Source organism: Cupressus sempervirens, chromosome 4 (assembly GCF_028749045.1).
Source record: "Cupressus sempervirens isolate cs-2001-9-10 chromosome 4, ASM2874904v1, whole genome shotgun sequence".
Lineage (NCBI taxonomy): Eukaryota > Viridiplantae > Streptophyta > Pinopsida > Cupressales > Cupressaceae > Cupressus > Cupressus sempervirens.
Genome location: NC_143121.1, coordinates 180,114,810 through 180,258,988, shown reverse-complemented (window position 1 = coordinate 180,258,988; position 144,179 = coordinate 180,114,810). Strand labels below are relative to the sequence as shown.

General features: G+C 33.6%; 1 protein-coding gene across 1 annotated transcript; it reads left to right on the top strand.

The window, feature by feature from the left end:
• Positions 1-133,155: 133,155 nt before the first annotated feature.
• Positions 133,156-134,470, top strand: LOC149560560 (peroxidase 5-like). Its single transcript, XM_089823623.1, has 4 exons — positions 133,156-133,409; positions 133,513-133,704; positions 133,803-133,968; positions 134,061-134,470. The coding sequence occupies exons 1-4, from the start codon at positions 133,203-133,205 to the stop codon at positions 134,468-134,470; spliced, it is 975 nt and encodes a 324-aa protein (XP_089679749.1). The 5' UTR covers positions 133,156-133,202.
• The last annotated feature ends 9,709 nt before the right edge of the window (positions 134,471-144,179 follow it).

The following is a 144,179-nucleotide window of genomic DNA, read 5'->3' as shown; positions in this document are numbered from 1 at the left end:
CATGAATTGCCCTATTCTAGAGATGGATGAAAATGACATAGTAAATGAGCCTGTCACTTCCATAGTAGAGATCCCTGATTTCTTCTTGGATGAGTGGGCACATGCATATTAGTTTGAGCCTATGTCAAAAACTCTTAAGATAGGCCTTAGTACATATTGCATAATAGAGAAAGAGGCTCAAGTTCCTGATCTTGTTGGGACTAATGATGATATAAATGGAATATGGAGTATGTACTTTGATGGCTCAAGGAATAGAAATGGATTAGGGGCCAGTGTTATGTTGGTCTCTCCTACACAAATAAGATACTACTTCTCCTTTAGGCTCCAATTCAGTTGCACCAATAATGTGGCCGAGTATGAATCTTTGATTCAAGGTCTCTTACTTTCCCAAAAGAGAATAATTCAAGCCTTGAAGGTATATGGAGATAGTGAGTTGGTATTCAATCAGGTGAGAGGCTAGAATATCACCAAAAATGGCCTGCTCAAGTCTTGCAAACATAGAGTCTGGGATTTTCTTGAGGGTTTCAATGCATTTAATATTTAGAGCATTCCTAGGAAAGAAAATAAACATGCTGATAGACTTGTAGTGGTGGGTGCAGCTTATGATGTATCAGGGAATCTTGAGGAGGAAAAGAAGCAACAAATTAAGGTGGTAGTGAGGCCTGCCATCCCTGAAAGAAACACTCATTGGTAGGTGTTTGATTCTGATGAACAAATTGTGAGTTTCTTATAGAATGAGGTAGAATTCTCAGATAGAAACCAGTCAAGGCTGCAAGATTAGTATGGTGATCAGATCATTCACCTTAGTTCTAACAAGTTTCCCAAGGGTCTCATTACTTTGGAGAGTGTTTTTAATCTTGATGATCAAACAAGAGGCAAAGGAATGAATCTAGCTGCAGAAAAGGATGATTATGCCCCAGTTACAATTGCTGATGGAAAATATCTGAATATGGGGAAGGTATGTTCTGAAACTAAGCAAGAAAACTTCATTCATTTATGTCAAAAAATTAATGATGTATTTTCTTGGACATATGATGACTTAAAAGGGTTTGACCCTAGTTTGTTTCAGCAAACCATAGATTTAGTTGATAAGGCCAAACCAGTAAGGAAAAAATAGAGACCAGTGAATCCTAAGATTGAGCCCCTAATGAGAAAAGAACTATCCAAGTTGATACAGGCTAATATAATATTTCTTATCAAACACTCATCATGGGTAGCTAAGCTTGTCCCTGTAAGGAAGAAGGGTGGAGAAATCAGATTGTGTGTGGACTTTAGGGATCTTAATCAGACTTCTCTTAAATATCACCATCCTCTCCCTTCTATGGAGCAAATTCTATCTAAGGTCAGTGGGTCAAGGAGATTCTCTTTTCTTGATGGATTCTCTGGTTATAATCAAGTGCTGGTTAAAGAATCTGATAGATACAAGACAACATTTACTACTAAATGGGGCACCTATGCTTATTGCAAGATGCCATTTGGACTAACAAATGTAGGTGCCACATTTTAGAAGGCAATGGAGATGGCCTTTAAAAAATTAATTGATAAGTTTGTCTTAGTATACCTTGATGATATAACTGTGTATTCAAAAGATGTAGAAAATCATTTTGATCATCTAAGGTAGGTATTTCTAAGATGTAGAGAGTTTGGGGTTTCCCTCAACCCAGCCAAGTGCGTCTTTGCTACAAACCAAGGAAAATTATTGGGACACATTGTTTCTGAGGATGGTCTAACCATTGATCCAGAAAGAAAAAAGGCAATACTTGCCCTTCCTCTTCCTAAACACAAGAAGGGGCTGCAAAGTTTCCTTGGTAGATTAAACTTTGTGAGAAGGTTTATCCCTAATCTTGCTACCATGGTGAAACCTCTTATAGCCATGCTTAAGAAAGACATGGTCTTCTCATGGACCAAGGAGGGGAAGGAGAGTTTTGAAGAGATCAAGACAGCCATAGCCTCAGCCCCTACTCTCATGAACCCAAATTTTGAGAAAGATTTCTTCCTCTACACTTTAGGTGGTGAGTCAAGTATCTTTGTTGTCTTGAATCAAACAAATGGCAAGGATGAGGAGCAGCCCATAGCTTTCTTTAGTGAAGGGCTCAAAGAATATGAAGATAAGTATAGCTTTGTTGAGAAGCAAGCCCTTGTCGTCATCAGAGCCTTGAAGAAATTCAAGCACCTCTTATCCCATAATAGGATCCATTTTTTGGTGCCCCATGCTAGTGTAAAAGATTTTCTGTTAAGCAAGGATATCAGTGAAAAGAGAGCTAGATGGATCACTAGGGTAATGGAATATGATGTTGATATTCAGATTACCAAGCTAGTAAGAGGGAGAGGATTGTGCAAAGAAATGTTATCAGGTCAGGATTCTGATGAAGAGGCTGCTATGGTATTAACAGAGAAGCAGGAGGAAGGAAATGTTAATGGCCCAAAGAGCTAGATAAATAATATGAAGAGCTTCTTATCAGGGGATGGATACCCTCAGGGATTAGACAGAGCTAAAAGAAGATAATATAGACTATAGTCCATTCCCTATGTTGTAATTGATGGTATCCTATTCAGGAGGGATTTTAATGGGACCCTGTTGAGATGCATTGAAGAGGATCAGGCTGAAAGGATGATTAAAGAACTTCATGATGGCCCTGATGGTAGCCATTTATCTGCAAGAACAACTGCCATGAAGATCATGAGGGCTGGTTATTATTGGCCATCTCTATTCCATGATTGTTATAGGTATGTGAGAAAATGTGAGAAATGTGCTTTCTTTTCAGGCAAACAAAGGCTTGCAGCTCTCCCCCTTCATCCTATTTAGGTGGATCAGCCCTTTACCCAGTGGGGGTTGGATTTTATAGGCCCCATTAATCCTCCATCTAGTGCAGGTCATAAATGGATTTTGGTTGCTACTGATTATTTCACTAGGTGGACAGAAGCAGTTGCCTTGAAGGATGCTATACAACTATTAGTTGTTGAATTCCTTGATGGGATTGTGTCTACGTTTGGTGCTCCTTCTACTATCATCTCAGATAATGCTAAATCTTTTGTTGGAACACAGATTTGTGCACGGGCAATGAATCACAATATCTACCTAAGCACATCATCAAATTATTATCCCTAGGGCAACGGTTTGGCTGAGTCTTCCAACAAGAATCTGATCAAAATCATGAAGAGGACAATAGAAGACAATTAGAGGGTCTGGCATAAGAAATTAAGAATTGCTCTGTGGGCTAATAGGATAACACCCAAGAGATCTATTGGGAATTCACCTTTTGTGTTGGTATATGGTAGGGAGGACAGACTCCTAATTTCATTGGAATTGCCTTCCTTGGAGTTGGCTCATCAGCTGGAATTGATTGAAGATAATGCCATGTTAGTAAGAATGGCAGAGCTGATTGAACTAGAAGAAAAGAGAAACAAGGCCATGCAAGCCCTAGAGATGCATCAATAATAGATGAAAAGGAGTTTTGATAAGAAGGCAAGGGCTAGAACCTTCAGAGAAGGAGATTTAGTCCTCAAGTGGGACTCAGATAGAGCAAAACTAGGAAGACATTCTAAGTTTGACCCACTATGGAGTGGCCCCTATCTGATTGCCAGTTGCAAACATGCTAATGCATTCCAACTGAGTAGACCCAACGATGAAGTTCTGCCCATCCCAGTCAATGGGATTTATCTTAAAACTTGCTTCTGATGAAGATTGTGAATCCATGTACATAGTTAGTCTAGTTTGTTTTCTGTTATTTCCTACTTTTCAAGAAGTGCACATGCACAAGGTTCTTTTTTTTGAGTTTCCAGCTTCTGAAGTTTTGATAGTCTTAGGTTGCAGAGGAAGTTCTATTTTTGTTTCTAGTTATAGAAACAGAGCTAGGGTTTTCAAGGTTTTCAATGTCCCAACAGGTGGGTTAGGGTTTTGTAGTTCTCAGATTCACACTTTTTGACCCTGTAGCCCAATGAAGTTTTTTGCAGGCACTGGTCTTATGCATCGAGCAGGCTCATGCCCCCTGTGAGTTGCCAGAAATGTTATCTTTTGTCACCCGCCAAAAAATTCAAAATTCAATCATTCGGCTCATCCAACGGCTAGTCCTAGAAGTAATATTATTTTAATGCCTAAGAGACATAAAAAATTCTAAATGATCAAACCTTATAAAAGTTTCCATGGCCCACAAGTTTTCTGGTCATCAGATCTAAGGAAGATCAACGGCAGGCGCCATCACGCTATAGAAGAGCTACACGAGAATTATGATGGTGACATAGTGCCTAGAGGACATGTATCCTCGTGAGTCTAGGTATGTTAGCGAGGAACTATCAGACCATTGGTACGTGGCCAGTTCTTATTCATTGATGTGCTAAGGAGAATGATCTACTTTGCTCACTGTCAGATCAATTAGGATCAACGGATGGCGCCATCTCGCTATGGTGAAGATGTGCGAATTTTACCATGGCAACATAACACCCATCCGCCATGTGGCTCAGTAGGGCCAGGTCTCACTAGATATTGCCAAGTGTTGTTTGGGGTGGCACAGTCGCTGAGGAAGTGCCAGATAGGATGGGCTTGGGGTAAGGAAAGCACAGAGTACAATGAGTCTTCATGATCATCAGATCGAGATAGATCCATGGCAGGCACCATCGTGCTATGGAGAAGCTGCACAATGTATATGTTGGTGACATATTGATTTGTCGACACGTGGCTCACTGGCAGACCAGGGTTGGCTGTTGATGATTGACGGTTAGCAGTTGGCAGTTACGGTGAATAATAACAGTCTGAAAGGTGGCACGGTTAGTCCAATAAAGGTGGTCAACCGTAGAAGGACTCCCCAGGTGGTAGAATAAAGAGAGATGACTGGCCCAGCTGGTTTATATAGCCTGGTTGACTTTTTGACTTTGATGGATTCATGAACTAGGAAGCAAAGATGATTGATGTTATCTTGCGATCTGATCTTCGCGATCAATTTTGACCTACCAGAAATGAATGTAAGGCATAGGGAAACACTCTACTGTCTCAATCAATCCATCTACTATGTTAGGATCATTCATTGGTGCCGCTTCTATCTACTCAAGGTGTTCCTTCAGTCGAATATCTAATTTTGTACTTCAGAACCATGCTCGAGTGTGATCTTTGATCAAATATTTTTGGGGTTCGATGGCAGTAGTTGAGCAGTTAATGCAGAGCCAGTTTCTTCAGTTATGCCTGAACTATAAAGGCAATTTTGTGATCTTTTCTTAAGGGGGACCCTTCTCTGTTATTCTCTGCTACTTCTCATAGGTTTGTAGTGTAAAATTCCTTGTGTCTCTGAACTATATAACATTATGTATCATCTCCTTCAGCCATCAATGTGCATGTGCATTCATCTTGCCTCTCATTGTTGTATTGTTGAGATCTGTGACTGGCATATTCTATCTATTCTTGGCCTACTGGATAATGTATTAGTGAAACCCTTTTCCTTGTCTTATTCAGTTGGCTCTCTAATCTGTATGCAGTTACTAATTGACATAAGTCTGAGTGTGTATGTCTTTGAATGTTATCTTGGTTTTGTTGTGCATATATGGGCAGAAATGGGTCTGAACACTCTATTTTGGTGCATCACCTCCTTAGAATATACTAGGTAGATTTTCTTTCATGCTCCTTTTTCTCACTTTTCCTCTCCAAGAGTAGATAGGTGTGCCCTGATAGTAAGAGGAAGCCAGCCTTCTCTGGAGACTCAAACTCACAGTTCAAGTCCCACATCTTGGAGGTTGTTTCCATGTTTCACTAGGTTCTCCTTGCGCATAGGCCTCGGACAAGGGTGCAAACCTTAGTGACAACATATACCTTAGTGTTTTATGGTTTAGAATGTTAGCATTGGGTAGGCTTTGGTGTTTAAGAGATATATAGAGAGATGGGGAGAGGTAGGAAAGACAAAGGACAAAAAAGAGGTGGAGATTGTAAGACGAGGAAAGAGAGAGTTTGAAATGTAGACAAAAAAGAAGGGAAAATAGGAGAGACAAAATAAGTGAGAGGGGGAAGGGTATGTACAATATCATGGTATCCAAAAAAGTGGTGATCCGAAAAATATGTAGTTCTAAAATGACTTAAAGCATTTCAAAATCTATTCCAACTTTTTCCCTCCTATCCTGATACCAAACTAAATAATTAATACCTATATAAGGCGTAATGTATCTCAAGATACCAACCTAACATGGTTAACTTAAAAAATGTCCCAAAAACATGTTTTTGGCCTATTCTTATGTGTTATTTTACTTCAAACATGTACCTGATGACTTTTTTCACCCAAATTTGATGAAATGAAAAGGGCTTTTTAAGAATGTTCTTATCTTTCAATAAATGTAACATCTATCAAATTATGAGTTTAGTAAGTAATTTTATTACTTATTTTCTAATGGAGTTACATATAAAGTGTTGAATAACACACTAATTGAAAAACAACTATAACTTTCAAATGGTACAATAGTTTTGAAATAAAAAAGGTTCATCACATTCTGTGCTTCTTTTACTATAAGGAAAAAAAAATGTTGCAGAGTTTTGAATTAGTTAAGGTAGTTAGATGTGAGAGTTTTTTATTCCAAAAATACTATAGTAAAAAATTCATAATTAATTATTTATTTAGAATAAAAATACCCTAAAATATGCAGCACATCTAGGCATGAGTCTACCTCTTATAACTAGAATCTTATTAAAAAATGTTATCATTTGATTTTTATTAAGGTGGTTAACCATACATCTACTTATTTTTGTCATAAAGTATCTATAATATTACATTAAAATTCAAAATTTTGACCAATCAATTTTAATTTTAATTTTTTTTTCAAATAAGACCTAGTAGTTTATAAACTAAATTCAATTTCCTAGAGATTGTTTTCTCTCAACTTTTTGATAGAACCTTCATAACAAGTTGAAAATTACACATCAAGTTGACATAACTCTGATTTACTAATTTTTCATTGCCACTTAAGGGTATTGTTTTGTTGACCATGATCCTACACATAACCAAAAAGAGATATGTAGATCACAAAAATGGAGAAAGGATTTAGGTTTTAGGACTCATGGTTTTGGGATTTAATATTTATGGAATATGCTTTAAGATTTAGGGTTTCAGAGAGAGCTCTACCACTATCACTCTCTTCCCCCTCACCCTTTCATTGATCTTCCTACCACTTTGTTTTCTCTCTCAACCAATTGCACCCTATTTATTGGAATAAATGATGGATAGATAGAAAGAGGTGTGTGTATATGTTTGTGTGACAATATCAAGCTAAAATTGATGGAGAAAGAAAGAAAGTAGGAGAGAGGTGGGGAAAAGGAAGAAAAGGGAGATAGGGATAAAGTGAGAGGGGTAAAGTGGAAGGGTAAGTGGATGTTATGAATTGTTATATTTTTAATTGGCATTTGTTCTAATAAGTTTGAAGTTTATAATTATTGCACACAATAAATTCTATACGTGCACTACATTTTCTATAGTGTATAAATATCTTTCTTTACCCCTCTCTCTCTTTTATCTATCACATAACTCTACCATGCATAGTATCTCTCTCTCTCTCTCTCTCTCTCTCTCATTATGTTTAGTGAACATAGGGAGATAGAAGAGCAAGAAGAAAAGTTGAAGAGGTAAAACTAGATAGAGTAAGAAACCTAGTAAAATAAATATCTAGAGTAGGAGATATGACATGTACCTAGAGGGGGTGAGATAGGGGAGATGGGTTAAGTATTATAGTTATGGTTAGTATTTTTCTTAAGGTTAGGATTTCTAGTTTACAATTAGGATATGGATTTATAATAAGGATAAGAGTATAAGGTTTATGAATAGTTCAAGATAGTTTATAAATAATTCACTAATTCAAGATAGCATGTGAATAATTCTCAATGGTATCACAAAGCCATCATGTTGTTGTATTTGAAAGTCATTGGATGGTCATAGCATTTTTTATGAAAATGATCTCCAAATTTTATTGCTAGCCATTTTTTTTGCCCATTCAGCCCAACACTGATAACTTATTTGAGAAATCTTCAATGGGATGGTTTTTTTGTTGTGGGTTAACATGAGTTTTGTCATGGGTTAACATTTCGTGTTAACCATTTTTTCTATTTTAGAAAGTGATTGTCACACCCTTTTCAAAATAGTGAAATTCACTATTTTGGAAGGATTCCTTTCTTAAATAGAGAATTTCTCTATTTTGGAGAGCTTCTTTTCTTTCCTTTGTGAAATATAACTTTGGGTTATTACAAATGAGCTTGTGTCACATGGTAGTGGGAAAAATTGTGTCTTATCCCCTTTTTGCCATTTCACAAGGGTCAAAATTGTGAAATTGAGGCCACCTCTTCCACCTTTCATTTGGAAATGTACAAACCAATAGTTTTATGCCATATGGTGTTGGGAAAACATTTCATGTTATCCCATTTTTCTCCTAGCAAAATGGTGAAACTAATTAGGCTCTTCCATGTGGTAAGGTTAACATTGCATGTTATCCCATCTCACAATTTCTTTTGTTGATTGTGTAACTACCTCTAATAAATAGAGTCTTGGTAGATCATCATGTGGTGGTAAACAAGAAGATTGATGTGAGATGGAATTATTGCGTTAGATGCATAACGATTATTCTCTAATTTTTTTGTCATTCTACCATAATTAAAGCTTCCTTCCTTGTATGTCATAGGTGGCTTAATATGCATAATTTTTGGTCAACATGTCATCTTATCCATTTTTTCTATTTCACAATGCCTCTTTCATGGCCTTTGTAAATAGGAAATTTTTTCTATTTCGCGAAGCTTTCTTCCTTTCCTTTGTGAACTAGGGAAGTTTTTATATTTCCCAAAGCATTTTTCCTCATATGTCATTGGTTGGTTAACACACACAATTGGAAGTTAAGATGTTAGGTTGTCCATTTTTGCTATTTCATAAAGCTTCCTTCCTTTCTTTTGCAAAATAGAGACATCGGTTCATTTGGAATTTTTGACATGTTCCCTTTCTGTTGGACTAACAAATTTGTGCCACGTGGCAAAAGGTTAACCTTTGTGTTGACCCATTTGGCTATTTCACTATATCTCATCTTGCTCCTTTGTGGAGGGTCAAATACAATTGTATATCATATTTTTAATTATCTTTATCTCCTATTCACAAATGTCTTAAGATTTTTTTGGCTAGTTTTCCCTGTATTCAGCTAATCATAGAAAACCAATTTGAAAAACTTTCTATGGGTTGAATGAAATATGTTACCGTGGACTAACACATTAGGATAAAATGGAAAAACCTATCACTATTTTGTTGAGTTCACTTTTAAATTTCTCTTTTAAAGTTATAATTTTTAATGGGTTGTTATATTTCATACGTGGGTTAACATGCATGTAATTTAACACATTAGGTTACCTTCATTAGCCTTTGAGTTATCCCATTTCTCTATTTCGTAGAGCACCAAAATAGTAGCCTACAAAATGGAGAAACCTTTCTCTATTTTGGTAGGTTTCCCTCTTCCTCCTAGCGAAATGGAAAAACCACTTAGTCTCTTTCATGTGATAGGGTTAAGATTGTATGTTATCACATCTCACTATTTCTATTATTGATTGTGTAACAATGATCATTCAACTATGTAGGTGCATTGCATTGAAAAGCTATATACATATAGAAGCATTATATTATTGTAATTTTTTATTATCTACACACACACACACACACACACACACACACACACACACACACACACACAAAGTTTGAAACATTAATAATATTAAACAAACTATTGAAAACATGTACCTACTTTATGTGATTATCTTGCAATTGAAGCAAATGACGATCTAAACTAGTTATAGCATAATTCATTATGTTTCTCATTTAGTTTTTATAAGATCTTTACATCAAAGAATCCATTAGTTTTTTTGTACCTTGAATGCATGTATCATAGTTTTGTTTCACCATTTTGAAGGCTCCCATTTTTACCCTATATGAAATAGAAAAATGGAATAACATAGATGTTACCAAAGCTAACATGACACATTAACCCCCTATGAGATATTTTAGCCCATTGGAAATTTATTAGATTTTTTATCTGTGATGGGATTATTTGGGGCAATAGACAATAAAAACTTATGACATTTGTGAATAGGAAAATCTATGCCTTAAATGGAAGAGAGCCAAAGAAAATTTAAAAAGAACTTGAAATTGATTAGAAGTTGGAATGATAATGAATGTAGTACCACAATGTAGTACCTTCTTTATTATTTGATATAGCCTTCAATTAGTAGAAGAAATTAAGGGATGTGATAAATCACAATGTTAAGCCTACCACATGGAGGAGCCTAACTAGTTTTCCCATTTTCCTAGGGATAAATAAGGAAGCCAATAAAATATGTATTTTATTTTATATAATTAATAAACTGAATTTTATATTAATAATTTTAATTTATTCTAATCATAAAATTGGGATAAGGGTTTAGGACTATCAATAAGATTAGGGTTTATATCATGGTTATTATTGTGGATAGAGCTATGGTTTTAATTAGGTCTAAATTGAAGGTTTAGATAAGAGTTTGGGTTTATACTTCGCTTAGGGTTTGGGTTATGAACTTTCTTAGGATTAAGTTAAATGGTTAGTGTTGGATTTTAGAATTTGGATCAACTATTATGATTGGGATAATAATTGGGAGTATGGTTAGGATTAGACATCACATCAGATCATTAATAATATGGCTAGGGTGATGATAGAGGGTTAGAGTAATGACTATTAGGAAAATAATTTATACCACTATTGATATTTTGGTTAGAGTTAGTGAATTTTTTAATATCTTTTCTACAAGGTTATGATAAGATATTATTGTAAATAATACACTACTAGGAGACTTACACATTGTATTTTAAAACTTGTACAAGGTTAGCTCAAAGTTAGAAATATGTATGTTTATGCTTATTTTATGTTATCATAAATGTATGGTTGAATATCAAAAGATTCCTCTCTAGTTTAAAGAGGTATGTGCACCCCTAAAGATTATCTTACTCATCTTATGACGTAAGATTGCTAAACATATGTTGTTGTTGGAAGAATGCCCATAATTGTTTTTCATTTAAATTTGATCCATATTTCATCTATGTATCCATATTTTTCTATACAATGATTCACTCTTAGATTAGTGGATTAGTGAGAATGTACTTTCATATAATCTCTTATATCATAACATGATAGCTTCTTTCAGTGAGAGCAAAGATGCTATTGCTAATTCTTCTAAGGATATTTTGTTTACATTTTCTATTGATGCAGTGTAAATAATAGTAAAGATCTCATTAGTTTAGAAAAGCTCAAACATTATTTAAAATTTTGATTAGGGTAAAAAATGAAAATAAATTTAAGCATATATAATTTCTATTAACTATGACAAATGTAAAAAATATGCTTTTGTTTACATTTATGATGAACTATTTTAGCGTGATGCAAAACTAGAATTTGACAATTACCAATACATATTATATGGATCTTTATGAGAATTTGGTCATTTTAATGCCTTACATTTTACTTTGAAAAAAGAAATGATTGTCACATATTTTTGGTTTAAAAATAATTGAATAAGGTATTCTAGATTTAAATATTGTATTAATAATATATGCAAAAAAATCTATTTATTAATAAGTTTCTAAATTTATATTTTTTGTTTAAAAATAATTTGGTTTAAAAATGATTGTCATACATTTTTATTTAAAAATAACTTAATAAGTTATTCTAAATTTAAATATTTGTTTAATAATATATGTAAAAAAATCCTTATTAATAAGTTTCTATAAATATATTTTTGGTTTAAAAATAATTTAATAAGTTATTCTAACTTTAAATATTTTATTAATAATATATGAAAAAGATTTATTTATGGATAAGTTTTTACATTTTTTTTCTTTCAAGAAAATATTTTAAATTCTAAAAATTCTCAAATAAAATAAGCAAGTTCTAAGTTTTAGAACTTTGTTTTACTTCAAAAGATTTTAAATTCATACTATAAAATTTAGAAATAAAAATACAATAATATACATATAAATAACTGTGTAGTCTTAACAATTTATCTTAAACTTTATCAAGTTCTAATCAACAATGTAAACATTTTTCATTGTAATTATTGAGTAGATCAATATAAACTAGATTTAAATTTCTTAAGACAATCTCACAATATACTATACTCTAGAAAGAAATCACCAAATATAATATATTTCAATCATGAAATCCATGTTAGATTCCCAGAAATGCTATTACATTAAACTTAGCACTCAAACACATATGAAAACTATACACATAAGTGGTATACATTAAAACCCAAATATTATTTCTTATTGTGATCATCATCGACATCCTCATTTTGTTGCTACCTATTATAAACTCTCCATCTTGAATAACCATCCACAACAACATCATAAAAACATCCCACAAACCCCAACAAAGAAGTCCATTCTTGCATCTGATCGACAGTCATCACAGAATCAGACAACAATAGGATTTGAATCCCTAACATCCATTTTTTTTGTTGTTCAAAGTTTGCCTCCTATTTTTTACCTCTTATTCTAGACATAAGGATGGATCATTCAACTTTTTCTTATTGTCTCCTTTGATTCATCAAGATATGAAGTCATTGCTGATAAATTTGACACTACAATTTTGAGAACTTTGAGACTGTTGGTGTTTTGAAACATCACAGTTTCAAATTAACCAATGAGAATAATATACATCTAGGGGAAAATACTTCCCATATACAATATATCCTTTTATACACAAGATGAACTATAAGGCTAGACCCTTCTTCTACTTCAGGCTCTACAAAACCTAGGTGCGTGGACCTCAAATTCACTTATATGGTGTCAGTGCTAAAACATACACTTGAATCTAACAAAGTAGATAAAACCCTTAATCTACTAATAATTATTATAATATATTAGACATAAAATAACTAATAACATGACCTAAGAAATTGATAATCCAAGTGAGGGCATCCTTTTAGCTCTTAAATGGAAAGGGAAATGGATGATTATAATTTTGATTTCAGCAAATCCCCAAATATGCAATAGTAAGAACAAATTGATCCTATAGCTAATCAATGTCTTATCTATTTTGAAATTTGAAAAATTACATATATGCATCTATGATACCAATGACATATTCAAATCACTTTGTGAATTAGACATGAGTGTTCATAATGACCTCATTCTCATGAAATATCATTCTCAAATAACCACCAACTCTATCAAATACATCAAGCACTTATTTGGCCCTTTGTTCCAATAGCAAAACATATCGGGCATACAAACCTAATGGGATGAGAATCGATCTAAGTTATTTTCCCCTAAACTGCAAAATATTATAGATTACAAAGATAAGAGATGAGGATCAGAATGAAACTAAGAGATTCCTACTCATTTGTATTCATTTCTTTGAAAGTGTACATTTAGATGCATGCAATCAACTCATAAAACCACTAAATAGATCAAAACTAAATATATTATTTTAACTACTATTGTTCATATAAGAGAAAAATATACTGAAGAATATGGTATCACAGTTCTAGATCCAATGATGTGGTCTCATAGACAAACTAGAACTCTTGGTCTCACAAATCTAAGAAAACTCAAGATTGAAACCACTAAAATGAATTAGAAAGAGAGAAATATAGGAGATGAATGAAGTTCCAGATCTGATTTGGAAGTGACATGTGTCCATTTGAATCTTCATTCCTTCTTGTTGTAAAGCATCTCTCATCTTTCTACCCATGAAATAAAATATGATTTTCATCATTATTCTATAACAAATTTGAAATACCTCTTCCTTAATGATGAAAACCCTTGTGTTACTAAAATATCTAAAATGCATCTGAAATTTTGATAATACCTCCATTTAACTAACTTGCATGTGACAAATTTTGCCCCTAATTGTATTTTTACTATCTTTTACATTCATTCAGTTCACCATTTCATTGGAAATCAAATATGAACTGCCCCAATTGAATGAAATTAAAAAATGGACACCTATGAAAAATCCTCACATAATTTGAACTATTGGCTTCCTATGTTAAGGAAAACTCCAAAAATGGAAAGTTCATTCTCTCCCAATTCTAGCAATATATAATAGTGCTATACATTCTTACCAAAAAAACCTAGGGGATCAAAGTGAAACTAGGTTCTAGTCAAGGCTCTCTAGTTTGCACTTGCCTTTCAAAATTTATGCAAAAAATTAATATTTCAATTTAGGATACATCCCCTTCTAATTCAATAACATCTTGCATGTAGTTTTTTGGAAAAAATAATAAAATAGGTTCTACAATTCTAGATTTTCCTCATTTTTTCCATCTAGTTCAAACCTATTTGACTTTTTATGACATGTGTCACATTTTGATTAGCCTATCTTTTGCATAGTCATTTGACATCTACCACTTGGGTGCCAAGTGTCACTATCTCATTGGTCCTCCATTCTACCATGTGGTTGCACATCATCAGTCATTATGTCAATATCCTAGTTAGCATGTTGCCATGTCATCATGAAATAGTGACATCACAACACGTGTCACTTTTTTCCATGTCAAGACCTCATTTTTTGTGCCATGTGTGGGTTGGCCTTCTACATGTCAATTTCTAATTGATCCATTTGGTACCATTTTTTGCATCTTGGTTGGTCCAATGTATCCACATCATCATCAAGTTTTTTCAAAATTTCTCCAAGATCACCAAGGTGGGCCCTCCACAAGCATCCTTTGGTTTCACAAAAGCAAATTTTTTTAAAAGAAAAAATATAAAGTGAGCATTGTTATATTTAAACAATTGAAAATACTATCAATTACCCAATGTGGGATTAAACATTAAATATTTCTCTATTTCCCCATTGTCTTCCTATACACTTTCACTCTCCAAATGTCCTCCTTGTTGATGGTTTTCATCACTCCCCATTGTACATACAATTAGCCAAGATGAATAACCAAGAAAGGCATCTCCTTGTGTTTAACTATGCAAGTGTTCATATGGGGCAGAAAGCCATTGTGGAAAAGCTTTGAACAAACTTGCTCAGTTTGTCTACAACTTCCACCTCCATCAACTATTCAAAACTTTGCATATACTATTCAATTTTTAAAAATTGCATCACTTATCCTCCTAGTAGGCACTTCTCCAATGCACCCCTTGTAGTAAAAGCACTGTTTAAAATTCAATTGAAGAAAAATGAAAACATGTTGTTGCTAAAACCCAACAACAGTGGGAAAGTCACTAATATCTATTTCCACCATTCTCCAATGCATGTGAACTATTACCTTTTGCATGAGGCTACTCCTAGTATTTCCTTACAAATTTCAAGCCTTTACACATCCATCACTATGACCTCTTCAATGGATTGTCCCTTGCTAAAATGATTAGAAATCTAGAACACTTCTCTCAAAACCTTCATTTTTACTATGAAAATCTATATAGATGCTTTATATAATATGGGGTAGAGACTGTATCATTTTAAGGACAATGTGTATGTATCGGACTCTTCAAGGTATGATAGCCCCTTACAATAGAATTATCATTGCAATTCTTGAATAAGTTTAAATGATATATGCTCTATGATTTGATATTTTATTCAGGCTTAGTATACCAAGATTTCTTTATCAAAGTTGATAAGTTTGAGGTTAAATGAACTTGATACCCAATGGATTCTTTAAGTCCAACTGAAAAGATGAAGTCTGTCACATATGGAAAATATATACATCAAACTAATCTTCACCACTCTCACAAATGCATAATCATTCATGATAGTATATGTGCACTATCTGTATCCTTATTCTGTCCATTGATTTAGTCATTGACTTTGGATGGATATTGACTTATCACTATTTTTCTCTTAATCTTTAGACATCTTCTCCATGTGGCTAATTTTTGTGGATGGATCAGCATTCACTTTCCATGAGGCTTCCAGACATCCACTACCACTATCAATTCGAGCATCATTACATACATGTATGATGCAAAATGTTTTAAAAATGAGCTAAAGCCAGCCATTGTAGACTATTCCCTTCTCTGGCCATGAACTTTGCCTCACTAGTTGTATCCCTTCCAACACTTTTATTTGAACTCAAATGCAAATTTTTTAACCTCCCTTGATGTTTCCCTCTTTGTCCTCAATTGTCTTAACCCAAGGATATCAATCCCACTTCTTCCACATTATAAGATGAGTGAAGAATTTCATGGGAAGGTGTTTCCAATTCTAATCTCCATGGATTGACCATTTACATATACAATATTATATGTCCAGTCTTTACAAGCTTTGCACAAAAATATCCTCACTATTAACTTGACACTGTGAAACAAATGCATCATCTTCAAGACCTCCCTCTGAGCACAAGGAATGGAGTTGGTGGAAAGCTTAAAAAATTTGCAATTTCAACTATTAAATTTTGATGTAGCCTTTTGATCTCTAATGATGAAATGCTCATTTGGAGACATTACAGTTGTTTGAATTCATTACAATCACCTACATTGAGCATCTCAAACTGAACATCTTGTCAGCTTGACAAAATTAGTTAGGCCCCCAAAGTGGGTTTGGCTAAGAAAAATTTTGAACTTAAACACCTGATCCTTCAGATTGGCATGTTGAATCCATCATCTTGATTAAAATCAAATTTGACCACTGAATGATCATTTATAACATATTTTTCCATTTATTTGCTAACTAGAAATTTCATGTCAGGGGTTCCTTTGACTAGCCTTAAAAACTGACCAAAACACCTGACTGAGCTCTTAAATTAGACACACTAATTCTCTGTTCCACATTCTTTCCCCATGTTGAATCTTGTCTCATGAAAAATTCTCAACCCAAAGATATTGACTATCAAAATTTCCTTCTTAGAATTTCTTGCAAGAAAAAAAGGCAAAGAACCATAAATCACATTTAGTTTTGGTTTTGGAAATAGGTCAAACTGACACTTGGGGAAAAAAAACTAGGTCATTAGTTCAATTTCATGAAGGAAATATAAATCTAGGATTCAGACTCATGACAAATAATTGGACAAACTTGGCAAACAATCAAAGTGGGCTACACAAAATTACATAACTTGAGATAGTGACAGAAAAGTGATTTTTGCGAATAGAATGGACTGGGGAAAGTATGCCAACAGATTCATTAAGACTTGAAAACTAACACACTTAAAGTATTTTCAAAGGAAAACATAATGATACAATCCATTTTATCTCATCTTTCATGGGCTCAAAGTTATAACATCCCAAATAGGGGTACCGACCAATCTACACTTTATTACACTAATAAAACTTTACAAATTACAAATCGAATCACATTTGAAAACTGATCAAATGGATTCATCATAAGCTCAAAATTAAAACATAACAATTCTCTAACCTCTAGAATATAATACAAAAGGAATTATCAAATTTTGGTTAACTAGGTCAAAGCCTCGTAGAATTCTGAGAAATTAGCAACAATATGACAACAATAAATGACCAACTTTGAGGGATTCAAAACCTAGTCAAAATATATCAAAATGGCTCAAAATATAAAACATAGGTTATTTGATACAGATATTAAACACTCTCAAAGTGGAAAGTCATGAAACCTAATTGGGTGAAAGATATTCAATTGCAAACAAGGCCTTCTATCGTTGTTTGACACTTAGGTAAAAAATGCAGATTTGGACAATGCTCAAAATAGAACTTCATAGAATGACTCAGAATGAAAATTTATCTTCATTAGAAAAGTGGATATATTGAATGCAACATGTTAGATACAATAAACATCTCTTAGGCCTCAAAAGGAGAGTTGGGTACACATGCATTAAAAAGAACTTATAGGTCTTGAGTTTTAGAATGGTACCCAAAATTAGGGCTTCAATTTTGAGTCCCAAAAGAGACAATGACTATTTTAATACCACACTATGGCTTGTTACAAAAAATTTCAAAATCCTCGTTATAGAAAATGATATCTCATGTCCAATGCATTGTTCTCTGTTTCTTTGCCTCTCCAATTGCCCTTATTAATGCAAACTATGAGCCACCATATATAAAAGATGTAACACCAAAATTATACATCCATTAAGGTTGAAGGAAGATCAATAAGAATGATTAAAAAAACTAGTTTTAAATAGTCATATTTATGGCAGAATTATGTTGGAAGATAAAGGTATTATGCATAGAGAGAATGGTGCCTTCATTCACCCTTCCAATGCACTCTGGTTTTCCCCCATCGATGCTTCATTCCCATCTATGAATCTTAAGCTATTTTCCAACCATATCAAATATCTTATTATATCACTAGTACATTTGGCCCCTATTTTTGATGAGAGGCCAAATTGGCTTGCGAACATTTTTTTGTTTATTCTACCAAAAATGTCAAAATAGCAATGAACATGGGATGTCAAAATAGTGACAAAAGCCAAATTGGCTTGTCAACTTTTTTTTGTTTATGCTCCTAAAAACATTGAAATAGTGATGAACATGGGATTATATTAGAAAAAAATTAAAAATTGAAACACAGTTTTCATTGTTTAGCTGTGCCAAAGCACTTTTGGGTAGGAGGAGGTGGGTTCACATATAGATCTTTTGGCATCAGAAAGGTGGTAAGTTCTTTTTAAGTTAATGTGTTGATTGCAATGCATGAAATATGGGGTGCTCCTTGATGTGCACTAAATTTGAGGAGTGAATTTGGAAAGTGCACTGGAGTAGTGATGCAAGTGTATATGCTACTTTAGTATGTTAGAAACACTAAATTAAAACAATCAAAAAGCATTTGTATACTAATTTAACATAACTGCATGAGAGACAAAGTGAAGTCCTCAAATGAGAATATGAGCCATGGATAGGCTCTCTCAATGAAGATGATCGCTTGATGTAGAGGTGCGTCTAATAGCTAAGATGGTTTGATTATGTGTGTATGCTCAAATGCTCAAATGGGCTTCAATGGAGGATTTTTGATAGATTTTGGTGAATAGATTTGATGTAAAAATGGCTTCTCAAAATGACATTATGGCTTTACTTTCTAGATTGTGTTAAAATGAATTGGGAGAGGATTTCTTAAATAGGCAAAGGGCTTGAGGGATCAAGGGCTAGGATGCAAGGATGGGAAAAAGCTTATGGAAGGCTTAGATTGAATGAGAGGAGAGCACATAGATTATGCTTCTTTATAGCCAATCACGGAGTGACACATGTCATAGGGTCATTGGTTAGAGCAAGAGGGGTTGAGGGGTCAACAAAGGAGGCTGAGAGCTCATAAAGACCCTCATAATGGCTTGTAAGAACAATGAATGGGCTTGTAAGAGTCATTTATGGCTTTGTGGGCTTCATAAAATTTTATGGTTGGGATATTTGTGAGAGAGTTGAGATATTTGACTTGGGTTGGATTAAGAAAGTCTTAAGCTTGACTTAGGAATGTGCAAATGATTAAGGCTTAGAGTAGGCTTGGGTTAATATTAGATTAGGCTTGTTAGAGATGGGCAAGTGGATGGCAATAAATGAGGGTGGGTGAAGGAGGAGATATTTGTTGGCTTTAGCTTGGGTTAGCAAGTCTTAACCCATGTTTAGGGAATGTGACAAGGTTAGGAGGGGATTAGAATTAGGATTAAAGATAAGGATTGACATCTTCTAGAAGAGTCTAGGCTTTGGATGAGGATGAAGACTTTCTAGAAGAGTCTAGAACTTCCTAGGATGAGGATAAATAAGGTTCTTAAGAAATAAATAAAGTTTTATTTATTTCAAGGGTTTGGGTTGAGGAGATATTCATTAAAATATTTTAAATAAACATGAGGATTAATATTTAATCTTAATTAAATATTTTGAGTCGGGATTAGGGCTAGGAAATGATGGGATTAGCCTTTAATCGAAATTAAAGGAGGATTAGAAGATTTTGAAAGAGGTTAGTGGTCTTAAGGAAATTGGCCAAGTTTTGGGTGAAAAATAAATTATTTATTTATTTTGGGATTTTTGGTCAATTTATTAATTAAATAATTAATCAGTAAGGAAATAATGTTTAAATAAGATTTAAACATTTTTGGCAGGGATTCCTTAATTAAATATTTTTAATTAAGATAAAGGGATTTAATTACATACAAATAAATTAATTAATTAAATAAATAAATAATTAATAAATGATGAAGTCATCAGGGACTTTTTTCAGAAAATAAAAATATTTTATTTTCTAAAAGATTTTTAGGTGTCTACAGTAAGAAGAACAAATTAAGCTCCCATTTTCTCTGTTGTTTCAAATTCCCTTCAATACTACCTCCAATGGGCTTACTGAGCTATTACCAAAACCATCAAGGTTTTTAAAATTAGGATAAATAGTATTTATCATGTTCCAAATATCTATAGCCTAATATAATTGAAGGGATCAGACACATTTTTTAAAACTTCAAACATTAGATTTATTCTTAAAAATGAGGTATTTTGGCCCCACAAATTTTATGCACAATTCTGACAGAGTAGATTTTGTGTGTGCATATATGTGTGTGCACATGCACATGTGTGTATGTGTGTGTCTATGCCCATTTTACATCCTTCCCACACTCAACCTATAAGTACACTCCACTATATTGTGAATTTGGCCAATTTTATCTTTACAAGCTATATCTTGAGTTTGAATCTCGACATTATCTATTATCAATTATGGTTAAAAGTAGTACACCCTTGCCAAAGAAGAATCCCCATAGTAACTTATACCAGACTCAAAATTTCAAGGACGTGAGAATGAGAAAATGGGGGAAATGGGTTTCAAAAGTGAGAATTCCCAATTCAAGAGTTATATAAACTAGGAGGAAAAACTGACCACACATCACAATAGTTACATAAACTAGGAGGAAACAACATATTTAATCATTAACCTAGATAATAAACACAAAAATATTAACTTTATTACTGAATCTCATTTAATGATTTTCATATATAGATGCATTCAAACATTTGTACATGCACCTGTTTGGCCAACCCTTTTCTCCTATATTCTTTTGTAACTCTCCATTGTTATTTTACTGTTCTTTTACTTCTCATTGGTCTCAGATTGGTTTTGATAATTGAGTGCCAACACACATAAGAAAATTCTAAGGTTGATGCTGAGTATAATATAGATGCTGAGCTACAGTATGTCCCAAGCCAGAAATTCAATCGGTGCCAAATGAACTTCAAGTGCCAAACAAGTTTCAAGTGTTGAGTGACAAGTGATGCCAAGTCACTATAGGTGCTAAGAAAAGTATAGATACTGAATGAGATAGAGTTACTATAGGATCCAAGAAAGATAGAATTCCTATATGTGCCAAGCATCAACAACCAATAAGTGTTGATTAACACATAATAAACATATGAGTTTGTGCCTTCAAAAACTTAGATGTAAACCATTTTTGAGCCAACTCAAGATGAATCTCAAAGGATCAAAAAGATAATATTGATTCTATTACATTCCTTATGCAATCAACATGCAACCAATTAGAAAAATGGAGAAAGATGCAACCAATAAGAAAAGTGTAGATAACTGACTAGGAAAAGAAGGATGAATGTCGATCATGGATTCATACCTAACCCTAAGTCTTGAAGCCTTTATAAGGAGGTTGATACCCCATAATTTAGTGAGTGTGAGTCAAGAGGAAGAGTAAGATATCACATGGAATTCATAAGAGAATGCTAAAAAAGTTTTGGAAGGGGTGAGAAGACTTAGAGGAAGAGCAACACATTAGAATCAAGTTGATCAGAATTGAGCATCAACACTTTGAACAAAGCTATATAAGATTAGAAAGGATTAGAATAGATTGAGAAGAACAAATATTTGGAATCAACATTTGAAGAGTGTAAGTCATTAGATCAACAAATTATACTATAATTTCTAACCATTATATTAGGAGAATGAAAATCCTATGAAGATAGGTTGGCTTGACAACTATTTTGTAGAACCTTTAACAAGGTGTTAAATCCTTCAATAGGGTGAATTCCAAGTGAATGTTTGTAACTCTTTTAAACAAGTCATTTTTAATAGGGTGTAAAGCCTTTAATAGGGGAAGCCTTTCATAAGGTAGACCATTAATGGTCGTCAAACTTTTTAACCTTCACTAGTTACATATTGCTACAGTGATAAGTTGTGGGTTTCATCCCCACCCCAATTTTACCTTCTCAATTTTGGAGGATTTCTAGGTGACCAAAATCTTGTGTTATCTATTTTCATGATTAATTAGATGTGTTAGATTCATGTGAATAATCTTAGTTAAAAATTTTAGAGGGACAAATGTGTTACTTATGATTCACACACCCCCCCCCCCTATTAGAGCTAAGTTCTTCTAAGGAGAAGCCTTACAGTTTGAAGAAAAGATCTAGAAATGGAATTCTACAAACTTGGGAAGATCATAAAAAACTAGGTGATTGAGATTCATTATACATTCTTTGGAAGAAGCCAAGGATGAATTGAGGAAATCCTTAAAGAGAAGAAGAGAGATTGTCATAGCTGAGAATGATACACATTACAAGGAGATTGACAGCTCAAAAGTATTTGCGAATGGAGATTCTAAGGAGTTTGATGTAGTAATAGTAGACCTGATGGAGAAGAATAGAGCTCAAGTAGAAGAGATCAGAACTCTCAAGATTTAATAAGAATCTCAAGCCATGATGCTTTGTGAAGTAACTGAATAGAAGAAACGAGCCATTGAAGATAAGGCTATGATAGAAGAAGACAAGAGAAACCTTGCCAATAGATTGGAAGAAAAGTCAATTGAACTTGCAAGAATTTCCAACATCTAGCTAGACACCCTAAGCCAAATGATGAATACACATCATGAGTTAAATATCCAGGACATTGAGATCTCCACACTGAAGATGCAAAATGAACAACTGCAAAATGACTTCAAAAGAGAAAAGGAGATTATAGAAAGCTTCAAAAAACCTAATGAAGCTATCAAGTATTTTGAATAGCTATTGAAATCGCTAAGACCTAGCAATGATACTTCAAGACTAGGATACACCAACATTGAAAAAGGAGAGTCATCAAAGACTATAGAAGAAAGAAGTGACAAAGGTAAGAATACTAAACCCACTTGTTATTTTTGTGGTAAAAAAGGACATACCTCTAATGTGTGTAGGAGTAAGAATGCCCATCAACATGACAAACCTAAGAATATGGGTCACTATAATAAGTGCAACAAGCAAGGACATCATGCACATGACTGCGAGACTAGAACTATTAGGACACCAAGATTTAAAGGTCACTGCTAGAATTCCAAGAAGTATGGACATAGAGATTTTGAGTGTAGATCAAAGCCTATGTGGAAACCTAGTCAATCAATACGATCAAATATTCATGTAAATCACTACAATTGGGACTAAAACACTAGGTATGGTTTTCACTAATGTTACGATTATGGACACATTCCTAAAAATTGCATAAGGACACATTTTAGAGGAAACTATAGCAGATGGCTCAGTCAAACTGCATGCTTCAGTTGTTTGAAGACTGGTCATATTAGTAGCAATTGTCCAACAAGGTCAAAGGCACCCAATTCAGAGTTCAACAAAGGAGAAAGAAAAGTTGATGTAGATGTTGAACACATTAGAGGAGAAATGAATAAAAAATGGAAGAAGAAAGATGGAGGCAATACATCCAATGAAGAGATCACTTCACCCAAAAGGTCAAGTGGTCACACTTCATCCAGCTAAGCAAAAGAAGGTGTATGTAACTAATATGTAATGCTTTATCATAAATCAATTCCAAGACAAGAAAGTACTAAAAAGGAAATATTAGCATGAATAAAGATGCAAAGTTAAAATTTCAAGTTTTCACAAGTGTTGTTGAGTTACCTTTAGATCCTAAGTGAAAACATAGTACATGTTGAGTTGTCTGTCAAAGTCAATAGAAGCTGAGTGATTAGTTACAACCAAGTTAGAAGTGGATGTCGAGTGAAGGGAAAATTGTATTGAAGCTAAGTAAGGGAAACTCCAATAAATGTTGAGTGTTTGAAAATCAATAGAAATCGAGTAAACCAGAAATGCTTAAGGAGCCAAGTGGACAGCTGTAAATGTACTAAGCATTAAATGCTATGAAATGAGAGTATATCATCACATTTTGAATCATTTTTCACCATCACGAGAAAAGAGAAAAGATGAAGAAGATTGTAGAACAATTTCTAGGTAGAGTTTGAAGAATTTGAGCAAATTTCTACAAAGATTCGACATAGTTTCATCGATTTCAAGGTATTTGTACTAGTACCAAGCTATGTAGTTTTAGAATTTCTTCATGTTTAAACCCTAGATTCAAAAATTGGCATCTAGCTCTAGGAAACCTCGGGATAAAGAGCTATTTGAAGTTCAATTAGTTCCAAATGAGGTTAAGCAACCCAATTTTTGACTTATCCCTAAAGTTGCATACAAGAATGACCTAGTCAAAGCCCTATCCATAATTCCTCCTAAGGCAGTAATGGTGCAAGATGTTAGGAGATGCTACAACTATCAAATAGGTGTTATAGGAGATATGGAAATTAGTGAAGCATTTGATAGATTGTGTGAAAATGGAGTCTTGAAAGAAGAATACCAAATTGCTGAGAGGAAGGGCTTAACCCATGCCCTCGAGTTCCCTATTATTTTTAAGATTGAGTGGATTAGAATTGTGTTGAGCAGTATACACAATGGAAGCTTGTTGTTACAAGATGGGCTAGTCAAAATATCAAAAAGAATTGTTCATAGGGTAACATGGTATCCAACACTATATCGGCCTAAGACCCTAATGAGTGACTCCAAAGAAGCTATTGCAAACAATGCATGAGCCAAGTGGAACAAGGGAGGCATGACCATAGACACCATTAAGGATCCTCTTATTGATTTTTCTGTCAGACTCAATAGTGTACCATGTATTGTAGTAAATTTTGGTTACAAACTTGTTAAAAATGATCATACTTATGATCTAGCATAACTACAATTACAATAGATAAATGAGAATTTAGGAGCCATAAGGAGAACAAAGGGAGCCCAATGTAAATTTGGTGCAATTTTGATATGTATATTCTTCTATGTATAGAATGAATTCATCTATTTTGGAAAAGTTAGCTGGAAGACAAATAGGTCCATTGTATCTTAGGTGAATGAATAAATTAAGAAAATGGGAGCAAATTTTGAGACACTCATTACCAACTATTTTGAAGATTTTAAGAAATCAATGAAATAGAGAATTAGGATTCTAGTGTCACTTGTGGAGCAGCACACAAATGAAATTTTCTTTCTTGTTGACATTGACTATACTTACATTCAGATAGTCATACCAAGGGTAAGATGGCTTAGACCTCTTGGGTATGAGATAAACACTAATGAGGCATCTATAGCCATAATAGTTCTATAAGTAGAGGAAGTAGATAAAGATGCCAAAATTTTTGGCACATATGATGTAGTGAGATCCAAGGTGGATATGGAGCTAAAGACTACTTCTACATTGAAGAAGAAGGAAAAACTAGTGAAGAAGTTCAAAGCAAAATTTGGAGAAGGCACAACAGAGGAAAAGGGAGAAGAAGATGATGATGATGATGATGAAGAGGAACAAAGGCAAGGGCCACCAATAATAATCCAAGGAATTGATGACAATGTTGAAGAAGAAGAAGGTGCCAAGCAAGAAGAGGAAGCACCTAAAGTAGAGCCCAAGAAGAGAAAAGCACGAAGGCAGCCTACTACATAGCCTAAAGGCAAAAATAAAATAGCTAAGTTAAGCCCAAAAAAACCCACCATAAGGGAGGATACAAGGGCTACAACAAAAGTGGCAAAGGAACGAGAAAAGAAGAAAGCCACATAGTAGGGAGGGCCAGTAGAGAAAAAGAGGAGAAAATATGTGGCACCTCTAGAGTTAGATGAGGAGAGGACAGAGTCTAATGAAAATGAACAATTCAGAGTGGTAAGTCACACCACAAAATTAGACTTAAAAAATAATTGTGACAATATTAGGGATAATGTTGATTTGACTAGATTAAAAAGTATTGATTTCAATAAGTTAAGTAGAGAGGAGCAAAACATAGTGGAAGAGTTAATTTACAATATGATGGCAAAGTTCAAGAATACTCCACTTGAACTAGATAATACTATGCCTAAGGAACTATATACAATTGTAGAAAATAAATGACATTATTGCTTAAAAATGGAGAAGGAAATAAGGGAGTCAAATTTGGCTTGTGTAATGCCTAACCTCACAAATAGCCAAATGAGTAAGGCAAGCAAGAGACATGGGAGCAAATTTGCACCCAAATACAAAGCCTTCAACATTTTTCAAAATAAAATTGAAGATGTTGTAAAGAAGTCCACTCTCATGTGAAAAGTGATTTATTTCCTTCAAATAGTCAAGGAAGGACAAGAAGATCCCTTTGAGGGAAGGAATAATGGTGAGGAAGAGGAGGAAGAAGGAGAGAAACAAAAGGAAGAAGTTGCAGTGGAGAAGGAAACAAAAAAGGGTGATATAGCAATAGCTAAGCAACAACAATAGGAAAAAAGTGTGCAAGAAACACAAATGCCACCACCTAACCCTCCACATGCAACACCTACACCTATAGAGATAGTAATTGTGAAGGATGTTCCTGACACTACTGGTCAAAACATCAACCCATTGACTACAAAGGACCTTAGAAAGATCCTTCACCAAACTACTCTACAATCACAGCTATGTACCAATCCAATTTTGGTGAGTGTAGAGGAACTACATAAGGTAGTATCTAAGATAAAAAAGTAGAAAGTGAATCCACAAGAGCCACCTTCATGAACTCCAATAGCTACTAGGGGATAACCACAAGAGCAACCAACACAAGATACATCTACTAAGGTTGATTCCATAATTATAGTGACTTCAACTATTGAGGAGGAAGCAAAGGAGAAAACAAGATAGAAGAATACTTTTTTTCCTACATCACAAAGTGAAGGTGCACTTCCTCAGATCACTATAATTGATCAAGGCACAACTGAAGAAGACAAGGAGGAGATCCCTAAGTAGAAAGAATAGGAGGCAATACAAACATTGGTCAATTTTCCTTTTATAGGGACTCCTACTAGAAAAACATAGTAGTTGAGAACTGATGCAATACCATTACAAATATCAACACTAGGCTCGAGCTCTATCAAGCTAGGAAGGTTACTTCACTATGGAGACCTTGTACTTGATGAGGAGATACTCATACCAATCTATGAGTATTAAAAAATGAATATAGAATAGATCAATGAAGTGCAAGAGGCATTGGAAAAGAAGAAAAAGAAAGAGATACTTAGGAGTGAGTATAGGGAAAGGCAAGCATTGATAGAAATCAAAGACATCTTTCTAGATACCTTCAACTTGCAAGTACCTAAAGAGACAGAGCCCATCATGGAACAACTATCCAACATAATGGATCAAGTATAGAATGAAGACCTAGACACCAATGTCAAATTATTTGAATGGTCTAAAAAGAAATTCTAGATGAAGGTAAATGAGAAAATATCTGGTGAGATAGCACTGACATAGGTAGAGTTGGCAAAGAAGGTTGAGAAAATCAAAGTAGTACTTGGGAATATATTCTCACTATACTCCAAACTATGTGATTCCTCATACTTCACACAAGAAACCACCCAAAGGATATTGATCTTGGAAAGTGTTAGGAACCTGTGTGTTCCTTCTGTTTATTTTGTTAGAGTAGTGTTGTTGGACGCATATGCTTTGTAAGTCATCCCGTGAGTATATTTTATTATCCCACATGCATAGGTAGTATTACTTTTCTAGATCGTACTCAGTATATAAGAATAGGTTGAGGCCCTTGATGGGCACGGACGAATTTATTGTATTGAGCTTGCTCAAAGGAGGTTACCCCCTCGAAGTGGCCTGCGATCAGTAGATTCATTCTGAGTTCTGCTATCACTTTGTATTCTGTTATTTCGAGCATTCTCACGATATTGCTATAAGGAGGTTCATCTCATCTGGTATCAGAGCACTCTCTTGGGCTCGTTGGGTGGAAATTACATCAAATTTTTTTTCTGTCGTGGCCTTCAGGTTCCTCTCACTTCTAATATCTCTTGTTATTGCAATACCTCTTTTCAGTTGCTCTGTCTGTGAGTGAATTTTTCTAAGTCGACTGTTCAAAATAAAAATTAAAAAAAAAAAAAAGAGTAAAAATTTTTCTGTTTTTTAGTCGTAGCTTCCTTGTTTGCTTTCTGTTTCTGCTCATACTTCCGCAGAACGTCTGCAATATCATTTCGCACACTTCCTTCCTTGGCGACCCAACCCCAAATTTTACATATCAAAGCCCTAAATCCCTCATTTATCTAATTTTAGGGTTTTCCCTATCTTTTTCACCTCTCATCCAATCGCCACCAAACTGAGCCACAAGATTCAATTCCTCATTTTGCTCCCTTATCCCTCTTGGACTGTTCGCCTCATTTCGCCTCCCTACCCTTGAAACCCTCATTTTTCTGTTTCCCTTGTCCCCAGATAGTCTCCCACCACCCGTCGAACACCCCTTTCCTATCTGAGTTTTACCCAAATCCAAGTTTGCCGTAACTAAAAAAGTTTTTGTTTCTCATCTTCTACCCATTCCAAAAAAAAAAAAAAAAAAAAAAAAAAAAAAAAAAAAAAAACCTTGCTTTATGGTTGTTACGCGTACAGGAGCAAAAATCATGGAAGAAGAAATGGCATCCCTCAAAACCAAACTTCAAGATCTGGATGACGAAATTCTGGGTCTTAACTTTCAGCAGTCAGCCATGAGCCGAAACCATTCAGGAGATACTGGGTCCTCTTCTGGCAATTTGCGTGGACCAAAGCTTGATTTTCCACGCTTCGATGGTTCTGATCCGACTGGATGGATCTATAGGGCAGAGCAGTATTTCAGCTTGCATAATACTTTGGATAACCACAAAGTCCCCCTTGCATCTTTTCATTTGGAACATGAAGCTCTTCAATGGTTCCGTTGGTACATCAAGGCTAATGTAGGCCCAACGTGGAGAGAATTGTGCACCCTCATTTTGGAGCGCTTTGGCCCTAGTTCCTTTGATGATTTCACAGGAGCACTCACTAAACTGCGTCAAATAGGCACTGTAAGAGAATACCAGACAGAGTTTGAAAAATTAGCTAATCACACAGAGGGCTTGTCAGATGAATTCTTCCGTAGTTGTTTTGTCAGTGGTCTGAAGGATGCACTTCGCTCAGAAGTCAAAATGTTTCGACCTACTACAATGATGGAAGCCCTTGGGTTGGCTAAGTTAGCGGAAGACAAGATTAGTGCTCTACAACGCTCCAGATCTAATTTTGTTCCATTCCGAAATACAGGTTCTCACAACCCTCCAGTCATACCAGCTCCCAGAACTACTCCGATCAAGCACTTGTCTGAAACAGAGATGCGAGTCAGGCGAGACAAAGGGCTTTGTTATAATTGTGATGAGAAATGGTCTCGGGGCCATAGATGTGTTCAGCAAAAGCTCTATCTCTTGGATGTGGATTCTCCACCGGAACTGGAAGAATATGTAGATGCTCAGGAAACAGTGGATGATGAGGTTGAGCCTCACCAGCCTGAACCTCCTTCACCAGAAGCTCCACCAGAGATATCTGTCCATGCTTTGGCAGGAGTCACTACTCCACAAACCATGCGGGTCCAGGGTTTCTTCAAGAAGATCCCTCTTACTATACTCATTGATTCTGGTAGCACTCATAACTTCATTGATCCACGAATAGCCAAACAGGCTGATTGCTTTATCCATCCCTGCTCTAGCTTTGAAGTCATGATTGCCAATGGGGGCACTTTACCTTGTAAAGGGAAATGTCGCAATGTGCGTCTCTCTATTGGCGATTATAACATGCGCTCTGACATGTTTGCCTTACCCTTAGGTGGCTGTGATGTGGTTTTGGGTGCCCAATGGTTACGCACTCTTGGCCCCATTCTCTGGGATTTTGCTGAACTTTGGATGCAGTTTTCAGCCGAGGGGTACCAACACACTTTGAAAGGCTTACAACCAGGGTCTCTCAGCATCATCAGTTCACACCGTATGGAAAAACTTCTTAAGAAGAATTCACATGGTGTCATCGCTCAGCTCCATTCCATTCAGATGCAGCCATCAGCAGTCTCTAGCACTCCTACCGATCTCCAACACATTTTGGACAAGTATTCTGGTGTATTTGCTGAACCTGTGGGATTACCTCCTTCTCGTCCAGAGGACCACCGTATTCAGCTCCTTCCTGGCAGTGTTCCGCCCAACATCAGGCCCTACCGCTACCCATTTCATCAGAAGACCGAAATCAAGATACTTGTCCGTGACTTACTGAAGCAAGGTATTATTCGCCCTAGTACCAGTTCCTTTTCTTCTCCAGTTCTGCTTGTTCGCAAAAAAGATGGGTCATGGCGACTCTGCATTGATTTTTGAGCACTTAATCATCTCACTATAAAGGACAAGTTTCCCATTCCAGTTGTTGATGAACTTCTTGATGAACTTCATGGGGCTCATTTTTTCTCCAAGTTAGATCTTCGTTCTGGGTATCATCAAATTCGGGTTAATGAGGAGGATATACCTAAAACTGCCTTCCGCACACATGATGGTCACTATGAATTTTTAGTCATGCCCTTTGGCCTCACGAATGCTCCTTCAACATTTCAGGCAGTGATGAATAACATATTTCGACCATACCTCCGAAAATTCATTCTGGTCTTCTTTGATGATATCCTCATATATAGCAAAACTTGGGCTGAGCATCTCCATCATCTGGAGCTTGTCTTGCAACTTCTCTCTGATCATCAACTCTGTGCAAAACTATCTAAATGTGTGTTTGGCCAGGAGGAAGTGGAGTATCTCGGGCATATTGTTGCACACCATGGAGTGCCGGTGGATCCTACAAAAATAGATGCCATGAAAACTTGGCCGCATCCTAAAACTCTCAAGAGCCTTCGGGGTTTTTTGGGGTTGACTGGCTACTACCGCAAGTTTGTCAAAGATTACGGGAAAATTGCAGCACCATTGACAGCTCTGTTAAAAAAGGATGCCTTCTCCTGGACCCCTGTTGCTGAGACTGCATTTGAACAACTGAAACAGGCTATGTGCAGTACACCTGTTCTCGCGATGCCAGATTTTTCCAAACCCTTCACTATTGAGAGTGATGCTTGCAGCAATGGATTGGGTGCTGTTCTCCTGCAAGATGACCATCCTATTGCGTTCACTAGCAAAGCCCTCTCTGGTAAGAATCTAGCCCTCTCTACTTATGAAAAAGAAATGATGGCTATTTTGCATGCTGTACAGAAGTGGCGGCCATACCTCTTAGGGAGTCATTTTTGCATCAGAACCGATCACCAAAGTCTGAAATACTTCCTGGAACAACGGGTATCCTCTCCTACACAACAGAAATGGGTCAGCAAACTCATGGGGTATGATTATGAGATCACCTACAAGAAGGGTAAGGAGAATATTGTGGCAGATGCTCTTTCTCGCACATTTGATAATCAAGCTTCCCTTTCCGCTATTTCTATGCCCATTCCCAATTGGTTAGTGTCTGTTCAGCAGGGCTATGACAGTGACTCTTCTTTATCTCAAATCATTCACCAGCTAGCCAATAATCCTTCTGCTATACCACATTACTCTTGGGATGGTGCTTCTCTTCGATACAAGGGTCGGCTAGTGCTTCCTCAGAACCCAGCTCTACATCAGGCTATTTTTTATGAACTCCATGCTTCTCCTTCAGCAGGGCACTCAGGCTTCCTCAAAACTTATGAGCGAGCAAGGAGAAACTTCTTTTGGAAAGGGATGAAACAGACGATTCAATAGATGGTGGCTGAATGTGATACTTGCCAACGCCACAAGGGTGAAACGACCCTCCTTCCTGGCTTGCTCGAACCATTGCCCATCCCTACACGGATTTGGACTGATATTTCTCTGGATTTCATTGAAGGGCTTCCTAAATCCGGTGGCAAGACAGTGATCTTGGTTGTGGTTGATCGTCTCTCGAACTATAGTCATTTTTGTGCCCTCAGCCACCCCTATACTGCCTCCTCTGTTGCACAAATCTTCATGGACCAGATATTTCGTCTTCATGGACTCCCTTCTTCCATTGTCTCTGATCGTGATGCAACTTTTACTAGTCATTTTTGGACTGAACTGTTTCAGAAAACTGGCACCAAACTGAAGATGAGTTCGGGCTATCACCCACAAACTGATGGTCAAACTGAAATTGTCAATAAATGCTTGGAAACTTATCTTCGTTGCTTCACTTCCGAACAGCAACATCAGTGGGCCAAGTGGCTCCCTTTAGCTGAATGGTGGTACAATACCTCTTACCACACTGCCTCTAAAATGACTCCATATGAAGCAGTCTATGGTCAGGCACCTCCAGTGCTCCTTCCCTACACTCCCAACAGCTCACCAGTTCAGGCAGTTGACATAGTTCTCCACAGCAGGGATCAGATTCTTCGTACCTTACAGGATAATCTTCACATGGCCCGTAATCGGATGAAACAGCAAGCAGATCAACACCGTTCTGAGCGCTCATTTCAAGTTGGGGATATGGTTTTTCTTCGTCTACAGCCATACAAACAATCCTCCCTAAAGCTGAAAGGGCGTCATAAGCTGGCCCCAAAATTTTATGGGCCTTATAAGGTTCTGCAGAAGATTGGTTCAGTTGCTTATAAACTGGAACTTCCTCCTTCTTCCCGCATTCATCCAGTCTTTCATGTTTCTTGTCTAAAGAAAGTTCTGGGTACCACTGTCAGAGCACAAACTACTCTCCTTGAAATGGATACGGAAGGATCCATTATCCTGGAGCCGGTGGCAATCATTGACCAGCACACTCGCCAGCTTCGCTCTCGCTCCATCTCTGAGGTCTTGATTCAGTGGCATGGCATGCAACCAGAGGATGCTACCTGGGAACCCCTTCTTCAGATTCAACAACAATTTCCACACCTTAAGCTTTGAGGACAAAGCTTTTTTCTAAGGGAGAGGGGATGTTAGGAACCTGTGTGTTCCTTCTGTTTATTTTGTTAGAGTAGTGTTGTTGGACGCATATGCTTTGTAAGTCGTCCTGTGAGTATATTTTATTATCCCACATGCATAGGTAGTATTACTTTTCTAGATCGTACTCAGTATATAAGAATAGGTTGAGGCCCTTGATGGGCACGGACGAATTTATTGTATTGAGCTTGCTCAAAGGAGGTTACCCCCTCGAAGTGGCCTGCGATCAGTAGATTCATTCTGAGTTCTGCTATCACTTTGTATTCTGTTATTTCGAGCATTCTCACGATATTGCTATAAGGAGGTTCATCTCAGAAAGGAACCTCAATGTAACTAGCACACAACTACCAAAGGATCCAACTCAAAGTGAGAAGCATTTTCCTACAATGCTTGACACACAAAGGGAATTAGCTATACTCACAACAAATGAGGCTAACACCAAGGCCAAATTAATACAAATTCAATCTGCAAAAACCCCTCACATGGAAGTATTACATAAAGAAATGGCCTATGCAGAAAATGTTTTGAAGAAAGATCCCAATCTTGCTACATTGGAAGGCCTAGTACACCTTGCAGAAAAGATAGTCATCCAACATAAAGCAATGAAAATTGCATTAGACAATTGGAATGTTGCTCTAAAAATCATTATTTAGGTAAATAAATCTAATTTGGCTAAGTATTGAATTCATTCATAGGACCCTTTGACATAAGTGTCAAAAAGGGGGAGATTTAATTGGGGGAGATACCCAAAGGGGAAGATAATAAAATTTTGAGTTTTTGAGTTTTGAGGAGAGATAAGGAGATCAAGCCAAAAGGATACAAAAATGACAAAGGCAGAATGATAAGGCAAAGCATGGAAACAAAATGAGTCAAATCCAGCATAAGCAATTTTGGGTATAGAAATGACACATTAGCTCAGGGGGAGTTACAAGTTTTTGAGGTATATAGCCTTCTACAAAATTTTGAACAAGTTTTTAAAGTTTTGTACATATGCCGAACAAGTTGTATATTATACTCTTAGAGATTAGATTCATGATGCTTAGTTAAGTGTTTTTTTTTTACACTTATGTCATAGGGGGAGATTCTTGGTCTCAAATTGGTTTTGACAATTGAGTGTCAAAACACTTAAGAAAATTCTAAGGTTGATATTGACTATAATATAGATGCTAAGCTATAGTATGTGCAAAGCCAAAAATTCAATAGGTGCCGAGTGAATTTCAGGTGCCAAGCAAATTTCAAGTGCTAAGTGACAAGTGATGCTATGTCACTATAGGTGCCAATCAAAGTATAGATGCTAAGCAATAAAGAGTTACAATAGGAGCCAAGAAAGATAGAATTCCTATATGTGCTGAGCATTAGCAATCAATAAGTGTCAAGTAACATAGAATCAACATATGAGTTTGTGTCTTCACAAACTCATATGTAAACCATTTTTGAGCCAACTCAAGATGAATCTTGAAGGGTCAAAAAGATAAGATCAAATCTATTACATTCCATATGCACTCAACATGCAACCAATCAAAAAAATGGAGAAAGAATGCAACCATTATGAAAAGTGTAGAGAATTGAGTAGGAAAATAACGATGAATCTCGATCATGGATTCATACCTAACCCTAAGTCTTGAAGCCTTTATAAGCAAGTTGATACCCCATAATTAAGTGACTGTGAGTACAAGAGGAATAGCAAGATATCATGTGGAATGCATAAGAGAATGCTAGAAAATTTTTGGAAGGGGTGAGAAGACTTAGAGGAAGAGAAGCACAACATAATCAAGTTGATTAGAATAGAGTATCAACACTTTGAACAAGATATATCAGATCAAGAAGGATTAGAACAAATTGAGCAGAACAAGGATCTGGAATCAACAATTGAAAATTGTAAGTCATCAGATCAATACATTCTACTATACTATCTAACCATTTTATTAGGATAATGAAAATCCTATGAAGATAAGTTGGCTTAACAACTATTTTTAGAACCTTTAACAAGGTGTTAAATCCTTTAACAGGTTGACATTCCAAGTGAATGTTTGTAAATTCTTTAAATAGGTCACTTTTAATAGGGTGTAAAGCCTTTAATAGGGTAGGCCTTTCACAGGGAAAACCATTGATGGTGGTCAAACTTTGTAACATTAGCTAGTTACATATTGTTTCAAGAATAAGTTGTGGGTGTCATCCCCACCCCAGTTTTACATTCTCAATTTTGGAGGATTTCTAGGTGACCAAAATCTTGTGTTATCTATTTTTATGCATGTGTTTATTTTCATGATTAATTAAATGTGTTAGATGCATGTGAATAATCTTAGTTAAAAGTTTTAGAGGTAAAAATGTGTTACTTCTGATTCAGCCCCCCCTCTCGAAGTAAATCTCCCCACTTGTAATTTCCAACACTTCTTTCTTGACTCTACATACTTTCTTCCCCTTCAATTGCAAATAGATTACTCTGTTAGGTTTCTTGGCATTACTCCATGAACTCTTCAATGATCGGGTCTCTGGCTTCCATCTATCTCTGAGACCATTTCCATTCCTTTAGCTGTGTTCATCTTGTTTAACCTCTCTTCTATCATCCTCAAGAAAACCTCATTGTACTTTTGTTTAGCCTCTCTCCTTATTGACCTGCCCTCTTTATTTTATAGATAGCCTTCCTTTCTTCCATCATTCACAACTAGTTCTTTTATCTATCATGTTTCCCTCCAAAATTATCTATCTTCAATTCATCTACCTATTAACCTTCCAAACATCAACCCCTTATGGTCCTCAAATGCTCATTACTCTTTACTCATTCATCTTTTTGTCTGACATTCTATCCATGTGTTGACAGAAACTATTTCTACTCAACATCAATTCTAGATGCAAACAACTAATAATAGAAAGACTTTCTTGTACCTAGACACAACTAAAGAAATAGTACATAAGGCCAATATCTTTCATATCAAATTCAAATGCCAAGTCCTCCTTGTACCATCCTATTAGCTCCTAATCACTAATATGAATAAGGTCATCCACATACATGACTAAAATTAATAGATTAAATCTATTTAACTAAAAATCATGAATACAAGTTGCATGAGTTTTTGTGAATACTAAACAAGTGTTAGTTGCTTTAGCTAGTGTGAGATCTCTAGCTTGCACATGTGAACAAAATTAAAATTACAGATTCCATATTGTTGTTCCAAAGGACCTATACATGTGTTTCACATATCTTATATAGATCCCACTATCAACTATGATAGATAATATTTTTATTGATTTTTTTTGAGAAAGTTTATGAAAAGGTCATAAATTAGGTTTTGTAGGACTACAAGGAGATTCACCCATTTGTGACCATTTTGGTAGTGTTTATTATCTATTAACTTTTGTAAGATTTTGTGAGAATTTTAAACATGTTAGAAAGTGATAATATCAACCTAAGAATATTTGGTGAGAACTTTAGGTTGTGGGATAACCAATCAATTCTATTTCAAAGGAAACCTTTAAGGGAAAGTTGGAAAACCTTGTGGTTTATTATACATTTCGTAGAGTGATTTGGTCAAGTGGTTGGGTTGACCTATCTCTTAATAATATTGGTATCAATGTATGCAAGATGAACCTATGGGGTATGTCTAGGCCTTGTGTGGTAGATATCTCAAAGCTGATATACTTATACCGAAGGCTTAATTGTTTCTATTATGGTTCTATTACACTTATAAATATTGCAGGCTTCTTTAAACTCTCAACTTTTTTTCTAATAGCTTAATCATTTTAACTTGGATTCTATTAATTTCCATAAGTTTATCTTGAAAAAGGTTTTCACTTCTTTTTGTCAAAATTCCCTCCATGATTCATAGACTGGCAGAAATTGAGCTTTAATACCATTTTAATAACATAGTCTGAATGTTGAAATCCAACAACTTATAAATGTTCATGAACACTATATTTTGTATATTATGTATTATTTTCAAACATAACAAAAGAAAATTGAGATTCATTAAATTATTACAACTTATTAAAAAAATTTATTTTAAGGAATGGACATAATTGTTATTCTAGATGTTCATCTAAATGGTGATCTTCTCCTAAGGGTATCCCTTTTCAAAAAGCTTGATCTCTATGTAGAGAGGGATAATGTTTGGCCCATGAAAATAATAATTTTTTCTTGCTAGATTTCACATTAATGCCTTCTCATCCCATCATATTATATAACTCGGGCTCTCCTTTCTTGGAACATCTCAGTCAAGGATGACAACTCTCAAATGTTGACAATAATTGGGCAACTTAGTTGACAAGTACAAGTATAGTTTCTCAAATTGTGCTATGAACTGACAAATTAATACTTTAAAATTTAAGGAAGATCCAAACTTCTTCTTATTCCAATTTAATTAACTATAAGCAACAAAGAAAATATATTTCAAGCTTGATGGCCTCTAGCCATGCTCCTTAAACATGTCAATATCCATGCTCAAACACCATACTTCCAAACATTTTGTATTCATCTGAATTTTAAGGATATTTAAATGAATTTTTTATTATTAAGAAGAAATTTAGAGAACCCTAATTGTTTTTCAATATCTCCATTTTGGCTAAGTTTAATGTCCCCCTATCCAATCTTCTGCATATATAGACTATCATGCTTCCATTGCTACAATAATGAAATTTGAGAATGCTTCTTTAATATTGTCAATACCTTTAACACAATACATATGCTTTCCTTCACCTATTTGTATGTTCTTTGACCTTTTGATATGGTACTAACATATGTTTGATTATGTCTGTTGTAATTTCTTAGATCATGATTTTCAATTTTATTATATAAGAATTTGATATATTGAGAAAATATAAAAGGGGCCTTGCAAAGTGTATTAGTATCCCTTGAGCTCAATCTATAATATAGAGGTTATTACAACTTAACTAACCCTTTGATTAACCTTTATGTCTATTTATGACATCACCAAAAATGATATGTGGCACTTTAGAATATACTGGTTTGAAGTCATCTGTTGTATCTATATATATATGCAATTAAAGAGTGGGCTAACGTCACATCAAAACTATACTAGCTAGTGATGAATTCAATTATATATTCAACATGTATTATTAACAAGAGTATTGGATTACATGTTGACCTAGATTATTCAATGAATATATTAATGGTATTTCTTCTGCAACATAGAAATCTTATCACATATTATGGTAGCCATGTATGATGACTATTCCATTTTATAACCACTCTAAGATTGTACTTGTATATGATAATTATTACTATCAATGTATGTTGAGAGTTATAGGATAACAATGATCTCAGGCATGGATATGCAATCTCTTATATTCTTATGTTATATATATGCAATTGTCTCTCTTATACGAATAATCTTTGATGTGTATCTAATGTTATATGTTCTTTAATGGATGTTTCCTCTAATATACAATTGTATTTTTGGAACCAATAGTTGCTATTTCAACTTTCAATTCTCTATATTTGAGAGATTCCCCAAAGGGAATACATAATTTATAAAATCAATTCTTCTTATCTACATCTAGAGAGTCGATCAACTTGTATAAATATATGCTTTGGGATATGAAGGGACATGGTGAAAAGTCATCATCTTTCATAACTAGATTATTTTTTCTTCATGATTATTATGAAAAAATCATGGATGATTACCCAAATATTATGAGTCATTAAGGACAATTGATAATGTAAACTCCATAATGTTGGCTAGTATAACAACAAAATAACAATGTATAATCTAATACATGAATTAGAGTGAGGCCCTACCATGTTAATGCATAGAAATACTAGTAGTGATAGTATACACATTCATCAACTTAATATTTGATAGAGGTGTTTATGAATGTGATGCTCAATGCAATATGCCATGGGTGCCTCTAGTAAATTTATATACTAATAAAAAATCTTCTTTCTTTATAGATGAGTTGATGTCTTGCTCTTTCAATAGCCTCCATATAATCTTCCATTTTTTTTGATAGAGATGACTTTTATGTGAATTGATATGCCTATACATTGGAGTATTTTCTAATAGAAATGTTGATTTTTATCATCGGTATTGTTATTTATTAATATTTTCCCTATTCTCATTATAGATCTATTTGTTTCATTTATTGTTGATTGATACTACTCCCTACCATAATCAATGATTATATTATTATTCGTAATATTGAGATATTCCTGACAAGTCTTGTAAAATAACTAAGGAGAAATAATGTAAGGTTAGATAATATATGATTTTTTTTATAATGTGAACATTAATGAATATTAAATATTAATAGATTTATATATTGTTTTTAATCCAACTATCACCCTAATGAAAGGCATCTTGATTATTAATTTTTTATGTTCTTTTAATACACTTGATATAGAATTTGCAAGTTGCAAAAAAATCATCCTTGTTCCACCAGTGAGTCATTCCATTCAAGAAAGACCATGTCTGATGATATCAACACACACAAAAATAGGGAGACAATTGATAGACTGTGGTCTAACTTAAAAAGAAAAGGTGATGGAAAATTTGATTTTCCTTGCAACAATTTTAAGGGCTTAAAGACTCAAAGATATCTAATCAAAATAGCTAAGGAACATTGTAGGCAACATGGTCACATTTAAGGTGGGAAACAAATTTCATCCATTGTTATGTATTTTAATAATTTATAAAATACATAAGACATGATTTGATGATGACATCAAGGTCATGGTAATATAAGGTCATCATTTTGATATAGGCCTACCATCCTAGGCTTCATGTTAAGGACCATGAAAATGCATAGAATGTGGATTTTGAAATGAGGAAACATGAAGGTGTCAACATAGAAGTAGAAGGTAATGATCCCATTGAAGAAGATCACAATGATGAAGAAGATCATGATGATCAAGATGATGATGATGATGATATTGATGCAAACCTTGATGTACATATACTTGGGAAGGCATACAAGCCCTTATACAAAGGCTCCCAAACAACTCTTCTTGACTTTGTATTATTTTTGGTGGACTTGAAGGTTATGAATCATTTATCCAATGTAGCAATGACACATATGTTAAGGTATGACATCTTTTTTCATTTTTTCAATCATAATTCCCTTACAATTAGTATTGGGTGAATTATGTGGCAATTAATATTCTTTATATTAACAAATTATAATTTTTTGTCATAGGTTGATAGGTGAGTTTTCGTTACCACCATCAAACATTCTACCTTGCTCATATCGAGAATTAATTGCCATTATGAAAGTTATTCATATGGAGTATCAAACAATAAATACATGTCTGAATGATCATATCATATATCATAAACAACATGAATTTGTTACAAAATTCTTTTTTTTTTCATATTATTAGATATCCATCAAATCAAATAATAAAAAGGGTGCCTTGCAAGGTTCTTTGGGTTATTACCATTATTCCACATCTGCAACAATTATTTAGGTGCAATAGCTTGACACATTTTATGGATTACCTGCATGCATGTAATAGAAGTCAAGATGATATTATGTGAATACCTATAGATGGTTCAACATTTAAGGAAATAGAGAAAAAATGGCCACACTTTAAGGAAGAACCTCGTAATCTCAAGCTTTCATTAGCAACAGACGGTGTCAATCAATTTGGAGAGATAACATCTACTTACTCGGTGTGACCTATTTTTGTTATCAACAATAACATTCCTTTTTGGATGACCATAAAGAGGGAGTACATAATGTCAGCGATGATTATTCTAGGCATTTTTTCATTTAATAGTCATCTAAATTACTTTATTATAAATAATCCATCGAACTGGTCATAATAATTATGTAGTGTTTTTGTTCATTCAACTAGGAAAGTACCAAGTTAAAGATATCAATGTATATATTGAGCCCCTTTTTGATTAGTTGATGATGTTATCAAATGGGATCAATATGTATGACATCTCTAGACCAATAAGAAAGAGACAATTTCAATTCCATGCAATGCTTGTATGGACAATACATGATGCCCCTGGGCTAGCACATTTTTGTGGCATGTTATCTTCTTAACACAACCTCATTGTACTTTTGTTCAACCTATCCCCTTATCAACTTGCTCTCTTTATTCTAGAGATATCCTTCCTTTCTTCCATCATTCACAACCAATTATTTTATCCATCATATTTGCCTCTGAAATTATCTGTCTTCAATTTCTCTACCTACTAACCTTACAAACATCAACCCCTTACTATCCTCAAATGCTTATTACTCTTTACTCATTCATCTTTTCATCTAACTTTCTACCCATTTGTTGACAAAAACTATGTCTACTTAAAGTAAATTCTAAATGAACATAACTAACAATACGAATACTTTCTTGTACCTAGCCACAACTCAAGAAATAGTACATAAGGCCAATATCTTTCATATCAAATTCAAATGCTAACTCCTCCTTGCACCATCCTATTAGCTCCTAATCACTAATAAAAATAAGGTCATGCACACACATGACTAAAATTAATAGATCAAATCTATTTAACTGATAATCATGAATACAAGTTGCATGAGCTTTTGTGAATACTAAACAAGTGTTAGTTGCTTCAACTACTATGAGATCTCTAGCTTGCATGTGTGAACAAAATTAAAATTACACATTCCATATTGTTGGTCCAAAGGACCTATACATGTGTTTCACATATCTTATATAGATCCCACTATAAACTATGATATATAATATGCTTATTGAGTTTTTAAGAGAAAGTTTATGAAAAGGTCATAAATTAGGTTTTGTAGGACTACAAGGAGATTCAACCATTTGTGATCATTTTGGTAGTTTTGAATATCTTATTTTTCATAAGATTTTGTGAGAGCCTTAAGTTGTTAGAAAACCAATTGATTCTATTTCAAAGGAAACCTTTAAGTGAAATTTGGAAAACCTTGTGGTTTATTATACATTTTGCAAAGTGATTTTGTCAAGTGGTTGGATTGACCTATCTCTGCATCATATTGGTATCAAGGTATGAAGGATGAATCTATGGGGTATGTCTAGGCCTTCTATGGGAGATATCTCAAAGCTAACATACTTATACCTAAGGCTCAATTGTTTCTATTATGGTTCTATTATACTTATAAATTTTGCATGCTTCTCTAAACCTATAACTTCTTTTTTTCTAATAGCTTAATAATTTTAACTTGGCTTCTATGAATTTCCATAAGTTTCTCTTCAAAATGGTTTACCCTTTTTTTTAAAATAAAAATCCCTCTATGATTCATAGGTTGGCACGATTTGAGCTTTGATAGCATTTTAATAACATAGTTTAAATGTGGATAGACAATAAATTAAAAATGTTTATGAACACTATACTTTGTATATTATGTATTATTTTGAAAAATAACGCAAGAAAATTGAGATTCATTAAACAATTGCAACTTATTAAACATTTTTACCTTCAAGAATGGACATAATTGTTATTTTGGATGTTAATCTAAATGGTGATCTTCTCTTAAGGGTGTCCCTTTTCAAAAAGCTTGATCTCTATGTAGAGAGGGATAATGTTCATCCCATTAAAAAAATATTTTTTTCTTTTTAGATTTCGAGTAAATGCCTTCTCTTCCCATAACTCAATCTCTCCTTTCTTGGAACATCTCAATCAGGTAAGACAACCCTCAAATGTTGACAATAATTAGGCAACTTAATTGACAAGTACAAGTCTAGCTTCTAAAATTGTGCTATAAACTGACAAATTAACACTTTAAAATTTAAGGAAGATCCAAACTTCTTCTTGTTCCAATTTAATTAACTATAAGCAACAAATAAAATAGACTTAAAGCTTGATGGCCTCTTGCCATTCTCATAAAACATGTCAATATCCAAAATCAAACACCATACATCCAAACATTCTGTATTCATCTGAATTTTAAGGATTTTTAGATGATTTTTTTGTTGTTAAGAAGAAATTTAGGGAACTCAAATTATTTCTTAATTTCTCCATTTTGGCTAAGCATAATGTCCCCCTATCCAATCTTCTACATATATAGACTCCCATGCTTCCATTGCTACAATAATGAATGCGAAACTTCTTCAAGATTTTTAATATCCTTAACACAATACATATGCTTTCCTTCACCTATTTGTATGTTCTCGACCTTTTGATATGGTGCTAGCATATGTCTAATTATGTTTGTTCTAATTTCTTACATTATGATTTTCAATTTTATTATATAAGAATTTGATATATTGAGGAAATATAAAAGGGGCCTTGCAAAGTGTATTAATATCCTTTGAGATCCATATATAATATAGAGGTTGTTATAGCTTAACTACCCCTTTGATTAACCTTTATGTCTATCTATGACATCACCAAAAATGATATGTGGCACTTTAAAATATATTGATTGAAGTTGTTGATTGTATCTATATATATGCAATTAAAGACTAGGCTAACATCACATCAAAATCACACTAGCCAGTGATGAATTCAATTTTATATTCGATATGTATTATTAACAAGAGTATTGGATTATATGTTAACCTGGATTATTCAATGAACATATTAATGGTATTTCATCTACATTGTAGAAATTCTGTCATGTATTATGGTAGCCATGTATGATGACTGCTCCATTATATAACCACTCTGAGATTATACTTATATGTGATAATTATTACTTTCGATGTATGTTGGGAGTTATAGGATAACAATGATCTTAGGCACAGATATCCAATCTCTTATATTTTGATGTTATATATATGCAATTTTCTCTATTATAGGAATTGTCTTTTATGTGTATCTAATGTTATATTCTCTTCAATGGATGTTGTCTTTGATATACAATTGTATTGCTTGCAGCAGTAGTTTCTATTGCAACCTTCAATTCTCTATTGTTGAGAGATTCCACAAAGGGAATATATAATTTATAAAATGAATTCTTCTTATTTGCATTTGAAGAGTTGATCACCTTGCATAAATATGTGCTTTAGAATATGAAAATACAAAATGAAAAGTCATCATCTTTCATAACTAGTTTATTTGTTCTTCATGATTATTATAAAGAAATCATGGATGATTACCCAAACATTATGAGTCATTAAGGACAATCGATAATCTAAGCCCCATAATTTTGGCTAGTATAACAACAGAGTAACAATGTATAATCTAGTACATGAATCAAAAGTGAGGCCCGATCATGTTGATGCATGGAAATACTAGTAGTGACAATATACACACTCATCAACTTAATATTTGATAGAGGTGTTTATGAATGTGGTGCTCAATGGAATATACCATGGGTTCCTTTAGTAATTTTATATACTAATCACCAATCTTCATTCTTTATAGATGTGTGTATATCCTACTCTTTTAGTAGCCTCTATATAATCTTTGACTTGTTTTGGTAGAGATGATTTTTATGTGAATTGAGATGCCTATACATTGGAGTATTTTCTGACAGAGATGTTGATTGTTATCATTGGTATTGCTATTTATTAATATTTTCCCTATTCCCATTATAGATCTATTTGTTTCAATTATTGTTGTTTGATATTGGTCCCTACCACAATCGATGATTATATTATTATTGGTGATGTTAAGATATTCCTAACTGGAATTGTAAAATAACCAAGGAGAAATAATGCAAGGTTAGATAATATATGATTATTTTATAATGTGAATATTAATTAGTATTAAATATTAATAGATTTATATATTGTTTTCAATTCTATCACCCTACCAAAATACTTCTAGATTATTAATGTTGGACATTCTTTTAATACACTTGATATAGAATCTGCAAGTTGCAAACAAATCATCCTTCTTCCACCACTGAGTCATTCCATTCAAGAAAGACCAATTTTGAAAAATCAATACACACAAAAATAGGGAGACAATTGCTAGAATTTGGTCTAACTTAAAAAGAAAAGGTGATGGAAAATGTTATTTTCCTTGCAAAATTTGTAAGGGCTTAATGACTCAAAGATATCTAATCAAAATAACTGAGGAACATTGTAGGCAATATGATCACATTGAATGGGGAAATAAATTTCATACATTGGTATGCATTTATATAATTTATAAAATACATAAGACATGATTTAATGATGACATCATGGTCATGGTAAATATAAGGTCATCATTTTGATATAGGCCAACCACCTTGGGTTTCATGTTATGGACCATAACAATTTAGAGAATGTAGATTTTGAAATGAGGGAACATGGAGGTGTGAATATAGAAGTAGAAGGTAATGATACCATTGAAGAAGATCACAATGATGAAGAAGATCATGATGATCAAGATGATGATGACGATGATATTGACGCAGACCTTGATGTAACTATAATTGAGAAGGCACACAAGCCCTTATGTGTAGGCTCCTAAACAACTCTTCTTGCTGTTGTATTTTTGTTGTGAACTTGAAGGTTATGAATGGTTTAACCAATGTAGCAATGACACATATGTTAAACTATGTCATCTTTTTTCTTCTTTTCAATCATAATTCCCTTATAATTAACATTGGGTGAATTATGTAGCAATTAATATTCTTTATATTAAGAAATTATATATTTTTTGTATAGGTTGATAGGTGAGTGTTTTGTTGGAATGTTCAAATAGGAAGAGTACTTCTAAGAGTGGGGGGTAAAGGGAATCAAAAGTAACTAGTTTTTTAAATCCTTTGAAACCCTAATTAACACATAATTAAAAGTAAAGTACATACATGTAAACATATAAGAAAACATGAAATGAAAGCATGCATCAACACATGACACAAGAGATTTGGTAACCCAGAAACCCTCGAAGAATAAGAAGGTAAAAATGGGGTGGGGATGACACCCACAAAAATTACTGCAATAATATGTTCAACCACTTCTAATGGTCTGCCCTATTAAAACCCTACCCTGTTAAAGGCTTTAAACTATGTTAGTAGTGACTTGGTTAGAGAATTTGCAAACACTTTACAAGAAGTGTCACCTTATTAAAGGATTTACAATAGGTTGTTAAACCCACCTAATACATAGGATTTTCAATCACCTTCTCCAAGGGTTTTCCCACCTAGCTATTAAGCTAACCTATCAACATAGGATTTTCATCATCTAATACAATGATAAGAAAGTATTAGAACATTTGACTTGATAGAGTGCAATATTTGATTTTTGGGTTTAGCGACTAGATCTGCTCATCCTATTCTGATCCTTACTTGATCTGATGTCTATATGTGTCCCCTATTCTATTCTAACCAACTTGATATGAAAATACCGCTCTGTTCTTCTAAGTCTTTTCCTTCTTCGCATTGAAATTTCACTATAATCTCCCCATACACTATTCTCATCCCTATATGCAATGGAGTTTTTACCTCCTTTTAAGGATTGTGAAGACTTAGGTTTAAGTATGGATCTAGGATCCACATTGAATCTCAAATTCCTACTCATTCCTTGCATTTTTCTTATTGGTTGCATGCCTTATCCATTTTTCTAATTGGTTACATGTTGATTGCATAGGGAATGTAAATGATTCATCCTTATCCTTTTTCCTTTTCAAAATCTATCCATGTCAGCTCCAAAAATAGTTTACATCTAAGTTTGTGAGGGCACAAACTCATATGCTGATTTTGTGTAACTTAGCACGTACTAGACTACTAGTGCTTGGCACATGAATGTTCCTATATTGCTTGGTACATGTTACATTTCTAGATTGCTCAGCACCTATTGCACTGTATGTTTCTTAGCACATGAATATTCCTAAATCACTTGGCACATACTACATTATTTTTCTTGGCATGAACTATGACTTGGAACCTATTAAGATTCTAACTCAACAACTTCTATAACTCACTTGGGATAGATAGTGTACTCATAATATATGGCAGAATTTGTTAAGTGTGTTGACACTCAAATGTCAAGACCATTCTAAGACCAACAATCTCCTCCTTTAACATGAGTGTCAAAAACACTTCACTATGCATTAATGAACTGATCTAATCAAGTACATTCTTTATTCTTTCTTGGCATACGTGTAAAATTTCAAAAACTATTCAAGATTTTGTGAGAAATAATATACCTTATGACTCCCCTTGAGTTGATTATGCTTATTCCATTCTTGAAACTAAAATTTTGTGTTGATGTGCCTAATTCTCTCTATCCTTTATCCTCTTCCTATTCCTCGTGCTTGTATACTATATCTGATCTATTTTCCTCATACTTGTCAAAATTTTGCATCTCCCCTCACTTTGTCTTATTTCTTGTCTCCCCCTTTTTGGTTGCCTACAGGCTTTCCACTTTATTCTCAAAATGAATGAATGAATGTAATCAAAATTATCAAAATTTGGTATTCTTCATATGTCTTCATATATCTCCCCATATATACATATCTCCCTCCAATGTATATATCTCCCTCTTTTTGACACTGATGTCAAAGTGTTCTAATGAGTAATACCATACTTAGCCAAAAATGTACTATTTACATCCAGAAGAATCTTTAGAGTTGCATCCCAATTCTCCAATGCAATGTCCAATGACTTGTGCTAGATGGTAGTCTCTGCAGTAAGGTGTACAAGTCCATCTAGGGTAGAAAGATTTGATCTTTCTTTAGGACTATTTCTACACATGCTTGCTCCTTGTGGGGGACCTCTAAGTGTGGGGTTATGGAGGACTAGATTTTCATAAGTTTTGCCTTTATATTTGCCTCCTCTACTATTAACACAACTAATTCCCTTTGTGTGTGAAGCATCTATGAAAAATGCTTCTCACTTTGAGCTAGATTTTTTGGAAGTTGCATGCTAGAAATCTTTAGATTTCTTTCTAAGCTCATTATTCTTTAGCTAGTCTCTTGTGTGAAGTTAGAAAAATCACATAGTTTTTTGAATAATGAGAAAGTGTTCCCAAGTACAATTTTCACTCTTTCTAGTATCTTAGCCAAATAAACTTGTGCTAATGCTATATCATTTGATATTTTCTCATTTACTTTGCCCTAGAATTTTCTTTCTGACCATTCCATTAATTTAACATTGGTGTCCTAGTCTTCATCTATCACTTGGTCAACTATGTTTGATAGTTGCTCAATTATTGGCTTTCCTTCATTTGGTGATTGCAAGCTGAAGGCATCCATGAAGATGTCCTTTATCTCATTCAATGCTTTCCTATACTTGTATTCTCTTCTCAATACTTCTTGTCTCTTTCTCCTATCTAGTGTACCTTGTATTTCATTTATCTTTTCTATGGTGAGGGTGATAGATTCGTAGGAGGGAATGATGATCTCTTCATCAAGTTTAGGATCTCCATAGTGAAGTATCCTAGCTACCTTTCTAGAGCTTGAGCTTGGTGTTTGAACTTGCATTGATATCATATCAATGCTCGACTTCTAAAGAGTCTGAGTGGGAATACCAGTTTTTGGTGATTCAACCAATGTTTGTATTGCAGCTTGCTCCTCATCTCTTGTTTCTTCCTTCTTTTCTTTTGATTTCCCTTTAACATTGACAATTGTTGGGGGTGAACTTGTTGACTATTTTTGTTTTCTTGTATCTTCCCCTATTGTTGCACTCAGCATCTGAAGTGCATTACTTATTGCTTTTGGTGGAGATGGTGGTGGAAGTAGTAGGAGTTTAGTAGCATCAAAGGTTGAAGGTAGTTCTTGTGTTTGCACCTTGACTTCTTTTGGATTTGCTACTTACTTGTTTAACTCATCAAGACTAATCAACATTGGGTTTGTGCATAGGCAAGCTTGTTGTGTAGATCGATCAAGGATCTTTGAGAGATCCTTTGTAGTTAAAGGATTGATGTTTCAACATGAAGTTTCAATAACATCCTTTACTTTTATGATCTCTATAGGTGTGATGGTGGCATGAGTAAGGCTAGGAGGTGGAATTTGTGTGCCTTGCACACTTTTTTTTTCTTATTCATCTAATGTCTTTTCCTCTCCTTTAGTTGTATTATCTTTTTCTTCCTCCTTATTTACTTTCTCTTCTACTCTTCCTTCCTCACCTTTCTTCTCCTCTTCATCTTTCTTCTCCTCTTCATTTTTCTTCTCCTCTTTCTTTCCTATCTCTATTTCTTCTTTTCTCCTAGCACTGCCTTCTACCTTGTATTCTTTGTCAAATACATCATCAATTTTCTTCTATATTGACTTCCACAATTTTTTGGATTTATTTACAACTTCCTCTATCTTATTTTGGAGAATGCAAAATGCTCTATATTTAGTGGAAAATTTTCTATTATGCCTTTTATTTTCCTTAGCTATTTGACCTTTAGTCAAATCTGGCACCACTCTAGCTAGGGTTGATTCTCTTATCTCCTTTTCCATTTGTAAACAAAAATGCCACTTATCTTCAACTATCTTGTATAGCTCCTTGGGAATTGTACTATCTAACTCTAGAGATGTGTGTTTGTATTTGGCCATCATTACATACATTGATTCCTATAATTTATTTTTCTCTTCTTTATTGAGCTTATTAAATTCTATAGTCTTTAAACCATTCAAGTTTCCTTTTCTAATATTTACACATAACTTGTCAATGGTAGACTTGGAGAGATGGCTTACCACTCTAAATTGGTTTTTTTAATCTAACTTTGTTCTTTCTTCATCTGAGTCTGGCTGGGCAAAATATTTCCTTATCTTCCTTGGTTCTTCACCAGTCTACTTTGTAGCTTTCTTCTTCTCTTTGGCTTCATCTTTTTCCTTTTGAGCTACAGCCCTAGCGGTAGCCCTTGTAGTGGGCTTCTTTGTTTTGACTATAGTGGGCTTTTTCCCCTTCTTTGACTTGTGCTAGGATGTAGGCTAAGTTTTGGCTTTCCTTTTGGTGGCTTTGGCTTTAGTGGGTGCTTCCTTGACTTCTTCTTCCTTAGCACCTTCTTCTTTGTCTTCACCTTGGCCTTGTGTCAGCTCTTTTGGCTCTTGCCCTTGCTCACCTTCTTCCTTACTATCTCCTTCAACTTCTTCTACTTCTCCTTTAATATTTTCCCCAAAATTTCTTCTTTATTTTTCTTACCATTTTATCCTTCTTCTTGATGAAAAAAGCATTTTTCAATTTAGTCTCAACTTTGGACTTAACAACATCATAAGTCCCAAAGTGAGGAGCACTCTTGTCTATCCCTTCAGCAAGTAAAGTAGTGATTGCAATTGAAGCTTGGTCTACATCAAGCTCATATCCAAGTGACCTAAGCCATATTACTCTAGGTACCATGGCTTGGATGTAGGTGTTATCTATGTCAACCAAGAAAAAAATGTTGTTTAAATGCTACTCAACTAGTGATACTAGTATCCTCATCCTTTATTTCATGGACATCTTGAAGTCGTCAAAGTAACTTTTCATCTAAGCATCAAAATTGTCTCCCATTTTCTCAATAAGCTCATTGATTTGTGTGACAATTATCTTTTTAGGTTCCCAATTTACCTTTCCAACTAAAGGAAATTCTTTCTTGACATAGAAAAATATGCAAACCAACACTGATCCAAATTTGCACTGAGATCCTTTAGATTTCCTTATGGCTCTCAAATTTTCATTAATTTTTTGTAGCATGAGATTTGATAGATCATAAGTGTGGTCCTTCTTCACAAGTTTGTATGCAACATCTACTGCTATGCATGGCACATTGTTCAATCTACTTGATTGATAGAATTTGTGAGATATAACTCTGATAGTAAGATCGAGTAGGGGTTCAATGATGGTGTTAATGGTCTTTCCCCTATTGTTCCATTTGGCACCAGTGTTTTTCTCTACAACCTCTTTTTTGTCACTTCTTAGGGTCATAGGCCAATCTAGGGTTGGGAATCCAATAACCCTATGAAAAATTTTCTTTTTGATCTTCATTGGCCCTATTCCTAACCAAAACGATCCATCATGAATTTGGCTCAAGACTATATGAATCCATTTAGTCTTAAATACAATGGGGAAAACTAGGGCTTTAGTTAAACCCTTTTTTTCAACAATTTGAAACTCATCCTTCAATATCCCATTGTTACATAGCTTATCGAAGGCATTGAGAATTTATAAATCACCTATGGCTCCAATCTTATAGCATTTCCTGACATCTTGGTCCATTACTACTTTGTCTAGAATGACAGAAAAAGCACCAGTTGTGTCATTTTTATATGCAACCTAGAGAATAGGTTTCAATTTTGGTTGCTTCACCTCATTATTGATAAGTTGGACTTCATGATTATCCTTTCCTTTTGTGGTTTTAGACCTAGATTCCATCTTGATTGAAATAGGGTTTAATATTTAGATAAACTTTCAAATATTGTGTAGCTCAACACTTGATGAAATACCTTTGAATCAAAGAGTTTAGGTTGAATTACTATTGAGATCTATGCAAATCACTGTTAAATCATTGTTTGATCACCTCTTCACTCTTCTCATTTTTTCTTTGTGTTTGAATGGCTTGAAAATGAGTGATTTTCAACTTTATTAGGCTCAAAACCTAGCATTTATTGCATAGTGCTTTCAGCTATACACTCAAAATCCACTATTTTCTATTTACTTGGCAGCCACTAACATATCTCATTTAGCATCAACTAGATTTTTCCAACTTGGAATTTACTAGGGTTTCACTTAGCATCCAAGGGTAGCTTGGCATGTTCTACAAGATTTTTAATTTTTAACTTGACATCTTTTCTCATGCAAATTTCTTCTTGGTAGCACTTCTTTGTTCTTTTTAGTTGATGTATGATACATCTTTATATATATTAGCCCCATGTACCTATCATGTGCTTAATTGGATGGAGTGTGATCACTTGACCTTTTGGGTGAAGTGATATCTCCATTGGATGCACTTGATCCATCTCTTCTTTGCCATGTCTTTTTCATTTCTATCCTGATGTGTTCCACATCAACCTTTTCTTTACCCTTGTTGACTTTTGACTTGGGTTCCTTGGTCTTTGTTGGGCAATACCTACTAACATGTCCTATCTTCAAGCAACTAAAACATGTGGTTTGGTTTAACCATCTTCTGTAATTTCCCTTGAAGTGTGTTTTTTTGCAGTTTGAGGAACATGAGCATATTCTTGACAGTAGTGACAACTTTTCCTACTGTTGTAATCCCAATTATAGTGGTGTGCATAGTTGTTTCTTCTTGTAGGCTAATTAGGTGTCCACATAGGTTTTGATTTTCACTCAAAAGCTCTATGTCCATACTTTTTGTAGTTGTAGTAGTGACCTTCAAATCTTGGTGTCCTCATGGTCTTAGTTTTGTAGTCTTGTGTTGAGTGTCCTTGCATGTTACACTTGTGACAATAACCTTTGTTTTTAGATGTGTCCTACTGAGTGGTCTTTCTACTCCTGTAAACATTACTAGTGAGTCCCTTTTTATTATATAAATGACAAGTGGGTTTGGTTTTCTTACCTTTGTTGATCCTTTTTGTGGTAGTCTTTGATGATTCTCCTTGTTGAGTGCTAGTGTAACCAAGTCTTGAAGTGTCATTGCTTGCGCTTGGTGATTTCAATAATTGTTCAAAGTACTTGATAGCCTCATTGGATTTGTTGTAGCTTTTTGCTATCTCCTTTTCTCTCTTCAATTAATTTTACAATTGTTCATTCTACATCTTTAAGGTGGAGATCTCAATGTCCTTCATGTTTAGCTCATGACGAGCATTCATCATCTGGCTTAAGATGTCTAGCTGCATGTTTGAAATCTTTTCAAACTCAATTTTCTCCTCCTCTAGTCTATTGGTGAAATTTCTCTTTTCATCTTCTATCATGGCCTCATCTTCAATAGCTCTTTTCTTTTTTTTAGTAACTTGACAAAGAATTATGGCTTGTGATTCTTGTTCAAGCTTGAGTAATCTAATTTCTTCAGCTTGTGCTCTATTTTTCTCCATTAGTTCTACTATTACTGCATCAAATTCCTTGGAATCTCCATTGGAAAAAACTTGTGTGGTATCAATCTCCTTGTAGTGTATTTCATTTTCAGCTATCACTATCTCGTTTCTCCTTTTCTAGGATTTTCTCAGGTCCTCTCTAGCTTCTTCCACTTTGTGTAGAGCTAGGTGCACATCAATCACTTGATTGTCAATAATCTTCCCAAGTTTGAAGACTTCTATCTTCTAATATTTTTCTCCAATCTATTAGGCTTCTCCTTGTGAGAACTAGAGCTTTGATACTAATTGTTAGAATGTTCAAATGGGAAGAGTACTTTTGAGAGGGGGGGAGGCAGGGTGAATCAGAAGTAACTAGATTTTTTATCCCTTTAAACCCTCATTAACACATAACTGAAACTAAAGTACATGCATGTAAACATATAAGAAAACATGAAATGAAAGCATGCATCAACACATGACATAAGATATTTGGTAATCTAAAAACCCTCCAAGAATAAGAAGGTAAAACTATGGTGGGGATGACACCTATAAAAATTACTGTAAAAATATGTTCAACCACTTTTGATGGTATGCCCTGTTAAAGGCTTTACACTATGTTAGTAGTGACCTGCTTAGAGGATTTAGAAAAACTTTATAAGAAGTGTCACCTTGTTAAAGGATTTATAATAGGTTGTTAAACCCACCTAATATATAGAATTTTCAATCACCTTCTCCAAACATTTTCCCACCTAGCTATTAAGCTAACCTATCAACATAGGATTTTCATCATCTAATAAAATGATAAGAAAGTATTAGAAAATTTGACCTAATAGAGTGCAATCTTCAATTTTTGGGTTTAGGTACTAGATCTGCTCATCCTAATATGATCCTTTCTTGATCTGATATCTATATGTGTCCCCTATTCTATTTTGATCAACCAAATATGAAAATGTTGTTCTGTTCTTCTAAGTCTTTTCCTTCTTCACACCAAAATTTTACTATAATCTCCCCATACACTATTCTCATCCCTATATTCAATGGAGTTTTAATTTCCTTTTAAATATTGTGAAGACTTAGGGTTAGGTATGAATCTATGATCCATATTGAATTTCAAATTCCTGCTCATTCCTTGCAATTTTCTTATTGGTTGAATGCCTTTTCCATTTTTCTAATAGGTTGCATGTAGATTGCATAGGGAATGTAAATGATTCATCCTTATCCTTTTTCCTTTTCAAAATCTCTCCATGTCAGCTCAAAAAAAGGTTTACATCTAAGCTTGTGAGGGCAAAAACTAATATGTTGATTCTGTGTAACTCAACACATACTAGACTACTGGTGCTCAACACATGAATGTTCTTGTATTTCTTTGCACATGTTACATTTCTTGATTCATCAACACCTATTACACTCTATATTACTCGACACATGAATATTCCTAAATCACTTAGCATATACTATGCTCTATCTTGCTCAACATGAACTCTGACTCAACACCTATTAAGATTCTGACTCGGCAACTTTTATAACTCACTCGACATACATAGTGTACTTGGCATATATGGTGGAATTGCTTAAGTGTGTTGACATTCAAATGTTAAGACCTTTCTAAGACCAACATGTTTGCTACCACCATCAAACATTCTACCTTACTCATACCAAGAATTAACTATCATTATGAAAGACATTGGAATGGAGTATCAAAAAATACATGTATATCCGAATGATCATATTATATATCATAAATAACATGAATTTGTAATACAATGCCTTATTTTTCATATCAGTAGATATTGATTAGATTGAATAATAATAATAAAAGTGTCACACAAGGTTCTTCAGGTTATTCCCATTATTCCACATCTGCAACAATTATTTAGGTGCAATAGCTTGCCACATTTTATGGATTACCTACATGCACACAATAGAAGTTGAAATGGCATTATGTAAATGCCTTTGGATGGTTAAATATTGAAGAAAATAGAGGAAAAATAGGCAAAATTTATGGAAGAACCTTGTAATCTCAAGTTTTTATTGGCAACAAATGGTGTCCATCCATTTGGAGAGATAAGATCTACTTACTTGGTGTGGCCTATTTTTGTTATCAACAATAGCATTCCTCATTGGATGACCATAAAGAGGGAGCACATAATATTGGCACTAATTATTCTAGGTATTTTTTCATTTAATAGTCATCTAAATTACTTTATCATAAATAATCCATCAAAACGGTCATAATAATTATGTAATGTTTTTGTTCATTTAGCTAGGTAAGTACCAAGTTAAAGATATAAATGTATATATTGAGCCCCTTTTCGATGAGCTGATGGTGTTATTGAATGGGATCACTATGTATGACATCTCTAGATCAATAAGAAAGAGACAATTTCAATTCCATGCAATGCTTGTATGGACAATACATGATGCCCCTAAGCTAACACATTTTTCTAGTATGTTCTCTTATTAAAACCTCTTTTTTGGTATGGTATAGTGCTAACACAAAGTTAATGTATTTAATCCAATTATACACAATCTTGTAGGTCTTTAGACAAACAAGAATTTGCTTGTCCAATTTGTGGTCCAAGGATGAAATCTCGTCATTCAAAAAGTTTAGGAAACAAGCTGTTCAATGATAATAGACACTTTCTCCACATAAATCATAAGTACTAAATTACCAAAAAATAACTATTCCATGGGACAGAAGAGACTGCATCAAAGCCACAAAGAATGACACCTTGCCTATGGAAGTTGGAATATAATAAAATAAATCACAGAGGTAATCTCATTCCTTTTGATGGTTTTTTGTTTCAAAATCATATTTTGATTTTTTTTACTAATGGTGTAATTAATTCTCCTAAAGGTCATCAAGGCATTACTGACCAACTTCCAAAAGGAGTAAAAAGTTATCCTACACAATTTAGTAGGTTTTTGTACTATGAGAAACTCTCAATAATGCATTTGTTTGATCCTATACATATTGGAAAGAATGTAACAGAGACATTATGGAAAATCTTGGATGGAAGGCCTGAGAAAGACAAAATTATCAAAATTTGTAGTGGCATTAAAGATTCCAACCATGCAATAAAAAAATTCATTTGATCAAATAATAATCAAGACTAGATTTATACAAGTTCCCTTAGTTCGTTATTGTTAGAGTAGCAGAGAAATTCTATTAAAGAAGTCATAAAAAAAATGATTTCCCATAGGATTTTCTATGAACATAAACAATCTCATTTCAAAGAAAAGTGAATTTGGGTTGAGGATGAAAACACATGATTGGCATACATTTATTAAGGTAATTCATGTTATTTTCTATTCAAATAATATTTGTATATTGAATGTAGTTTTCATTGCATTCTTTTATAAAATATTAAGAATCTCATTTTACAAATATTGCAGTACGTTCTACCTCTATCTCTCCCACACCACTTCGAGAATAGTGTCAAACAAGTTATATATGATTTTGGAAAATACATGAGGTGATTGTCATCAAAAGAAAGAAATAAAGAAGATATAAAATATTGGAAGAGAAAAATTCCTCATTTTATGTGTGAAATTGTCTACCTCTAACTCTTTTTAGTGTAGAAGAACACTACCTCATATATCAAGTTGAGGAGATTGAATTGTGTGGACCTACACCAACTAGGTCAATGTGGAAGGTTGAGAAGCACTTGAAATTTTTGAAAGGCTTGGTTTGATAGAGAGCACATCGTGAGGGTTCTATGGTTGATAGATATATGGTATACCAAACCACAATGTACATTAGTGAATATCTTCCTAAGTTTGTAGCAAAGATCCATTCAAATCATATTTGGGATCTGAACTCCATTAAAAAATTTGAAGGGGTGCACTTGATGGGAAAAGGTAGATTAAGGAAAGTGAAAGGTAAATATAAGATGTTAGTGTGGTTAATTAATTTTTATAAATCTTCAGTATAAGTTATTTATAATTGGTGTACTTTTTCAATACAACTAGTCGAGAGTAGGATGCAATACATTTGTATATTGTGAACAATCTTGATTGGAAGATGGTATGGATTGAACGATGTCAACAAAATGGTTTCTCATTAACATGGGAAAGTGTTGCTTCATTGGTTACAAAATCTCATTCTAATGGAGATTACAATGTTATGTCGATGGTAGTTGATCTAGTAAAGGGTTTAAGAGGTGGATAGGTACATACAAATTTATTAATGATCATCACTCATATGTTTCATATCAACTCTTGATGCAAATAATTGTCACACACTTCAAAAATTTCAAGTCAAGCATCACAAATCTATGCGCTATCATGGCCACAAATTTCACATTAAAAAGCTGGATGACACTAAGAAAACTTGTGATTATGGGATAACTATTGTTTTCAAGGTCACTAATATATCATCTAGAAATGACATAAATCCTCAAAAATCTCAAAATTGATACTAGGGCATCTTGGATCATATAACTGAGGATGACTTTAACTCCATCAAAGTAGTTCTATTCATTGTCAAATGGTATAGGCTATGACTAAATCAAAATGATCTAGATAGAACTATTATTCAACATGATAATGGATTTACAATGATTAATACAAGGTCATTTGAGCTAGTTGGAGATGAGCCCTATGTTCTTGCAAGCCAATTTGAGAAAGTGTTTTACTTAGAAGTTCCACATAAAAAGGGTTGGTCATTTTTTGTTAGACATGAACCAAGAGGAAGGTCAATAAGGTATAATGTTATGGAAGAAGAAGATGTTGAAGATGATAAAGAAGAAGAAGATGATGAAGATCAAGATGATGGTGATGATCATGACAATGCAAGTGATGATGATGATGATGATGATGGTGACGATGATAATGATAATGGTGATGATGATGATGGTGTCGATGATGAAGATGATGATTGTGATGATAATGATGATGATAGTGGTGGTGGTGGTGGTGGTGATGATGATGGTGGTGATGATGATGAGATAGATGAACAAGATGAGCATTGCCATGATTGAAAGGTAAAATGTATGTGATCAATGACCCCTACTAAGCTTGGATCATTAAGTACAACATAGACCAATTTTTTTTCAAAACAATATGTCCAGATATAAACATTAAGTACAACATGCATCGAAATTTTCTTTCAAAACCATATGTGTAGACATAAACATTAAGTATAACATGTCCAAAATTTTAAAGATATACATGACTCCTAGTAAGCTCTGATCATTTTATGTGTAGGTGTCCTGAAATAAATTGAGTGAAATGTTCTTTTTGTCTTCTAAGTTATTTGTAGCTAACATAAGATAAATGATTAACATATGCAGGAAAATTAACACCTTTGGCGAGGATCATGCATAGTGACATCGATCAGTAGGTATAAGTCAACAAATAGACATAATTTTCTTATAGTCTTCTTTATTAAATAGACAAAGAAGAACCATATAGACATGTAGCTATATAATCACTTTCAACTTAGTACATTTTATATCTCTCACATATAGACAAAGGAGAATCATACACATGGGTCACAACTTAATTACTCTATGTATATTATTCAATTATTATCAAAATTCTCTACTAGTTGAAGAAAGGATGTGACAATATCTCATTTTATGGGCTGTAGTGACCACCAAATAGGTACTTTTCAGATCTATCTACATTGAATGAGGTGAATGATGGAATGGTAGATGAAATTTCTACATGTACTATGGCTAAAATGGGAAGATCAACTAGAAGTCAAAAGATTAACAAAAAATTCAATAAATGCATACAATTTTTCACTACTAAAGTGGGGTCATTTTCTTGTGATTATGAGAGAAAAGGTTACATCGAGGTACCCTTTCAGTACACACATATTGAGAAAGAATGGGTACCTAATGACCTACCTCTAATTAATACATTATTTGACTATTAATGAGAGGATATATCACTTGGCTTAGGATATATCACTTAGCCTATTTTACATGGATGGGATAGAGGTATGTTACAACAAAGTTGTTCAATTGATGAGGTATGCTGGTCCTTGTTACAATTACAATGATTGGATGTGGATTGTTCAATATAAAAAAAGTATGCGTAGGTGTATGCTATCAAAAAATTGTAGGGCCCATTTGCCATTGCACCAAAAGCCATGACTATTAGTGAACATGGAACACCACATAATTAACCACCTGTGGGTAGGGGAGCGTGTCACATCACCCAAAAATATCCCCCTCAACATGCATACCAGGTGCTTATGCGAGTCGGGAAGGCACCGGGGAGATTTGAGCCCATGACCAGGCCAAAACTAGGCTCTGATACCACTTGTAGGGCCCATTTTCCATTGCACAAAAAGCCATGACTGTTAGTGAACATGGAACACCACATAATTAACCACCTGTGGGCAGGGGAGAGCGTCGCATCACCCAACACAAATTATATACAATGCAAAGAAAATAATCAAAGTAAAAGATTTTCTATGTACATTGATGGGAGACAAAAAGAAACAAGTAATATTGTGGGTTTTTATAAATAGTACGTGACCTTCTTCAACTAATTAGCAACCAAATTGCATTTTTGAGGTGCATGAGGGGAATGAAGTTTTTGTAGGTCCGATAAAATCAATAAGTGCAAGGGAGGAACTGCTAATAGTTTACCATTTAAATCACATAGATACAAACAAAGTTACTATCATGAGGGTGGTAAGTACTAAATATCATTTTATTAATAATTTTTTTTGCTAAGATCAGTTGGCTAAAGTTTTTATATTTAATCTTTGTCAAAGGATGATATTGATCAACCATGGGATAGAGGCTACGAGGATGATCCTCCCACCCATTCTTCATCCATGGTAAACCTTATTGAAATTGTACAAATTACATAGTTGAAGAATGTTATATTATTATCAAGGTTGCATGGGGATAGGGGTACTTTGGGTATATAGGGTACCAGTACCAGTACTGGTATGACTATTTTTTATAATGTGGCATGGGTAATTGGTTATCAAACTTAATTTTTAATTATACTTTTATATCCATAGAAAATCTGAAATTATGAGTCATGAAAAGTTTTTTTTAAACAAGAATATTGATAAAGTTTGCTAATGTAATGTATTGTTTTCAATTTCAAATCATTGTATGTTTTTAACAATAATATATGATAACTATTTAGATGCATAACAGAGAAGGCAGACTTTAAATATGAACAAGAAGAGCATAAATCATATGACAATGACATATTGCAAATGATAAACTTCTAACTTGAGTAATGATAATGTTTATTGTTAATCAATATTGTATCAAGGTTTCAAACTGATTAGGTATTGAATTAATCTTGATAAACAACAAGCTGATATGAAAACAAAAAATTGAATAAATAATCAAAAATATTAATCAACGTCCTTAACTATGCTCTCCACTGAGTACCCAGTACTTGGGTATGTGGGTACAAGTACCAAGGGTATGTGTATGAGTACCCATGCAACCTTATTTATTATGTTATTTTATTTAGGATTTTGGAATTTTTTATGAAAGTTTTACTAATATTTCTATCACAATTTGATGTTTAGGGTCAAGGAAGAGAACCTACAAGAACAGAGGTAGCTACTACCCCTTTTTGATGAGGATGTTATAGATGTCCCTAATTTAACTTACAAGATGAAAGAAAAAAAGAAAAAAAATATCAATATAGAAATAATGATCATTTTTAATGATCACTAAAGTTTTTATATTTAATCTTTGTCATAGGACAATATGGATCCCCCATAGGATAGAGGCCATGAGGATGCTCCAACTCCAATCCATTCCTCAGTGATGGTAAAGCTTATTGAGATTGTAAAAATTAGATATTCAAAAAATGTTACATTATTATGTTATTTTATTTAGAGTTTTGGAGTTTTTATGAAAGTTTTACTAATATTTCTATCACAATTTGATGTTTAGTATAGGGGGGAAGTGCCTACAACAATGGAGGCACCTAACCCTTTTGATGATGATATTACAGAGGTGCCTAATTTAACATATATGATGCTAAAAAAAAACTAAAAATATCAATTTAGAAATTATGAGCATTTTTGAAGATTGAAATCCAACAGAGGAGGTGTTGAAGAGGCAACAAGAATTGATGGCCATAGTATATTTTTTTGAACTAATTAGTATTGAATATTTAATTATAAGAAAAGTTCAATAAAGATTAATTTTATGTTGTGAACTAAAATAAAAACTCAAGTACCTAGTCTAGGACATCGTGGTGATGTTGGTACTAGTGGAGCTCCAACTACCTCAAGTAAAATAATCCTTAAGTTGACAAGTTACAAGGAATTTTTCTTTTGATTGAATATTCAAAAACTTCTTAAGTTAACTCTTACTTTTATTATATTAAAATGTCTTTGATAACAACATATTGTTTACTAGGTCATCAAGTGTAGGAGACTCCTAGGAGGTTGACAAATGTCCATTAAAGATTGCTGACTACAATGTTGGCAACAAGGGCCAAGCAAACATCAATGCCTTCATAGTATAAGCTTAGTTAATCCTTGCTTTTCTATATTTAGTTTTGTGTTAATTATGATTTGATAATTTATAATTTAATCATGGGTGCATCTAGCAGTAGATTCATTGCCGATGTCTACAACACCAAATACAGATCATAGTACATCTATTGGTGATAATTCACCATCATTTCCTAGAGATAGGAGCTATGTAGACATTGTTGTTGATTGATGACAATAAATTTATGCCTTTGAAATGTCCTAAGCTTCTAGGTACTTTCAAATTATTATTTTTATATTGTAATATGCATTTACCTATTCATAACAAGTTTTGGATTGACGATCCCATGACATTTTTTGTAGGAAATAATTGCTTTCATAAGACACTTTATGACCATGTACTGAAGATATTTAGGCCCACCATATGTATAAGGTACACAACTTAAGTTAGTTTTTCTATCTAAAAATTTAGTTTTTTTTCTTAAAAGGTGGAACATGTAAGAAAAATAATTAAAAGATTAGCTCATTAAAGATTTAGAGCATGAATTTGGTAATATTTTTATTAAGAAGAAAATTTTGGAAAAGGCTACAAAACATCTAAACACTAGGAGGGACTCCTACAGAAGGAGTCTCATCCATAGTCCAAAGTATGAGCATCCTCCCTTTATTTTAGTGAGGGATTGGAATGACTTCATTTTGGATGCAAAGGAGAAACTAGATGTTAAAAGAGGAGTTGCACCTACAAATGAGAGAAGAAGGTATGCAATAGGTTGCAAGATACATCAAAGGCAACAAAGGCTAGGCTACAAAAGATTGGGCAACACAAACTTGGCTCTAGTGGATATTTGAAAGCACAAATTGTAAGTAAGAGTATATAAATTCATGAAAAAAATTATTTATAAAATGGAAATACTTTTGTTAAATAAAAAAATGTAGGGCTTTCAATTAATTTAGAGGCCATGAGAGAACACCAAAATATTGCCTTCAAGGAAGGCTATCAAGCCCTAGTTAAATGCCTACACAAAGCTTCCAATGGCCCAACCCAAGAGCCCCATGCATCATGTGAATAGGTAAATATGAAAAAAGAGAAATTAGAAATTGAATACTTGAGAAATAATCTATTTTATAATAATATGTGCATAACATTGCAATGTAGCCTTCTAATTGTAACTTAGATTCTATGTCTCATGATGAAGCCCCTAATGTGCATCATAGTATCAATGGAGGTGTTCATTTGCTATTAAAATATAATTATGTAATTATTAATATAATTTAACATCTTAAATTGAACTTGGCATAACCTTTTCTACGCATATTTCAGAGGAGACAAAATGTCATGTTGAAGGAGTGCTGGAGGATGTTCAGACTGATCACCATGTAGATCATGTGGCACATTCAAGTAAAGAAAATCTATGTTTTGTTCATTTAAATAAATTTCTTGATTTATAGTTCTTTTACTTGATCAAATACATGTAATTCACTAATATAAATGGTTTGAATTTAACTTATGATGCAGTTGTTCTTGCAGCAGACTTCCCTTGGTGCAGTAGCCACCTATTCTTGAACAGATTTGGAGGAGATATCTATTGGCATTAGAATTAGTAGAGGAGGGAAATGATGAGGGGAATGATAAGGAAATTGATATTCCTATTAAAAGATTCTTAAAAAAAAGAGCATTAAGGATTCGAAAAGGAAATGATGTTAATGAATTTTATGTGTTAATGAATTATATGTGTTAATGAATGTTATCATGTGATTATAATGATTGAATGTTATATTAAAAAAATGGTTGAATGAATGAATGTTATTAGATGTTAATGGGGAATTTAGAGTGATGTTGGAGGGACAAGGGGGGAAGAGGCCAAATGAGCTTCCACCTTCATGTGGTTGGCCATGTTAAGTAGAGAATATTAAACTATTCTTGAAACCAAGTGAAGCTCAAATTAAACTAAATAGAAATCAAATTTATAAGGCTAGCTATCCATGGCAAATATCTAGCACAAAAATTGATAACACACGAGAAATGGCTTACCTGTCCAAAATGGGCTAGGTGATAGTTACTCTAGCAAAAATAATAGTCAGTCACAACATTGTTTGGAATATGGTTGGTGCCTAGTTTATGATATCTCAAGATTTTCTCTATCCTTCCACAAGTGCTGAACATAGTGTTCTAATAATTCAAGGCCATGATTTTGAAGAATATTTCATTGATGACATTGAGGAATCATTTCCATCTACTATCAAATTTGTTGTTGGAGGTCTAGCCATTTCCTTCCATGCCAATTAAAAAGTCATTACATTTTCCAAAGATTAGAATATCTATCTCTCCCCTAGTTTTTAGTAGATTAGGGATTAGGAAGATGTAAAGTGTTGTAGTTAATTTTAGTTTACTATTTTGATTTTGTCAAACATCCTTTATGTTAGGCTATCAGCCATCAGGATTCCACATGGTGATGAGGTTTTGTACTCATTTGCATTCAAATCAATAAAACTTAGTACAAAATTAAAATACTTATGTAATCACTTAAGAAATTTTTGGATACATCTTCTCATCAAATTTTGTAGAGAAAAAAGGGTGTTTGTAAAGACATTCAAGCAATTTTTAAAGTTAACCAATTATTTTCCAAGTCATTTTTTTTATGTTTGTCAAGGTTTTTCCAAGATTGAGTTTCCCAACTATGATTGGAAGATAAGTGTCATACATGAAGACAAAATGGTAAACCATCTAAAACAACCTCCATTGTCATGATCAGGTATACTTTAAATGTACACTTGTAACATAGCAGATATAGAGATTTAGGATGAGAGCATGATAATGAGAGAATTCCTTGTATGAAACATATAGATTATTTAAAATGATTCCTATCCTAGTATTCTTCTTTACCTAACACTTAATATCCATATTATTTTTTGCGTTCTTATACCACATCTTCTATCTAGGCCTTGGTTTCTTGTGTTGTCCATTGGACTACCTAGGATCCATGTCACCTATCATCTAGCCTTATGTCAAAAGAATCCATGACTCTGGTCGTCTACAATTGGGAATTGTCTTCTTTTTAATGTTGCATGGTACTAGTTTCCATACCCCTACAATATGCACTTGGATACTCAATGGATAATCAATGGAGAGCATCATAGTTAAGGACCTTGATTAAGATTTATTATTTTTGTTTGTATATCAGCTTTCTATTTATCAATCTTAATTCAATATATAATAATTTTGAAAATTTGATATAGTAATGATTAACAGTAAACCTTATCATTGTTTGAGTTAAAGGTTTATTAGTTTCAATATGTCATTGTTATATGATTTATGATCTTCCCATTCATGTTTAATTTTTAAAGTTTTCCTTCTTTGTTACACAACTAAACATTTAACATATATTATTAGTACGAACATATTGCAAATATCAAACTAAAAATAGAACATTACATCTGCAAATTTTATCGTTGTTCTTGTTTTGAAAATTCATTGTCACAACACATGTTCTCAAATTTTCTATAAAATATTAAGTTAATAACCCCTATCCCCTATAGTGAACATAACCTTAGGTATACCCGTACTCAAAGTACCCAAGTACTCCTATCACTATGTAACCTTCTTCTTTTACTTCCTTGCCATGTAGTAATGTACTTATATGCTAGAAAAAAGGGTTCATGCACATGATTTGGTTCTCCTTGTTGAATTTAGTTGGATCCATATTTTTTTTTTTCTCTAAATAATTAGATGCAAACTTTCTTTGAGATTGATTATGCTGAAAATGTATGCCAACTCACCCATTATAAGAACAAATCATTCAATAATTGACCAATTACTAAATTAATTTTAAACCTAGATGGCTTTTAAATAGGTTCTAAAGGTCAACCAATCAAGTTGGAGAAAACTTAGATTTCACAAGTGTAATATGTTATAGCGTTGACAAGGCCTACCATAGGAATCAACAAGAGGATGTGGTCATGCCATTTATAATGAAAAGGTTGGGAAGAAAGAGATGCCATATATGCCTTCTCTTTGGACATATTTATTTCAATTTGTACCTTTTAATTCCTTTTTGAAGTTTTCCAATACAATTGGGCACAATACTTCATGGGTAGAACTAGTTTTAGACAATAATTGGTTTTTTTGTTTGTTTTTATTAATTGATGCGAATTAAATACTATATCACATTTTTTTTTTGTCTCAAGTTTTCTCTATGTTAGCTTCTATGAATTTCCTTTAATTTGTGAGAATGCTTCATGCACACATCCCTATCATTTATCATTTTTTTATTGTACCTTATGTGTGCCTTAAGTACTTGACACTAAGAAGCTATCTTGACCTTTTATTGGAAATGAAGAAGTATTTCAATCAGATGCAATCATGTTGTCTTTATATGTAGCATATGGAGATCCTCAATGTGCACCTAAAGATCCTTTTGTCCTATAAATGTCTAAGGGGCACTTGTTTGTAATCCATGGTCAAATTTTGTGGTAGTGAAAGAATTTTTTAGTTCAATATTAACTAGTTTTTTTTTAAACTTCAGAAAGAAAGATTTCTAGTTTGATTATTTGCATTCATGATAGTTTTTATACCTTCAATTTTTGTTCAAGAAGCTTTAAGATCATATGATCTTCTTTTTGCTCCACTTAAATGAGAGGTTTGATTTAGTAGGTTTTCTTTAGAAAGCTTTGAAGTCATATGATCTTTTTTTTGATGTTATTTACACACCAAAAGTTACACTTCTGTGAGAAGCAAAGGAGACAAGGGTCACTATTGTAAGTGGATTGGAAATGTTCATAAGGCAGACCATGGGACAATTTGAACTCTTTATTGGCTGTTTAGATAAGGTTTCTCAATTTCACAACATGAGAAAATGTATGGGGTACATTTGCTACTAAATATGATCCTCGATTGGTTTTAATATAGAGTTTGAATTGACTGCAACACCTAAGAAAGTAATGATGGAAATAGCTATTAGAAATACTTGATCACATAATGGATATTGTGACCTACTATTATATCCAGCTTGTCTGAAATGTTCTGCCATTTGGATAAGTTATATTAGACAATATTTTTGGAGTTTTCCATATTAGTATTAACATATCATATTATAAGAGAATGTTAATATTATCCATTCTTTTATTAAGAATGTTGTGAGTATAAAAGGAGCACTAGATCAAGATTGGATCTTATATGTAACATGTTGAAATGAGGATGATATAACAATAGGCTATTGAAGTGGGAAGTTCTATTTGAAAGTATTCAAGCTCAGAGTGTCTGGTTCTTTATAAAAATGAGCAAATATTTCTAATTGAAAGAAGATTTTTTCAACTAAGTTTATTCTTAGCATATTTGAGTGTTATAACTCATTTGGTTGACTTTGTTATAATGGTTATAATTATATCATGTAGGGAGTTTCTAATATGGAGCTAATATTGAGAATAAAATAGCTAGTGCCTAAGAAAAATATTGTTATCCATGAGGGGAATTAGAAAGCTTCTGCTCATTCTCTTTGATGACGTGGTAGTATGGCATTAACTATTGCACATAAAAGATTAGTAGGAAAATATAAACTATATAAAGAGAAATAATTTACAAATATTTTCTTATATATTATTTTACAACATTGGAAGAGTCATGTAAACAAAAAAGATGGAGATACCTTTATCAATTTCTTGCTCTTATTTGAATGGAAAATAGAACTATCAAACCTTGAATGACACATATCATTCACGCCAAAAAGGAAAGTGTTAAATAAATCTAGTAAATGTTAAGGTAATCATTCCATGAGAACAAACTCAGTGTTCAAATGAAATTGTTTATAATTTGAATCTTATTAATTCTTTTTTGTAACACTAGGCTAAACTTAAATTGGGATTCTGAAAAAAAATATGGCATGCTAGTAGATTTAGAATATTGATATTTTGTTGATATACTTGAATTTGGAATCTCTTCTTTGCATCTCATTATTTTATCACTTCATTTTCACAGACATATGCAATAGTTTCTGGACCACATCGATACTGTGAGAACCAAATTTAGAGTTGACATTACAATTTAATAGTTTCTCTCGCAAGATAATTGTGTATAATGAATGGATACATGATTTGAAGACACTAGAATTGCTTCCATTATCAAAGTGAAAATATGTCTATGTATTTGACATCATTTAGTCATGTAGAGCTGACATTATTGTTCAATGAATTGTATCTCAGAATGAACATGTACATGGTCACAAAGAAAAGTTGAGAAAAACACAAGGGATGGATGAGTTTGATGTTTATAGGATAATATGTGTTAAGATTATTGTCTACATAAGGAAAGCCATGTTATTGTAAGAGTTGTCAATGGACGTTTCTCAAATTTCCAACAATACTATATGTATATTATATGTTTTCTTTATAGATTTTTTATGAATTCATGTTTGGATTTTTTGTTATTGATTATAGAAACATAGAAATTAAGAGGAGAAATAGTTGCTAGATATATTTGAGCATGTAATAGAGATTGTTGTGCTACTTTCATGTTCAACCTAGGTGTCTTGTTGTAGTCAAGGAAGTTCTTTCAAATTTGTCTTTTCCAAATTCCCCAAATCAATAACTTTCTATGCTACAAGGGGGCATACCACTTTGAACTCTCTATCCTTGCCTTGCATCATTCTTGGTATGTCAAAATAGAAGATGTCCCCTTACTAACAAAAATTTGTTAAATACACATGACATACCATTAAAAAAGGGGAAATTCCATTGGGGTAAAGAAGCATCATCAATGAGCTCTGGAGTAGGGCCAATGTTCATCAAGCTTCTTTAGACTCATATAATACCTTGCTTGATAGAATTGTTCAACACAACAATCCATGAATGGAAACACTCAAGAAATATATATGATAGAGAGTTTATGGGTAATATCATTAAGAAATTAACTTTTAATCACACATGCGATTCTAGATTCTAGACTCAATGTATCTAAGGTAAGAACTCACAAGAAGAATTATATATATTTTAATCGATAATATATTATTTTAATAAAAAAATAGAACTAGACATCACAATTTTAACACAAACTAGCATACATTTCAACAAGGATGCTATATGTGCGACGTGAGTTTTGACCAATATTTGTCACAATTTTGATGCATAGATGCATAGCATTTCAATGAGATTTTCATCACAATTTTGATAATCATTGGTTGCATAGGTGGAAAGTGTAGTACACAATGCTTGTGAGTTGAGGCAGATATCTTGACAATAGTGTTAGAATTCTTTAGAATAACTAAGAGGGGGGGGGGGGGGGTTGAATTAGTTATCCAAGGTCCAAATGCCCGATTAATACCTTTTTACTAATTTTAATGAATCCATACACTTTTCATCTATCCAAACTTAAATCAATCATATAAGCAAGTTATAGTAAATCAATATGCAAAGATAAAATATGCAAGATCAACACATGACACAATGATTTATGTGGAAACTCAATTTGGGAAAAACCACCAGTAACATGCTACTCGAGTCTCACTCTTCTAAAGTGATGCCCTATTAAAAGCTTTCCCTATTAAAGGCTTACAACACACTATTAAATGTGACCCTGTTAGAAGATTTTACCAAACTGTTAGGAATGAGCATGGTTAAAGGTTTTCAGAACATTTACTTGGAATGTCACCCTGTTAAAGGATTTATCTTATGGCTATTAAACCAACCTAAGTCCATAGGATTTAAAATTACTATTACAATTGCTAGAAAGTAATGATAATGGTCTTTTGATCTGATATAACTTACAACATACTTTGCAAATTTTAGATCAGACTTTCTGTCCAATCCTTATGCTTGGCTTCAATCACTCCAGCTCTGACTGCTTGTCTTCCTCTCAAGCTTCATCTCCTTGAGTCTTCTTACTCAGTCTACCAATGCAATCATCCTTGTGGTCGTCTATCCAAATAGAGTTCCTGTGCTTTCTTCTCCTTAGCACCTTCTTCAGTACTTCATGTTTTTATGCTTGACCACCTCTCTCTCTTTTTTTTTCATTAACTTATGTCTTCTTAAATAGAAATCTAATTTGCCGTTGCCGCTCAATTCTTCCTCTCCAATTTTAGGGTTTCAAAATAGATTAGGTAGGATACAATGTATCTACCCCATATCTTGTTCTCTTCTAGAAACTTCACCAGTTTTATCCTTAAAAATGTTCTACATGATGTTCTATTCCACCAGCTCATCATTCTTATCTTCCTTTTAATTCACAAATTTCTAGATAACAACCTTGTTGGCTTAGATCTGGTGAATCTTCAATTTCCAAAATAATGTAGCAACTCGGCATTATTGAGTTACTGGTGCTCGGCACCTCTGTGTTACTCGACACCTATACCTGCTTGGCACTTGGTTCTGCTCGACACTTGATAAACTCTATGTCACTCGACATCTGAACTTACTCAGCATCTAAAGTTTACTTGACATCTAAAGTTTACTCGGCATCTGAAGTTTACTCGACATCTGAAGTTTAATCAGCATTAACTAGGAATTTGCTTGGCTCTTACTAGCTTGCTCAACTCCTTCTCTCTAATGAACTTAGTTGAGCTTTACAAAAGACTTAGCTAAAACCTTAAATCTTTGATATGTTTTAGTGTGCCCATTCTTTGTATCTTATAGTATTTCATCAAATACACTTTTTCATCAATGCCTTAGCTGATCCTTGTACTTCATTACAACATCATAACTTCAACCTTTCTCTAGGTGTTCTAGTTACATCTTATTGATTGCCTCCTCCTTGACAATCAACTAATTGATAGTATTTGGATCACTAAAGCAATTATCATTCCTGCAAGTAGCAAGTTTGACATCAATGACAAAACAATGATTGAAGACATTCTTTACCAGTTCGATATATTATTCCAACAACTTTTCTTATGATCATTTCAATCATTTCCAACAATCTCCCTCTTTGGCATTGATGGAAAACCAAAATGATCAATTAATCAACTTAGTTACCACCAAGATTGTATACGTTGTCTTGCTACATTTTTGCTACTGATCTCATATATCTCCCTCTTTCTTTGTATTGATCAGATTTTTGCATATTTCTCCCTCTTTGACATAAATGTCAAAGATGTAGCATCTTTATCATGCAAAATATAAGCTTTGCCTTCTTTTCTATTTTCTCCCTCTGCCACCATGCTTGTGACTAATTTGGAGTTTTCGCTCCTGCTATCATCCTTTGCATCAACTTGTTAATATTTCAATGATTTATTCTTGTTGATGCAAGGAAACTTCCTTGTTGCCTTCAACTACTTGAGTTAGGGGTATTACTCCCAACTTTCCTTTAAGATATTCATTGGCATCTTTGGGCAATGGTTTGGTGAAGATATCTATAGTTTGTTCCTTTGTGTGAATGTATTCCAACTTTACTTGTTTGTCTTCTACCAATTCTCAGACATAATGATACTTGATTGCAATATGCTTGGTTTTTGCATGCATCACTAGATTTTTGGATATGTTTATAGAACTTGTATTATCACAATACAATATCACAGGTTTTGTTACTTCTTCTTTCATTCCATTCAATAGATGTGTGAGCCATACAATGTTTGTGCAATTGATTGCAGCTGCCACATATTCTGACTCTACAATGGACTGGGATGTACATGTTTGTTTCTTGCTAGTCCAGGTGACCAGTCTTTTGCCTAGAAATAATTCACCTCCACTTGTGCTTTTTCTATCATCAATGTTTCCTCCCCAGTCTGTATCTATATATGCATTCAGCTCAAATTTTCCATTCTTTTTGTAGTATAGTACAAAGTTATCAGTTCTTTTAAGATATCTCATTATGCTTTTTACTGCTATGAGATGATTTTCTTTAAGATTAGTAGAGAACCTAGCCACTATTCCAAATGCTAATGCTATGTCTGGTCTACTATGTACAACATATTGTAGTTTTCCAATCATGGATCTGTACATTGTTTGATTGACTTCAACTGACTCATCATTTTTGGATAGCTTATTTCTTGTTGCCATTGGTGTCTTGACTAGTTTAGATTCCTCCAATCCAAATGTTTTAAGAATTTCTTTGATGTATTTTGATTGTGTAACAAATATTCCATGTCTGAGTTGATGTACTTGCAACTCAACAAAAAATTTGATTTCTCCAAACATAGACATCTCAAATTCATGTTTCATTTTGTCAGCAAAGCCTTTACAAAGTACTTCCTTACCACCAAACACAATGTCATCCACAAAGATTTCAGATACAATAATGTCTTTACCTTCTTCTACTTTGATGTACATGTTGTTGTTATCATCAGTTCTTTCAAATCAAATTTGCACTAGATACTTGTGAAGTCTCTCATACCATGCTCTAGGTGCTTGTTTCAAACCATAGAGTGCTTAATGTAGCTTACACACCATATCCCTATTGTTTTCATCAACAAATCCTTCTGGTTGTTCAATGTAGACTTATTCTTCTAGTATACCATTTAAGAAGGTAGATTTTACATCCATCTAATAGACTTTAAAATATTTGTAGACAGCATATGCAAGTAAAGTTCTTACTCCTTCCATTCTAGCAACAGGGGCAAATGTTTCCCCATAGTCTATTCATTCTTGAGAATAACCCTTGCATACTAGTCTAGCTTTGTTTTTGATAATCTCACCATTCTCATCTAGTTTGTTTCTGAATACCCATTTGGTGCCAATCACATTCTTCTCAGTTGGTCTGGGAACCAAACTCCAGGTTTGTTTTTTTCTTATATGATCAATTTTTTCTTCCATAGCTTTATACTAGTCATCATCTTGTACTGTACCATATACTGTCTTGGGTTTAGATTTGTCGATTAGACATGATTCTTGTCTTAGTCTATTCCTTGTCATTGGTCTTGCATCTTTGTCACCCATTATCTATTCAGCAGAGTGATGTCTTTTTACATATTTGGATAACCTTGGCTCTATCCTTGTTTCCATGTTTGATCTTCCAGATTCAGGATCACTATGCACTTCATTGTCAGGTTGTTCTTCATTATGTGTACTGTCTTCAGAATTAGATTGTACATTTTCTTCATTCTGCAACTCGAGTTCTGAATGCAACTCGGCATTCACTGGTTGAGACTCGACTGAGACTAAAGTTCATTGTTGAGTTTCAATTTGATTGACATCATCCTTATCAACAGTCATTCCTTCATAAGAATACACAAAGGTTCTTTACTCTTCCATTTTCTTTGGTAATTCAGCTTGGACTTCTGTGTGCTCATCAAAATTTACATTTGCACTTTCCACAATTTTGTTAGTGTTAATATTCAAAAACTTATATGCCTTACTTCTAGTGGAGTAACCAAGAAATATGCCTTCATCACTTTTTGCATCAAATTTTCCATTTCTAGCATCTTTAAGGATAAAGCATTTACAACCAAACACTTTGAAATGTTTTACATTGGGTGAGTAACCATAACATAATTTAAAAGGTGTTGTATTTGTACCTCTCTTGACTTCTACTCGGTTCAGTGCATGAATAGCTACACTTACCGCTTCTCTCCAGTATTTTCCATCATTAATGTTCTGGCACAGTCAATCGCAGATCTATTTCTTCTCTCAGCAATTCCATTTTGTGAAGGAGTTCTAGGAGCTGACATTTGTCTTTTGATTCCTTTATCATTACAGAATATCTAGAATTCATTTGATGTAAATTCACCACCTCTATCTGATCTTAGGCATTTCAAGCTTTTTTTAGTTTCCTTTTCAACTCTAGCCACATACTAGTTAAACATTTAAAAAGCATCAGATTTTTGTTTTAAGAACATAACAGTCATCATCGTGGAATAGTCATCAAAAAATAGCATTATGGATTTATCTCCTCTATAGCTTTGTATTTCCATTGGACCACATAAGTCAGTGTGAACTAACTCAAGTATCTCTTTAGATGTATAGTTTTTGCTTTTGAAACTTGACTTTGTCATCTTTCCTAGCTGACATTATTTGCACATGATATTATCAGGCTTCTTCAATTTTGGTAAACCTCTGACTTTCTTCATTTTACTGATGTTGACTAAATTGTCAAAGTTGACATGACATAATCTTCTATGCCATAACTATTCATCATCAAATTTTGCAAATAAACAAGAAACATCATCCATATCAAGGTAAAACAAATTACTCTTTGTTTGATCTCCTTTTCCTATTAGTTTACCATCAGTATCATAGATTTTTGCAGTTTTGTTTCCAAATTCCACTTTGCAACCTATATTGCCTAACTATGAGACACTCGGTAAATTTTAGTTTAATCCTTAAACATAGTATGCATTGTCACATGAAATTTGTTCTATGAGCTGAATGGAACCTTTTCCTTTGATTTGAGATGGAGCATCATTACCAAATCTAACACTATTTCCATCATACTGAGTAAAGTTAACAAACTTACTTTTGTTTCCTATCATGTGATGTGAGCATCCACTATCTATAATCCATCTATCATTCTTGTTTATACATGTTACCAGTGTTGTGGGCTCTTCTTCATCAAATTGGTCCTTCATGGCTATATAAACAACTTCATCATCATTGTCATCAAAATTTTCTTCAACAATATAACACTTCTTACCTTTTTCTTTGTAATCTCTCTTGTCATCATCTCTTCTGTACTTGTAATTGTTGCCTTCCTTGGAATCCTTTTTCTATGGACACCTTGCAACAATATGACCTACTTCATTGCAATTGAAAAAAATGATGGGCATCTTACCTTTGAATTTTCATTTTCCCCTGTGAAATCTTCTAGCAAACAATGCTTCCAATTATTCCACATCTTCCTCATCAGTGCTACTATCACTGGATACATACTTTATTTTTCTTCCTTTCTTTGATTTCACCTGTTCAGCATCTTTCGGTGATAACTTGGCCTTAAAAGAAAATTCAACATTTTTAGATCCATAGTTGTCAAAGTTAGATAACTCAAATGCAGTGAGTCTACATATTATACCTTCAAAACTTATATTATTTCTTGGTATACATCTTAGCTCTTGTATTGTTGATACTCTAATAACATAGATAGTGAGCAAGGTTCTTAAGAGCTTACTATTAACAGTATCTTCATCCAGTTGACCACTCAAGCATCTTATTCCACTTACCACTTCCTTTATTCTTGCACCATACTGAGTAGCATTCTCATTTTCTTCCATTTTCATGTCATAAAACTTTCCTCTGAGACTTTCTCTTTTTTCTCTTTGTACATTCTGATCTCCTCCATAGATGTCTAATAGGGATTTCCACATTTTGAATGTAGTGTCACATCCTTTAATATCATCAAATTCAGCATAGCTGAGTCCAGAGGCAATTTCTAGCATTGTCTGATTGTGTTCTTGCTTGTTTTTCATGTCTTCAGCAATAGGAGCACATGTTGGATCTACATGTTCAGTGACAATTGAATTTTGGGCATAATCTCCTATGGATTCAAGATGTAGCTTCATCAAACTTTTCCATGCAACAAAGTTGTCTTTGTTGAGCTTGGGAACTTCTCTCTTTGGCATTTTGATCTTTTCTTCTTGTAGTCCCTTTAAATTGAATCAACATTCAGGATCTGATACCAATTGTTAGAATTTTTTAGAATAAATGAGAGGGGGAGGGGGGGGGGGGGGGTCAATCATGTATCCAAGGTCCAAATGCCCTATTAATACCTTTTTACTACTTTTAATGAATCCATACACTTTTCATCTATCCAAACTTAAATCAATCATATAAGAAAGTTACAGTAAATCAATATGCAAAGATAAAACGTGCAAGATCAACACATGATACAATGATTTACGTCGAAACCCAATTTGGGAAAAACCACCAGTAACATGCTACTTGAGTCTCACTCTTCTGAAGTGATGCCCTATTAAAAGCTTGCCCTATTAAAGGCTTACAACACACTATTAAATGTGACCTTGTTAGAGGATTTTACCAAACTGTTAGGAATGGACCTCGTTAAAGGTCTTTAGAACATTCACTTGGAATGTCACCCTTTTAAAGGATTTATCTTATGGCTATTAAACCAACCTAAGTCCATAGGATTTAATCTTACTATTACAATTGCTAGAAAGTAATGATAATGGTATTTTTCTCTGATATAACTTACAACATACTTTGCAGATTTTAGATCACACTTTCTGTTCAATCCTTATGCTTGGCTTCAATCACTCCTGCTCTTACTGCTTGTCTTCCTCTCAAGCTTTGTTTCCTTGAGTCTTCTTACTCATTCTGCTAATGCAATCATACTTGTGGTTTTCTATCCAAATAGAGTTCCTGTGCTTTCTTCTCCTTAGCACCTTCTTTAGTGCTTCATGCTTTTATGCTTGACCACCTCTCTCTCTCTCTTTTTATTAACTTATGTCTTCTTAAATAAAAATCTTAGTTGCCTTTTCCGATCAATTCTTCCTCTCTAATTTTAGGGTTTCAAAATAGATTAGGTAGGATGCAATGTATCTACCCCATATCTTGTTCTCTTCTAGAAACTTTTCCAGTTGTATCCTTAAAAACATTCTACATGGCGTTCTGTGCCACTAGCTCATCATTCTTATCTTCCTTTTAATTCACAAATTTCTAGATAACAACCTTGTCAGCTTAGATTTGGTGAATCTTTGATTTCCAAAATAATGCAGCAACTCGACATTATTGAGTTACTGGTGCTCGGCACCTCTGTGTTACTCGGCACCTATACCTACTCGGCACTTGGTTCTGCTTGACACTTGATTCTGCTCGACACTTGATAAACTCTATGTCACTTGGCATCTGAACTTGCTCGGTATTTGAAGTTTACTCGACATTTGAAGTTTACTCGGCATCTAAAGTTTACTTGGCATTTGAATTTTACTCGGCATCTGATGTTTACTCGGCATTAACTAGGAATTTGCTCAGCTCTTACTAGCTTGCTCGACTCCTTGTCTCTAATGAACTTAGTTGAGCTTTACAAAAGACTTAGCTAAAACCTTAAATCTTTGATATGTTTCAGTGTGCCCATTCTTTGTATCTTATAGTATGTCATCAAATACACTTTTTCATCAATGATTTAGCTGATCCTTGTACTTCATTACAACATCATAACTTCAACCTTTCTCTAGGTGTTCTAGTTACATCTTATTGATTGCCTCCTCCTTGACAATCAACTAATTGATAGTGTTTGGATCACTAAAGCAATTGTCATTCCTACAAGTAGCAAGTTTGACATCAATGACAAAACAATGATTGAGGACATTCTTTACTAGTTCCATATATTATTCCAACAAATTTTCTTATGATCATTTCAATCACTTCCAAAAAATAGTTTCGTCGATATATCTACCATAGTAACATTGCAATTTGGACAAATGTTTAGAGTGTTGTAAAATCGACAAAAAAGGATTGATGATAGTGTTTTTCATTTTATTGACATAGTGGTGCCAAAATTGTGACAAATTCTCATAAAAAATTAGGTCTAAATTTACTAGTGGATCTACAATTATTCATAATATGTAGCAACAATAGCTTGGAAAATAAAGGTTTATGGTACATACTTATCTGAAACATTTAGGAAATGACAATGGAAGTGCATTTTTGTATTCAACTATTGCATGCCTTCCTAAATTTTTCCTCTCTATTCATCACTGCACCTCCATGACAAATGAAAATACATTCAATTTTTTGACACTTCAAATATGTTTCAATAGTTGAATGGGAAAGATTTTGGTTTAAACTTCACCCATTTTGTAGCGTGTTATCTATACTATTTATGCTATGATGTACTAGGAAGTCCTCTTGAAATATATTTGTGAGAGTCCATTTGACATTCATTTCCATATGCCATGGCATATGATATACTATATGAGTAAAACATGCTTACCATGTCATTTTTTGTGTCAAGATAGGTAGCTTCATCTAATTGTTTCATCCCTATCCTATTTTTCCTCATGTACTTTTACCACCTCTTTTATTATTCCATGTATATTTTTAGGGCTATGTTCATTTAACTTGCCTAATCTCATAAAGCTTTGGCATATAAATTTTCTTCAATGTTTATTTTCCATTCATTTCTTGCTATCTCATCATCTCATTTTTTCCAATAACTACTATTATGTTACTCCTTCCTAAAACCAAAGACTTCCTATTTAAGATAAAAGTTATGTATCATTTTTCCTCTTTCCAAATAAAAACATTTCAATATTCATATGAAATGAGTTCAAATAGTTGATCATTTTTCTTCATAATCTTCATAGTGTAGGTAGGATAATGAAGCATCTAGTTGATAATGAGGTTAAAAGAACAAGATAGACATTTTTGGGAAAATCTTGAAAACCCCCTCAATAATATCATTGAATGAAGAAAAATAAATGTTTCTTAAATTTGGAAAATAATTTTCTTTTAAGATAGTATGAAAAGTTTTGTAATTGTTAGTTTTTCCTTACTAAAGCATTGTGACATTTAATAATAGTGGAAGACACTAATGTGAAGTATAGATGGTTGGAACATTAAGACCGTTATTGAAGAGGGCATTATTCACCATCTCTTATTGTTTGCAGATTGCTCGAGTGTGTTGATCTATTATGAATTTGGATGGAATTAATTTTTTGCAACGAAGCACCTAGATTGCATAATTCAAAGTATCGGCATTGATCACATTGAAGATTTCATATTTCCAAAAAATGTACTTCCATATTTCCAACACATGTACTTTGTTATTCTATCTAGTTTGGACTCAATCATGTGTTGTATAATTTAGATCATTGAGCATTAAAAAAATTATTATGCTTATATCTCTTCTTTTTAGCTCATGAAGAATTTAGAAGATTTTTTTTTTATTTCCAACTCTACAACATATAAATGAAAAGTATTTTCTAAATTCTCGATACAATTTAGAAATTCTATTGCTTCTTTATAGCTTCTAGTTTTCAAGATATTGGAACTCAATAATCACATAAAATTATTTTGTATAAAATAATTAAAAAATTAGAGAAAGAAAGAGGAATACTTGAATCATTTTAATTATCAACTCTTTAGAGAATTCATTCAAACCTCTATGTTGAGATTAAGAGTTTGATCTCAAATTTCTAACTTCTATTTGTTAAATCTAAAATCAATGCTCACATGGATTTTGTTTCCAATTTAAATTATTTAAGGTATTAATTATGTTTACAATTTTACTAAATCTTAAAAACATAGATATTCATAGTACAAAAAGATGTAATTATATTGAGGCATGTGTTAGAAACTTACAATTGGAATAATTTTAGTTTTTTTATTGGTGTCAAATCTATGGGTGAGACATATTGCTACCTAATCTAAATGTCATATCTAGTTGATTGATGAAGATGATTTGGGAGTTACTCATAACTATAGCACCTAGAGGAAAGGTTGAAGTTATGAAAATGAAGTTACAATGGATATTTGATTATATAGACTTTGATAAAGAAAGGTGATTGTTTGTGTCAAGGAAGCTAAGCCAAACTGAGCAAAAAAGTAAACTATTAAGGAGTTCCAAGTAATGCTAGTATCGATGAAGCCATAGTTAGTGTCGAGAAAAGTTAGTATTGACCGAGCATTAACATCAACTAATAAATTTAGTTGATGCCAAGCCATAAAGCTTAAATAGTGACCCTGTATTTAGTGTTGACTGAGTATCAAAATTCAATGATTGTTGAGTGACAGTAAAAGATCAAATTCAAAGGAATCGTAAGACCAAGTTGACTCGGTTGATTTCTTAGGAGATATAAAATGTGTTAAAGATTACATTGATGAGTTGGATCATTAAATTCAAGGGATTGATTAGGTAAAGACATAATAGAAGGATTCTAGATAAGTTTCTAGAGAATGATCAAGAAGTTTGGCTGATACATTGAATTGAGTTGAAGCTAGTTGTAAACCCTAATATCTACAATGGATGTAGAAAATGGTAAAGCACAAATTTCTATTTAAAAAAATACTAAAATGAACTTTTAGTGTTGTGTCTAGTCAATCCTAGCTAAGCCTACATAGTGTGTATGAGCAAGTTCATATACAAAGCAAAGTTGATCAGAAGCATATAAGAGTGTGAATGTGAAGCTAAATGAGAAAGCTTTCAAATGTGATGTTTTTATTGATAATTTATTTTGAGAAGAAGGATTAAGTATTGATGAGAAGTGTAGACTACTTTCTTGAAGGGTATCCAAGTAGATAAAGACTGGAGATGACAATGAAACACTTATCAATGATCCAACATAAGAACTAAGCATAGATTTGAACTAGGAAAAGTGACTTGTAATCAAATATACCAAAACCTACTATTTTATTTCTTATCATTGTAAACAATTTGTATTTAAATCCTTTTAAAAGAGGTTGACCTAACAATCATTTGAAGACTTAATAATCTATGTAAATCCTTTAAGTAGGTGACATTCTAAATGGAATAATCAAAGTCCTCTTACAAGGCCACTCCTAATAGGTTGATTAAATCCTCTAACTAGGTCACATTGAACAATGTGTATTGTAAACCTTTAACAGGGTTGGCTCCTAATAGAGCTCACTTCAAAAGAGTGAAAAAGAGTAACATGCTACTAGTGGTTTTTTCCTAAATTGGGTTTCCACATAAAATCCTTGTGCCAAACTATGATGAATGTCTTATGAATGTTTTACATGTGATAATGTTTTTCATTATGTAATACAAGTTAAGTTTATGACAATTTATAGTATAGACTGAGCAACAACAAGTTAAGCAGGATCAACAGAACATTGGTGTGTTTAAATGTTTAATAGTTTGAGTGGTATATGGACCTTGAGTAACTAATTCACCCCCGCTCTTAGTTATTCTAAACATTTCTAACAATTGGTATCAAAGACAATTGCTTACGAAGAGAATTTTAAAGCTACTTAAAGCTTAAGATCATGACAAATAAGAAAGATGTATCCAAGCTGAATAAGGAGAACTTTCCTACCTGGTAGACCTTGATGAAGCTAAACATATCCACTATCAGTAATGTTGCTATTAATTTTTTTGAGAAATGAATATGTAAAGGTAAAAAATACTCTTCTAACTACTAAAGAATTGAAACATAAGTTAGATCACAATCAAGAAATTTTGGAGATTGCCTTAGCCCTAAGCTATCCTGAATTTAACAACCTAAAATATTGTGATACTACAAAGAAGATGTGGGATAGACTGAAGACCATATATGGAGGTGATGACAATGTGCTAAGAGCCAAAGTAGAAAGCTTGAAAGTTGAATTTGATGATATGAGAATGATGGAAGGTGAGAATATAGTGCAATATTGCACAATAATTAAAGATGTTGATATGATATTTGAGGACCAAATGGAATAATTGTAGATGAAATAATGATAAGAAAGGTATTGAGGACTCTACTTCTTGTCTATACCATTAGAGTCTCTAAAATTCAAAAACTCATATGCACACTAGGTAAAAACTTGACCTTAGAAGGTGTAGTTGGTAGACTTACTACTTTTGAGATGTCCAATTTTGATAAGTACACACCTAATAACATTAAATATTCTTTGAAGTCACAACTAATTCTTACTAAGAAGAAAAGAAAACATGTGAAGAGTGAAAGTGATAGTTCTGATGATGAGATTGATGAATTTGAAGCCATCTTTGTATAGTGGTTTGGAAGAGGAAGAGGTAAATACGAAGGTAAACTACCTATCATTTATTTCAAAAAAGTTGGTTATATTGTTGCTAGATGTCTAGATAGCAAAAATAAGGATGAAAAGAAGGAAAACAAGTACAAAGGAAGAAGAGATGACAAAGACTAATAAAGAAGATAGGATGAAAAAGGTAAGAGATCTTGTTGTATTTCTAGAAAAAAGATTGATAATAATTATGAGAGTAATGATTGTTAGAGTAAATTATTAATTATTTATTCTATTATTTAAGCTTACTTAGGTAAATGCATATAGTTAATAGTTGTAGAGATAAGTTGTTGAAAACATGAGAGTTTGTTCCCTTCTAGCATCCTTCTAGCATGTTCCACCTTTTTGTGGAAAGTGCACTTAGTTTTCAACCTTATCTTCTACCACTTTCCAAGCTTGTTCTACAAGCTTCGTTGAGGCCTTTATAAGTGTTCTCTCTCTCTCTCTCTCTCTCTCTCTCTCTCTCTCTCTCTCTCTTATTGTATCATTTCTAGAGTTGTATTCCCAACTCCTACATGGTATCAGAACCTCCTTGCTGCTTCTTAATGGATAAAATTTTGAAGCTGTGAATTGGAGTAACAAACCCTAGTTTGTTTATGCAATTTCTCTTCAATTTAGGGGTAGAGAAAATTTTTAAAGCATCTTGGGGAAAAATGGATGCTGTCATTGGATCTGGAAGGTTGTTTATAGCCAAGATTCATATAAAACTTTTTGTTTTTGGAGACATAGAATTTTGGAAAAAAAAATTATCCTCCCTAGTTGCAGTTGTACAGACTATACGAACGTGGGAGTTTAAATTTTTTTTTAAAAAAGGCACTGCCTTAATAGCACCCAAGCATCACCACATGGCAACCACACAACCACTGGAGGACATTGTAGACCCCCACTCCATTGCAGCTTTGTCTCTACTCCACTAGAGTTAGTGATGCCACCGGGTTTTCCTCCCGGGCACCACCACCACCAACAGATTCCACTGCTCCACCATTATGTGCCCACTCTGACCTGTTGATGCCATATCTTGATAGACTAATGTCATTTCTTGGCAACTATATGACATTAACATCATTTTCTGGCAAATTACATCATCTTTTTGGCAAGTGACATCATCACTATTGGACCCTTTACTGATGTCATATTCCAGTGAGGTGATGTCATCAATTTCGCTACTAACATTGGTAATCTAGCAACTAGATTTTTTTCCTAATAATCACCTAGAGATAGCTATATGAGCATCAAATTTAACATAGTGTCTGTAATTTTCCAGCAAGGAGCATTTTGGAGCTGTAGTCAATTTTTTGCCCATAACTTCAGCATACGAAGGTCTTTTTCTGATCCAAAAGAACCACTAGAAAGCTGACTCAAAGATAGAGATAATGTTGCTAGTTTCATCAAATTCTAATTTTGTTTGAACTGCCAATTTCGGCATCAAAGTAGAGTCTTGTGTTTCCTCCTCCTCTATATCACCAAATCTAGGTTCTTTTCTAGTTTTTTTTCTTTTCGTAGTTTTTTTTTTTGTGGTATTTGAGGGATATATTTGTACATTTGTGGGGTTAGGGGGGTGGTATTTTATTTTCTATAATTTTTTTGAGATAAGACCCTTCTACTTCTATCTTTTTTCTTTCTCTCAATGGTGGATCCATCTATGTCGCCTCTCACACCACACAACTACCACACCTGGAAGGCACAAATGACTAGGCTTCCTATGTCAAGAGGTCTATGTTCTTGTCTACATGAGAATCAGCCTTTTCTTATGTGACTTTTTGAGGTTCTATAGTACAAGAACAAAATGGATGAAGCCATGGGATTGATTGCACTCAACATTTCAAATAGTTTGCTATTTCACTTCGATAGTTTGACTACTCCATGGGCTTATTGGCAAAAATTTCAAACTTTGTTTGGTCAAGTGAATGATTTTTGGGCACTTTAGTTGGATGTAGAGTTGACTTCTTTGTCCCCAAGAAATTTTCCCACCATTGAGGAATCTTTGATGAAGTTCAAATCCTTACGTGCAATTTTATTGATGATGAGTGCATATTCTTGATACTCTCAAAGCTAAAGAGGCAGTATCAAATTTTTTCTTCTACTTTCTACTCCATCATGGATGCCTTTGGAGATAGGTTTAGGATGCCAACATTTGAGATATTTTGTGATAGGTTGACTAGGGAACAGGCAAAGATCCAATAGGTCAATGCCTCTAGCTCTTCCAACCAAGCATTGGTTGCTTAAAATTCTAAGGGGAAATCAAAGAAGAAAGGAAAATCAAAGAAAGGCACATCAAAATCTAATCCTAAGCCTCCAGCTAATCCTCTAGCAAACTCTCCCAAGGGTAAAGATTCTTCAAATTTGGGTGAATCTACCTCTAAGACCAAGAAGAAATATAGTGAGAACTGCAATTTTTGTGGGAAAGATGGACATTTAGTTTCTAGGTGTTGGAAATGATTGGAAGCTTTAGAGGAAGCCATGAAGGAACATCAAATTTCACCTCCTTAGTCTTCATCTCCACCTACAAGAAAAGGTCATGCTCTTTCTGAATGAGCTACAACTTTAGTTCCTACATGGATTCTTGATTCTAAGGCTTCTCACCACATCACAAACACTCCTAAGTTGCTTACTTCACTAGATCCTTATGCCACCACACAGATTATAGTTGGGAACTCTTTAAAACTTTCAATTTTGGGTTTAGATATTGTTGCTTTGGCTGAGGGCTCTCTATAGGATGTACTTTGTGTTCAGGATATTTTGATGAACCTTTTGTCTATCTATTAGAGTTTCCATTCTGGCTTTGGGAAGATACTTGAGTTCTCACCACATGATGTGTTTATTTGGGACTTGCATGATCCTAAGATGATTGTGGCCAATGGGAGTGTTGACTCTACATCTTGCCTCTACAAATTTGATGGATTTGAGTCTTCTAATGACACAAGTTCATGCTTGGTTGCACATGCAAATTCAATAAGTAGACTTTTGCATGAACATTTAGGGCATGTTAATTATAGATATCTTTAGTAGATGAGCACATAGGCACTTGTTCTTAGGCTTCCCCAGATTTCCTATCCAGATGGTGTTTTTCAAGGATGTGTACTTAGCAAGAAACATAAGGATTCTTTTCCGCATGGATGAGCCACTCATGCTTTAGCATCTTTGGATTTGATTCATGGTGACCTCATGTCATTTCTTACTCCTTCCTTTTCAGGTGCCAGATATGTGCTTATATTTATTGATGACTTCTCTAGATTCATGTGGGTGTGTTTTCTTAAGTACAAGTCTGATGTCTTTGACTCATTTTGAGTTTTCAAGGAATTTGTTGAGAGGTAGTCTAGGCTTTCTATTCAATGCATACGTATGGATAATCGGGGGGAGTATGTGAACTAGGCTTTTAGAGATTTCTATTTTGAGCATGGTCTTTAGCATCGACTTTCAGTGCCCTACACTACTTAGCAAAATGGTGTGGTCAAGAGAAAGAACATAACCCTTTAGAAGATGGAAAATTGTATGATTCAATCTAGGTCCATGGACTCATGTTTTTGGGTAGAGGTAGTCAGTTGTGCCAATTACATTCAGAATTAGATGCCTCATAAGGCACTTCGACATATGACTCCTAAGGAGGCTTGGTCCCATGTCAAGCTTGATGTATCATCATTCAAAGTTTTTGGGAGTACAACATATACCTTTGTACCTAATGCTCAGAGGAAAGTAATGGAATAGAAGATTCGACCACTAATTTTTGTTGGCTACTATGGGGATGTAAAGGCTTAAAGGTTATTTGATCATGATTACAAAGAGTTGTTGTTTTGATGGGATGTCTAGTTTGATGAGATCCCTCCTACAGTTCATTCCTTGCCTCCAATGCCTCCTACAGCTCCCACTCCTCCCTCTTCATTTCTAGATTGTTCAACAAATGATGAGGATGATGATCATGGTGATCCCCATTTACCTCTACCACTAGATCCTCCCCAGATGCCTAAATGGGCTTGAGCTACAGTTGAGGCTATAAGATCTCTAGCTAGTGATCCATCCACTTCCCATCACACTTGTTCTTAGACTATGGGTTCTAGTCTTCTCAGTCATGCTATTAGTGCTAATCCTTAGATATTTGTGGAAGCAACAAGAAATTTTGAATGGGATAGTGCAATGGAGGAGGAATATTCTTCTTTGATGAAGAATCACACATGGGATCTTTGTTCTCTTCCCAAGGTGAGAAAGCTAGTGTGATGTAAGTAGATTTATCATACTAAGTATGTTTCTAATGGTTCTATTGATAAGAATAAGGCTTATCTTATTGAGAAGGGTTTTTCACAAGTTGGGGTTGTTGATTACTCCAAGACTTTTTCCCCTGTCACCAAGATGAATTCTATCTACCTTATCTTATCCCTCGTAGCTTCACAGGGATGGCTAGTTTATTAGATGTATGTGAAAAGTGTCTTCCTACACAGTGACATCACTGAGGAGATTTATATGGAGTAGGCTCCAAGTTTTGTGCAAGATCCTACCTTGGTTTGTAGGCTTCGACATTTGTTATGTGGTCTCAAACAAGCCCCTCAGGCTTGGTATGAGAAGATGGACTCCTTTCTACTATCTACAAGCTTCACTCACTACCATTCCAATCCTACAGTGTACATACAATGTCTTGGTGATGAGATTATGATTCTTGTTTTGTATGTTGATGATCTTATCCTTACAAGTAGCTCATCATCCATGCTCTCAGATGTAAAGTGTGCACTGATGGACTAGTTTGAGATGACTGATCTTGGCTTGTTGCACTACTTTCTTGGTCTCTAGATTGATTATTATCCTACTAGGATTTTTATGTATCAGTAGAAGGATGCTCTTGACATGCTTTTTCAATTTCACATGCTTGATTGTAAGCCTAGTCCTACATCATTTCAGTTAGGTGTCACTTTGTCTACATTCTACAATTCACCTTCAATGGATGCTACTTTGTATTAGTAGTTAGTTGGCAACTTGTTGTACCTGATACACACTCACCCTGCTTTTTCCTTTGCATTTGACCTTGTCTCTTGGATTTCTTAGAACCCTCATGAGAGTCATTGGAAAGCTACAAGGTGTATTATAATTACATTCAAGGCACACTCATGTATGGCATTCACTATACTACAGGGACTCCACACATTATTGGCTACACTAACTCAGATTGGGCCAGTGATGTCAATGATCAAAAGTCTACTTTTGGCTTTGTGTTCTATCTTGGCTCTAGTCCTATCACACGGTCATGCAAGAAGTAGCATGCTTGAGCACTTTCATTTATAGAGGCTGAGTCTAGGGCAAAAATTCTTGCTAGTTAGGAGGCTTTATGTCTTCATCAGTTGATGAATGAGTTTGGCTTTCCTCCTGATCGTCCCACTATTTTGTGGTGCGATAATCAGAGTTCCATCCACATTTCTCACAACCTAGTAGAGAATTAGTGTCCCAAGAACATTGAGTTGCATATGCATTTCATCCATCAGTTGATCTAGGATTGTGTTATTGCAATGAAGTACATTCCTACCACCGGTCAAGTTGCAGACATCTTCACTAAACCTTTTGCATTGCCATACTATCTTCAATTGTGGTCTATGCTTGGGGTTATGGAAATTGTCCATGGGGGGACTAGTTGAGGCCTTCCTTCCTTCATTTCATGGTTTTTTAGAATGTTTTCTTTGATCTCTTTTTGGATGATGTTTTTTCCCACGTGGTTTTCCCTCTTTCTCCATTTTCAAAGGTTGCATTTTCTTGCATTGTACATGGGTACCTTACATGGCCTTATTGCCAGGACACATCTTGCATTTTATCTTACTTTTTTGTGAGCTTAAGGCATTCCCCTAAGTTGCACTTAAGTGAGGTGTTAGAGTAAATAATTAATTATTTATTCTATTACTTAAGCTTACTTAGGTAAATGCATAGAGTTAATATTTGTAGAGATAAGTTGTTGACAACACGGGATTTTGTTCCCTTCTAGCATCCTTCTAGCATGTTCCACATTTTTGTGGAAAGTGTGCTTATTTGTCAACCTTATATTCTATCACCTTCCAAGCTTGTTTACAAACTTCCTTAAGAACTTTATAAGCACCCTCTCTCTCATTTTAAATTCATCCATTCACATAGAAATTCTAATTTCCTATTGTGAAATATTTTCATGTGCGATTCTTGCTTCACGCTCTTGCCCCTTAGGTTTCTTTTGGGCAAGCTATTTTCATTGTAGGTGATCTTGGCACATTTTTAGATTTGGATTCTCAACTCCTACAATGATCATGAAGTTTTCCATGTTTCCATGAAAGAAGAGCCTAATGAAGATGATAAAACTACATTAATTTCTTATGTGAAGAAAGTGATAGATGGATAATGGATAGTGGATGTTCCAATCATATGACTAGTGATAAAGACAAATTTGAAGATATTGGTCTATACAATGGAAGATGTGTTAAATTTGGTAATGATATCCCATGTGTTATAGAAGGTAAAGGCACTCTTCAAATGATTAACAAGATAATATGTGAAAATGTTTACTGTGTTGAAGGACTCAACTACAAATTTTTGAGTCTTTCATAGCTCAACAAATCAAGTTAGTACAAAGTTGAATTTCACAATAGGAAGGCCAAGATATGTGATGATGATGGTAAGATAAATGGGACTGGTGAGAAGACAAGAGATAACTTATTTTATCTAGACCTATCATAAGAGACATGTATGTTTGCACAGCAAGAAGATGTTTAGTTATGGAACCAAATATTATGTCTTGTGAATTTTGACAATTTAGTGAACATCAGTAAGATGAAGAAAGTAAGAGAATTTCCTAAACTGGAGAAGCCTAATAATGCTATATGTAAACAATGTTAGTTAGGAAAGATGAAGAAGTCTAGTTTTAAGAGTAAAACATATACTACTAGTGACATTTTGGAATTGGTTCATACTAACTATGTGGACCCACTAGTGTTAAAAGTTGTTGTGGAGATAAATATTTCATTATATTTGTGGATGGCCACTCTAGAATGATGAGTGTAGTGTTTCTTAAAGTTAAATCTAACACCTTTTAGTTATTCAAGTGGTCTTTATCTAGAGTTGATAAGGAAACAAGGAAGAGTATGAAGTGGTTGAGATTTGATAGAGGTGGTGAATTCATCTCACATGAGTTCAACACATTCTACAATTATAGAGGAATCAAACAAAAGATGTTAGAAAAAAGGACCCCTCCTTGGAATGGGATAACTAAAGAACAAACAAATTAATTATGAAATGTGATAGAACACTAATGATGGAGAAAGGCATATCATAGAAATATTGGAGAGAAGCGATTAGCACTTCTATATATACCTAGAATAGAGTTCATGTCAAGAAAGGCACAAATCCAACACCTTATGAACTATGGTATGGTTATGCTCCGAATGTTAAATATTTGAAAATATTTTCAAGTAAATGTTATATATTGAAAGTTAACATAAATGGAAAAATTGATGTAAAAAGTGACAAAGGCATATTCCTAGGTTATTCCACAAAAGGAAAATCTTATGTGTTTAACTTCTAAAACTAACAAAGTTGTGGAAAGTGAAAATGTGAGAATTGATGAGTTTGCTTAAAAAGATGATGCTTCATGTAATGAAGAACTTCAAGACTATTGTGCATTCTTCTATGTGGATGATGCTTCTCCCAACACTCAGAATAAATTGACAAATTAAGCTATAAGATTCCATCAGACAGGAAATGATGGAGTGGAAATATAAATTGTGGAGCAATAGAGAGTGCGTATTGAGCAACAGATTGTAGATGTTGAGTCAAAGGAAAGAAATGTTGACCATCAAATAGTGAATGTTGAGCATTCATAACCTGAAGTAGAATCAAAACAAAGAAGAAGAAATGAACCTAAGATTATTTTTCTAGATGAACCTAAAGAAGAGCCATGAAGAAAGCTAATTATACTATAAAAATATGTGACAAGACATCACAAACCTAATCAAATAATTAGATTTTCTAAATCAAGTGTTATGAGAAGGAGAAAATGAAAAGGTGGCACATCCTTATTATGTGAGTTTGAGCCTAAATTAATAAAAGATGCTATAGATAATGGAGATTGAAAATATGCTATGAATGAAGAAATTGACTAGATTGAGAAGAACAATACTTGGACCTTATTTCCAAGACCTAAAGACAAAAATATCATTGGGACAAAGTGAGTTTTTAGGAATAGGCTAAATGAAAATGGTGAAGTAATATGAAACAAAGCAAGACTGGTATGCAAGTTTTATGCACAAGAAGAATGAGTTGACTATGGAGAAACTTTTGCTCCTGTGGCCAAACTTGAAGGAGTCTAAACTCTACTTGCATACTCATCTTACAAGAACTTCAAGGTATATTAGATAGATATCAAATATGCATTTCTAGATGGTGTACTAGAGGAAGAATTATACATTGAACAGCCTAAAAGATATGTAGATCTAGAGAAGAAGAACATGGTATGTAAACTAAACAAATCTCTTTATGGATTAAAGAAAACACCAAGAGCATGGTATGAAAGGTTACATAACTATTTGGTGTAGATTGGTTTTGAGAGAACAATTATAACAATCTACAGTTAAAGAATGGAAAGAATAATGAAGTAATATTATCTAAGATATTTTTTGATGGTATGACAAAGGAATCTAAAATGTCTATGTTTGGTGAGATCAAATTCTTTGTAGGTTTATAAGTTTACCAAATTAAATTTGGTATTTTCATTTCACAAACCAAATGCATCAAGGAAATATCCAAAAATTCAATACTAGTGAGTACACCTATGTCTACAAGACATAAGCCATCTAAGACTAATGATTATGCTAATGTGAACTATACCCTATATAGATCAATGATAGGAAAATTACAATATCTTGTTCACAGAAGACCAGATATTGCATTAGAAATTGGGATTGGTGCTGATTTTTTCATAAAATCCTAAAGAGAATCACATGATGACTATAAAAGCGATAATGAGATATCTAAAAGGTATAGAAGATTATCAATTATACTAAAAAAAAATTGATAGATTTGAACTAAAGGTTTCCACTAACTAGATTGAGTAGGAAATATTAATGATAGGAAAGGCACTATTGTAGATGCATTATTTCTAAGAAAGAGATTGATGTCATGGACCAGCAATAGAATTACATTCCCCAATCAACAACTGAACTCAAGTATGTGGTAGTTGTAGTGAATTGTTCAAATATAATATGGATTAAACAATTGTTGAAAGGAATGAAAGAAGAGAAGTTATAGATCCAGTATTTATCTATTGTGATAACACAAATCCTATTAACATTTAAAAGAATTTAGTGATGCGCACTAAGAAAAAGCATATTGCTATGAAGTATCACTACTTGAGAGAACTAGTTCAAGACAAAGAAGTGAAGCTAGAATATGTAAATATAAAGGAACAAATTGCAAACATATTCACAAAACCATTACCCAAAGATGCTCATAAATATCTTAGTGGTAAATTAGGGGTCATTCACCTAACTAAGGCCACTTATGAAGCCAAGGTGTATTGCATCACATGTGCTACACAACATATTTTACACAGTGTTGTAATACAGCTCTATTTTGGGACATGCCTAAGGTAGAATACTTTAGTACTATTAATTTAAGATTGGTTTTGACATATGAGTGACAATATACTTAAGTCATTTACAAGATAGAACTTAGTTCATTCGGAACAAGTAATGTACACCAAGCATAAGCTTTTAGATAGTGTATGTGGAGTGAGATATACAATATGTGCCAAGTAACTAGTAAGTGTCAATTCACTCAAGTGTTGAGAAAACAATTGATACTAAGTGATTTAGATGCCAAGTGATCAATCGATGTTGAGTTACAACATAGAAGATATAGTAGATTCCAAGCATCAAATACTTTAAGTTTCAAGTAAAATAGATTTAGACATAGTTGTTTGTAATGGAACAAACTTCCATGAAAATCTTTTTTGAACTGGCTTAACAATTATTTTGTGATTCTAGATGATAAGAATGAATCTATATTGAGGATCCCTATGTAGTACATGCAACCAATTAGGTTAAGGGATGGATTAAGAGGCAAAATATGTGAATTAAAATTATCGAGTCATACCTAACCCTAAGTCGCTTAGGTCTTCTTAAGGAAGTCAAACCCTAAAACATTGTATGAGCAAAGAGAGAAGTTTGCATGTGAAGACAGAGCATTCATGTTGGCTAATGAGTTGTGAATTGAGTTACACATTGCAAAATAAGTTAGATGAGAATAGAGGAAATAAGTTATAGGATAGAAGTGATAAATCTAATTAGAGAAGATTAAAGATACATGAAAAGAGGTGATTTGTTATCTAGTAGAAAAGTGTTAACCATAGGATCATTATTGAGACACTCTAATAGTTGAATCAGTTAAATCTCTTAACAAAGTAGTCCTAACAAGTTGTTATAAATTCTTTAATAGGGTGCCTACTTCATTGTAAGTTTAAGTCATTTAGTCAGGAACACTTCTAATAGGGTGTTGAAATCCTTTAACAAGGTAAGATCTAACAATCTCATAAGCCTTTAATAGGTTAGAACTTTCATGGGTAGATACAACATTGTAACCTTCATTAGATACACTTTACAACTGTAGTAGTGAAGATTTGTGCATTTCATCTACACCCTAGTTTTACCTTCTCATTAGAGGGTTTTTGGGTAACCAAATATCTTGTGTCATATATGTGTTGAACGTTTATTTGACTTCATGGTATGGATGAATATGTTTAGGTAGCTATTTCATTTTACATGCAAATTGTGAGATGGATGTGTGGTAAATAATTTTATGGTTAAAGTTTTGAAGGACTTATTCACTCCCACCACCCTACCCCTAGATTTTAGTTTCCCTATTGTATTTCTAACAATTGGCATTAGACTATTGGTTCTCTAGAAAGAAAAGCTTTGCAGCTTTGAGGAAAGATCTTGAAGATGGAAGTATACAAGTTGGGAAAGACTATTGAGAATCAGAAGATTCAAATCCAACTTTCTCTATATTAGTTGAATAGATAAAAATATGAGTTGAAGTGCTCATTAAAGAGAATGAAAGAGATAACTATTGAAGAGAATGATACACATTATCAAGATGAAGAAACTACTATTTTTTTTGTAGATGGAAACACAAGTTAATTTTATGCAATAGTTATAGATCTGATGGAAAAGAATCATGCCCTAACTAAAGAGGTCAAAAATCTTAAGATAGAATAAGAAGTCCAATCAGTATTTCTATGTCAGGTGACTGAGTTGACAAAGAAAGTTGAGGAAGACAAAGTCAAGATTGAAGATGACAAAATGATACTATCCAATAGACTAGAAGAGAAGACATTAGAGGTAAATAGGAGTTCTCACATGCAACTAGAAAAAATGAATCAAATGATGATTACCAATAATGAATTGAATGGTAAGGATATTGTTATCACAACACTAAAGTTGTAGAATGAACAACTAACAAATGATCTGAAAAGAGAAAAGAATTTGCTACAAGTTTCAATAGACCTAAAGAAGGCATCAAGAACTTTGAGAAATTGATGAGATCTCCTAGATCTCTAATATAATACTACTAGATTGGGTAACACCAGTACTAAAGGAGGAGAATCATCTAAAAGTGGTGATCAAAGAAGCAACAAAGGTAAGAACTACAAACCTACTTGTCCTAATTATGGAAAGATAGATCATATAGTAATGTTTGTAGGAGAAACAATGCAAATTAGAACACTAAGAAGAAATTCACTGGTAAATTTCATAAGTGAAAAGTCAAGGACATCAGGCACATGAATGTAAGAACAAGATAGAAAGTACATAGATATTTCAAGGTTACTTTTACAACTATAAGAAATATGGACATAGAGCATATGAGTGTCGATCCAAGCCTAACTAGTCAACAAGCAAGGAGAAAAAGGTATAGCATAATGGAAAACCCTATAATTGGGATTACAATACAAGGTATAGTTGTCATTATTGTCAAGAGTATGGACATGTTGTTGAGAATTGGATTAGAATACATTTTCAAAATTTAGTGCTATAGTAGATGGTTGAGTCAAACTACATGTTTTAGATGTTTGAAGACTAGTCACATTAGCAAAAATTATCCAACAAGGACAAAAGGACCTAGTAGTAAATTTAGTAAAGGAAAAGGAAACATTGATGCTAAAGAAGTAAAAGTGCATATCAATAAGACATGGAAGAAAAAGGAAGATTAGAGCACATCAAGTTCATATGAGATCACTTCTCCAATGGATCAGGTGATCACACCACCCCCAACTAAGAAATTAAGAGGTATGTGTGGGACTAATATTTAAAAGCTCAATTATACATTAGTTCCAAGGATTTAGTTTTGAAAATATCACATATGCATGAAGTAAGATGCAAAGTATTATTTATAACTTAGAAGAAATCTATAAGTTTTCATGTTTGTCGAGAAACAAAAGTTTCACTGTTGTTGTTGAGTGAAAGTTAGTTGATGTCAAGCTATCAAAGGTGATGTTATTTGTTGAGCTCAATGTGGTTTCCAAGCATGATAGGAATTACATGGAATCTAGGTGATTCAAAATTTCCATTGGAGTAGAGCTTACAATTATGTAAGCATTGAGCATTTATTATGAAGTTTCAAGGGAAATATGGTCTATTTTTGACTCATTTGCAATCATTTCAGATTGAAGAGAGCATGAAGAACATAAGGTGAATTGGATAGATCAACTCAAGCATTTGCATATTAAATTCAACTACTACTTGCCACCAAACATTAGATTTTAAAGGTATTTATCATCTCTCTAGCTATGCTATTTGAATTTACACAAACCCTAGATAGTTGTAATGGGATTTATCTCTTCTACTATTGTGGTTAAGGAAGGAAAAAAATATTTAAATGTATAATGGATTAGTAATGAGATTAAACAATCGCATTTTTGGGAAGTTCCTAATATTGCATACAAAGGAGACCTATCTGATGTGTTATCTATGATATCACCATAAGTTTTAATGATACAAGATATAAGGTGTTTCTACACTTGTAAGGTAGGGAGTATAGGAGACATGGAATTTAGGGTCAAAGGAGCTAAGAAATGAATTCAATAAATGAAAAGGAAAGGTTGATGTTGAAGAAGTCAAAGTACAAATGAACAAGACATAGAAGAAAAAGGAAGACTATAGTACATCAAGTTAAGATGGAATCACTTAATCTAATGGATCAAGTGATCACAACATCCCCAACTAGGAAATCAAGAGGTATGTGTAAGACTAATATTCCAATGATATACTCTACATCACTTCCAAGGATTTAGTTTTTAAAAGATCATATATGCATGAAATAAGAAGAAAAGAATTGGTTAGAGCCTAGAAGGAATCCATAAGTTTTGTTAGTTTTATTATTGCCTTCGAGTGAAAATTTAGTTGATGCCAAACTATCGAAGGTGATAGTGTCGGCCAAGTTCACTATAGTTCCTGAGCATGGTAAAAACTACATGGAAGTCAGGTAATTCAAAATTACTATTGGAGTCAAGCTTATAGTTGTGTAAGCACTAAGCATTAATTGTGAAGTTTCAAGGGCTATATGGTCCATTTTTGACTCATTTGCAATTATTTGAGATTAAAGAGAGCACAAAGAGAATAAGGAAAATTGAATAAATTGATTCAAGAATTTAAAAATTGGATCCAACTACTAATCACCATGAATCATCATATTTATCAATGTATTTATTATGTGTCGAGCTATGCTATTTGAATTTACACAAACCCTAGATAGTTGTATTAGCATCTAGCTCTTTGACTATTATGGTTAAGGAATGAAAATAAATTTTAAATGTATAGTTGATTAGTAATGAGATTAGACAACCACCCTTTCAAGCTATTCCTAGTATTGTATACAAAGGAGACTTATCTAGTGCATTATATATGATACGACCACAAGTTTTAATGATACAAGATGTAATTTGTTGCTACACTTGTAAGGTAGGAAGTATAGGAGAAATGGAAATCATAAACTCGTATGGAAAATTGTGTGAAAATGGATTGCTAAAGGAGGAAAACAAAATCGTAGAGAGAAAACGATTAGCCTATGCCCTAGATTTTCCTAACATAATCTAGATAGAGTGGATTAAGATAGTTCTCAGTAGAATACATGACAACTTTGTATGGTTATAAGCCAACCCTATCAAGGTCACAAAGATGATTATTCAAAGAGTAACAAGGTATCATACCCTAGACAGGACTAGAACTATGAGGAGTGATACAAAAGGGGCAATTGAGAAGAATAAAGGGGTAGCATGGAACTAGAGAGGGATGACCAGTGGCAGAATCATTGATCTCATAATTACATATGTAGTAAGAGTAATTGCACATAAGTTCTTTGAATCTATCAGATTGAATAGTGTACTATGTATAACTATGGATTTAGGCTATAAGATAGTAAAGAAGGGCCATTCTTATGATATTGTTGAGTTACAACTCTAGAAGTTATCAAAAGAGTTGGGAGCCATAAGAAAGACAAAAAGTGCAAACTACAAATTTGGTTCAATACTTGTTGGTATATTTTTCTATGTATAGAACACTTTTCCCTCATTTGGAAATGTTGCTTGGAAGACCAATAGGTCTATTATGGTGTGGATTGTAGAATAACATAGAGAAATTTGGAGATAATTTTGAGACTATAATGACAAGTTATTTTGAAGACTTTAAGAAGTCAATTAAATAAAGACTGAGAATACCAATATCACTAGTAGAGAAACATATCAATGATGTTTTTTTTCTAGTTGATGTAGATTTTACTTATGTTCAAGTTTTTGTTCAAAGGGTTAGATGGATCAAGCCATTTCCTTATGAAATTAACATGGATGTGGCATCTATAGTCATCATTGCTTTACTAGAAAAGGAAATAGATAAGAAGGATACTACATTTGGAAACTATTATGTATCCAAGTCTAAATAATAATGGACTTGAAGACAAATTCTATGATGAGGAATAAGAACAAAATTTTGAAAATTCTTGAGCAAAAATTTGGTGAAGAGGCAGATGGAGATGATGAAGAAGAGGATAATGGAGATGATGAAGAAGATATACCTTCCCAAGCACCCCTTACTCTCACACATGGTCAAGGTGAGGACCAAGGAGAAGAAGAAAAATAATTTGGTGAGGCCAATGAAGTACCTATTCCTATAGAAAAGAAAAGGAGAAAAGTAAAGAAGCAAGCAAACCTAAGAAAGTTTTGAAATGTTTGCAAAAAAAGCCTACAATTTCTATCACCAAGGCTAGCATAAGAGCTACCGCTAAGAAGACTCATGAAGTTAAAAAGCTTGAAGGAGAGAGAACTAAAATAGCTACCAAGGAAGATGAACTTGAGTAGAGGTAAAGGAGGAAAAAGACTAATTCAAAGTGGTAAGTCATAGTCCCTCTTCTAATTTGGACAACTTTTGTGATAATATCAAGAATAATGCTAATTTATTAGGGTTCACAAATGTTGAATTGGATAAACTCAATAAAATAGAAATGAATAAGGTTGAAGAATCTATATATTTCATGATGGAAACTTTTAAGAAAACTCCAATTGAGATTGCCAACTCTTTACCCAAAAGTCTATATTATAGAGTTGAGCAAAGGTGGCAATACAGTCTCTCAACTAAAAGGAATAGCAGAGAGACTACTCTAACAAGAGTGATGCCAGACATAGACAAGTTTTTAGTGAAAAATTCCATTAATAAGTATAAGGGGATATTTTCTCCAAAATATAGGGCCTTTAACATTTTATAGAACAATATTGAAGACGTAGGTGAAGACAAAGTCGAACAAGAGGTAGTTGAGGTAACAAAGGATGAATCTATAAGGGAAAGAAATGAGGAAGGCACTATAAAAGAAGCAAATACAGAGGCTACAATTGAGGAAGAGTAGAAATAAGATCAAAATGTACTAGAGGTACATATGTTGAGTGCCAGTCTACCTCATGTGGACAAAGAAGATCAACAAGTAGAAATAGTAAAGATCAAGGATGTCTCTAACAACACAACTTAGAACATTAATCCCTTAATAGAGAAGGATATGAAGAAGATATTAATTGAATCCACCAACAAGGAAAAACTATGCAACCATCCTATATTGGTGAGTGTGGATGAGATTAAGAAGGCAGAATTGCCATCCTTAGGGGAGAAAACTCAAGAATTATCTATTCTCCCCCCTCAATCTATAGAAGTGAAATATATAATGCCTATTATAGTATATCAAAGGAAGTACACAATGTCATCACATGTCAACACATTGGTGCAAAAGTTCTTAGTACATGGAGTTTCAACAGTTGAGAAAGGTGGGATACTGGTCTAAATAGGTTAGGAAGTTAGTCCTTCACCTCCAACACAAGAACAAGGTGATACAAAGATCACGAAAAAAGAGAAGGATAGGACTAAAGATTCAATCTTTACTATGAAACTAGATGAGGTGATAGAAATTCAAACATTGGTTACTCTGCTAGATACTATTGCTCCTATTCCTAGTCAAGTACTACATAGGGCACGTGTAGAAGCCACACCACTGTAGTCATCAAGGGCTAGTCTTGGTACATCTAAGGTTGATGAGGTTACATCATATGTTGATATCAACTTAGATGAGGTGATTGAACTCCCAAAGTTTGATCTTGAATCAATCACCATAGAGAAAATGGGAATATTTTAGGATGTTCTAGCCAAAAAGAAACACAAAGAATTGGGAGTATAGGCAGAAGCAAGCACTATGTGACATCAAGGACATATTTCTTGATGTAGTCACCTAACTACACCTGATGAAGTGAAGCCAATCATTGAGTAGTTGGAAAACATTGTGGAGAAGATAAATGATGAAGACCTGGACACAAATGTCAAATTATTAGAATGGTCTGAGAATAAATTTCAAGCCAAGGTAACTGAAAAGATATCTAGTACCATTGTACTTAGCCAAGTTGAGTTAGCAACCAAAATTAATGGTGTGAAGAAAGTGTCAGAGAACATTTTCTCTCTTTACACCAAGTTTTGTGATGTAACTTCCTTCACACAAGAAGTTTAGAGACACATTGACCACCTAGAGGAATATTTGAAGTCAACAAGTAAAATCCTACAATAATCCCCTAGTCAAAGTCAATCTCATTTCATAAATTTGTTGTCAACACAAGTTCAGTTAGTAGATTTACAAGATCAAGATTCCAACATTTGGGCTACACTAATCAACATCCAATCCATGTTAACCACTCACATGGAGGTGTTTCACAAGGAACTAGACTTTGCAAAACCATTGATGAAGAAAGCTCCCCATATTTCTACTCATGAAGGCCTAGTTAACATTTCTACAAAGTTAGCTATTCAAATCAAATTTCTAGAGGTAGTGTGTGACAACTAGGATGCAACACTAAAGCTCATAATGGAGGTCCATAAATCATTCTTGGACAAACACAATGTTCATGTACCACCTATGACATAAGCATCGAAAAGGGGGAGAATGAGGTAAAAGGGGGTGAGTATATTTTGACTGATAGAAAAGAGAATGAATGAATAAGTTTTGGGGGAGACCAAACTAAGGGGGAGTCAGTATAGAAATAGAGCTAGCACAAAAGTACAATAAATTTACCCAATAGGAGTACTCATATTCAGAAAAGGACAATCAACTTAGGGGGAGTTACAAAATTTTGAGATATGACTGATAAGTCACAAGTTTTGAAATTTTACATGTATGTCAAGTACTAACTAGAGATTATCTGAGTTATGCTCATAAGTTAAGGTTATTCATACATGACCAAATATTTTTACCACTCATGTCAAAAAGGGAGATTATTAATCTTAGATTGGTTTTGACATATGAGTGACAATAAACTTCAATCATTTACAAGAGACAACTTAGTTCATGTTGAACAAGTAATGTATGTCGAGCATAAGTTGTTAGATAGTGTATACTAATTAAGATATACAAGTTATGTGTTGAGTAGCTAGTCAGTGTTGAGTCACTCAAGTGCCAAGAAGATAGTTGATGCCAAGTTATTCAAATGTTAAGTGATCAATGGATGTTGATTTATTTAGTCGTCAAGTTACAACATTGAAGATACAATGGATTTTGATCATCAAAAGCTTCCAGTGCCAAGTAAAATGGTTTTGGACATAGTTGTTGTAATGGAATTAACTTGTATGTGAACTTCTTTTGAGCTGACATAAGAATGGTTTTTTGATTCTAGATGATAAGAATGAATCTATATCGAGGATCCCTATGTTGTACATGAAACCAATCAATTAAAGGGATGAATTAAGTGAAAAAATGGGTGAATGACAATTATTGATTCATGTCTAACCCTAAGTCACCTAGGTCTTCTTAAGGAAGGAAAACCCTAAAACATTGTATGAGCAAAGAGAGAAGTGTGCATATATAGATAGAGAATTCATGGTGGCCAAGGAGTTGCAAATTGAGTTATGCACTACAAAATTAGTTAGAGGATAGAAGTGATACATCTAATCAAAGAGGATCTAAGATACATGCAAAGAGGTGATATGCTATCTAGTAGTAGAGTGCTAATTGCAACATCATTGCTAAGAAATTATAAGATGTGAATCAATTGAATATGTTAATTGAGTATTCCTAACATGTTATTGTGATTCCTTTAACAAAATGCTTACTTCATTGTATGTTTAATTCCTTTAATCATACACACTTCTAACAAGGTGTTGAAGCCCTACAACAGGGTAAGATTTAACAATCTTGTAAGCCCTTAATAGGGTAGAACTTTCATAGGGAATATCATAGTTTATAATCAAACATTGTAACCTTCATTGGATACACTTTACAACTACAATAGTGAAGATTTATGGGTGTCATCCCCACCCTAGTTTAACCTTTTCATTTGAGGTTTTTTGGCTAACCAAATACCTTGTGTCATATATCTATTGAATGTTTATTTTATTTTGTTCTATGGATGAATATGTTTATCTTTCTATTTTAGTTTACATGCAAATTGTTAGATGGATGTATGGTGAATGATTTTATGGGTAAATTTTTGAAGGACTGATTCACCCCCCCACCTCTTAGAATTTACTTTCCCTATTGTATTTGCAACAAGTACAACATACAAAGATCAATAATACTCAAAAGATAAGTATTAGCCAGACATGCAAAATATGCATAACTCAGATGTATGAAGAATTTCAAGCTAACACAACTACACATCTTTGGAATTGTTGTCAAAGAGGGAGAAATTACTAAGAAACTTGGATGACATAGGGAGAGAAATTACTGAGAATCTAAGATGATAGAGGGAGAGATTGAATAATAAAGGAAAGCAAACTAATAGAGGGAGTCTAACAGTTTGAATGGATGAGAATCAAAATCAAACTAAAGATAGTGGTCACTCATGGAATGAAATCTTTTGGATTGTATGGTAGCTAAGATTATTATTAGTACTTTTGAGATTTGAGATGTTGACATCAATGCCAAAGAGGAAGATAGTTGGAAACTTACAAATGGAACAATTTTTGTTTTTCATTGATGTCAAATCTATAAATGAGATATATTGCTACCTTATCTAAATCTCATATCTATTTGATTGATGAAGATGATTTGAGAGTTACTCATAACTATAGCACCTAGTGGAAATGTTGAAGTTATGAAAAAGAAGTTACAATGGATATTTTATTAGATAGACATTGATAAAGAAAACCAATTATTTATGTCAAGGAAACTAAGTGAAGCTTAGTAAAAGAGTAAATTACTAAGGAGTGATGAGTAATGCTAGTGTCAAACAAGCCACAATTAGTGTCAAGAAAATCTAGTGTTGACTGAGCATTGGCATTGACCCAAAAACTCAATTGATGTCATGCTAGAAAGCATAAACAGTGACTAGATATTTCAATATTGATCGAGTATTAAAGTTTAGTGATTGTTGAGTGATAGTAAAAGATCAAATTCAAAGGAATTGTAAGATCAATATGACTTAGTTGATTTCTTGGGAGATGTAAAATGTGTTGAAGATTAGATTGATGAGTTGGATCATTAAATTCAGGGTGGTGATTAGGTAAAGGCCTGACTTAGGATTATAGAGAAGTTTCTAAAGGATTGTTGGTGTAAATAAGTATCTACTATTTACACTTTACTTAAGTTTACTTAGGTTAATGCATTATTTTATTATTATGCATAATTTTATTGTGTCTTAGGTGAGACACTTAGGAGTTTGCATACTCTTATGAGTTGTCATGTTGACAACACTAGAGTAATAAACTCTAATTTAGCACATGGTGTCTACAACAATAGAGTTTGCATAATTAACTGAGTTGTCATGTAGACAACATAGTTATTCACACTCCTAATTTAGCACATGGTGTGTACAACATAATTTTGTGTGCTACACCTTTGTAGGCTTATCCTCTCATCATTGCACTTACTCCTGTGCTTCATGGAGGATAACCCATATCTAGTGGACATGAGCTTGGTTGTATGACTTATTAGTATGCTGATTTCTAGGCATTCTAGAAGCATTCTAGAGGCCTTTATATACAGGCACTCCTAGTGTACTTACACATCAATTCATATCATTCAATCCACTAAATGAATATCATGTTGTCATTCTAATTATACTCTTTTCTCTATTATTGTTCTTGTTCTTGAGTTCCTTGATCTTGGGTGAATTTTTCCCTATGACAAATTCTTACATGATATCAAACCTCAGGGAGATTCTCTTCACATAGTCATGCGAGACCATTTTTGCTTCAACACCTTGACCCAAATCTAAAGAATCTAAAAATATTAGGTTTGTCTAGAGCCAAAGTGGACCTCACCATTGTGTCCATAATATCAATTCGGTGAATTGACTATAAATTTTCCTATTTTGGGCCATAGTTAAAATTGAGGCAACATTTTTTTTGCAAACCAGCAACCCAAAGGCCCAATTTGCAAAATTGGCATGATCATTTCAGATTTGTACATTTAATTTTTAGATCTGCATCTCTACAAATTTTTCTTGAATTTGCATTATTTTTCAAAAAAAAATTGGCCATTAGGCCAATAGGAGAGATTATTGGAGGCAAAGATTGGAGCTTGCTAGTGCAAATCAGATATTTGCACCACATTCAGAAGGTTCAAAAACCCTTTGATCAGATTTTGTTTCATCCAAATTGGACATCTGAGACAAAATCTAGAGCCATTTGTTTTTTCGAGGTACGACAACAGCGATTCAAGAAAAATAATTATAGCAGCAATTTTCAAATAGCGATATCTCCCTCATGTGGACTCTTTTTTGTGTGTAATTTTTTTTATTTTGGGGTAGAATTTTGTGATCTACACATTGGTGTAGATGGTTTGAGATCTCTATTCTTGAATTTTTCTACAACTTATAAATCCCAATTTTTGCCCCTTCAAATGCTTAGTACAGGCTCATCTAGACACATAATCAAGTTTCAATTTTTTCAAAAGTGCATTTTTCTGTATACTTTCCAGATTTGCAATTAGATTATAGGTTCGATGTACATAGATATTGCTTTAAGAAACAGGCCCTAAATTGGCATGTGGCTATCTCATTAAGTGCCCAAATCATATATGGGGGGGGGGGGTGTTTGATTATTTTTGTATTTTGGGGGGTGCATACATAGATTGATCTCATGGAGTCTTGTCACATATGTTAGTCTGGTATAAGACCAAAGTTGACACTAAGGAACTATAAAAAATGGAGTACCTTAATCATTTCTCATCTAAGAGAATATAAGGAAGTGTTTCCTTCTCTATATTCAATGATACTACCTTCATTCAAATATCTTCATCTTCTTCTTCACTTTATGTATAACAGTATGAGTAAGGAATCTTTTGCTCTTCTTCTTATGGAAAGTTTTCCTCATGATGTTTGGATGGCTCTTTGGGAAGCATATGGAGATCCATGATTCCCTCCTTTTCCTAAGGACATTCTATTTGTAGTCACTCCTATTATGGTACCTCCAACTCTAGATGAGATCACACCTCCTGATAGTCCTATTGCTACTACTGCACCAATTCTCATCATATATGCTTCTGATTTAGTGCAACAAGAAACTTCATGTCTTTCTACTTTAGCTTCATGAGATGAATTCATTCTAGATATTGTAGGTCTATTTTTGGATTCTCACATTGAAGATGTGGGAAACATCATTCATGATATTCATCTTCTCTTTGTTGAGGAGACTACTTCATGCATTGTGGAAACTAATTGTGACACTAGCAATAGTGCTTCAATAGATTTAGATATGTGGGGTCCTATTGACAGATACAAGGAGAGTTTACAGCATTAGAAAATTCTACATGCACATATTGCCATAGTGATAGGTTCAGCATAGTAGGGTACACCTAGTGTTCCAGTTCCAACATCAAGTGATGACTTCTTGAAAAATATTTCAAGTTTGTTTATGGAGTCATACATAACAAATTTGGGAGACTTCATTGATTATATACATCTTCTCTTTGATGAGGAAGATCCTTCTTCAGTTGTTGTGAGGGCTCGCTTTGACCCTCATGTCCATTATCTACATGATCAATCTTCACAGGTTGATATGATTGTGGATCCTTGTGTATAGTAGTTGTAGGAGGTCTCTTTATCAATTGAGGAGATAGTAGATTCTTTGGGATAGGTTCTACATCCATCCTTGCTAGATATGCACTCATTCCTTTCTACAATATTGGAAGGGGCAACCATCAGTATTGACATAGGGACAATTGAGTAGGTTTTAGATGCACCATTCATCATCGAGATTCTTTCTACACATAAGGGTAGCATCTCACTAGTACCTCTACCATTATTCCTTCCAAAGGGGAAGAACATCATTCAACGATCATGGATCAGCTTATACTTTGGAGCAACACTCACTATGCACAACACTACATTTAGAGGGGGGACTACCTTGTCTCCTTTTTTATGGGGGGATTTTTTCCTCGAATGGGGTTTCTTCCTTCTCCCATTTCTCTCTTGTACATATCTCTCTTTTTGGGGGAGGGTTTTTCCCATGTGGTCTTCCCTCTTTCCTCATTTGCAAAGATATTGCATTGCATTGTGTGTTCTACATTGCATTATGTACATCGGTACCTAAAATGGCCTAGTAGTTAGGACCCATCTTGCATTTCATCCTAGCTTTCATAAGCTTAAGTGCATTCCCCTAAGTTACACTTAAGGGGGGGTGTTGGTGTAAATAAGTATTTACTATTTACACTTTCCTTAATTTTACTTAGGTTAATGGATTATTTTATTATTATGCATTATTTTATTATTTCTTAGGTGAGACGCTTAGGATTTTGCATACTCTTATGAGTTGTCATGTTGACAAAACTAGGGTAAGCAACTCTAATAAAGCACATGGTGTCTACAACACTAGATTTTGCATAATTAATGAGTTGTCATCTAGAAAACACAATTATTTGCACTCCTAATTTAGTACATGGTGTCTACAACATAATTTTTCATGCTACACCTTTGTAGGCTTATCCTCTCATCATCGCACTTATTCTTGTGCTAAATGGAGGATAACCCATATCTAGTGGACATGTGCTTGGTTGTATGACTTATCAATATGTTGATTTCTAGGCATTTTAGAGGCCTTTATGTATAGGCACTCCTAGCATACTTACACATTAATTCATGTCAATTGATACATTGAATGCATATCATATTGTCATTTTGATCATACTCTTTTGGTATACTATTGTGCTTGTGCTCGAGTTCCTTCGTCTTGGGTGAATATTTTCCTAACGAAAATTCTTACAAGGATGATTAAGAAGTTGTACAGATACATTGAATCAAGTTGAATTTTATTGTAAACCCTAAGCTCTATTATGAATGTAATAAATGGTAAATAAGAAATTACCTATTTAAAGGGATACAAAATCAAACTTTTAGCATCATGTCAAGTCAAGCTTAGCCAAGCCTAGCTAGTGTGTATAAGTGAGTTGACATTCAAAGCATAGTTGATCAGAAGCACACAAGAGTGTGAATGTGAAGGTAAAGGGGAAAGCATGTAGATGTGATGTTGTTATTGATGAGTCATTTTGAGCAGAAGGCTTACTTATGTTGATGAGAATTATAGATTGATTTCTTGAAGGGTGTCCAATAAGATCAAGATAATATATAATAATGAAAGGCTTATTGATTGAATAGAGATCTAAACAAGAAAAAGTGAGCTTCAATTACATAGCTCAAAACCTATTTTTTTCTTTCTTATCATTGTGAATAGTTTGTATTGAGATCCTTTTGACAGAGGTTGACCTAATAGACATTAGAAGACATAATAGTCTATGTAAATCCTTTAACTAGGTGACATTCTACATTGAATGATCAAAGTCCTCCTACAATACCACTCCTAAAAGGGTGATTAAATCTGCTAACCAAGTCATACTTAATAGTGCATATTTTCAAACTTTAACTGGGTTGACTCCTAATAGATCTTGATTTGAAAGAGTGAAAAAGAATGACATGTTGCTCATGGTTTTTCCCAAATTGGTTTTCCACATTAAAACATTGTTTTAAACTATGATAATCTTCTTATGAATTTTTTACATGTGATATTGTTTTCGATTATGCAATAGAAGTTAAGTTTGTGATAGTTTTGTAGTATCGACCAAGCAACAACAAGTTAAGAAGGATCAAAAAAACATTGATGTGTTTAAATGTTTAATATTTGAAGTGGTACATATGGACCTTGAGTAACTGATTCACCCCACCACCCCACCCCCTCCTCTTAGTTATTCTAAACATTTCTAATAGCATGTGTCTAGAATGGGTAACACATATTTAGAAGTAGTGGTAACTTGTTCTCCAAAGTAAGGGATGATTCTTTCATTCAAACAATTACCTTATAACTTGGATTCCACTACCTATTTTCTTGAATGTTGACTTATATTTAAGGCTATCTTGCATTTGATGTCCTTGGAATTTTGGAGAGTTAAAACCGACATCTCTATAGCCCTATATGAATTTCCATGAAAACATTATGATGTTTTTCATAGTATTTTTCTTTATTCTTTAACTTTCCCCATACTCTATGGTTGACTCTCCTCCACCTTCCTACAAAAATCATTTTGAAATTATATCATAGAATAAAAAAAATGTGTAAAAATGCATAAAAATTAAGTTGTAGTAGTTGACCATGGTGAAATAAATTCAAAGAATAGATAACAATATCTAAAAATTAAGCTATTAACAAGTAACCAATAAACAAAAAACAACATATGTCTGCTACACCAAATCAAAAACCAACACCACCATGAAATGGCACACAATAGGAACCCAATACACACCACTTGAAGGCAATAGAACATGGCCAAGCCAATCACCATTATAGCTCATTTAGTTGATCAACTAAGGTGAACTTGGGAGAATGGAAAGGTCTCATCTCACTTAGCCCCTAGGAGGCCTCAATAATGCCTTTTTTTATTTTATGGAGTGTCCTCCTTGTGCTTCCTCTTTGCATATTTTTCCTCAAGTTGGGTCTTTAGACTCCCAATGTCCTCTAATTTTTCTTAAACCAATTTGTTTTGGGAGACCAAATTGTTAATTTGTTATCCAAGATGATCTTGACCTTTCTTCATGGACACCATATTTGGTACCAAATGTATTAGTGAACATTTCATCTCTATCTTTGTATAATGTTCTTGATGTCCTCCATCAGCTCCTCTAGTTGTTCCCAACTTTGAAGCTTGTCACCCAACTTCCTGCCAACATTCCACTACACTTCATCCCTATAGCCCTCTACCAAATCCACCATTATTTTAACTACCACCATAATTGATTCCATCCTCTTGATCTTTATGCATGTAATATACATCTAGAAAAAGAGTCTTCTAGCCAACACTTTCATGTTGGAAATATTCAATTCTAAGCTAAGTTACTTAGAGGGGAGGGGTAAATTAGTTACTTCTAAAAATTCAACAATTAAAACTCTTAATCCAACAAGTCAATTAGCATATAATCCATCATATATAAACTAATCTAGTAGTGTACATAAGAAACTAAAAATATGAAAGCACTCATAACACTATGACACAAGAATTTGGTGACCCAAAAACCTTCCAAATAGAAAGTAAAACTCGAGTGGGAATGATACCCACAACTTTAGTGCTATAGTATAAGTTCAGCCTGTTAAATCTTACATTGATCACTTCTGATGATCTACCCTATTAGGAGCAATGAGGACTGCTAGGTCTACCTTGTGAAATGATTTAAAAACATACAATTAAGTATGCACTTGGTAAAGATATTTACAAAATACTATTAGTTCTACCTTGTGAATGGATTTGACTAATCCACCTATTAGGATGAAATAGTAGATGATCTCTGATTTCCAACTTGGTTTGCTAAATGAGATTCTTTTAAGTACTAATCACCTTGTTGTGATAGATATGTCTTTGCTACTCCTTATACTGATGTAGCCTTTTCAATTCACTCTTTCTGCTCTTCTCTGATGATTACATTGATTCCTCACTAATATTCCACTTATGCACACTTTGGATGTGATACAATACATTACATATCTATCAATTCAATTATACAAATTACAAAGTTAGCCACAATACAAGTTAACACAAATATTACAAAGTCAGCCCACATGAAGACATTCAAATTTTGAATATTGACTTGATGAGGTTGTGATAATTGGCATCCACTATCAATGCTTAGCATCATCATGCACTTGGTAGATGTAGAAGCTTGGTCCATATTGATCACCTCCAAGTAGTCTTGAACTCGGTCTGCACTGGTGACTTAGTATATACTATGAAACTTGTCATATAAACTAAGTCTCTTGATTTACATTGTAAGACTTAGTAAACACTGTCACTTCAAGCTAAGTATAAATAGAGTCACTTGGTTAACATTGAGTAGCTCAATTAACACTAGACTTGCATTACATAGATTGTGAACTTAGTGAACACTACATAGCTCAACTTGCACTAGTAAACTTGGCATACACTGAGATGCATGGTTTACACTACTAATATTCACTATAACTATAACTGATTGATAACCACTAAGATTTGTCCAAAGGACTCGATAGAAACTATAGAACACAGTGACAACTGAAATACATGCAAACCACTATGAATGGTACAATGAGCTTAGTAGCTATTTACAATCTGAATAAGTGTGTGTCACTAATAAAAAACTTGACTGATGTGTCAACATTTCAACCTATTCTACTAAGAGGTTGTCTATGTTGAATGCAAGCTAAGGCAATCCAAATCAATGGTATTATCCTCTTTTTTTGGGACTAGGCTAGACGAGGGTTCACTAGAAACTTAAGTGTCTCCTAGGTGGATTAAATCCACAATGGCAAAGAGTTGGTACATTATGAATCTTAGGGATAAGAGGTTACACAACTGAGGAGATTTTTTTGACATCCAATCTATCTCCATATCCAAGGAACAACCCTTCTTAGAGTCATCTAAAATACCCACCACTTCATCCTAACCATTAGGGATATTATTGGTTTTTTTGTTGGCTTTGTGGGAGGGGACATAGTCCTAATAGCCAAACCAAAGGAGGTCTTAGTAGTGGTTGGGATGCAATCTTGCATCAAAGAGGGAGAAATGGCTTTAAAAACATACTAATTTAGCTCATGCACAAGGTAAGGGGAGGACTAAAGGGGTAAATTCTAGTGCAATTCATAATGTTTAAATAAAACAACCTAGTATTTAGGCAACAAAACTTTCACTTTATAGTTTTCCATAAATAGTAAAAGAAAAGAGTGAATCCAAAATGATAAAAAAAAGAATAATTCCTTCAAAACTGATTTAACATGGAGAAAATGGGGGAATGGAATATTGCATACCTTCCTTCTTAGCTAATGAATCGAATGAGCATTTCACAAGAACTTGCCATACCCCATTCATTATCTCTCTATTGATACCATGATGAAGCCTAGGAAATTTCTCGCTAGGGTCAGGAAAGTGTTTTAGTACATTTCTGAAGGACATTTCCTTGTATCTCAAAATCTCCACACCTTCCATGCTTACCCTAATAATGGAAAAAATGGGCTCTAGTGCAATCACAAAGGAAATAAAATCTACCATAACTTTGCATTCATCCTAAAACTCTATAATTTTTCTAGAGAGCTTAGGTTCATAGGCCTTCATGCTTGTGCTATACTTCCTAATCACGCCATGCTCATGGTCTCCTAGGTAGCATAATCATTCTAATATTTTCCTCATTCATCATGTTCAATCTAATTGGGATCACCATCCATTCTTCTCCTACTCTAGTGACCACATGAATTTTGAACACAACTTTTAGCAAGAACTTATGCATGAAAATTGAATAACAAATTTTTGGCTTCATAGAAATCATAAATAACTCAAACACCCAAAACGAAAGACAACTCATCAATAGGCCATGGGAACTAGAGCCTAATAAAGGAAATAATGACATCTTCATCAATGTCTAATTCAAGAGAGATCATGGAGGATTGCATCATATGCCTCCACTAGGATATATGAAAGGCATCCCAAATTTTGAACAACTCTATATAATTTCCCATTGTAGCCAACCTATCCATGAATTGATTTCCTTCGTGGTATGTGTAGCAAAAAGATACCTACCCTACATTCATTAAGTTGTAACTAATCATTTATATTGAATATCTACCATTCCATCTAACCTTAGCCATGCCCATTAAAATATTAATTATATTTAAGGCTTCCCCTTCAATAATATATATTTTTAATTCATCTTTGTTCCAACAATAACCTTATGACAAAGAGAAAAAATCCTATGCACGTAAGCTATTTGGACACTTAGATTAATCAAGTAGACTTCCAAAAATTCCCCTTTTGAGCTTCTCAAAAGACTACCCCCATTTTCCCAATCCATGTTAGCCATTGAGGAACTATCAAACTTCAGCTTGACCCAATTTGGGTTATGGAAAGCTTAGTTAATATTCTTGCAAATGAAATTCATAGCATTTTTAAATTTTATTAGACTATTTAATATTCCTCATTACCAACCAAACTCACAATCAAAAGAGCATCATGGTATAGTTGTTAGAGGGATTTAGACTCCTCATATTTTCAATCAAATTATTGACGAGTCCCATAGTAACCACTTTTTCATTTTTTCTTTTATCCTTGAATATCCTATTGTTACATTCCTTCCATGAGATCTAACTACCATACCAAAGGGACTACCACTAGATTTCAAAAATAAAAGGATGAGATAATGGGGACAACCAAGAGTACACAAAACCTTTTGGATAATTAATCCAACACCATTGTAAATTTAATGATGAATTGTAGTGTTGTGATTGATCAATTCTTCTTGAGTCCACACTAGGAAATAGAAAAGAGAAGCATGACCTTGTAAAATCCCAATTTTGAGGGGTTAAAAATTATTTGATGAAGCCAAGGCCAAATTGGAAGCCAAATATTCTAGAGTCATTTCCTATGTCAACATTATTGCATACACTACAATAGACAGTGGTTACTAAGCATGTATTATTTACAATAAAAATAATGATATTAAGATTGTGTATCAAATTAATATTAGAGAAATAGTAGCTTATCATATATCACAATGAGTGTAAATTTAGGTTGCTAGACCTATGCAAGAGGTTGAATCTAGATAAATATCTAGACGGAGATATAATGATTTAGAGGTCCTTGTGAATTTTCTACCTCCTTCATTTTATGTAAACCAATTAGCACAAATTCTTTCTTTAGAAAAAATCATTGGATGAGATGGTTACACTCTCATGTATTCCTATATGTCCCCTAATAATATTTAACAATTTGATCAAATCAGCTATAGACTATATGTTATATAAATAGTCTAATTGCTCTTGCAATATTGAATTTGTATCTCTTACAATGCTCCATTAGATAGAGATTACAACTTCAATGGGAGAGGTGGTTGAGATCCATCAATGGAATCTAACTAACCTCTTCAACTCAAGGAAAATGGTCCTCATTCCAATCCACCTACCATCCTTGTTCAACATAATTCTCTTACACCTAGATTGGTGAGGTTGGAGACTATGAATTAAGAGAGACATATGATCAATTCTATGCGGATGGAAATTTAAAGGAAGAATACAAGAACTTGGAGATGAAAGATATCACATATATTTTACATTTCCCAAAAGTTTTCAAGGTGGATAGTATTTGCATAATGCTAAGAAGAGTTCAGCACATGAAAATATAGCTAGATGAGCCAATGAAAATCACTATAGATGTTTTATGTATACTTACTAGGGACCCTATTACTAAGAAATTGAGAATGATTCAAGCTACCTCAAAGAAAAAAAACTACAATAACTGATTTAGAAATAAGATTTGGAACTTATTTTGTGTATAAGATCTATTGATCTAGTATACATAATAGTGTTTCATGTGAAGATATGGACTTGATTTTAAGAAGGATTTAAAGCCTAACATAGCCAAGCTACAGTTGAAGCAACTAGCCAAGAATAGGAAGACTATTTGACTAGCCAAGACACACACATGTAATATTTTTTCATTATTGGTATGTATATTATTTTATATTTAAAACTATTTCCCTACAATTGGAAATATTAATTGGGATGTAAATAAACATGTTATAGATGAGACTAATGAATATATTGGAAGATTAAGTGATAATTTTGAGAGTGTTATGTTAGCATATTTTAGTGATTTGAAAGAAAGAATGTATCAAACATATAGAATCCAACTTCAGTTGGTTGAAAAATACAATGATGACATATTTTTTCATGTTGACACTGATATGACTTGTGTGCAATTTTTTAATCCAAGGGTTTCTTTGCTTTAACCCATAGAATAAAAAATTAACTATGTTTTCTCTCTTATAATTATAAATAGTTTGTATTGAAATCCTTTTAACAGAGGTTGATCTAACATTCATTGGAAGAAATAACAGTCTGTGAAAATCCTTTAACTAGGTGTCATTCTACATGGAATGATCAAATTCCTCTTACAAGGCCACACCTAATAGGGTGATTAGATCCTCTAACTAGGTCAGATTTAATGGTGTATATATTAAATCTTTAACTGGGTTGGCTCCTAATAGATCTTAGTTTGAAAGAGTGAAAAATAATGACATGTTGCTAGTGGTTTTTCCCAAATTGGGTTTCCACGTTAAAACCTTGTTTCAAACTATGATAAAGTTCTTATGAATTTTTTACATGTGATAATGTTTTTTATTATGCAATATAAGTTAATTTTATGATAGTTTTATACTATAGACCAAGCAACAACAAGTTAAGAAGGATCAAAAAAATGTTGGTGTGTTTAAATGTTTAATAGTTGAAGTAGTACATATGGACCTTGAGTAATTGATTCACACCCCCCCCCAATCTTAGTTATTCAAAATAAAATTAATAGCATGTGTTTGGAATGTGTAACACATATTTAGAAGTAGCAATAACTTCTTCTCCAAAGTAAGGGGTGATTATTTCTTTCAAACAATTACCTTATAACTTGGATTCCATTGTCTGTTTTCTTAAATGTTGACTTATATTTAAGGCTATCTTGCATCTAATGTCCTTGGAATTTTGGAAAGTTAAAATTAACATCTCTACAACCATATACAAATTTCACTAAAAACATTATGATGTTTTTCACTGTATTTTTCTTAGCTCTTTCATTTTTTGCATACTCTATGGTTGACTCTCCTCCACCTTCCCGCAAACATCATTTTGGAATTAGATCATAGAACAAACAAATGTGTACAAATGCATAAAAATTAAGTTGAAGTAGTTGACCATGATGAAATAACTTCAAAGAACAAATAACAATAACTAAAAATTAAGCTATTAACAAACAACCAATTAAGAAAAACAACATATGTCTGTTACACCAAATTAGAAACCAAAACCATCATGAACAAGGACACAGTAGGAACCCAAAACACACCACCTAAAGACAAAAAAACATGGCCTAGATTATCACCTTTGCAACTCCTTTAGTTGATCCACTAAGGTGAACTTGGGATAATGGAAAGATCTCATCTCACTTAGCCCCTAGGAGTCTTCAATAATACCTTTTTTTTTTTTTGGAGTTTCATCCTTGTGCTCTACGTTCACATATTTTTCTTTGAGTTGGATCTTTAGACTCCTAATGTCCTCTAGTTTGGCGTGAACCAAATTGTTTTGGAAGACCAAATTGTTAATTTGTTTCCCAAGATGATCTTGAGTTTTCTTTATGGAAACCATAGCCTTAAAAATTTCATCTCTCTCTTCCTCTAAATGGACTTTTCTCTCAATGTCCTCCATCTACTCCTCTAGTTGTTCCCAACTTTGAAGCTTGTCACCCAGCTTCCTGCCAATATTTCAGTACACTTCATCCCCACAACCCTTTATCTAATCCACCATTATTTTCAACACCACCATAATTGATTCCATCCTCTTAATCTTCATGCATGAAATATACATCTATAAAAGGAGTCTTCTAGCCATCACTTTCAACCTATTCTAGATAATGAGAGGCTATCTATGTTGAAAGAAAGATAAGACAATCCAAATCAATGATACCATCCTCCTTTTTTTGTACTAGGATAGGCGAGATTTCCTTAGAAACTTAAGGGTCTCCTAGGTTGATTAAATCCATAGTGGAAAATAGTTGGTACTTTATGGATCTTTGAGATTGGGGGTTACAAAAATGAGAAGAGTTTTTTGATGTCTAATATATCTCCATATCCAAGGAACAACCCTTCTTAGAGTCATCCAAAATACTCACCCCTTCATCTTAACCATTAGGGAAATCGTCCTTTTCTTTGTTGGCATCGCAGGAGGGGTCATAGTCCTAATAGTCAAACAAAAGGAGGTCTTAGTAGTGGTTGGGTGCAAGCTTACCTCAAAGAGGGAGAAATGGCTTTAAAAGCATACTTATTTAGCATAGGCACAAGGTAAGGGGATGACTGAAGGGTCAAATTCTAGTGAAATTCATAGTGTTTAAATAAAAGATCCTAGTATTTAGGTAGGGAAACTTTCACTTTATAGTTTTCCACAAATAGTGAAAGAGAAGAGTGAATCCAAAATGAGAAACAAAAAGCATCATTCCTTCAAAATTGATTCAACATGGAGAAAATGGGGGAATAGAACATTTTATACTTTCCTTCATAGTTGATAAATTGAATGAGCAATTCAGAAGACCCTTTCATACCCCATTCATTATCTCTCTATTGATACCTTGATGAAGACTAGGAAATTTCTCGCCAGGGTCAATAAAGTGTTTTAGAACTTTTTTGAAGGACAATTCCTTGTACCTAAAAATATCCACACCTTCCATGTATAACCCAATAATGGAAGAAATGGGCTCTAATCTAACAACAAAGGAAGTAAAATCCACCATAACCTTGCATTCATCCTAAAACTCCATAATTTTCCTAGAGAGATCAGGTTCATAGTCCTTCATGCCTACAATATACTTCCCAATTGCACCATGCTCATAATCTCCTAGGTAGCATAATCATTTTGATATTTCCCTCATTCATCATGTTCAATCTAATTGGGATCACCATCCATTTTTCTCCTACTCTAGTGACCACATGAATTTTGCACACAAGTTTTAAATACCAAATTTTTAGCTTTGTAGAAAAAATAATTAACTCAAACACCCAAAAGGAAAGCCAACTCATCAATAGGCCATAGGAACCAAAACCCAATAAAGGAAATAACAATATCTTAATAAATGTCTAATTTTAGAGAGATCATAGAAGATCACACCATATGCGTCCACTAGGATATATGAAGGGCATCCCAAATTTTGAAACCTCTCTATATTTTCCCATGGTAGCCTACCTATCCATGAAATGATTTCCTTCTTAGTACATGTAGCAAAAATACACCTCCCCTACATTCATTATTCCATCTGACCTTAGCCATGTCCATTAAAATATTAATTATATATAAGGCTTCCTCTTCAATAATATATATTTTTAATTCATCTTTGCTATCACAATAACCTCATCAAAAAGAGAAAGAATGTCATGCATGTAAGCTATTTGGACACCCAAGTTAATTGAAAAGGCTTCCAACAATTCCCCTTTCATGCTTCTCAAAAGACTATCCGCATTTTCCCAATTCACGTTAGCCATTGAGGAACTATCAAACTTCAGCTTGACCCAATCTAGGTAATGAGAAGCTCAATTAATATTCTTACAAATTACATTCATAGATTTTTTGAATTTTTTAGATTATCTAACATTTCCCATTACCAACCAAACTCACAATCAAAAGACCATTGTGGCATAGTGGTTAGAGTGATTTAGAGCCCTCATGTTTTCAATCATGTTTCATTTTGTCAGCAAAGCCTTTGCAAAGCACTTCCTTTCCTCCAAAAACTATTTCATCCATAAAGATTTCAGATACAATAATATCCTTACCTACTTCGGATTTGATGTACATGTTGCTATTATTATCAATTCTTTCAAATCCTATTTGCACTAGATATTTGTGAAGTCTCTCATACCATGCTATGAGTGCTTGTTTCAGACCATAGAGTGCTTTATGTAATTTACAAACCATATCTCTATTGTTCTCATCAAAAAATCCCTCTAGTTGTTCAATATAGACTTCCTCTTCCAATATACCATTTAAAAAAGCAAACTTTACATCCATTTGATAGACTTCAAAACATTTATATTCAGCATATGCAAGTAAAGTTCTTACTATTTCCATTCTAGCAATAGGGGCAAATGTTTCCCCATAGTCTAATCCTTCTTCTTGAGCATAACCCTTGCATACTAGTCTAGCTTTTTTTCTAGTAATCTTGCCATTCTCACCTAGCTTTTTTCTAAATACCCACTTGGTGCAATCACATTCTTGTCAACTAGTCTAGGAACTAAACTCTAGGTTTTGTTCTTCTTTATTTGATCAATTTCTTCTTCCATGGCTTTATACCAGTCATCATCTTGTAATGCACCATATACTATCTTAGGTTCAAGTTTACTAATTATACATGATTCATGTCTTAGTCTGTTCGTTGTCATTGGTCTTGCATCTTTGTCATAAATTATCTATTTAGCAGGGTGATGTCTTTTTACATATTTGAATAATCTTGGTTCTGTCCTTGTTTCCATGTTTGATCTTTCAGATTCAGGGTCACTATGCACTGAGTTGTTAGGTTGTTCTTCATCTCTTTCATGTGTACTAACTTCAGGATCAGATTGTGCATTTCCTTCATTCTATAACTCAGCTTCTAAATGTAACTCAACATTCACAAGTTGTGACTCAGCTGAAACCAAAATTTGTTGTTGAATCCCAATTTGATTGATATCATCCTCTTCAATAGGCATTCCTTCATAAGAATATAGAAAGGTTTTGTATTCGTCCATTCTCTTTGGTTCTTCAGCTTGGACTTCTATATGTTCATCAAAGTTTACATTTGCACTTTCTACAATTTTGTTAATGTTAGTATTCAAACACTTATATGCTTTACTTCTAGTGGAGTAACCAAGGAATATGCCTTCATCACTTGTTGCATCAAATTTTCTATTTCTAGCATCTTTAAGGATAAAGCATTTGCAACCAAATAATTTGAAATGTTTTACATTGGGTGAGTGACCATACCATAATTCAAAAGGTGTTGCACTAGTACCTTTCTTGACTTGTACTCGGTTTAGTGTATGAATAGCTACACTTACAGCTTCTCTCTAGTATTTTAGAGTAATAGTCTTTTCCATCATTAATGTTCTAGCACAGTCAATCACAGATCTATTTCTTCTCTCAGTAATTCCATTCTGTGGGGGAGTTCTAGGAGCTGACATTTGTCTTTTGATTCCTTTGTCATTACAAAATATCTCAAATTCATTTTATGTGAATTCACCACCTTTGTCTGATCTTAGGCATTTCAAACTATTTCCTGTTTCCTTTTCAACACTAGCCACATACCACTTAAACATTTGAAAAGCATCAAATTTTTGCTTTAAGAACATAATAGTCATCATTCTGGAATAGTCATCAACGAACAACATTATATATTTATCTCCTTTGTAGCTTTATACTTCCATTGGACCACATAAGTCAGTATGAACTAACTTAAGTATTTCTTTAGATGTATTGTTTTTGCTTTTGAAACTTGACTTTGTCATCTTTCCTAGCTGACATTGTTTGCATATGATATTATCAAGTTTCTTCAATTTTGGTAAACATCTGACTTTCGTCATTTTACTGATATTGACCAGATTGTCAAAGTTGACATGGCATAGCCTTTTATGCCATAACCATTCATCATCAAATTTTGCAACAAAACAAGAAACATCATCCATATCAAGATAAAATAGATTACTTCTTGTTTGATCTCCTTTTCTGATCAATTTACCATTAGTACCATAGATTTTTGCAGTTTTGTTTCCAAATTCTACTTTGCATTCTACATTGCCTAACTGTGAGACACTTAGCAAATTGTAGTTTAATCCTTCAACATAGTATGCATTATCACATGAAATTTGTTTTGTGAGTTTAATGGAGCCTTTTCCTTTTATTTTGCATGGAGCATCATTACCAAATCTAACACTATTTCCATCATACTGAGTAAAGTTAACAAACTTACTTTTGTCTCCTGTCATGTGATGTGAGCATCCACTATCTATGATCCATCTATCATTTTTGTTCATACATGTTACCAGTACTGTAGGCTCTCCTTCATCAGATTGGTCCTTCATGGCTACATAAACAACTTCATCATCATTATCATCAGAATTCTCTTCAGCAATATAACACTTCTTGCCTTTGTCTTTGTAATATCTCTTATCATCTTCTCTTCTATATTTTTATCTGTCGCCTTCCTTGTAATCATTTTTCTATTTAAACCTTGCAGAAATGTGTCCTACTTCATTGAAATGAAAACAAATGATAGGCATCTTAACTTTGAATTTTCCTTTACCTTTGTGAAATCTTCTAGCTAGCAATGCTTCGAATTGTTCCACATCTTCCTCGTCGGTGCTACTGTCGCTGGATACATATTTCATTTTTCTTCCTCTCTTTGATTTCACCTGTTCAGCATCTTTTAGTAATAGCTTGGCTTTGAAGGTAGATTCAACATTCTCTGGTCTGTAGTTATCAAAGTCGAATAACTCAAATGCAGTTAGTATACCCACTATACCTTCAAAACTTAGATTGTTTCTTGGTACACATCTTAGTTCTTGTATTGTTGATACTCTAATAGCATAGATAGGGAGCAAGGTTCTTAAGAACTTACTATTAACAATATCTTCATCCAATTGACCACTCAAACATCTTATTGCACATACCACTTCCTTTATTCTGGCACCATACTGAGCAGCATTCTTGCTTTCCTCCATTTTTATATCATCAAACATTCCTCTGAGGCTTTCTCTTTTTTCTCTTTGGACATTATGATCTCCTCCATAGATGTCTGATAGGGCTTTCCACATTTTAAATGCAGTGTCACAACCTTTGATATCATCAAATTCAGCATAGTTGAGTGTAGAAGCAATCTCCAACATTGTCTAATTGTGTTCCTATTTGTTTTTCAAATCTTCTACAGTAAGAGTACTAGTTGGATCAACATGTTCAGTAAAAATTGAATTTTGGGCATGATCTCCTATGGATCCAAGATGTAGCTTAATCAAACTTTGCCATGCAACAAAGTTGTCTTTGTTGAGCTTGGGGACTTCTCTCTTAGGCATTCTAATCTTTTCTGTTTCTAGTCCCTTTAAACTGAATCAACAGTTTGGCTCTGATACCAATTGTTAGAATTATTTAGAATAACTAGGAAGGGGGGTGAATTAGTTATCCAAGGTCCAAATGCTCTAATAATACTATTTCACAAATTATAGTGAGCCCATAAACTTTTCATCCATCCAAACTTAAATCAATCATCTTAACAAATCACAGTAAATCAATATGCAGAGATAAAACATGCAAGATCAACACATGACACTATGATTTACGTGGAAACTCAATTTGGGAAAAACCACCATTAACATGCTACTTGATTCTCACTCTTCTAAAGTGATGCCCTTGTAAAGGCTTACAACACACTGTTAAATGTGACCTTGTTAGAGAATTTTACCATACTATTAGGAATGGGCTTGATCAAAGGACTTTTGAACATTCACTTGGGATGTCACCCTATTATAGGATTTACAACATGGCTATTAAACCAACCGAAGTCCATATGATTTAAACTATCTATTACAATTGGTAGAGAGTAACAATAATGACTTTTTGATCTGATACAACTTACAACATACTTTGCAAATTTCAGATCACTCTTTAGTTAAGTCCTTTTGCTTGGCTTTGATCACTTCAGCTCTGATAGCTTGTCATCTCAAGCATCATCTCCTTGAGTCTTCTTACTCATCATACCAATGCAATCATATATGTGGTCATCTGTTGAAGTAGAGTAACTGTGCTTTCTTACTCCTTAGCACTTTATGCTTTCATGCTTGACCTCCTCTCACTTTTGCTTCATGACTCCTTAAATAGAAATCTGGTTTGCCTTTGCTGCTCGATTCTCCCTCTCCAACAATAGGGTTTCACATGGATTAGGTAGGATACAATGTATCTACCCCATATCTTGCTCTTATCTAAAAAATTCATCTAGAGTCCAGTTGTATTCTCCAAAAATGTTCTACATGGTGTTCTGTGCCACTAGCTCATCATTCTTATCTTCTATTAATTCACAAAATTCTAGATAACAACCTTGTAGGCTTAGATCTAATGAATCTTCGATCTTAGAAATAATGCAGCAACTTGGCACTATTAGTTTACTGATGCTCAGCATCTCTGTGTTACTCAGCACTATATCCTTCTCAAGACTTGTTTCTTGCTCAGCACTTGTATCTTGACTCGACACTTGTATCTTGACTCAGCACTTGAAGATCACTCGGCATCTAAAGTTGAACTTGCTCGGCTTCAACTAGAAATATGTTTGGCACTTGCTAGCTTGCTTGGCTCTTTCTCTCTAATGAACTTACTTAGGCTTTACAAATGACTTAGCTAAAACTTTGCATCTTTGATATGTTTCAGTGTGCCCATTTTTTGTGTCTTAGAGTATGTGATCAATACACTTTTTCATCAATGGCTTGATCCTTGTACTTCATTAAAACATCATAACTTCAACCTTTCTCTAGGTGTTCTAGTTACATCTTACTGATTGCCTCCTCCTTGTCAATCAACCAATTGATAGTATTTGGATTACTAAAGCAATCATCATTCCTACAAGTAGAAAGTTTGACATCAATGACAAAACAATGATTGAGAAAATTCTTTACCAGTTCCATTACTTTTTATATATGATCTCTTCAGTCATTTCCAACAATCTCCCTCATGATCTTTTCAATCATTTCCAACATAAAAATTATTTTATGAAGCCAAGGCTGAATTGGAAGCCAAATACTCTAGAGTCATTTCCAATGTCGACATTATTGTATACACTACAATAGATAGTCATTTCCAAGTATGTATTATTTACAATAAAAATAATAATATTAAGATTGTGTATCAAATTAATAGTAGAGAAGTAGTAGCTTATCATATATCACAATGAGTGTAAATTTAGGTTGGTAGACCTATGTAAGTGGTTAAATGTAGATAAAGATCTAGAAGGAGATATATTCATTTAGAGGTCCTTTTGAATTTTCTACCTCCTTTATTTTATGTAAACTAGCTAAAACAAATTCTTTCTTCAGAAAAAAGCATTGGATGAGATGGTTACACTCTCATGTATTAATATATATCCCCTAATAGTAGTTAACAATTTGATCAAATCAACTATAGACTATATGTTATATAAATAATCTAAGTGCTCTTGTAATGACACATCGAATTTGGGTTTCTTACTATGCTCCATTCACTAGAGATTATTATTTTAATGGGACATGTGGTTAAGATCCATCAGTGAAATCCAACTAAGCTCATCAACTAAAGGAAAAAGGCCCTCATTCCAATCCACCTAGCATCCTTGTTTAGCATTATACTCTTACACCTAGATTGGTGAGGTTGTAGACTATGAATTAGGAGAGACATATGATCAATAGTGTGTGGATGAAAATTTAAAGGATGAGGACAAGAACTTGGAGATGTAAGGTCTTACATATATTTTACATTTCCCTAAAGTTTTCAAGGTCAGTTGTATATGCATAATTCTAAGAAGAGTTCATCACATGAGAATATAGCTAGATGAGCTAATGAAAATCACTAGAGATGTTAGACATATACTTACTAGGGACTCTATTACTGAGAAATTGAGAATGATTCAAGCTACTTCAAATAAATAAATTAAAGAAAACACAAAAGTTGAGAAGGATGGAAGGGTTTTGAAAGCATCTAAAATAATTGATTTAGAAATAATATTTGGCACTTATGCTATTGTGTATAAGATCTATCGATCCAATATACATAATAGTGTTTCATGTGATATGGACTTGGCATATTTTAGATTGTTAAGAAGGATTTGAAACTTGACATAGCTGAGCTATAGTTGGCGCAACTAACCAAGAACTTGAAGACTATTTGAGTAGCCAAGAAACACACATGTAAATATTTTTCATTATTGGTATGTATATTATTTTATATTTAAAACTATTTCCCTGCAATTGGAAATATTAGTTGGGATACAAATAAACAAGTTATAGATGAGATCCATAAATATATTGGAAGATTAAGTGATAATTTTTAGAGTATTATGTCAGCATATTTTAATGATTTGAAAGAAAGAATGCATCAAACATAAAGAATCCCACTTTAGTTGGTTGAAAAATACCATGATGACATATGTTTTCATGTTGACACTAATATGACTTGTGTGTAATTTTTTAATTCAAGGGTTTCTTGGCTTCAACCCATAGAATATGAAATTAATATTGATCATGCTACCAAAAAAAAAATGAAACATTGACAAATGAACATGTGAATAGGTACAAGGCCAAACCTTTTTCCACATATGAGGTTGCACAAGAAAGAATAAAAATGGATATTATTTCACCCAAATTTGAAAGAAAGACTAGGAAGATGGTAGATATGTTGAGAAGATGCATTTAGTCAAATTGAATAAAGTCAATAGTTAATGATTATAGAGGGTAAATGAGACATAGTTATTGAGGAAGAAGATGATAAAGGTAAGGAAATTATTATTTTTGACCTTGAACTAATGAAAGGGAAGAGAAAAGCACATGTTACACCAAAAATATTCAATCCTACAAGATTAAGGATATGAGTTGCATTACAAGTTAGCCCACCATAGAAGAGAGAAATTATAATAGTGATTAAGCCAACACAATAATATGTGAAAAATATATCAAAAAAGAAAGGGAGTATCTATTGGAAATATAGGAGTGACTAAGGGGGTGAATCAATTACCACTAAAATAAATCCCAGATACCTTAGATGTCAAAAATAAAATTTAGACCAAGAAAACTAATTGTTGTTGTTACTCAGTAACACACAAAAAATGTTGTAAGTCAATAAATGTAGAGAGTGAATTACATTTACTAGATCTTAAAACATTAACAATAATTAATCTTGCAAGAATAAGAGAAATAACATGAACATATTAGACACTAGGATTTAATGAGGAAACCCAATTTGAGAAAAACCACCAATGTAACTAGTTACTATTTTTCTCTCTTCTGAAGTGAGCCCTATTAGGAGCCAACCCTATTAAAGGTTAAAAAACACACCGTTAGGTATGACCTTGATAGAGGATTTAATCACCTTGCTAGGAGTGGCCTTGCAAGAGGTCTAAAAACAATTCAATGGAATTTCCACCTTCTTAAAGGATTTACAACTGGCTATTAAGCCAACTCTATTAAGAGATTTTAGATCACTGCTAAAATGGTTAGAGAGTAACAATGAAATGACCTAATTGTGATGCAAATAAATTGCTTAATCTAGATCTCTTTTCTACTTAAACTTGATCTTTCTTGTTCAAATATTACTTTTCTGCTCCACAAGGATACCTTCTTATCCTTCAAGTTCATTCCCTTTCTTTTCTTCTCAATTTAATCAACACACTTGCACACACTAAAAATCTCAACTTGATCTTTTATTTATAACTTCTAGATTGTCAAGTTGGCCCATATTTAAATTATAATAACTAATATTCATCATCATTGTCAGCTAGAATCAATACATAAAGTAATTAAGCTTCATATGCTAAAATAAGAAAAATCCTTTGAAAACCAACCCTACTTGGTAGAAACTAACTTTGGAATGATTCTCTATGTCAACCAATAGAGGCTCGGTTAACACTACAAACTTGCAAAAATCCTTTGGCAATTGAGTGAACTCAATGAATACTAACTATATCCAACTTTCCCTTCGTCAACTAAATGAGTTTGGTTAACACTCTTTTCTTCCTAAATTCTTTTGATGCCCAAGTGATCTTAGTAGATACTATCATCTATTTAGATTAAACTTGTGAACACTCGGTAGATAAAGAAAATTATCTTCATTGACCAAGTGAGCTCGGTAAGCATTGTCTATCAATTTATATGAAATTTGTGTAACAACAAAGACAACACATAATTAATTAATTGTATCCAACAATCTCCCTTGTTGGCATTGATGGCAACACAACATGTCATAGCACAATGAAAATTTGAGAACAAGATTCCTTTTGAAAAAAAATTTCTCCCTCTTTTATTGTACACAAGAACTTCTTCTTGATGTTGAATTCTTCCTTTGCATAACTTCTTTTCAAACTTCTCCCTCTAAAAAATTTTAGAAAGCCAAAGATATGACAATAAACTTCTTCCTCTTTCACAACACATGCCAAAGACAACAAATGCCAAATTTTTATCAATGTACCTTGAGTACTGATTCATATGCAATATTCTCTTAATTATATTGCATCAATTGATTGATCTTTAGTTAGGTTTTTATTCATGCATCACTAAATTTTATTTAGTGAACTTCAGATAGGGGAATGACCCCTAGCTTACCTCTTAGATACAAGAATGCATCCTTAGGTAATAGCTTGGTGAATATGTCTACAATTTGTTCTTTTGTATGGACATATTACAATCTAATTTCTTTGTCCTACACTAGTTCTCTGACAAAGTGATGGTTTATAGCAATGTTCCTTGTTTTGGAATGTATCATTGAGTTCTTTGATATCTTAATTGTGCTAGTGTTATCACAATACATGACTACCGGCTCTTTGATTTCAACCTTCATTCCTTCCAGCAATTGTTTGAACCAAACAATGTTAGAACAATTCACTATTGTTGCTACATACTTCACTTCTACTATAGATTGGGATGTGTAGTTTTGCTTCTTGCTTGTTCAAGATACCAACCTTTTACCAACAAAGAAAGCTCCACCACTTGGTCTTTTTCTGTCTTCAAGATTTCTTGCCCAATCAGCATTGGTGAATACCTTTAGGTCTAGGTTTCCTTTAGGTTTGTACCATAAGCCATAATCCTTAGTGCCTTTCAAATATCTCAAGATTCTTTTGATTACCATCATATGATATTCTCTAGGTTTAGTGGAGAATCTTACCACTATCCCAACTACTAAGGCAATATCAGGCCTTATGTGAACTACATACTATAATTTTCCAATCATTGATCTATATAAGGTTTGATCTACTTCTTTGGATTAATCATCTTTGGTAAAATTGAATCTATTACACATGGTAGTACGACCTAGTTTAGAATCATCCATACCAAACTTCTTAAGTATCTTGTTTACATACTTGGATTGGGTGATATAGATACCATTCTTGTTTTGATGTATCTACAATCTAACAAAGAATTTTATTTCACCAAACATGGACATCTTAAAATCTTTGTTCATTTGTTTTAAAAATTCTTTGCACAAGTCATCATTTCCTATAAATAGAGTATCATCCACAAATATCTCTACCAACACAATTTTGTTGTCTAGTCCTTCCTTGATGTACAGACTACTATTATCATTTTTTCTCTAAAAACCAATATATATAAAGTAGTTATGTAGTCTTTCATACTAGGCTCTAGGAGGTTGTTTGAGACCATACAGAGCTTTGTGTAATTTATAGACCATATCCCTTTTGTCAAGATCAACAAAACCTTTTGGCTATTCAATGTAGACTTCTTCATCAAGAATTCCATTCAGGAATGCAAATTTAACATCCATTTGATATACTTTGAATCCTTTGTGAGGAACATATGCAAGTAGGGTCTTAACACCTTCTAATCTTGCAATAGGAACAAAAGTCTCACCATAATCAATTCCCTCTTCTTGAGAATACCTTTTACACACTAATCTAGCTTTGTTAGTTGATACTTGTCCATCTTCATTAAGTTTATTTCTAAATACCCATTTTGTTCCAATCACAATTTTATCTTTAGGCCTAGGAACAATAGTCCAAGTTTTGTTCTTTTCTATCTATTCTATTTCTTTGTTCATTTCCTCAATTCAACTTTCATTTTCTATGGCATCCTTAACACTTCTAGGTTTAAAATCAGCAAGTAAACATGTACCTTTCAATTTGTTTCTTGTCATAGTACCTTCTGATTTATCTCCAATAATCTGATGATGTGCATGATGCCTTTTGAAATACTCAGCCAATACAAGTTCTTTTTTCTTTTGAATGAATTGCACTGTCTTCATTTTGAATTTTGACTTCAAGCTTGGGTCATTTAGACTCAGTAGATATTGACTCAGTGGCTTTAGAATGTGACTTAGTTTGTACTTCTTGCAACTTGGTAGCTAAGGAAAACTCGAGAGGTGAAGTCTCCCTATTTTTGGATATGTCAAGTAATGTATCAAGTTTGAAGTAAACAAATCTTTTGTAATCTTTTGGTTCCCTTTTGCTTTCTTCTTCAGTCTTTTCTACAAACTCTTCAATTCTCACATGTGGACTTTCTATGATTTTATGAGTAGACAAGTTTAGACATTTATATGCCTTAATTCTACAAGAATATCCTAAGAATATACCTTCATCACCTTTCACATCAAACTTGCCTTTTCTAGACTCTTTTAAGCTATAACATTTACTGGAAAATACTTTTAAGTAACTTACATTGGGTTTGTAGCCATACCATAATTCATAGGGAGTTTTATGTGAGTCCTTCTTCAACTAAACTTGGTTCAAAGTATGAAATGTAGTGTTGATAGCTTCCTTCTAGTATTTGAGAGCAGCATTATTTTCAATCACTAGAGTCCTTGCACAATCCATAATGGATCTATTTCTTCTTTCAGCTATTCCATTGTGCTCAGGAGTGCTAGGGGTTGATACTTTCCTTTTGATTCCTTTTTCAATGAAAAAGTTATTAAATTCATTGGAGATGAATTCACCACCTTTGTATGATCTTAAGAATTTCAATCTTTTTCTTATTTTTTTTTCTACTCTAGCTAGATACCATTTGAATTTCTCAAATGCTTCTGACTTTTCCCTAAGATACATAATAGTCATAATTCTAGAATAGTCATCAACAAAAAGAATAAATAATTGTTCTCTACTATAACTTTCTATTCCAATAGGTCCACATAAGTTAGTATGCATAATTTCCAAGACATCTTCAGATTGATAGTTTTTTCTTTTAAAACTAGTCTTTCCCATTTTGCCAATCTAACAATTTTTGCATAAACCAACATGTAGTTTCTTCAAACTAGGGATACCTCTTACTTTTTTGAATTTTGTTTTCTTGACCATATTATCAAAGTTTACATGACAAAGTATTCTATGCCATAACCAACTTTCTTCCATTTGAGCAATAAAACATGAGCAATTACCAAGATCAAGATAAAGTAGGTTACCACTTTTTGTTTGCCTGATCCAATCAGATTCCATTTATCATCTAGCAATCTTGCCTTGTCATACATGAATTCTACCTTGAATCCAATATTGATTAGTTGTGCTACACTTAGTAGGTTATGTTTCAATCCTTCAACCAAGTAGGCATTATCACATACAAGTTCATTGGTTAATGATATGTGACCTTTCCCTTTTATGAAGGTTCATTGTTTCCAAACCTTACACTACCTCCATCACAGTGTTCAAATTTTATTTTATTTCTAGTCATATAATGTGAACATCCACTATCTATGATCCATGTATCAGTTTTACTAACATGAGAGATAAGTGTCATCTTATCTTCTTCTGCATCAAATTCATCTTTTACAACAATGTACACTATTTCATCTTCACTATTATCAGAATCTTTAGCCATAAAACAAGTGTTCTTACCTTTTTCTTTAAAGGATTTGTGACTTTTGGATTCCTTCTTGCCTTTGTACTTGTGGCTCTTCTTCTCATCCTTTCTTTCTCTGTTTAGACACATAGCAGCAATATGAGAAATCTCTTCACATGAAAAACATATTAAAGGAACTTTACCTTTGTATTTTCCTCTACTTCTAGAATATTTCTTTGCAACTAAAGCTACAACAACTTCAGGATCACTGTCAAAAATTTTATCTATTTCCTCTTCACTTTTTGACTAAATGTCCTTTATTTTCTTGCCTTTCTCCTTGAGTGAAAGTTTAGATTCAAATGCAAACTCAATATTTCTAGAAGTTGGAACATAATTGTCAAAGTTTTCTAGCCCAAAATTTGTCAATATTCCTACTAAGGCATCCAAAATTAACTTGTGATTATGTCACATCTATTGTCTTGAACACTAGATAGTCTAATTACATAGATAGGAAGCAATGCTCTAAGAAATTTTCTTTCAATAGTTTCTTCTTTGATTACTCCTCTAGAAGCTTTGATTGCATTGATACTAGCTTTAATTCTTTCCACATATTTGGCAATATTTTCATCTTCTCTCATTCTCATTTGATCAAATTGTCCTCTAAGACTTTCTACTTTGGCTCTCCTTACATTGTCATCACCACCATAGATGTCCTTTAGCTTGTTCTACATGTCAAAAGTAGTTTTATAGTCTTTGATCTCATCAAATTCATCATAGCTGACAACAAATGCAATATCAATCATCATGATGTTATTGTTCTTTTTCTCAGCAAGATCTCTAATAGATAATGTACTAGTAGGAGTTTTGTATTTTTTATCAAGGTATTTGTAGCCTAAATCACTAATGGTGGCCAGATGAAGTCTCATGAGTCCCTACCATGCTAAAAAGTTGTCTCTTTTTAGCTTTGGAATCTCTCTCTTGTAAGACATCTTGATCTTTAGCTTAGGTCCTTGAAACCTTTCCTACAAGCACCAAATGCTCTAATACCAATTGTTGGAAATATAGGAGTAACTGAGAGGGAGGGTGAATCAATTACCACTAAAAAAAATCCCATATCCCTTAGATGTCTACAATAAAATTTAGATTGAGAAAACTAATTATTGTTGTTAGTCTATAAATACACAAAAAATGATGTACCTCGGTAAATGTAGATTGTGAATTACATTTATTAGATCTTAAAACATTAATAGTAATTAATATTGCAAGCATAAGAGAGATAACATGAACACATGAACACTAGGATTTAACATGGAAACACAATTTAAGAAAAAACCACCAATGTAACTAGTTACTATTTTTCACTCTTTTGAAGTGAGCGGAGCCAACCATGTTAAAGGTTACAAAACACACTATTAGGTGTGACCCAGTTAGAGGATCTAATCACCCTACTAGGAGTGGCCTTGCAAGAGGTCTTTTAAAAATTCAATGGAATTGCCACCCTGTTAGAGGATTTACAATTGGTTGTTAAGCCAACTCTGTTAAGAGATTTTAGATCACCGTTACAATGGTTAGAGAGTAACAATGAAATGACCTAATTACGATGCAATTGAATTTCTAAATCTAGATGTCTTTTCTACATCAACTTGATCCTTCTTGATCGAATATTACTTTTCTGCTCCATAAGGATACATGCTTATCCTTAAAGTTTGTTCCCTCTCTTTTCTTTTCAATTCAATCAACACACTTGAACACAATAAAAATCTCAACTTGACCTTTTATTTATACCTTCCAAATGATCAAGTTAGCCCAAATTCAAATTATAATAACTAATATTCATCATCATGGTTGGCTAGAATCAATACATAAAGTAATTAAGCTTCATATGCTAAAATAAGAAAAATCCTTTGAAAGCTGACTCTGCTCAGTAGAAACCAACTTTCGATTGATTCTCTGTGTTAACCAACAGTGGCTTGGTTAACATTGTGAACTTATAGAAATCCTTTTGCAACCAAGTGAACTCGGTGAATACTAACTCTATCCAACTTTTCCTTCATCAACTAAGTGAGCTCAATTAACACTCTTTTCTACCTGAATTCCTTCGATGCTCGAGTGAGCTCGATAGACACTATCATCTATTCAGAGTAAACTTGTGAATGCTTGGTAGACAAGGAAAGCTATCTTCACTAACCAAGTGAGCTCGGTAAGCATTGTCTATCAATTGATACGGCATTTGTGTAATATCAAAGACAACGGGCAATTAATCAATTGTATCCAATAGTATCTACATCTATAAGCCAACCAATAGAAAGATGCAGAAAAAGATTGATTATCAATGATGATGAGGATAGTGAAAATATAGTATCTAATGATAATGATCAATTCAAAGTTATTGTCCACAAATGGCTAGTATAGTTGATGAGATGGAAATTTTTCTGTGAGAACATGGCGGTTTGTTTACCTTTAAATATATCAAATATAAAACTATGAATAAATAGGATAAATAGAAACTTGAAGATGGATTGATTGAGATGATAAAAAATTAAATTAAATATGCACCTACATAAAATGGTACATGATTCCAAATGATCAATACAAGAATATTGACAACTAATGGAAATGTGCTTTAAACACCAAGAATGAAATAAGAGAGAGATCACTTGAAAAAATAATGCCTCAATTGAATATACTAAAATTAGAGAGTAGATTAAAAGGAATAAGAAAAGATTTGTTTATAAATGAAGAGCACATTATTTTTAATATGATAGCTACATGATGTTGATCATGATGGTCAAATGATTTAGAAGAAAATTTACAATATTAAAGACTCTGAGGAAGTAACTTAGGATGATGATGATGAGCCCAAATAGATTATAGATCTAGATAACCAAGAGGATGACTATGGACAAAATATAGCAATTAAAGTACATAATATGGTCAAAGATATATTCGGTAATGATGACACCATATCCGTTGAAGATATGAGGTTATGCACCTATTATTGAACAAATAAAGAAATATATGAAACTTGATGTACCTCAAAATATTCCTATTGCTACTTTACATTCTATTGTTGTAAATATGCCTATGTATACAAATAAAAGTGAATAGGATAGAGATGCAAAGAGCATAGAACATTAGCCTCAAGACACTCAAGGACAAAGTATAAACACAAGGAGACATAATAGAGAATAAAGAAAATGATTTTGCTATTAGCACAAGACCACAAGCCCAGGGATATCCTAGTGAGTGAAATAAAGGACATGAACAAATAGATTCTCCTAGTGATAAGTAGAAAGAAGACTTGATAAAATCAATAGTTACACCCCAAACACATTTTTAATGTACATTACTTGTACCACCTATTGTAGAACAATAAAATAAGAAAGAGAAGGAAAAGAAAGAAGATATGAAGAAAGGTGACATGGAAAGTGCTACACCAAATCAATCAAATGGTATGCTTCATATGAAATTATTGAAAACCATAATAGGTGATACTATCTGTCAAAGAGAACAAAGAGATACAGATAAAAAGGATGTTGCAACATAAAAGATAAATAGGAGAACCAAGATCCATTGCAACCTAAACCATCACCAATCACTAGTACTATTAACTCCAAATGTAAGAAGTAGAAGAAGAAGAAGATGAGTAAGGATACTCCACCACCAATTAGGACCAATCATATTACATTTGAAAAGTAAATTATCATACCTAAATGGAATCAAAACACACTAGATTCTGATGCCTTAGCTAAATATGAAACATTATGTAGTAGAAAGATAGAACAAGATAGATTGACAAATATAAGAAGAAACATGTTCTTTATAAAATCAAAGATATATTATTAGATATTGTTCATAATGTTACTCTCAGTGAGAAGAATCCAATCTTGGGGCAACTTGTACATATTATTGAGAAACTAAATGAACCAAAAGTCGATACTTAGGCCAAAATAAATGAGAGATTAAAGAAAAGAAATTTGAAAAAAATATTTTAGAAATGATTGCAAGTTTTATTGTAGTCAAGGAAGTGGAACTTTCCACTAATGTCACTGAGTTGGACATAATTATCCAACATGTTATTACATCTTTTAAGAAATTATCTGATATTCCATTTCTCACCAATGAAACTATGAAGAAACTAAATAAAGTTGGGGAAGATATAAAAGAAAATGTAGATGCACTAAATTTTGATCCTAGAATAACTTTAGTACATTAGTCTTGCATAGATATCTTATAGGACTTCAACATGAGTTGTTACATGAAGAAAGAAGAACAAGAACTGAGATCAATGAAATTCAAACATTAATGCTATCTCATCAATGTAATACAACAACATATCACAATAGAAAATGATCCCATTACTCCCCTAACCATATTAAGTAGCCAAATTAAGGGTGGGGAAGAAAACAATTGAGTTGTTCAAGAAAAATTGTGGTAATACCATGGCTATTAGGATAAAGAATCATTAAAAATTTCTTGTTCACTTTAGATTACACCTTCTATGAATATTTCTATTTTGACATATTTCTTTGGCATAAGTGTCAAAAAAAGTGGGATATGTGTATTGTAATAGGAGAAGTATATGTATTGCAATAAGAAAAGTATATGACTATGCCTATGTATGTGTTATGAAAAAATGTATATACATCGAAGGAGTTATAAGGAGGAAATATAAGGATTGAAAAGCTATAAAAAAAATATTTTGCAAAACATGTGTTATATTGAGGAGGAGAAGGAAGCATAAATGTAGCAAGGTATAATTTTCACAAAAGTTAAAATTATGAACTAAAACACATAAAGTTTTTGCCAATAATGCCAAAGGGGAAAATCTTACTCCTAAGATACATTCATGTTGTCATTAATGCCAAATAGTTAGCAATTAAGGAAGAGGATATTGGCTAGTCACTCTACATTTCTGATGCATGGAAGGAAGAACAAAATTATAAGTTTTTCAATTGTACCTAAGCAATCTGATACTCATTTAGCATAGTAGTCACCAAGAATTAGAAGCATAATTGGGAAGGAAGGATACTAAGTGACAACAAGAGTATCAATTACAAACAAAGTATACATGCTGAGTTATGTAGGAAGCACATGAATGTCTACAATGGCAAAAAGTCTCATGTGAAATGATTCCACAAAGTGGAAAATGAAGTTTACACAAATTGAGATAAATATTTGTAAAGATATATTGGTAACCATGAAATGAATCAATATGATTCCAAGGTAGAATAAAAGCTAATGAAATGGCAGAAAGGAAAATCATGGAATAAGGATTATTCTAGATCATAGATTTCAATTGGTTAGAGAGTCTAGATATTTCCTAGAGCATAATTCGGTTAAGGATTGAAAAGAAAAGAAAAATACTATATAAGGAGCTACAAGAAACACTATCAAGGTTTTTGTTTTTGAGATGAGATTTGTTGCTCGTGTAAGTTTTGTAGGAAATTTCTTAGAGTTATTCATAATGGAGGTCCACTTGATCTAGGATTTCCATCTTGAGAACAAGATTTTCTCAAAATATATATTCATATTATGCAATCAACATGTTTCGTTATGTAAGTCTTAATGGGAGGTCCTTGGGTACGGTTAGTTTTGCATGCCTTAACATCAATGTAAGAAGGAGAGGGTTGTTGGGATAAATGTTTAACAATTATTAGAAGTTCAAAAGTATTGAACTCGTAGTTGTTAAAATGTACAAGTTTTAATTCAATTGAAATTTTATTCCTCCTTTTCATAACATCATTTTTAAGATTATTTATTAGAATCTTCCTACAGATTACTTTGTAAATATTTATATGATTAGTTTATTTAAATATATTGTATTTGATATATCTCTAACAACTATTATACATCTTTACATATTAGATTTTATTTTGAGAGGCCATGCAAATTATTGCTCTACTGTAACTTTTTATTTTTATTTATTTATAATTAGCCATCATATATATTATACACACATATCTTCCTATTGACATAAATATCCACCAAAGTGCTATTTGTCTATTGTCACTTTCATCCAGTTCGATGAAATTTGTTAAGACTTATTCAAATACATACATTAATTACCAATACCGTTCTGCCAATAGATACAAGGTAACTTATATGCACCCACATCAAGTGTTAAATAGTGGAAGAACTTATATTTTAATTGAACAAGTTGCATCGTAGACGTCCCTACCACTCTTGAAGGAGTCAAGTGATCGAAGTGACGTGGTTATGAAAGCGCGCACTAAACTCATTGTCGACCGAGCATTCCATTGTATTCTTATGTTCGCTTGTATCTGATACGTTATTCAATTGAGTAAAACTATAGATGCAAGCAGCTGGGAAAAGAAAGTGTCAAGACTCTAGACAAGTCCGAGGTGCCGAGTCCAACCAGCAGTGTATTAAATTCTATCACCTCATATTTTGAAATGTTCATAGTAGTAGGACAGACATAGTAAGGCTTGGTCATAATATTACCTAATCCGTATTGACTAAATAAAACTAATCCGCAGATCATCGTGTTAAATACCACATCCCTCTGTCCTTGTACAACATAACAAAAAGCATTTTTTAACTTCCTCCTCTCCTCTGATAGCGTTTAAGTACTCCGATTTGATCAAATGGAAGCGAGTCTGCTGGTTATTCCTTTGTTGGTATTACTTTTATCTAATACAGCTAATGGGGATCGGCTGAAGGTCGGATATTATCTTCAAACATGCCCTGAGGCGGAGTGGATCATCAGTGAAACTGTTGCTAAGGCTGTCAAAGCCAATCCTGGTGTAGCAGCTGGTCTCATAAGGATGCATTTCCATGATTGCTTTGTTAGAGTAAGTGTTCTAAGATATACTACTCTCTACTTTTAACTATAATTTCATGATAAAGATTGTTGGAATATATATATTAACGGCATTAATTCATGATAAAATGCAGGGTTGTGATGGATCAATTCTACTTGATTCCACATCAAACAATAAAGCAGAGAAGGATTCACCTGTCAACAACCCAAGCCTGAGGGGCTATGAAGTAATTGATGAAGCTAAGGCCAAACTGGAAGCCAAATGCGGCAGTGTGGTTTCATGTGCCGATGTTATAGCATACGCTGCAAGAGATAGTGCATACCAAGTGAGTATCATTTACAATATTAACATTGAAGTCAGGATTATGTAGCGGCAATTATATATAGACTAACATATATCACATGACCGGATGAAATTGAACAGACTGGTGGATTATTTTGGGCGGTTGAAGGTGGACGAAGAGACGGAAGGATATCTCTCGCCTCAGAGGTCACAGATAATATTCCTGCCCCATCATTTGATGTGGAAAAGCTGACACAATTTTTTGCTTCAAAGCAATTGTCGCAGGAGGAGATGGTCACTCTCTCAGGTAGGAATGCACATCTCCTGATAATGCTTAACCAATTGATTAAATACCTTGTAGATTATATCTTTTTATTAATAATTTGACTGTTCTTGCAGGGGCACATTCAATTGGGGTATCTCACTGTTCTTCATTCAGTGGAGATCGGCTGTACAACTTCAGCGGGACAGGTGGTCAAGACCCTTCACTGGAACCAAACTATGCTCTTCAGCTGAAGGAAGAATGCCCTCTTTCGGCCTCAACTGACAACGTTGTTCCACTGGATCCTCTCACTCCAAATAAGTTGGACGTGAAATACTACGAGGGTTTGCAATACAAGCGTGGATTGCTCAAGTCGGATCAGACTTTGATGTCAAATGATGCCACCTCTGGACAGGTGAAGATAAACTCCAAGTATCCCACAATTTGGAGGAGAAACTTTGGGCGAGCAATGGTAAAGATGGGTGCAATTGACGTGTTGACAGGATCAAAGGGAGAAATAAGGAAACAGTGCCATGTCCCCAACTAGCCAGTTCTTCCAAAGCAAATTGATTAGTTCCATTGCTTTATTGTTTTGTACCATTCTTTAATTGCAATTCTTTCATACAAAAGAAAAAATAACAGATACTTGCCAACATATTTGCTTGCAATTTCTTTATCTCGCACAATGATTCCACAAACACAACTGATAATTTTGCCCCATGTGTATGGAGCTACTTTAAGTTCAGTTCATTATATGTTTCATTATTTACGAGTTATCTTTAAACATCACACATTGAGAAAAAATTAAGCTTCAAAAATGTGAGGAAATTTAACTATTTAACACTTTTAACCTAAAAATAAAGTCTTAATATGCGATTATTAAGTATACCATTTATGTTATGAAAACATATTAGATAAATCAAGATGTTTAAGTATGATTACTTATGATTGAAAAGAATCAATACTGTTATGGTGTGATGAATATGTTATGGTATTTATATTTTTATTACTAATTTTCAAATTTAATTTGGATAATATTTTTGAATGTTTGGGGAATGCATCAAGTAGTGGTAGAACACTAGGGTAGAAGGGATGGCCATGTATAGGATTAAAAGGAAGCTAGAAATAATTAAAAGAGAAGTGTGTAGATGGAATAAATCAACCTTAAGAGATATTTTGAAACAAAAAAAAGGACATTGAGAAGAAGCTTGGTGATTTTCAAAATGCTATGACAAATGGGGACATTATGAGGAAACTATTAGGGAGGAAAGGGAGATGAGAAGTAAGTGGATGGAAATTGCAGGAAGGAAGAGATGTTCTAGAAACAAAGATCACATATTAAGTAGCTTACAGAAGGAGATAAGAACATTTCTTTACTCCATAGGTCAGCTTCTAAGCATAAAAAGGAATAATATAACCAAACTATTGGATGATCAAAATAGGGAGCCTACTGAAGATGTGGATCTCAAAACCCGGGCTTCCAGTTATTTTGAGAATATTTACGATCAGCCTATGCTTCCTTGTGATCATAGCATAACAAAGGAATTGATGAGAACCATTACCATTGTGGCAAATGTGGGTATTAATAATGAGTTTGTCAAAAGGATGGAAGTTGTGGAAGTGAATTTTTTAGAAATTCTTATAAATCATCCTATTTTCTTTTAGAAATTCTTATAAATCATAAAATATGACCTTACTCATGTGGCTAGAGAGTTCCTAAATAAAGGAAGATTCTTAAAGGAGCTTAATCAAACTTACATTGTCCTTGTTCTAAAAATTTGGTGAGCCCACCATGATGAATGACTTTCAACCCATTATCCTTTGAAACATGGTGTACAAAATCCTTTCCAAGATTTTGGTGAATCAATTGAAATCCCTCTTGGATAAATTTATCTGCACATCACATAATGGATTTTTTTCAGGTCCACATATTTTGGATGTGGTTATTATGTATTCTACGAAGAAGAGTAAGAACTTGGATATAGGAATGGAGCTCAATATAACCAAGGAATATGCCAAAGTAAGGCACAATTTCCTATTTGATAGTCTATCAAGGTTGGGTTTCAGAAAGATTTTTGTCCTACTTATTGAAGATATTATTGATTATGTCCCATTTTTTGTTCTCCTTAATGGGACCCCATGGAAATTTTTTAACTCCATGATAGGCTTGAGACAAGGGGACCCCTCTCCCCTTAATTGTTCATCATTTTTTTCAAGATTCTTGGAAGGAACTTTATGGACATGGCAGAACAAGGATGGATAAAAGGCATCAAACCTACCACCACTCTCCCCCTAAAGGTCCTCCAACAGTTTGTGGAGGATAGCTTTTTGTATAGAATCACATCGATGAGAGAAGCTTGGTGTCGGAAGGAGGTCCTAGGAAACTATTGTTGAGATAATGTGTGTTGCACATATTTTGTAATATTGTTTAGATTTTTTATTTTTTTTAATGTCATTATGTAATGTCGTTCCTAGGATCACCTAGATGGGTGTACAACATGTAGTGATTCCCATGGGATATAGTTGATGAGTTCTACTATAACACTATAATAGTTTCTAATGTAATTATTTAATATTGGGGGAAAAAATTAAATGCCCAATACTAAATGTGGGGTGAATGAGTTAGGTAGCACATGTTTATGTAATACCACTTGGTGATTTCTTGGGAGATTGGTACTATATAAGCAACCACAAGAGTAGTTGTCGTATGAAAAGGCAAAAAGGAAAAAATGAAAGTCAAGCAAGACAAGGTTTGATAGCCTAAGAAAAGGAGCATTTCTGAAGGTTGAAAGCATGACATGGGATGTATGGATTCATGCATGTTCACATGATTTCCTTGGTTGTGACTATGACTTCGAAGGCTTCCATGGTTGTATACAATGGTATATTTCTGAATAATACATGGTGATGGATTCTTTTGGAGGCTGGGTTTGGCCCTCAATGAGAGTTTCCCAAGATATATCTTGTGCCACATTTTTGTGGATATCTTGGCTATTCTCTTACATGTGGGTTCGATGTGATTTTAAGTGCTCATTTATTTTAGATCTATTATGGGTTATGTGGAAATGGTAATATTTTTTGTTGAAATTTTTTTAAAATTAGGTTAATGATTTTAGAAAACATATTAACGTCCATAAGACTAAGATATATTTATTCAAAATTGAAAGAAGCTTTTAGGATTGAATTACTAGATAATTGGAATATCAAATGGAAAACCTTCCTAACACTTACCTTGAGTTAACCTTCACTATTAAGGAGGTCACTGCCCAATTCTATAACTAGATTGTAGAGTGCATGCAATGGAAACTAGTGGAATTGAAAGGGATATTTTCAATAGTGTCAGTATGTTGCAGCTCCTCTTGGCCTCATTGCAAGATTTTGCAATCTATTTCTTATCCTTGTTTAAAATGTCTTGAAAAGTTAGACATATTATAGAAAAATTTCAAGGCAATTTGTTGTGGTCAGGAACAAAGGAGAATTCTAGGATGATCCTTGTGACTTGAGAGAATGTCTTAAAATTCAAATGGCATGGGACATTAAATCTAACAACAATATCAGATCTTAGTCATGAACTTATAACAAAGGTAGGATGGATGTTGATTCAAAATTCGATAGGGTGGTGCAAAATCATGAAGGCTAAATACTAGCAGGAGAACCCATTCCAATACTACCTTGTTAACAACAACCTCTCATCTAGATCAACAATATGGACCAATGTAATGATTAGTCAGAAACGCCTAATGAAAGGCATCAGATGGGTGATTGGACATGGGAATAAGATTTGGTTTTGGGAGATAATATGATGGGTAACACCCTATGTAAAACTCAATTTAGCCTATTTAAGAATGCTTGGCTAAAAGGATTTCGTATATGGATGAATAACTATATAGGTAAAATTGGAAGCTAGATAAAGATGGAACAACTAATCCCAAGCTTGAAGTTATCTCAAGATTCTTAGAACTTGATGGAAAGAACTAGGATCCCTTTTTATTCCCTTTAAGGATTTTGTTGTTTGGGACCCAAATGCCTCTATGGAATTCACTATTAAATCAACCTATAATCATCTTATTGGTTAGGAGGAGTGTATAGATTGGAAATATTCTTGGAATCAGGGAATAATTTTACAAGTGAATTTTTTCTAGTGGGCAACACTACCTGGTAGCATCCTTACAATCAACAACCTAAATAGAAGAGGGATTTGATTTGTCAAACAACCTATGTTATGTCAAAAGGAGCAAGAAGATATCCCCAACCTCTTTATCCATTGTGCTTATGCCAAGGAGCTCTAGATGGGCATGTTGCATAGATATAGGATTCAATGGGTTTTCAATGGTGATCTTCAACAATTAATTCTAGGTTGGGAGGTTTCCTCCATCCACCTCCTCATTTGAATATTATGGAAGGTGTTACCCCCACATGTGTGCTAGAAATTATGGAAGGAAATAAATAACCATGAGTTTAGGGAAAAATCTTCACCTCCCTCGATTAATCTTTAGATTTTCGTTAACCTCTCATGCGAATGCATCCACAATTGGTGATGGAAGACTCGTCCTCATCTTATAGAGCTTAAAGAACACATTATTGCAATAATTGTGAACTACTTGATGTAATTAATAAATTTGATAATTCCAAAGTTTTGGTTAGGCAAAAAGTGAGTTGGAAACCTTCCCCCACCTTTAATCTCAAACATAACTTTAATGGCTCTTCTAGGGATGGTCTTGCCGTAGTGGGAGGTATTATAAGGGATGACAAAGGCAAGCTGATGGTGGAATATTCTAGAAATTGCAGAGAGAATACTTGTAAATTGGTTGAAGCTATGGGGTTATTTTCGGGAGTCAGACGGACCAACTTTATTGGGATTCAATGTCTAGTTGTGGAGAGAGAATCATAGCTTATTATTGAGGCAATTAAAGGGTGAAACAATGTTAACTAGAACATTTTTGAAATCATTAAGGCTACTCATACTCGAGCATTTCAAGATTCCCAAAATAGACAATACAACATATCTACCATGAAGGTAATAGGGTGGCAGGTGTGGTGGCATCCCACGGAGAGTACAAGGGCTCATAATGATTATTAGTGGTCCTTGCTCATAGCATGATTATTACTTAGGCTTTTAAAATTTCCATGACCACCCCTCAAATTTCTTCATTCTTAAGTTTATGTGTGCTAGCACTTTTGGTATTTTCACTCTGCATTGTGGGGAAGCTGAGCTTATATTGGATACCTCTAAATATTTCATTGAGGATCTAGGTGAGAGTGGAGAAATGGTAGGGAACCCTATGCACATTGAGTTGAACTCCATTAAAAAATGCAACAAAGCCATCAATCTTAGATTATTGAGTTTTTCTAAATAGAAAACTCATAATGATGTTTCAAGGTATGTGTACATATGTTTGCAATTATGAATATCATTTTGCAGTAAAGTTGGCAACAAATCAAGGCTTTATTCTCTAAATTTTTTATGTGATATTGCCTTAATTATTATATAAATGTTGAATTATGATTGGCCTATCATAATGAGCGAAAATTGGCCAAAATATTTATACAATTCTAGTAGGATTGAAAATCTTCCGTAGAATGATTACTTTTTTTCTTTACCATAAAAAATTTAATGAATAACTTATATATTTTTGAATTAAAAGTGAAATATTATTTAAATACATTTTTATTTCTCCCTAGGAAAATAATTGATTCAATATTTTTTGTAGAATTTTAATATGTTTTAAAAAAATAATAGAAATAAACATTTATCAGTTTAAATTTTAAAAAGTTTATCATTCCTTTGGATTTGACAATTTTGCAACCCAAGGCGAAGGGAGAGGAAAAAGACAGAGACATCCTAAGCCACCTCCAACCATGTTGATGCTTGGGATTTTTTATGGTCACCATGAAATTTCATGGCGTGATCTTGTATCCCACATCCTATTTTTTGTAAATATGTAACTGTAATATTTAATTAATAGAAAATTGACTATTTATCAACACTACGTACAAGTTTGAATTCAATTAAACTACTTTCTTTTTTCATAACATCATTATAGAATAATTTATTAGACTTTCCCTATTGATATTTTGTTAATATTTATACAATAATTTTTTACAAGTATATGGTTTCTATAATTGCAATATATCAGATTTTATTTTGTGAGGTTACTAGAATATTAGTATTATTTTCTTTATTTATTATTAGCCATCCTATATATATATATATATTATTTTGTGAGGTTCCTAAAATATTACGTTTTTTTTTTTCTTTATTTATTATTAGCCATCCTATATACTATACAGACATTTCTTCCTATTGATGTAACTATCCAGCCAAGTAGTATATTGTCACTCTCAGCCTGTTAGAATTTGCGAAGACTTATTCAAATACATACGTTACTTAACAATACCGCTCTTGAGGGAGTCAAGGGATCGAAATGAGGCGGTTATGAAAGCGCGCACTCAACTCATTGTCGACCGAGCATTTCATTGTATTCTTTTCTTCGGTTGCATGTCAAACATTATTCATTTAAGTAAAACTCTCAAATGCGAAAGAATGTTTCAAGACTCTGGATAAGTCCGAGGCGCCCAGTCTAAGCTGCAGTGCATTAAATTCTATCACAGTCATAGTAAGCCTTGGTCATAATATTACCTAGCCCGTATTGACTAAATCAAACCAATCCACAGATCATGATGTTAAATACCACATCCCTCTGTCTTTCTATACAACATAACCAAATGCACTTTTCTAACTTCCTCCTCTCTTCTAATACCGTTTACCTACTCTGATTTCATCAAATGGAAGCGATTCTGCTGTTCCTTTGTTGGTATTACTTTTATCTGCAACAGCTAATGGGGATGGGCTGAACGCTGGATATTATTTTCAAACATGCCCTGATGCGGAGTGGATTATCAGTGAAACTGTTGCCTTGCCAAGGTTGTCAAAGCCAATCCTGGTGTAGCAGCTGGTCTCATAAGGATGCATTTCCTCACTAAAGTAGTGACTGCAATTTTTCAATCAAATTGTCACTAGTTTCATATATTCTAATGTATTAGGGAAGGTTGATAAAAATATAAAGAGGTATCATATGGCATTGAAGAAATAGAGGATTAAAACTTATTTTAAAAAATTGCTAATATTATTTTAATTTTCATATAAAATAAAAGTTATAACTACATTTGAAATGTTCAAGAACATGTTTTTGAAATAATATAGATGAACGATTGAATTTTTCTTTTTAGAACTTTCAAAAATTAAAATCTAAAATATAATGATTATGAGTAGTCCTTTCCCATAATTCGTGATTATTAAGTTTAGGTTGTTAACATTTACATGACTACCACTCAAATTCTTCATTCTTAAGTTGATGTGTTCTAGCTTTTCTTGTATTTTCACTCTACATTGTAGGGAAGCTAGGGTAATGTTGGATACCTCTAAAGATTTCATTGAGGATCTAGGTGAGAGTGGAGAAAAAGCTAGGAACCCTATTCACATTGAGTCAAGCTTTTTCGAAAAATACAACAAAGCTGTCGATTTCATATTATTGAGTAGTTTTAAATAGAAAATTCATAATGATGTTTTAAGGTACATGTACCTATGTTTGCAATTATCAATAACATTGTGCAAGAAAGTCGGTAGCCAATCAAGGTTTTATTCTCTAAAGTTTTTATGTGATATTGCCTTAATTATTACATAAATATTGAATTATGATTGACCTATCATAATGAGTGGACAGTGGCCAAAATGTTTATACAATTCTAGTAGAATTGAAAACTTTCCTAGAATGATTAATTTTTTTCTTTACCATAAAATATTTAATGAATAACTTATATATAGTTTAATTAAAAGCAAACTATTTTCTAAATACATTATTATTTCTTGCTAGAGTAATAATTGATTCAATTTTTATTTGTATAATTTTGATACCCTATAAAAAAAATTAATAGAAATAGATAATTTTTCTCTTTAATTTTAAAAATGTTAGTCATTCCCCCATCTAGACTTGGAAATTTCACAACCGAGGGTGAAGGGAGAGAAAAAAGAGAAAGATGTTGCTGCTAATCACAGGTGGGCTCCTCCTAAGCCACCTCCAACCACATTGATGCTTGAGGTTTTTGTCATTACCAGGAACTTTTGTATGGTAATCTTGTATCCCCCATCCCTTTTTTGTGAATATGTATCTTTAACATTGAATTAATAGAAAATAGTCTATTCATCAAAACTATGTACAAAGTTTGAATTCAATTAAACTATTTTTCTCCTTTTCATAACATCATTATAGGATTATTTATCAGAATTTACGTATAGATATTTTGTTAATATTTATACAATAATTTTTTTCTAAATACATTGTACTTGATATATTTCTCTAACAACTATTTCGCAAAAAGAGGGGTAAAAATTTATTAAGACAGAAAGGAATACAACAAGGAGAGATCAACAAGGAGTTCGATCCTGAGCAACAAGATCATCAAATTCTTGCACCATCTCAAAGGACAGTTGCCTCCTATCCCTAATATTCCAACCCGGATCATGACTAGATGCCTATTTGGCTAAACAATCAGCAGTTCTATTCCATTCACGAAGAATATACGTGAACCTAATGAACTGAAAAGAGGAAGAGAAGAAAAGAATCTGCTTAACAACAGTAGCCAGCTGCCAACTAACATCCTCAAGCTCTTGCGAAGAAAGCATGTTCACCACTACTTGGGAATTAGACTCACAGATAATCTTACTCCATCCCCGCAAGCAGCACTGTTCCACAGCATATAAAATAGCCTGAGCTTCCATGAGATTGTTAGTATAATCACCCTTATGAACTGAGAAGAAAAATTTAACATCCCCAGAACTACAACGAGCCACTCCGCCAATACCAGCCAGACCAGGATTCCCACGGGAAGAACCATCAGTGTTAATTTTCAAAACTCCACAGGGAGGAGGAGTCCAGTGCCCATCCCAGTTAACCCGACCCTTCCTCTGATGATGAAGCTGCCTGGACATAGAAGGAAACCTATAAGATGCAGCCCCATCCTGCAGATGAAAATTGAGGCAATTACAGATAGCAAGATCAACCAAATCCATACCCCCATCAAGCTCACACTTCACAAGAATAGTTTCCTGAAGAGAATGTGATATTTTCCACCAAAGATGCAAAACACCAAGCCGAACATCTTGGAATATGTGACGATTCCTCTCCAACTAGATATGCCAAAGCATGAAATATGGGCCAGCAATCCAAGCAGCATGGAGAAAAGAAGACTTGGAGGGAGCAGTACCCAAGCGGCCCCAGAACTCAGGCAAAGAAGAAGCATGCCGACAAGAGCAACCCTAAGCGCGCCACTAAAGGTTCCATATCTGAGTAGAATAGGAGCAATGGAAGAACAGATGGGAGACAGAGTTCTCTCCATTACCACACAAAACACAATAAGAGGGGCCCTGAAATCCACGTGTACAAATATTATCCCAGGTAAGACAACGGTTGTGAGCCACTAGCCACATGAAAAAATTGCACTTGGACCAATAAACTTTATTCCAAACTTGTTTCCACCAAGGGACCTCAGCATCCCCAAATAATTGTCTAGTTATCTCTTGATACTTAGCAGAGACATGATATTTACCAAACAAGGTACCGCCCCAAGCCAAAACATCTGGACCAAGCAAAGAAGAACACTCTCTAACAACTATTATACATCTTTATAAATTAGATTTTATTTTGTGATGCCATACAAATTATTCCTCAAATATTACTTTTTGTTTTTATTTATTTATTATTAACCATCCTATATATTTATTAAGTAGATAGGCATATTGTGGGAGCTTTGCTACTAAAAATGATATTTCGTATTAGAAAATTTGTAAGATGTTTTTTAGACAATGAAATTATTGATTTTTTAAAAATTGTAATGATGTAAAAAAATGAAAGTTTTCTTTTCGAGGAAGTTTCACTCATATGAGAAAGTTTCTAAATTTTCTTTATTAGATTTATTTCTTGAATTATAGTCAGGGAGATAGTTAAAAGGAAATTTAATTACATCTTCTAATTAGAGTTGAGTTATTGATAAGGAAATTTACATTACTGAGTTCAAAATCAGGAACAATTTTTTAACATCTTGCATTTCTATATGGTTATGCAGATCCAAATTCATGGGTAAGTTAGTCCTTCATAGATTGAGCGAGTCATCCTTGTGAAGAAAAATCATTTATTATTATTTTTTAATAACATGCAAGAATAAGGGGATCTAATTAGAGTTGATTTATTGATAAGGAA

Coding starts and splice junctions, on each gene's coding strand:
- LOC149560560 (XM_089823623.1), top strand. CDS start 133,203: ATGGAAGCGAGTCTGCTGGTTATTCCTTTGTTGGTATTACTTTTATCT. Junction 133,410..133,512: donor TCCATGATTGCTTTGTTAGA/GTAAGTGTTCTA, acceptor GATAAAATGCAG/GGTTGTGATGGATCAATTCT. Junction 133,969..134,060: donor GGAGATGGTCACTCTCTCAG/GTAGGAATGCAC, acceptor CTGTTCTTGCAG/GGGCACATTCAATTGGGGTA.